A 144,179-nucleotide genomic window follows, 5' to 3' on the forward strand; every position below is an offset into this window, starting at 1 on the left:
CTTGGTGGAGTGTCCAGCATTTCTTAGCCCAGGCATGGCCGTATTTGTAATCTCCTGAACTAGGAAAGTAAAACGGGAAGAACGGGAGTTCAAGGTTCTCCTAAACTACCCAGCAAGTTGGAAACGTCTCCCTCTCTCATTCTCTGCCCCTCCCTCATTTTCTGCCCCTCCCTCCTCCCTCTCACAGACAATCCCCCCCCCCCAAAGTAAAAGTGTTATTCAGTAAGAGGGAGAGAAATACTAACACATGCTACAATGTGAATGGACCTTGAAAAAATACCATGGGGGAGAGGGGGCAACGAAAGAAACTAATTGCAAATGTCCACTTATTAATGATTACACTATGTGCCCCTTGTAGGCATTTGTGCCACCAAGCAGAGTTCCCCTGTGGCTTCTGCTTCCCCCGAAGTCAGGGCAGGAACTATATATAAACTGTAAGCTGAGATAAACTTTTTCCTCCCCAAGTTCCTTTTGGTCATGGTCTATCAATAGAAAGCAAGCTAGGATAGATATGATCTCCATATATATATATATATATATATATATATGGTTTTTCGAGACAGGGTTTCTCTGTGGCTTTGGAGCCTGTCCTGGAACTAGCTCTGTAGACCAGGCTGGTCTCGAACTCACAGAGATCGGCCTGCCTCTGCCTCCCGAGTGCTGGGATTAAAGGCATGCGCCACCACTGCCCGGCGAAACCGTGAAAATATTATAAAGCGGATAGAGAGGGTAGGACTGATTTCTCAATGTACAAAGTGAAAACGGAGGGTCATTTGTTCAAAATGTGTTCTGAGAACACGAGTTCCATCCCTGAGATCCACACAGTGGAAGGAGAGAACCAATTCCTGCAAGTTGTCCTCTGGCTTCTCGATAGACGCTATTGAACTTGGATGTGTATAGGTACACAGAACAAATAATGAAGGAAATAGAAGTTTAACGCTTAGGCAGAGCATTAAATCAAAATAGGGCCTTCTAAACATGGAGACTGTTACGCACAGGCCTGTTTGCAGGGAGCCAGGAAGGACGGTTTGGCTCTGGCCAGAGCAGACAAGCGCCCCCTTCCAGTAATGCCCCCTGGATAGGCTAACACATTCATTCTTTCCCGCAATGAAAGGGTCATGATGCCGATTGATGGCGAAGTCAAATGGTGACTATTTGTACCTTTGAGGACTAATCACAGGTCAGGAATTCCCGGAGTCTGATGTCTTCTGCTTTTATGGTGCCTGTTGGCTTTCTGCGTACTCTGGGTATTATCGACCCAGGCCAGAAAGATAATTTCTGATCAAATATCATATTGTATGTCTCCTAAGTGCCAAAGATGAAGAATGACGTCTTTAAGGCAAAGGTACAGTGGATGAGTACTTGTGGAATGCCTCGGTGTCCATCTCCAACATACAAGCGCACGTACATGCGCGTGCACACACACGCACACACCTTTAACTTCCTGCTCTCTGAACTCTTCTCTGATTTCCTCAGATCTTATTAATATGTCAGTACTCGATGAAATGCTTACAGCTAGACATCTGGGTGTGTGGGTGGTTCTAGAGGCGACTCAACAGTGATGGGCAGTTAAATATGCGTTTTATTTTATGAGCTGCGTTCTGGTGCAGTTATGCTTTCTCTGATAAAGGCGATTTCTAGTTTAGTTGGTGAGCACAGTCTCTTAATTGGATATTTTCGTCCGCCAAGGGAAGAGCGAGGTATCGAACTTTTCCGAAGATAATGAGAAATATATTTGAAAGCAAGTTCATCAACACAGAGCGAGCTCTAAAAGGACACCAAGTTCTCTCCTTGACATCAAATGCATTTCATCCGTTTGATTCTCAAAGAACACTAAAGTTACTTTTTTTTTTCTGAACTAGGGTCTGGCTACATAGTCCAGGGTGGCTTGCAACTTGCGACCGTTCCCCTGACTCAGCTTTCTGAGTGCTGGGATGACAGGAGGGCACCATCAGATCCGGTTTGAATTTACCTTTTCATTTTCAAATTATTAAAATCCCACAAAACTCCTTCAGATCAATCTCTGCTGCTTGGCCAAACTTGGGTGACGGACTGGGCATTTCCCAAGACGGCCTCTAGGGAGCCAAGTCGTTTACCCTTTCAGACTCCAACACGTGCTTTTTCTCCCTGCTCCGACTACTGAGTAGCTCAGCTTTCTCCGCCTACGCTTTGGCTCCTCCCCTGCACCCCCTTCCACTCTAGTCCCCGCCCCCTAGCCAGACCCCGCCCCATCCGCGCCCGGGGCCCCGCCCCGGCCCCGCCCTTCGCGCTCCCTCATTTCCTCCCGCTCCTGTTTTGCTCCGCCCACCAGCGTAGCGCGGCGGAAACGCGAGCCGTGAGCCGCTCTGGCCCGTCCGGAGGACTCGTCGTCGGTGCCCGCGGCTCTCGTGGGTTCCGGTCGGCGGTGGGCGGGTCCGCCGTGCAGTCCGCTGTCGCCGCCGCCGTCTGCTTTGGCGCTGCGTTTTTAGGCCATGGGGCAGCAGGATGTGTGGCGGCTCCTGTCGAGGTGAGTCAGTGAGCAAGCACCGGCTGAGGGGCGGCTCGCCTCGCCGGTGTCCACGGCAGGCCTCGCCGACCGGGCGCCCTTCCCGCCGGCCCGCGCCGTCCGCCGCCGCAGGTGCCCCCCGACTTTGCTCTTTCTAGCGCCTTCTTTGCAAAAACACCTTCATTTTCCGTCAGCCGTGACCTCGCACGACTCCGCCCCCCCCCCCCCTTGACTCCTACTTATTTTCTTTCTTGGAGCCGGGCGCAGTTTGGGGACTTGCCACCTAATTTACGGAGTCACACAGGTGTGACTGTTGAGTGCCTGGGATTCCGATAGATAGAGGAGCTTGATTAGCAGCTGTGCAGCCAGCTGCAGCGGCAGCGCGGGTGTTGGGAATCAGCAGAAGAGCGTCGTCGCCCTATAATGCGTTTGGCCGGAGCACGCGTCCAAACATTAACTTTTCGTTTTGTTTTGCCTTCCGAGAGAGGGTTTCTCTGTAGCTTGGAGGCCTGCCCTGGAACTCGCTCTGTAGACCAGGCTGGACTCGAACTCACAGAGATTGCCTGCCTCTGCTCCTCCAGCCCCCAGATTAAAGGTGCACCACCACTGCTCGGCCAAATATTAACTTTGTAAAGGTGCCTCTCACCGCAACCCCAGCTCTCATCCTAGGAGTTCTGCCGTGTGCAATGCTTTGCCCCCGGTACATACCCAAAAGCTTTAACTGTCCCCGTGAACTCCTTCGCAGAAGTCCTTTTGGGGGGCGGGTGGCCGAGATGTTTACTGTTAGCTGTCTGTGAGGTCTAGGAGCGCCTGGACAGTGGAACTCACCTTTGTTCCGCTGCAAGTCCCTCATGCCTCATGTTTTGTCACGTTCCTGCAGAGGGATGGGAATGTTTCTTTGGTCTAAATGAATAGTTACCGGTTCCACTAGAGAGACAACTCAGCGGTTTAAGAGCCTGCTCTGCCCTTGACGAACAGGCTCAGAGGATTGGGGTTCTGTCCCCTGTGTGGCTCCTAACTACCTGTAACGCCAGCGCCAAGGAATCTGACAGTCTCTTCTCATGGGACACCTGTTATCACATGGGCACACACAAATATACATGTAATTAAAAATAAATCTTAAGACTAGTGCTGTTTCAGGGAAAGCGCCTAAAATTGTATCCAGTGATGCGATTCTCAAGTTATCTGTTACACACCAAAGAGTTGCCTTGCTTCTCTTTTTTTTTCTGTCTTGTGTGATAAATACTAACACCTGAGCCTGTATTTGTTATTGGTGCTTTCTTGATGACAGCAAATTCTAAATTGCTTGGGAACCATGTTGCAAGGACACGTGTATTAACAAAGTTAGCTTCAAAGTTAGCTTGAAAGATTCAGTCATTACCTAGGTGAGCTTGCCTGCTACACACACACACACACGCACGCACGCACGCACGCGCTCGCTCAACTGACTGGGTGCGGGGCTCTGAGAGCCTGTCTGTCTGGAAGGAAAAAGGGCTTGTGTGGTTTGGTTGATGCGATTGGCTGATGCCTTTGGACTTCGGCCTCACTTTGCTCCTGCGGTCTATTGACTGTTCCTGCCACCGCTTTCCCACCGCGCGGGCCAATTTGGCTCTTGGGCGGTGTTCTTTGCCCCCACATCACTTCTTTGAAGACAAGTCTCCAACATATTGTATAACCCGATTCACTCTGAGCCCTAGGCTGCATGCCTCGATTGCACTGCGCATGTATGCAATTGTGTGTGTGCACTGGATTTCCGAAGGGTCTTTGTCGCTAGTTTTTTTGTTTGTTTGTGGGCATCAGCAGGCTAAGTGATGAGTACGACATTCATGGGACCGTCCGGAACACTGCTTTTGTTGCTCCTCTCCCTGCCCTCCTCCCCTGGCCGCCTGTCTCCCTACTTCACTCCCTCCAGCTCTCCTGCTTTCATGCCATTTTGTTCTTTCATTGCCACCTGTCTGTCCCCATGGCCCTGATTTTAGTTTTATAACCTACTATATATATATATATATATATATATATATATATATATATCCATATATGAGAGAAAACATTTAGTATTTGCTGAGTCTGGGACACTTTGCCTGACACAATGTGCTGGCTAGTTTTTATGTCAGTTGACACTAGCTGTCCTCACCCCAGAAGAGGGCAGAGCCTCAGTTGAGAAAATGCCTCCGTAAGATGGGGCAGTTGGTAATCCTGGAGGGCATTTTCTTAATTAGTGATGTATGGGGCGGGGTCCAGCCCATGTGGGTGGTGCCCTTCCTGGTCTGGTGGCCCTGGTCTGGTGGCCCTGGGTGTGACAAAAAAGCAGGCTGAATAAGCCATGAGGAACAAGCATAGATGGCACCAGCACTCCTCCATGCCCCTGCATCAGCTCTTGCTTTGCCATTAGATTCCTGTCCAGTTTGAGTTCCTACCCGGACATCCTTCAGTGATGAACAGGCATACGGAAGTGTAAGCCGAATAAACCTCCCGTTCCCCAAGTTGCTTTCGGTCATGGCGCTTCATCACAGCAGTAGAAACCCTAAGACACAGTGACTTCCAGGTCCTGCAAGTGTCACGGAGTGGGTTCTCTGTCCTGCTGTACAAGTCTCTTGTGTCCGCGTGCCACAGCGCCACATTTTCCTTTACTGAGCTGTTGCTGGCTCCCTAGTTCCATTTGTTGTTTGTTTTTGCTTTTGTGAAGGACGCAGCTGTAAGAAGGACTTTAACATCCAGGCATCTCTTTGGTAAGGCGGAGTTCGCTATTTTCCCACCAACCTTATTTCTTCTTGCAGACTCCAGTTTATACAACACCCTGGGTTTAGCACTTGTTCCTTTTGCAGAAACTTGGTGGGCTTATGACTTCCAGCTAGAGAAAGTTCTTTGTGTGACGGCTAGATGCAGACTATTGGATTTTACTCCAGAGCCTGCCTTTTGTCTGCTTCGAAGCTCTCAGGAGTACCTTCCTGAACGTGGGATTAAATAAAAGAAAACTTTACTAGCTTGGATCTCCAGGATTTGGATCTCAGTTTACTTTCTGACGAAAATAGTCTTTTGTGGCTGCTCGAAGTCATTGTTCTGGGCACTGGTTATCCGGTGGGCAGCGTGGACCAGGTATTCTTACCAGCCCTTAAGTAAATACTTAAGACAAAGTGTATTTATTTACTGACCTTGCTAAGTGTTTTCAAGAAAAAAGTGGGATAGCGTAAGGCCACCTTCAACTAGAGGAGAGTAACCGTCAGGAGACCGCTGCTGTCCTCTGCTTAACTGCTTCCTTTGGCTCCTGTTTGCTGGCCCCTCCTTTCTTCACTGCTAGATGGACCAAGGTGTGCAGTCTTTGAGGTCTATTATCCTTTTGTTCTCTGTGCCAGGAGACACAAACCCAGTCAGAGACCGAGCATAAGCACTCAGCAACGGTCACCTATGACAGCGGTAGGACCAGCAGGGCGCTATTGGGCGAGGGAGAAGGCTCTCGGGTTCACGGGCAGCTTCTCACCTCTGGCACTGATAGGGTTAATAGAGTGTAGGCCTGCTATTCCCATGAGCAGGCTGCCTTTTAAAATTTGTGTTTTATTTTTCTGGAAAAAGTGAAAGAACATTTTTAAAAAATGTTTGTGATTTTAAAATAGCTGTTGACTAACCAGGAACAGAATAACAAAACACACTTGCAGACTAACCTGTGCGCTGCAGTGTTTGTATTTATTTCTTGCAGACAGGTGGAGGTTCTAGAGCCTCTGTGGTTGCTCTGGGAACCTCCCCCCCCCCATGTGTCTTCAGTCCTGGCTTTTCTCATAGGCTTCAGAGTCGTTTCTTCATTTGTTGTTGAAAGTTTCTACTTTCCGTCACAGCAAACGCAACCTAAAAACCAAAATCGTATTTCATCCTGTAAAGCAGTTAGTGCCCTTTAAGTGTCTCAGGACCAGTATTTCCCTTCCTGTTCTTGCTTGCAGCCATCCCCTTTTCCAGACATCCGCTCAGTGCACCGTGTCCCTGTTTTCTGTCGCTTCACCCCTGAGTTAATCACCCCTGAGTTACTCGCTTGACTTTTCGGCTCTACTTAACTCTGGCAGCTGCCAGTGCAATCTGAGTCTCTGAGCCTTTTTTTTTTTCTAGTCACATTTTCTTGCTTGAGCAGTTCCTTGTAGAGTTGTGTGATTTCGTAAGCTTGTATTATTTGCTTGACTGGATGATTGCAACAATGTTTCTGAAGCTTGTATCATCCTAAGATGATGGTGTCCCATTGTTGTTTGCTTGTTTGTTCATGTATTTGTTTTGAGACAGTGTCTCACTGTGTATCCACCGCTGGTCTATAACTCGCTGTCACCAGGCTTGCCTGGAACTCACAGAGATCCAGCTGCTTTGCCTTCCCGGTGCTGGGCCTAAAGACGTGGGTTACGGCTACCATAGTTGTTTTTCCACCTTCTTGTAATCACCAGGGAGATTTCTGTGTCCTTCAGTTTCTTCTGTGGTCTTTGATGAAGCAAATACTTTACCCTTTGAGCCAGGTTTCCAGCATTTCACATCCTCTGCAAGGATTAAATAGTGTTGGTGGTAACTGAACCAGGGCTGCTTTGCTAGAGAGATGTGTGTACCCCTCCTATCCACTAGATGGCAGTCTTGGAGTCATTAAAAAAAGAAAGCTAAGATGCCAGGTGGTGGTGCACACCTTTCATTCCAGCACTCCTGAGACAGAGGCAGGCAAAATAGCTGTAAATTCGAGGCCAGCAAGGTCTACAAGAGCTAGGACTATTACACAGAGAACCCTGTGTTGAACACCCCCCCCCCCCAAAGAAAAAAAGGCTTGGGATAAATTTGGATACTGAATTCTCAAGTACCATGTTTTATATTTTTGTAGTACTAGAGATTGAACTAAATGCTGTATCACAGACTACATCTCCAGCCCCAGTATGGGATTTTAAGTCTTAGGTTAGTTGGCCCTAAATGGAAACAATGTGAATGTATAGAAATGGTGGAGAATTTAGTTACACTTAACTCTTCTTTACTCTCTTTGCCACTGGTACCGGGTCTTTGTGACTGCAGGTGTCTTGCGCAGTGCTTTGCATGTGGGTGTGGTCACTGTGGGTCAGCTTCTTGATTCTGGCAGAACTGTTTCATAGATTAAACGGGGACTTGAAGTTAAGCCTGCGTTTCTTTTCTCATGTCCTTTTCTGCTCAGGCAGTACTTAAACCATTACTTAGATCTGCCAGACTGGCGGCACCCTCTGCAGCCTTGAGCTGGGCGCTGGCCTTATTAAGGACTTCAGAGCCTCTGTGGTTTGACCGAAAGAACTCTTCTCTCCCCAATTCGATGTGCTGGGAAATAAGCCAACGGTTCTGAGTATGCGTGTTTGTCCCTTGTGAGCTTTTCAATACTGAAAAGACAAAATTGAGTCAAGTAGAATTTTTAAATTGTTTTTTAGAAATCGGCTGTTTGAGTGTTTAAATCGGGTGTTACAGATTTAAGAGACTGTGTGAGGGGTTGGGGGACAGATTAGCTGGGTGAAGTACTTGTGCAAGCATGCCACACTCAAATGTCAGTGCTGGGAGGCGGAGGCAGGAGCCCTGGGCTTGCTGGAAAGTCTGGTCTAGCAGGTTCAGTGAGAGAGAGTCCTAAAAAGATAAACTTGAACTTGAAATCAGGCCTTGAAGCAGTTGACACTCAGCCTTGACCTCTGGCCTCAGCATGGGCACAAAGCCTGCATGAAAACCCTTTCTGGAAAATCCTCCTGAATTACCTGTCACTGTCACTTCTGGCTATTTTTTATAGTGTTTTATTTGAAGGACAACTTGCTTGCACTTTGTAGTGGTCATTTTGTCGAACAAAGTACCCACGCCTGTGCCTCACCTCTAGTCAGTACTGAACTGGGCAGTTGCCGCCAGAGTTTTAGGATAGTGATCCACAGGGGTCTTCAGAAGACTCTGATGTACAGACACATGGCGGGACACTGGGCTGGGAGCAGAAGGCTTCGCTGTAGTGAAGCAAATTTAAAATATGCTAGGTCAGAAATGTAAATCGTGACTTATTCAAACAAATACGTGATTTATTTCTTTGGTTGTATTGTCAATTTGAGCATAATTTAAAAGAAAAATAATATAACTTCTAGAAAGTCACTTGGATTTCAGTTATTCATATACAGCGGTTTCACATATTTGTAAGTGGTAGCAGTGATGGTCCTAGATTTTCTTTATTTCCTTTTTTGTCTCAGTTATTCGTTTGGCGTGCTGTCACTGAAAAGCATTAACCCCTGGCAGCTCTTAGTTCCACCAGACAGCGTGCACATCTGCAGATGGCCTGGGCCTTGTTAAGGCTGTGCCTGCTGATTCCTGCTTTGGTTTTTCTCTGTATCTTAAGTTTGATGTCTTCGAGAAGAAGCACCCATCCCAGGGTATTCTAGCGATGCCCTTTTCTGATGTTCGGTCACCACCTTGTGAGTTTCCCAAGAGCAAGAGATGCTCAATGGTCTCCTGCCTCCTCTTCCTAGGAACCATATGCATGTGCCACCATCGTCGAACCCACAGTCAGCTGAGAAGAGGGAGCCTCAGCTGAGGAGACGCCTCTGTTAGATTGGCCTGTAGCCAAGCCTGTAGGGCGTTTTCTTGCTTGTGTATGAGCGCCAGTCTGTGTGAGCAGCGTCACCCCTGGCATGTAGTTCTGGGGTGTAGAAGAAAGCAAACTGAGCAAGCCAGGAGCAGCCAGCCGAGAATGAGTGTTCCCCTGTGCCCTCTGCTCCAGTCCCTGCTCTGGTGACCTCAGGATGTCGTGTGACCTGTGAGCTAGGTAACCCTTGTCTCCCTAAACTGCTGCAGGATACAGGTCTGTCCATTCTGATTGCTTGTTTAGGAGGCCAGAGCAACGTAGGCCTCTCCCAGGGCTCTCTCAGACTGCGTATTGTGTTTCATCCTTACCAAATTAAAATAGTGACAGATTCCACATTCTTTACACAATTAACAAAATGTAATTTAAAATTTTACAGATTTTTGTTTGTGGAATGTTTTGAGATTTTCCAAAAGTTAAACTGAAGTTTCATTCAAAATTTTTAATCTAAAGGCATGTGCAGTGTTTACAGATTAGTTTAATCTGATGGCGTGTGCAGTGTTTACAGATTAGTTTAATCTGATGACGTGTGCAGTGTTTACAGATTAGTTTAATCTGATGGCGTGTGCAGTGTTTACAGATTGGTTTAATCTGATGGCGTGTGCAGTGTTTACAGATTAGTTTAATCTGATGACGTGTGCAGTGTTTACAGATTAGTTTAATCTGATGACGTGCGCAGTGTTTACAGATTAATCTGATGACGTGCGCAGTGTTTACAGATTAGTTTAATCTGATGACGTGTGCAGTGTTTACAGATTAGTTTAATCTGATGGCGTGTGCAGTGTTTACAGATTAGTTTAATCTGATGACGTGTGCAGTGTTTACAGATTAGTTTAATCTGATGACGTGCGCAGTGTTTACAGATTAATCTGATGACGTGTGCAGTGTTTACAGATTAGTTTAATCTGATGGCGTGTGCAGTGTTTACAGATTGGTTTAATCTGATGACGTGTGCAGTGTTTACAGATTAGTTTAATCTGATGACGTGTGCAGTGTTTACAGATTAGTTTAATCTGATGACGTGCGCAGTGTTTACAGATTAATCTGATGACGTGTGCAGTGTTTACAGATTAGTTTAATCTGATGACGTGTGCAGTGTTTACAGATTAGTTTAATCTGATGGCGTGTGCAGTGTTTACAGATTAGTTTAATCTGATGACGTGTGCAGTGTTTACAGATTAGTTTAATCTGATGACGTGCGCAGTGTTTACAGATTAATCTGATGACGTGTGCAGTGTTTACAGATTAGTTTAATCTGATGACGTGTGCAGTGTTTACAGATTAGTTTAATCTGATGACGTGCGCAGTGTTTACAGATTAATCTGATGGCGTGTGCAGTGTTTACAGATTAGTTTAATCTGATGGTGTGTGCAGTGTTTACAGATTGGTTTAATCTGATGACGTGTGCAGTGTTTACAGATTAGTTTAATCTGATGGCGTGTGCAGTGTTTACAGATTGGTTTAATCTGATGACGTGTGCAGTGTTTACAGATTAGTTTAATCTGATGACGTGTGCAGTGTTTACAGATTAGTTTAATCTGATGACGTGTGCAGTGTTTACAGATTGGTTTAATCTGATGACGTGTGCAGTGTTTACAGATTGGTTTAATCTGATGGCGTGTACAGTGTTTACAGATTAGATTGAACGTGTCTCCGCTCTCCATTTCTCTTCCCCCCCCCCCAAATCTCTGACAGCTGTTTATTGTTCTGTGTGTTTCAGAACTGCCATTCCCAAAATGTCCTACACTTGAAAGCTCGCGGTATTTTCTCAGATTTACCTCTTAGGAGCACACATTATTTAAGTTCCATTCTTCTGTGTGTGGGATGCTTAGAGTTGGTAGCTCATTTCTTTTTATGGCTTCCATTCCTGTATGGATTTACTTAAGGATATCTTGGTTATGCCTGTATTTTGCATCTGTAGATGCAGCTAATATAAAATACACATTCAGGTTTGTAGGTTTTCTTGTAGATGTAAGCTTCTGGCTCATTTAGTCAAAAGAGTAGGATTGCTCTATCATACGGTGTTGTAGAGAGCCGTTCTCAAGCATAACAGCCATCTTCATCACAGCTGGGACTGCTTACAAAAGACACATGCGCGCACATACACACAGACGCCACACAGACACACCACACAGACACCACATATATACACACACACCACACACATGTGCACACCGCATATACACACAACACACACATACACCACATATACACACACAACACACATGCACACCGCATATACACACACCACACACATGTGCACACCGCATATACACACACAACACACATACACCACATATACACACAACACACATGTGCACACCGCATATACACACACAACACACATGCACACCACATATACACACAACACACATGCACACCGCATATACACACAACACACATACACCACATATACACACACAACACACATGCACACCGCATATACACACAACACACACATGTGTACACACACAACACACATACACAACATATACACACATACATACATGCACACTGCATATGCACACACACAACACACCACACACACACACACAAGCTGAGCTCAGGCTTGTTGACGCGGTTAGTTTTCCTTAGAGTTTGGGGAGACTTAGTAGACCCTCACTGGAATTCCAGATTTCCTTCTGTGTGTAACTGTCCTGTTTGCGCATGCCCTTGTGGTCTTGGAAGGCAGAGGGTACAGATCATGGACGGTTAATGGAAGCAGGGACTCCATCTATGTAGCTGTGAGCTAGCTAACATCCATGTTGGGACAGGACAGTCTAGTGGTGCGGCTGCTCTACATTCACCCGCACCCCTCCTCATACGTGTTCTGTAAGTGACCCCAGTAAAATCATGGGTTCCCCAGGTTACACGTTAGTGGAGCTACTTAGGTTTATCTTTGGTGTTCTGTAAGTAGGTGGCTATATATGATATATACATCATATATCTGTATATATGTATATACACACATATGAAGTTCACCAAACACCTGGGAAGAGGGTGCTGCCGAAGTCCTTTGAGATGGGCGTCATTTCATGGCTGTTCAGTCTGTTTTCAAGGTTCTGTCCCAACATAGTTAAGGCCTTCCGGTGTTTGTGCATCAAGACACAGTTGCCTGTGTTACTGGACTCATTGCAGTCTGCGTCTCTTTCAGGTTCAGCTCCCTCAGAAGAGCCAGGGTTGTTCTGCAACATCTGGTAAGTTTGGGCTTTGCTTTGCTGTTCATGATAGAACTTAAAAGTGTCTCTGTTAGGGAAGTAGACATGCCTGGGATGGCCAGTTTCCTTGGCTTCCGAACCTCTGCCCTCAAGTTCCCATGATGAAACATGCCACCTCCTGCATTTGTGTTGTAAGGCTGTTTTAATGGGTATGGTTAAATCTGACTGTCTTCAAGTTAATCTTAGACAAATGCTTAGTTGATTGTTGCTTACACACACACACACACACACACACACACACACACACACACACATATATATATATATATATATATATATAATGAGGATAGTCTTTACCATACAGTGATTCAAAAATGTTAAAAAAAAAGTATTACATTTTAAGACTTAGCATGCAGGCTGGAGAAATAGCTCAGCAATGCTTAAGATACTGACTATTCTTTTAGAGGACTGGGGCTCAGTTCCATGGTGGCTCCATGTAACTCCAGTTCCCTCTTCTGGCATCTATAGGCACTGTGAGCATTTGGGACATAGACATACATGCTGTCAAAGCACCCATAGACATAGAATAAAATTTAAAATTTAAAAATCTTAGAGACCACCAATACGGTATATAATGTATAAATAATAACTTCATACTTTAGCAGTTATTGCTAATAATAAATGTTAATGCCTTAGCAATTATGCTAATTGTACCTTGCAAAGGTAAACATTTGTTGTTTATCAGATTACAGAAAAATCTTTTTTATTCAGTTTTGTATCTCCTGTAGAATCTGATGAATGCCTTAGTAGGAATGAGCACCCCCTATAGCTCCATGTGCAGGAGCTGCGCTAAGTACGTCATACATGTACTAGCTCAACTAATCCTCACTGCAGCCTAAGATGGGAGCCTGGAGCCCTCAGGTGCAGTTCTAGAGCTTCTGCAGTAAGAGCTTTTGTTGTTAGCTTGTGGTAAAAACTCTTCTGGATGCAGTCTGATCTGAACGTGGATGCTAAGAACCTGTAGAAAAGTGTCTGGTTGTTTTCTTTGGCTCTGGACAGCATAGCCCTGGCTGTCCTAGAACTTGCTTTGCAGACCAGACTGGCATAGGACTCAGAGATCTACCTACCTCTGCAGTGCTGGGATTAAAGGTGTGCAACACCACCATCCAGCTTCATTCAATAAGCTTTCTTTTTTTTTTTTCCAAAAAGATTATATGTACAGTGTTGTTCTGTCTGCAGGCCAGAAGAGGGCACCATATCTCATCACAACCACCCTATGGTTGCTGGGATTTGAACTCAGGACCTCTGGAAGAACAGCCAGTGTTCTTAACCACTGAGCCATCTCTCCAGCCCCTCAATAGGTTGTCCTAAGGCACTTCTAAGTACATATCATTTCTTGGTTATTATGTGGTAATGAATTTTCATGAGAATTAAATATGTAACATAATTTTACACGAGTTTCTCCCAGCACCCCTGAGTCTGCCCTGTTACAGGGTGTGGTGGCATTCCCAGCCTCTACCCCAAACTCTCCAGGCCACGGCCTAAGCTGTCCTTCCCCCAGAGCATTTTGGTTTCCAGCCCCTTTTGAACCTTTGGTCTCTTGGTTCTTGTACCTGGTTCTCCCCTCCCTTCCCGTCCCTGTCTCCCCACATGGCCCAGTTCAGTCTGGTCACGTCCACTCTGGACTCTCCCAGGTATCCCTGTCTCCGACTAAGTTCACCCCTGCATCTTCAGTCGCCCTCCATCATACCTAGGAGGAATCACGGCCTTTCCTTCTTATTCCTTTCTCATTCTCTTCGCGTGACTCTATTTCCATGTTTCTTACCGTACCCCGCCACTTTTAGTGGCGCTGCCCTCTCTAAACGTGGTGCTGACTGCACCCAGAGAAGCAGCGTGCTAGCCTACTCTGATTCTGACTGACAGCCTTTGGACAGAAGACAGCCGTGTCGGGGCTGTAGTCACACAGGGAGTGACCTAGTAGTCCTGCAGGAGACCCTGCCGATGCTTGCACGGCGTCTTTCCAACGCAGGACACGCAGTTGCACTCAGGGCTAGCATCGTGGCATGTCCAGATGTTCGTTGTTTATGGCTGGTCCAGGCCATCGTTGTACCTGGAGTTCTCACCTCCATTTGCCTCGTGGACACCACAGCCCTGCCCAGATGCTGCCTTTTCCAAGTTGCTCACAGCTACTATAATGAGAGTCATGTACCGTCCACATTTTCTAAGCGCCTGGTGTAGAATTTGAAATGTGGTAACAAGCTACAAGGTTTTGGGGTACTTCCTAGTCCGAGGGGCTCTAGGAAGAGGCCGTGCTTTAGATGAGTTGATCCAGTCCACATAGACATGCAGAACTGAACATCTGGGAGGTGTGCATGGCTTGCTTTGGGACTGCTCCGTCTGTGTAGGCTGGGGACGCTAGGTGTCCCTGGTCGCCACTTCTTTGGTTATCATTTGAAAGGTGTGCACGTGGTGTGTGTTTTGCTGTGGGCATTGATAAAACTTCCTGACGGTGTTCTTTGTTCACTCAGAGGATGTCCGTGCACACAGAAGCCCCGGAAGTGCTGCTGGAGAGGAGGGGCTGTGCAGGAGTCATAACACTGAACAGACCCAAGGTCCTCAACGCCCTGTCTATGAACATGATCCAGCAGATCTACCCACAGCTGAAGGTCTGTAATAACGGAAAGCCCCGTGGAGATCCTTCTGAAGTATCCGGTAGGGGACACGCCTGGTATTTTGTCCTAGGACTCAGCAGCACACTGATGCTTTCCTGTGGAGCCTGCCCACCCCACTCGCTGTCTTAGGACACATGCTTTCTGCTTCCCGCAGGTCTTGTTTCTCATGGTCCACTCTTCACTTAAGCAGTGATGCTGACTGCTCAGGGCATTAGCTCCACGGTGTGGTGCAGGAGAAGGGTTACTGTAAATAAAAGAGAGACCATAGCCAGAGTCAGGGACATCTCGGAGAGCCCAGAGTGAACATGACCCTGAGTTGGGCCATGTGAGGGACACGGGGAGGGGAGAACCAGGAGAGTAGAGGGTAGACAGAAAAGACCCAGGCAACCAAAATGACTGGACTACGTGCAGAAGCTGGGGCGAGGGCAGCCTGGCTTCTGGTCTGCACAAGTTTAGAGAGTGGGATGCGCCAACCATACCCCTTAATAGGAAGAGACTGAGGGATGCTAGGTGAACCTGGTGCCAGGTCCACTTTGATACAGTAAATAGGCCTGGGTTTGAGACCTAACATCCCAGCCCTTTTGCTGATAATAGATTATGGTAAGGGACAGTGTGATCTTTTTCATGACTGCTTCCTGACACTGGAGCATCCTTTTTGGGAACTCAGGAAAGCTGGAATGTTGGCCAGGACTGAAAAGGCCAAAGAAATGAGAAGGTAGCTGAAGTCTTGGGGAGAGCTGGGGTGCTTGTTGCTGTTAAAGCAACAGCCAATATTATCAGAGATCTGGAAAGGGTAAGTTATAGCAGAGGTATAACCCCAATTGCTTATCTGTCAATGAAAGTGATAGAGACCCACTCCCCAGACAGTTGCCCCTAGGCTCCCGTGGTCTCAGTGGCTTCACTGGGGACAGTCAGTGGTTATATGTATTTGACTGTTGTATAGGACAGCATTTAATCGTCTGCTGCCACACAGAGCAGCCTTGGCCTTGGACTACCAGACTCAGGTCTGTGGTGGTCCTGTGGAGAAACTCCGGGGACTGGCCTTACCGTGACCAGGCCTTACAGGCAGAGTAGCGCAGTCAGCCCACAGGGCTACAGCTTGGGCAGAGCCTGGACAGCAGGCGAGGCACGGGGCAGTGTTGCCAACTGTTTAGGGCTACCATAATTCAGGTGGCGTCTCTGCCCATCTCTGTTCTTTGGAGACCTTAGGTTCCTGCTAGAAGAGGGGCGTTTCTGTCTTCTCTGGGAAACCTTTTCATTAAATGTTTTAAATGCCATATTCAACCTATCTCTGAAGAGTTTGAAGACTATGTATCCATCAAGCATACCTGAGTTTAGATTTTACTTTGGAAATGCATTAACCTGTATGTCTTAATTATCTTTAGCAGTTTAAATTGGTAGCTTTTATAAGACTAGGATTTTATATTTTTATCCTGTTAAGTTTGAACTTGAAAAATTGAAGATTTAACTGAAGTTACCATCCAAGAAAATATGCAGGCTCTGTGGAACTCTGATGCTTCTTGAACCTGGGGAGATGTCGGCAGAGCAGAGGACAAGGTTAAGTTTAGGGGGGAAAATTGTTTTTTCTTTAGGTCTTAGTATTTGAGGAAGGAGGGTGTCAAGACCAGAGGAAGCGGGGAGGCTTGAGCTGCTTAGGGCCTGGTAAATGAGGGAGGGGTGCATCTGATCTTGTCTGTTTGAGGTGAATCCTCCAAGTTGACTACCTGGAACTTGCAAGAATTCTTTGAGTTTGCGAAAACAGCGTTTTTTTAAAGACACACTAGCATTCCCATTGTTTATAATCTGTACTGACCTGACTTGTAGCCACCAAGAGCACTGTACACATGCACTGTCTCTTCACTTGTAGCAGTAAGAGCACTGTACACATGCACTGTGTGTTCACTTGTAGCCACCAAGAACACTGTACACATGCACTGTGTATTCACTTGTAGCAGTAAGAACACTGTACACATGCACTGTGTATTCACTTGTAGCCACCAAGAACACTGTACACATGCACTGTGTGTTCACTTGTAGCAGTAAGAACACTGTACACATGCACTGTGTATTCACTTGTAGCAGTAAGAACACTGTACACATGCACTGTGTATTCACTTGTAGCAGTAAGAACGCTGTACACATGCACTGTGTATTCACTTGTAGCAGTAAGAGCACTGTACACATGCACTGTGTGTTCACTTGTAGCAGTAAGAGCACTGTACACATGCACTGTGTATTCACTTGTAGCAGTAAGAGCACTGTACACATGCACTGTGTGTTCACTTGTAGCCACTAAGAACACTGTACACATGCACTGTGTATTCACTTGTAGCAGTAAGAACACTGTACACATGCACTGTGTATTCACTTGTAGCCACTAAGAACACTGTACACATGCACTGTGTATTCACTTGTAGCAGTAAGAACACTGTACACATGCACTGTGTATTCACTTGTAGCAGTAAGAACACTGTACACATGCACTGTGTATTCACTTGTAGCAGTAAGAACACTGTACACATGCACTGTGTATTCACTTGTAGCAGTAAGAGCACTGTACACATGCACTGTGTGTTCACTTGTAGCAGTAAGAGCACTGTACACATGCACTGTGTATTCACTTGTAGCAGTAAGAGCACTGTACACATGCACTGTGTGTTCACTTGTAGCACTAAGAACACTGTACACATGCACTATGTATTCACTTGTAGCAGTAAGAACACTGTACACATGCACTGTGTATTCACTTGTAGCAGTAAGAGCACTGTACACATGCACTGTGTGTTCACTTGTAGCACTAAGAACACTGTACACATGCACTGTGTATTCACTTGTAGCAGTAAGAACACTGTACACATGCACTGTGTATTCACTTGTAGCACTAAGAACACTGTACACATGCACTGTGTATTCACTTGTAGCACCAAGAACACTGTACACATGCACTATGTATTCACTTGTAGCAGTAAGAACACTGTACACATGCACTATGTATTCACTTGTAGCACTAAGAACACTGTACACATGCACTGTGTATTCACTTGTAGCACCAAGAACACTGTACACATGCACTGTGTATTCACTTGTAGCACCAAGAACACTGTACACATGCACTGTGTATTCACTTGTAGCCACCAAGAACACTGTACACATGCACTGTGTATTCACTTGTAGCAGTAAGAGCACTGTACACATGCACTGTGTATTCACTTGTAGCACTAAAACACTGTACACATGCACTGTGTATTCACTTGTAGCCACCAAGAACACTGTACACATGCACTGTGTGTTCACTTGTAGCACTAAGAACACTGTACACATGCACTGTGTGTTCACTTGTAGCCACCAAGAACACTGTACACATGCACTGTGTATTCACTTGTAGCACTAAGAGCACTGTACACATGCACTGTGTGTTCACTTGTAGCACCAAGAACACTGTACACATGCACTGTGTATTCACTTGTAGCCACCAAGAACACTGTACACATGCACTGTGTATTCACTTGTAGCACTAAGAACACTGTACACATGCACTATGTATTCACTTGTAGCAGTAAGAACACTGTACACATGCACTGTGTATTCACTTGTAGCCACCAAGAGCACTGTACACATGCACTGTGTATTCACTTGTAGCAGTAAGAACACTGTACACATGCACTGTGTATTCACTTGTAGCACCAAGAACACTGTACACATGCACTGTGTATTCACTTGTAGCCACCAAGAACACTGTACACATGCACTGTGTATTCACTTGTAGCAGTAAGAGCACTGTACACATGCACTATGTATTCACTTGTAGCAGTAAGAACACTGTACACATGCACTGTGTATTCACTTGTAGCAGTAAGAACACTGTACACATGCACTGTGTATTCACTTGTAGCAGTAAGAACACTGTACACATGCACTGTGTATTCACTTGTAGCAGTAAGAACACTGTACACATGCACTGTGTATTCACTTGTAGCAGTAAGAGCACTGTACACATGCACTATGTATTCACTTGTAGCAGTAAGAACACTGTACACATGCACTGTGTATTCACTTGTAGCAGTAAGAACACTGTACACATGCACTGTGTATTCACTTGTAGCAGTAAGAACACTGTACACATGCACTGTGTATTCACTTGTAGCACTAAGAACACTGTACACATGCACTGTGTATTCACTTGTAGCACTAAAACACTGTACACATGCACTGTGTATTCACTTGTAGCCACCAAGAGCACTGTACACATGCACTGTGTGTTCACTTGTAGCCACCAAGAACACTGTACACATGCACTGTGTGTTCACTTGTAGCCACCAAGAACACTGTACACATGCACTGTGTATTCACTTGTAGCACCAAGAACACTGTACACATGCACTGTGTGTTCACTTGTAGAGTAAGAGCACTGTACACATGCACTGTGTGTTCACTTGTAGAGTAAGAGCACTGTACACATGCACTATGTATTCACTTGTAGCAGTAAGAACACTGTACACATGCACTGTGTATTCACTTGTAGCAGTAAGAACACTGTACACATGCACTGTGTGTTCACTTGTAGAGTAAGAGCACTGTACACATGCACTGTGTGTTCACTTGTAGAGTAAGAGCACTGTACACATGCACTATGTATTCACTTGTAGCAGTAAGAACACTGTACACATGCACTGTGTATTCACTTGTAGCAGTAAGAACACTGTACACATGCACTGTGTATTCACTTGTAGCAGTAAGAACACTGTACACATGCACTGTGTATTCACTTGTAGAGTAAGAGCACTGTACACATGCACTATGTATTCACTTGTAGCCACCAAGAGCACTGTACACATGCACTGTGTATTCACTTGTAGAGTAAGAGCACTGTACACATGCACTGTGTATTCACTTGTAGAGTAAGAGCACTGTACACATGCACTATGTATTCACTTGTAGCCACCAAGAGCACTGTACACATGCACTGTGTATTCACTTGTAGAGTAAGAACACTGTACACATGCACTGTGTATTCACTTGTAGCAGTAAGAGCACTGTACACATGCACTGTGTATTCACTTGTAGCAGTAAGAACACTGTACACTGCACTGTGTATTCACTTGTAGCAGTAAGAACACTGTACACATGCACTGTGTATTCACTTGTAGAGTAAGAGCACTGTACACATGCACTGTTTATTCACTTGTAGCAGTAAGAACACTGTACACTGCACTGTGTATTCACTTGTAGCAGTAAGAACACTGTACACATGCACTGTGTATTCACTTGTAGAGTAAGAGCACTGTACACATGCACTGTGTATTCACTTGTAGCAGTAAGAACACTGTACACTGCACTGTGTATTCACTTGTAGCAGTAAGAACACTGTACACATGCACTGTGTATTCACTTGTAGAGTAAGAGCACTGTACAAATGCACTATGTATTCACTTGTAGCCACCAAGAGCACTGTACACATGCACTGTGTATTCACTTGTAGAGTAAGAGCACTGTACACATGCACTGTGTATTCACTTGTAGAGTAAGAGCACTGTACACATGCACTATGTATTCACTTGTAGCCACCAAGAGCACTGTACACATGCACTGTGTGTTCACTTGTAGAGTAAGAGCACTGTACACATGCACTATGTATTCACTTGTAGCACTAAGAACACTGTACACATGCACTGTGTATTCACTTGTAGCAGTAAGAGCACTGTACACATGCACTGTGTATTCACTTGTAGCAGTAAGAACACTGTACACATGCACTGTGTATTCACTTGTAGCAGTAAGAACACTGTACACATGCACTGTGTATTCACTTGTAGCAGTAAGAACACTGTACACATGCACTATGTATTCACTTGTAGAGTAAGAGCACTGTACACATGCACTGTCTCTTCACTTGTAGCAGTAAGAACACTGTACACATGCACTGTGTGTTCACTTGTAGCCACCAAGAGCACTGTACACATGCACTGTGTATTCACTTGTAGCAGTAAGAACACTGTACACATGCACTGTGTATTCACTTGTAGCACCAAGAACACTGTACACATGCACTGTGTATTCACTTGTAGCAGTAAGAACACTGTACACATGCACTGTGTGTTCACTTGTAGCAGTAAGAGCACTGTACACATGCACTGTGTATTCACTTGTAGTAGTAAGAGCACTGTACACATGCACTGTGTGTTCACTTGTAGCACTAAGAACACTGTACACATGCACTGTGTATTCACTTGTAGCAGTAAGAGCACTGTACACATGCACTGTGTATTCACTTGTAGCCACTAAGAACACTGTACACATGCACTGTGTATTCACTTGTAGCACTAAGAACACTGTACACATGCACTGTGTGTTCACTTGTAGCCACCAAGAGCACTGTACACATGCACTGTGTATTCACTTGTAGCCACTAAGAACACTGTACACATGCACTGTGTATTCACTTGTAGCACTAAGAACACTGTACACATGCACTGTGTGTTCACTTGTAGCCACCAAGAGCACTGTACACATGCACTGTGTGTTCACTTGTAGCCACCAAGAACACTGTACACATGCACTGTGTATTCACTTGTAGCCACCAAGAACACTGTACACATGCACTGTGTATTCACTTGTAGCAGTAAGAACACTGTACACATGCACTGTGTATTCACTTGTAGCACTAAGAACACTGTACACATGCACTGTGTATTCACTTGTAGCACTAAGAACACTGTACACATGCACTGTGTGTTCACTTGTAGAGTAAGAGCACTGTACACATGCACTATGTATTCACTTGTAGCACTAAGAACACTGTACACATGCACTGTGTATTCACTTGTAGCAGTAAGAGCACTGTACACATGCACTGTGTATTCACTTGTAGCAGTAAGAACACTGTACACATGCACTGTGTATTCACTTGTAGCAGTAAGAACACTGTACACATGCACTGTGTATTCACTTGTAGCAGTAAGAACACTGTACACATGCACTATGTATTCAGTTGTAGAGTAAGAGCACTGTACACATGCACTGTCTATTCACTTGTAGCAGTAAGAACACTGTACACATGCACTGTGTGTTCACTTGTAGCCACCAAGAGCACTGTACACATGCACTGTGTATTCACTTGTAGCAGTAAGAACACTGTACACGTGCACTGTGTATTCACTTGTAGCACCAAGAACACTGTACACATGCACTGTGTATTCACTTGTAGCAGTAAGAACACTGTACACATGCACTGTGTGTTCACTTGTAGCAGTAAGAGCACTGTACACATGCACTGTGTATTCACTTGTAGCAGTAAGAGCACTGTACACATGCACTGTGTGTTCACTTGTAGCACTAAGAACACTGTACACATGCACTGTGTATTCACTTGTAGCCACCAAGAACACTGTACACATGCACTGTGTATTCACTTGTAGCCACCAAGAACACTGTACACATGCACTGTGTATTCACTTGTAGCAGTAAGAACACTGTACACATGCACTGTGTATTCACTTGTAGCAGTAAGAACACTGTACACATGCACTGTGTATTCACTTGTAGCAGTAAGAGCACTGTACACATGCACTGTGTATTCACTTGTAGCCACTAAGAACACTGTACACATGCACTGTGTATTCACTTGTAGCACTAAGAACACTGTACACATGCACTGTGTATTCACTTGTAGCAGTAAGAGCACTGTACACATGCACTGTGTATTCACTTGTAGCCACTAAGAACACTGTACACATGCACTGTGTATTCACTTGTAGCACTAAGAACACTGTACACATGCACTGTGTGTTCACTTGTAGCCACCAAGAGCACTGTACACATGCACTGTGTATTCACTTGTAGCCACTAAGAACACTGTACACATGCACTGTGTATTCACTTGTAGCACTAAGAACACTGTACACATGCACTGTGTGTTCACTTGTAGCCACCAAGAGCACTGTACACATGCACTGTGTGTTCACTTGTAGCCACCAAGAACACTGTACACATGCACTGTGTATTCACTTGTAGCCACCAAGAACACTGTACACATGCACTGTGTATTCACTTGTAGCAGTAAGAACACTGTACACATGCACTGTGTATTCACTTGTAGCACTAAGAACACTGTACACATGCACTGTGTGTTCACTTGTAGCCACCAAGAGCACTGTACACATGCACTATGTATTCTCTTGTAGCAGTAAGAGCACTGTACACATGCACTGTGTATTCACTTGTAGCAGTAAGAACACTGTACACATGCACTGTGTATTCACTTGTAGCAGTAAGAGCACTGTACACATGCACTGTGTATTCACTTGTAGCAGTAAGAACACTGTACACATGCACTGTGTATTCACTTGTAGCAGTAAGAACACTGTACACATGCACTGTGTATTCACTTGTAGCAGTAAGAACACTGTACACATGCACTGTGTATTCACTTGTAGCCACCAAGAGCACTGTACACATGCACTGTGTTCCCTTTTAAAAAGACCCTGCTCACTTCCCATCTCTTTCTCTCTGTCTCTGCCTGCCTGTCTGTCTGTCTGTCTCATTCTCCTCTCTTCTGCCACTCCTTTTCCCAGAAGATGGTCTCCCTTCTCCCCTCCCACTCCCCCTTCTTCTCATCACTTTCCTGCAATTAAAAACCCTTTCCACCTGAGCTCTTGTGCGCTGCTTTGTCTAAATTACAGTAATCAAAATAAAACTTTAAACCATAAATCAGTCCATGGGGACACTGGGAACTTTTCTGCTTATTTACTGAAAAGTTTTTATGTTCCAATAGACCTCTCCGCCAAAGCAATAATCCAAATCAAACTGAATTAGAAAAAGCCCAGATTTAATGGATGCCAGCGCCCCTGAGTAGCCTTCCAGTCCTCAGAGAGGAGATGGGAAGGAAGACTGGAAAACCACATGTTCATTCCCCAGTGGGGCAGTTTAAATACCCTGTGGGAGTGGTCGTGAGCCTCTTCAGGGAGAGGTCATCTTTTGGCAGACTTTATGGAAGGTGGAGTCTGGACTGAGGCAACTCCCAGAGGAGGGGGCGTGGGATGGAAAGTTCCATTCAAACATTCCAGACTTTTTGGATGCATGGATGCCAGGAGCTGAGGTGAAGCCTTAGCTCAAGCATTCATTAAACTTATATTGTTGCTTATTTAAATTTTCTAGAAACCTTGTGTTGAACAGTTAGCAAAGACATAAGTAGTTAGATATATCTCTCTAAGTCAGCTTTTGTTAATCTGAGTAAACCTTTATAACCTTAACATTTTATCATCATACAAAAATCCGTACCAATCCAAATTATTTACGGAACCTGCTGTGTCTCCTTAGTCCAAAAAGGAGACATAATGATGACCAGAGAGCTCCTTAGGCACAAGAAGTTTCATAATCGCTGCTTTATGCCGTATGGCCATATTGAGATAGTGAAGTTACATGTCTTACCCTCTTTAACCTTATTAAAGATGGCTGCCAGTCACGTGGTAACTTTCAAATCTCGATGAGGTCATCAGCTAAGATGGAAGAGAGCCACATGGTTGCTATTTAAAAAACATCTATTCTTCTAAACAAGAGTTGTATCCCAAGAGTTGAATAATGTGTTGTATCAAATTAAGATTATCTATGTATAGATTTTTTTAACTACTTTTTGCTACAAGCTTTAAGCTGACTTTTGATACAGATTTTTCAGATTCTTTAACCAGACCCATTGAAGTTATAAGTCCTGAGATGAGGACTGTTTACACAATAGTCTTGAAAGGTTTCTGGAGAGCAGAGCACAGAGAAATTGTAGAAATAAAAGGTTTAAGAATGGAAAGTTTAAAAGCCTTAGAAGAGGTACTTTGGGACCATTGCCTGTGCTGGCAGAAGCTGCTAAAAATTGTGAGAATTTGGAACTCAAGTGTGCTGTATTTAGCCAGGGAGCTGTACTGAGGCCAAGCCCTTTGCAGTGAGACAGAAAGGTTTTATAGATTTTCTGAGTTTGAGAAGGAAAAGAGGAAGGGTTGCAAAAGGAATTCTGCCATAGGGAGGGTTACCTTCAGCTCTGAGAGGATTCCAGTAGAGGGAGAGGAGTAAGCATCTTAGTAAGTAGGGGGTTGTCCATGTGATGGGGCCCCTAGAGGTCATATCAGGAAAAGCCCATGTGGTGAGGCCCCAGAGGACATAGCAGGAAAATGTCCATGTGATAGGCATCCCGTAGGGTGTTGCATGCTCTAGGATCTAGAGAGAGTATACTTACCATAGGCAGGAGATGGCTCCACAGGTATATGGAGGGAAGACATGACTGAAAATTTAGACTCTAAGATTTGAAGCCTAATATGGTGGGTGGCAGAAGCCACCAGAAACAAATGATCTATTCACCTTTTAGGAGAGTCAAATCAGCTTGGTTTGGAGAGGTTGTGTCCCTTGGAAGGGAACTCACATATGCCAGTCCCGGGTTTTGGCACCAGATGAATGAAAAAAGGAAGTACCAAGGAAGGACATGACTGCTCCTCAGCATGATGGAGAAGGTTTGCGTAGATAGAAGAGAGGGCATAGACAGAGACAGGGACATCCAGGAGAGTCCAGAGTGAACATGGTCCTGCATCCGGATGGAGAAGGTTTGCTGTAGATAGAAGAGAGGGCATAGACAGAGACAGGGACATCCAGGAGAGTCCAGAGTGAACATGGTCCTGCATCCGGATGGAGAAGGTTTGCGTAGATAGAAGAGAGGGCATAGACAGAGACAGGGACATCCAGGAGAGTCCAGAGTGAACATGGTCCTGCATCTGGATGGAGAAGGTTTGCGTAGATAGAAGAGAGGGCATAGACAGAGACAGGGACATCCAGGAGAGTCCAGAGTGAACATGGTCCTGCATCCGGCCATGTGAGGAGAGAGAACAGGGGTACCTCTCTGGCTCCTGGAGCATGCCATGCCACATAGGCATATTCCTGGCGTGCTCTTTGGTCTGCCCACCATATGGTATCTCCCTGTTAGACCCTCTGGGGCCCTACTACATGGGCAAAGAGACTAAAAAATAGACAAAAAAGGGCCAGGTAACCAAAATGGTTGGATTTTAGATTAATTCTGTTATATGTATATTTCTGGTCTTGATTAAGGTATTGTGTTTATGTAGCTCATTTAAAAATGTAATGTATAATTAAGAAATATAGGTTAATAGAGAGTCATCTATAATAGTCAAGCTTGTAGTCATATTAACTTGTAGTTAAGTTTTCTGGATGTACAGAGATGTATTTCAGAAGGATAGGTATTCTTCAGATCTTTCAAAGACTACAGAATATGACATTTAAAATGTTTAAGAACTTAGGATTTTTCATGACATTGAGACACATCTGCTCCTGGCAGCACCAAGATACCATGAGGTCTGTGGCCTACTGTCAAGGTTCCAACTGGCAACTCACATCTTTCTCCTCTGGTGGCCCCACATTGGGTGCAAATTTGTTGAGAGAGGGTACTTGTTTGTTTCCCGACTGCCCAGACTCTCAAAGTAATCACACAGAAATCTGTATTAATTCCAGTACTGTTTGGCCCATAGCTTATGCGTATTTCTAGCTAGCTCTTACATCTTAAATCAACCCATCTCTATTAGTCTGTGCGTCACCACAAGGTTGTAGCCTACTGGCAAGGTTCTAGGATCTGTCTCTGGCGGCAGCTGCATGGTGTCTCCCCAACTCTGCCTGCTCTCTCAATATATATCTTTTACAGCCTGGCTATATTCTGTTAAACCATTGGCCGAAAGCAGCTTCTTTATTAACCAATGTCAGTAAGACATATTCACAGCATATATTACCTCCCACATCACGACATTAGAAAGTGTAGGGCTGAAAGTCAGGCTTGTATTTGAAACTTGGATTTCTGAGTATTAAACCCTGTAACTGACGAGGCACGTCAGTCTCTGCACCCCACCTGGATTTCTGAGTATTAAACCCTGTAACTGACTAGGCACGTCAGTCTCTGCACCCCACCTGGATTTCTGAGTATTAAACCCTGTAACTGACGAGGCACGTCAGTCTCTGCACCCCACTCTCCTCAGCTGTGAGGAAATGAGAACGGTGATCTGTCGTAGTGTGGTTATAAAGCGAACACTGCGTCACTGACCGGCTCCCCACAATCCCATCGTGATCAGTTTATTGCCTGACCTCACCAAACCCCCATCCACCACATATTTAAAAACTTGGTAAATAACTTAACTGTGTAATAGTTATTTTTCTGGTATAACAGTGCTATCTTGCTATGGGGAAAAGTTATTCCTGCACCTCATGCCCCCACTCTTTGGGTGGCTGTGTTCACTAGACAAATGTATATAAATGTATATAACACAGTGTCATTAGGCACCTGTTTATTCATCTTAGTATTAAAGCTTTGACAGCTCTTTCTGGAACACAGATTGCACTTAGAAAGAAAATTAAGTGGGTAGAATCCATTCCTCTGGATGTCTCTTAGGAAAGGCCACGTGCACACACATATGGATGTGAATGTGTCTTACATGAACTTAAGCCACCATCATCTTTTATGTTTGTGTAGAAGTGGGAACAAGACCCTGAGACGTTCCTGATCATCATAAAGGGAACTGGAGGGAAGGCCTTCTGTGCTGGAGGAGACATCCGAGGTAAAGTGCCCACTGTGCGCCCTTACCCTGCTGGAGCCAGTAAGCTCTTTAGATGCGTCAGGCGATTCTCATTGGATTTGCATTTTAGAATTATTTGCTGTATGTTAATAATTCTTTACAATTGTTAAATTGTTACCATTTGAATGGAGATTTTATTTCCTGCCCATGTGCAGGGCTGAAATGTAGGTACTTTGTTTTCCTCTTACGGCACGTGTCCCCCATGACATCCCCATCAGTGCATGTGGAGGACTTCCCATCCCCACCACTCACCGTCCAGAGCAAGTGCTCCTTGAGCCGATTGCTAATGCTTCTATGTATTTAAAGACACATAGATAAAAAGTTGCTTTTTATATTCAATTAGTCCATATGTATTTAACTATTCAAGATAATGTTTGTTCTTGTGATGAGAGTTATGAAATCATTGCTATCACTGATGGCTGTCCCTGCTGAGAAAGGTTTTTACAGTTTATATGTCATTTCTTATGGATTTGGTAGGGTTCAGGGATTTTTTTTCCCCTGTGTTCTGATTTTGCATGTTTGTTTTATTATTAAAAAACAACAAACTTTGGGTTGATTTGTTCACCAAATTTGCAAGTTTCTATAAGCCGTTGCATTATGAGTAGGCAGGAAAAAAAAAGTCTAGATTCAGGACCAAGTTCAGATGCCCACTCAGTTTTAAATAACTGAAATATTGTGTTAACTGAACTGTGGTTTTGCCCACAACATAAATTGAATATGCACATGTGCATGCCTATGTGTGTGCATGCATATGTGTGTGCCTTTGTGCTTATGACTATGTATGTGAGTGCCGGTATGCCTGTGTCTGCATGTCTATGATATCCCATGTGTATGACTATGTGTGTGAGTACGTGTACCTATATGTCTGTGTACCTGTGTCTGTGTGCTTGCTTGCCTGTGTGTGCCTGTGTCTGTGTGTTGTGTGACTGTGTGTGTGTGCACACCTAGGATCTCATGCATGCCTGTGCTCTAGCCCTTAAGAACCATAGCATGAATATTTTCAGACAGTGTTCACACCCCTGGGGAGGGCCTGTTCTTTAGAGTGGGGCCATGGTTCTGTCTGTTCCCACACAGGGAAGCCCAGTGCGTGGTGGCCACGGTTACCATCTCCACACAGGGAAGCCCAGTGTGTGGGGGCCACGGTTCTGTCTGTTCTCACACAGGGAAGCCCAGTGTGTGGGGGCCACAGTTACCATCTCCACACAGGGAAGCCCAGTGCGTGGTGGCCACGGTTACCATCTCCACACAGGGAAGCCCCGTGGGTGGATGAGGCTGCTGCTCATTGTGAGTTGTCCTCGTTTGAGTCTCTGTGGCTGTGACGCAGCATTGGCAGCTCACAGGGGAAGGGTTTATTTTGGCACATGGTTCCCGGGCAGTCCATGACGGGAGGAATGGCAGCCAGAGCAGTGCAGGCAGAAGCCCAGAAAATAAACTAGAAGTGGGGTGAGACCGTGACCCCTCAAAGCTTGCCCTAATGACAGTTTCTTCAGCAAGACTGTACCTCCCAGAGTCGCTCAAAACAGAACCACCAGCCTTAGACCAAGTGTTCAGGTATCTGAGGCTGTGGAGGGACCTTTCACATATAAATGCCGCATGGAACTAACTTTATATTCTGGTTTATAAATGTAGTTTTAAATTCCAGGATTATTCTAGTTTATATGCACAAAACAGTGTGAGTTCTAGAAAATTCTACAAGGAAGTATATACTCGGGAAAATATTAAAGGTGAATGTTATTTAATTTTAATATATATATGCCTTAGTTAATGTTTCTGTCGCTGTGAAGAGACACTATGCCCACAGCAACTCTATAAGGAAAACATTTAACTGGGACTGACTGATGGTGTGCAGGCAGATTGGGTGCTGGAGAAGGAGAGAAACCTGGCTCTGCAGGCAGCAGGAAGAGAGTGAAACAGCCTGGGCTTGAGCTTCTCCAACCACAAAGCCCGCCCCCAGTGAGACACTTCCTCCAACAAGGCCACGCCTCCTCCTGATAGTGCCACTCCCTGTGAGCCTACCTGGGCCCTTTTCATTCAAACCACCACAATAAATAATTAGTTGATTTGAATGAAATTAGCTTAAAATAAAATTAAAAGGAACTCTGAGAAGGCTTGGGGAAAAGTGACTTAGAGTTGCTAAGTGAGGCTCTAACTCAGCAAAGGACATTTATTTAGTGGGTTATGGAAGTGAAGGAGAGGAAGGGGAAGAGGAGAGAGAGAGAAAGAGAGGAGCTCAGGCTGCAGGCAGGGTGAAGGGGGCGAGGGGGTGGGTGAGGCTTGTCTCTTAAAGGGACAGGACAGACCATTACTGCTACATTCTCCTAGCTGCTTCTCCTCACTTCTTCCTGCTCTGAACTCTTTTTCCCAGGAGCCTTGAAGTGATAAATTACAACAGTTGTCTCTCATTGGTCAAAAGCACATTTCTGGGGCAAGCAATAGGGATTGAGCCATTGCCATAGGGATTGAGCCATTGCCATGGCAACACAAGGGTCCAAGGTCACAGATGTGAGACTGTGACCAGAGGGCAGGGGCAGTGTCCGCTGAGATAAGCTTTGAGACATAGGTCTTTTGTTAACAGACTTGGCAAGCAAAGAATTGGCATGCTTTTCTTTGGTAGCCTTAGTTGGACATCTGCAGCTCTGACCTTGTGCATAGCTGTAAGGTTTTAAACTTAAGGTCTGTTTACAAAAGTCCTTTAGTCTAGTTTGAACTTGTTTTGAGGTGAAAGTGAGCTAATTGGTATGCAGTTAGTCTGAGCCAAAGAATAAAACAGGCTTTTTAAGTGTCCACAGTCCTTGTGGGACAAATAGATCCAGTTATGAAGCATGGCCCAGAATATATTCTACATATCAAAACTATATAACTAAATGAAAAGTCATCTTCCTGACCACCCACAGGTATATGTACCCATAAGATTGAGATGCAATCATGAGATTACATATTCACATCACAGGAGATTGCACACTACAGTGCAGGTATTGGGAAGAACTACATATACACATCACAGGAGATTGCACACTACAGTGCAGGTATTGGGAAGACTACATATTCACATCACAGGAGATTGCACACTACAGTGCAGGTATTGGGAAGAACTACATATACACATCACAGGAGATTGCACACTACAGTGCAGGTATTGGGAAGACTACATATTCACATCACAGGAGATTGCACACTACAGTGCAGGTATCAGGAAGAACTACATATACACATCACAGGAGATTGCACACTACAGTGCAGGTATCGGGAAGAACTACATATACACATCACAGGAGATTGCACACTACAGTGCAGGTATCGGGAAGAACTACATATACCCGTCACAGGAGATTGCACACTACAGTGCAGGTATTGAGGAGACACCAAGCCGCCTTAGCAAATGTAACAGTTTCCAGAGTCGATGGTCCTGCAGGCCTTGCCTGGACAGGATCAACCTCCATCAGAGAGTCACTCATCTTGGGTGGACATCTGAACACTAGCTGTCACCTGCTGTAACTCTCATGACTCCTGACAGAAAAGAATATAGAGACTGTGACCTGCTTTAGGGATAAGTTCTTGTGTCTGTGACCTACCTTGAAGGACTTAAGGAGTCAGGAACTGTGGGTGAAAATCTGTGTTTGTGTATGTGTATATGTATATGCACGTGTGCATGCATGAACACTTGTGTACATATGCATATGTTAACAGCACAATAAGTAAAAGAAGAATTTTTTCTTTGAAACTTTAACATTGAACTGTGGGTCTCTGACAAAAGGTAATATGTCCCCAACATAGGTGGCTTCAAACATTAACGCCATCTGAAAGTTCCCCTCCCTCTAGCATTTACTGATGACAGGACTTTAGTATCTCTGGCTGTATTGACTGGAAGCCATATTTATGATTTGTAATTGTTCTTTCTTTGTTTTTTCTCTTTTCCTTCCTTGTTTAGTGCTCTCAGAAGCTAAAAGAGCAAAGCAGAATTTGACTCGGGTTTATTTCAGAGAAGAATACACCCTGAACAATGCCATTGGTATGTGTAGGATCCGCTCCGAGCTCTGAGAGTGAAATCCAGAGCTGGGATAGCACTGATTTGTTAGACTGCAGCCAGGAGGTGCTCTCGAAGAGACATTACTATGTTTTGGTCATACTGATACAATTATTCTGTGTTTGTCTAAAATCAATGTGAAAATATGGAATCTTGATCCTTTAGCTAGCTTTCTCTGGAGACAAGAAAACACGTATTCCTAGTTTCTAAAGAAAATGAAGTACCATTTTGTGTTTCTCCAGGAACTCTGGAGTGGGAATTCTCTTTAGAATCAGAATTCTAGGTTTCTGTGTAAGTGAAGTAGAGTTTACCTCAGACAAACATATTTTGAAAAGATAAATTAATACAGCATTTGTATCTATAGTCTAGACATAGTAGCAATATTCTGATTTTGCATGCTGTTGTAAGAACAATGCATCGTAAAGCTACAGTTCAGCCCTCTTGTGGTTTTCTTTAGTGTAATTCCTTTTTTCAACCAGAGCCTCACCGTCTTTATAGACCGCAGGGCTTGTTCTTCACTAACCTGGGGCCTCCTGACCTTTTTGATACGAGTCTTTCTCTCATGAATCTGTGGAGTTAGAGCTTATAGCGGAATACCATTAGTGTTCAGGGGATTTTAGAACATTAACAACACGTTGTGGTTAAACCAACTTACCGAACAGTGTGCAGACATCCCCTGACTTAGGATGGGAGTGTGTCCAAATAAGCTGCAACTAAGTTGAAGACACTGCAAGACATTCAGTATATCCAACCTGTAAAATCCAAAGCTCAGTGCTGGTCGCTGACCCTTTACTTCTCGACTGCCCAGCATTGTCAGTATACCTAATACTGTCTAGCCTACATTTTTACATACGAGGTCATTTGGTTTTTACTGATAGAGATGGTTTATTGCTACTCTAGTGACCGAATGCTAAGTTTATTTTTAAACAATATATGGAATGGATATGCTCTATAGCTTCACACTGTTTCTGAAATTTCCCAGAAATAGAAGACTTTTGTACACATCTTTTGTTTTGATTACTCTTGGATTTTTTAAAGTCTTCTCTTTTAACTTAATAATTGTTTTGTCTAGTTCTAAAAATTTTTTTTAGAAGTCTGGGAATATGTAACCCAAAGGCCTGAGGTTTATTCCCTAGCCTTGAGACAAACAGACAGACAGACACACACACACACAGAGGGAGGGAGGAGAGGGAAGAGAGAGAGAGAGAGAGAGAGAGAGAGAGAGAGAGAGAGAGAGAGAGAGAGAGAGAGAGAGAGAGAGAGAGAGAGAAAATATATGAGAATGAGAATGAGTGGCTATGAGAACAGAGTGAGTCCAGCCAGTCAGGACCTGTGGAGGCTTGGACTGGAAAGACGGTGACTTGTTCCACCCAGCCTGGGGAGAAATGAGCTCTTTGACAGGAGTCATCTTTGTGAATGTTTGGGGAGTTATGGTTCACAGCATAGTACCATCAACAGTCTATGGTTTTTAGGAAATCAACCAGGAGTGAAGCTGCATGTGTGCTGTCCATTTTGAGAACCACCGAACACGTGAGATGTGGCTGATGGAATCAAGAAACTCAGTTTTAAATGTTGTTTAATTACAATTTGAATATAAGTGATTCCATGTGGATAATGACCACTCATCTTTTTCATGGGATAAAAAGGAAATAGAAGGTGTTTAGGCAGTGTAAAGTATATTAATAGTATCAAAAAAAAACATAAGGTAAAATTTCTGCATGTAGTGATATTATAGTCAGTAAAAGATATGGCTTCATGTCCTACATTAATTGTTGTCTAATAGTTTATATTTGAAATACCTCACTTCTATAGTAGTTGGCAGGGAGTCAGTGTATTTACCTCCACCACAACCAATAACTTCTATGGTTTCTAAAGAGCTGCAGAGAGAGAGCTTGTGAGTGTGAAGTCTGAGTTGTGCTTTGTTTGTGAATACTTCAGGAATTCCCAGATGTATCAGAACGTGGGTTTATCCTGGCTTTCATCGGGGATAGTGCTGACAGTAAGCTGTGGCAGAAGCCCCGGAATTTATGTTACTCTGCTCTCTCTGCCAACTCTCTGAGAAGGGAAACAGAGATAGTAAAAGTGTGGGTGACTAGTGGGGTTTTCAAGCAGGGTGGAGTGTTTGAGGATGTGTGTTAAATCTTATTTTATAGACGAGGACACAATTTCCCAGATGATGTTCATGAGGCACCCTTATCAGATGTGTGTTAAATCTTATTTTATAGATGAGGACACATATTCACAGATGATGTACATGAAGCACCCTTATCTGACATGTGTATGTCATATGTAACACATGCGTTTATCTCATTATTTCATAATCAAGCCGAGACTGGAATCTGGGTTTTGTCACCCCACTCTGGGATTGTTCTCTTTTTTAAAAAAATATTTATTTATTTATTATGTATACAATATTCTTTCTGCGTGTATGCCCGCAGGCCAGAAGAGGGCACCAGACTGCATTACAGATGGTTGTGAGCCACCATGTGGTTGCTGGGAATTGAACTCAGGACCTTTGGAAGAGCAGACAATGCTCTTAACTGCTGAGCCATCTCTCCAGCCCCTCTGGGATTGTTCTTGCATGGTGTACTTCTCTGCATGTATCCGATGCTTTCACTGTATAGAAAGCAAGTATGTTCCTAAAGCACAGCTGGAAGCGTGGTTTATAATAGAGATGTTGATAATTTTTCTTAATTGTCACATAGTACAAAACATTCATTTGCTTCTGACTTAAGACAGTTATTAAGCAGCAATGATTATTTTATCATGAGTGTGAGTGAATTGACATTTAAATACACATTACAAATCACGTACAAGTCTTCCTTGATATTCCTTTAAGCATTGGCCAGGGAAACTAGAGTATACGTGATGTGACTGTTTGGAAAGTAGATGTGTAGTTTATATATTCTAACTTAAGCTCTCTCTCGTTTAGCTACTTGTCAGAAACCATATGTCGCCCTCATTGACGGGATCACAATAGGTGGGGTAAGTGGACTTTTCATCATTTTCTTTGTATGAGCTGTATTAAAATAAGGTAATGATTATTTCGTATAAGTGAGACACTGAATGCAATACAGTACAGCTCAGTGAAACATGATTATTTCAGTTTCAGATCCTGGAAGATTTGGTGTATAAAATGTATTGGAGCCAAAAGAATATTTCATGTTTTTAATTAACCTCTATAATTATCAGACTCTCTTAGGCCACAGAAGCTGATTGTATTTTTAAAAACTTACTTGTGTGCGTGTGTGTGTGTGTGTGTGCGTGCGTGCGCGTGCATGAATGTTTGTGGTGTAGGGGGATAAAATCGAGACTCTGCAGGCATGCATGTGCCGTGCTGCATGGGTGGCCGTCAGAAGATAGCTTGTCTATCAGCTTCACCTTCTGCCATCCTTGAGCCAGGCCTCTTGTTACTTTTCTGCTACGTATGCAAACTTGAGCGGTTCTCCTGATTTTATTCCCATCTCCTTTGAAGAGCCCTGGGTTGTAGACACCTGGCCGTATGTAGGTTTTGGGGATCCACACACAGATTCTCTGGCCTATGCACCAAGTGCTTTGCCCATGAACCCTTTGCCCAGCTCTGCCCGCACTGGTCTCTTTACTCGGGGCTCCGTGCACACTATGCAAATGTTCTACCCCTGAATTCATCCTTAGCCCTTGCCTTTTGAGGCAGGGCTTTAGTATATAGCCCAGGCCAGCTACGAACTTGTAGCGGGCAACCTTGAGCTGAAGACGTTCCTGCCTCTGCATCCCCAGTCTACATCGCTGTAGCCACTCTCCTGCTGACACATAACCAGAGTGCTTCCCTAGTGCTGGGAGAAAGCTCCATTAGACCTGCAGTAGCGGGAGGTGGCTCACTGAATTGTTCCCGCCCTATAACATTCCACAGTCGTCTCCTCTGAGACAGGGTCGTCCCCTGAGCTTAGGTAGTCTTGGTTTCTCAGTCCTTTGGCTTCTCCCAGGTGCGGGGGGCTGCAGGTGTATGCCACTAGACCCAAGCCGGTGTTCTTAAAAATGTGTTCCTTTCGGTTGACACATGCGTTACTTGGTGCCTGTGCCATCACAAAAAAGACTCAGATGTGCTTTGAAGTTGGAGGAGACATGAAGTGATTACAGACCAGATGGCAAATTGTCTTGTCTGGTGCCGACTGTCACAAATTCCTGAGAAAACCCATCTTTCTCTGTGGGGAGAGGATGAGTGCCGTGGTGCACCTGGGAGGTCAGAGGGCAGCGCACGGGAGTCACTTTCTCCTTCCTCCACGCGGCTTAGGCACTGAGGTCAGCTCCTCAGACTTTGGTGACCACTTTTACCCATGGAGGAATCTCTGAGCCTAGTAGAGTCCAGAGAGATTGGGGATGGGAAAATAGCAGGCCACTGTTAGAGAGGAGATGGATGCCCTGGAGCTGCAGAGAGCCCAGGGGATGAGTGTAGGCCAACTGTAGGGGAGGGAAATAGAGGGATGGCTCAGGTCAACGCTTTCCTGTAAAGGGAAGAGGAAAAACCCACCAGGAGAGAGGGAAAACCTCAGAAGATAATGTCCCAAGGCCACTCCCAGGGAGCAGAGGGAGTCCTCTGTCACAGGCAGGGAGTGTTCTCAGATGAGCAGAGGTCTGGCAGCTCCTTTGACAAGGTGCAGGGTTTAGATACAGGTGTTAAAGATTGACTAGTTAATGCAGTAAAGACGGAAGGCTTTAAGACCTTCCTTGTATAGCAGAGAAGCATCTCCAAAATTAATAGTTAAATAAAATACAACATTAAGCTTTAGAATTTTTTTGAAAACTATTTATTTATTTATTTATTTATTTTGAGTCAGGATCTTGGTATTCCATGGAGGCCTCAAGCTCTGTGGAGCTGAGGATGACTTTGAATTTCTGAACCTCTGCCTTTGCCTCCCTAGTGCTAAAATTACAAGTTTCTACTTGATTTTCTGCAGTGCTTGAGATTGTACCCAGGACTTTCTGCAGACCTCCCATTCAGCCCTCCTATCTACTCCTCCCTTCTCTCCTTCAAATTCATGGCCTTTTCTTACTACATAAGTACACGCGCGTGCACACACATACACACGCGTGCCTAAATACAACCTGCTCAGTCTGTATGTTATTTTTGTGCGTGTTTTCAAGGCTAACCACTGGGTGTTGGCTAACCAAATCTTTTAGTAGCCAACTTGGAGAAGTTTTATAACTGGTCTCACTAAATGCTGCATGTTAGAATAATGATATGGCTAATTTTATTTGATAAAATAGGTTAAGATATGTGTTAAATATTCTCTTCAAAATTATTGAAATTTTCTGTAAGTTGATCAAGCTTTTATGGTTATTAATACAAGTAATAAGCAGTACTGAGCTTCTGCAGAGGGCGGGTATCTGGTAGTGCTGGGAAGACCCAGCACACAACACAGACCGCTGCTGGAAACTGCCCACTTAGAGCAGGCCAGGCTCGCCTGGCATTGATGCCTGTGTAGCTTTGTGTGGAAAGTTCATGGTGAGGCTTGGGGTTTCCTTCAGCCCACATGCTGAAGCAGATTGCTGTGGAATGTAAGGTAACACCTGCTTGCTTAGTAATACTTGTGTGTTAATCTTTCCACTTTTACCACACGTTAAGGCATTTCTTCCCCCTTTTTTCCTAGGGAGTTGGTGTTTCCATTCATGGGCGATTCCGAGTGGCTACTGAAAGAACCCTCTTTGCAATGCCAGAAACGGGAATAGGTAAAACACCAAAAAAGCTTTTGTAATTCCTTTTGTATCACATTTCTTTACTACTTCTCAGATTATTTTATACATATACATATGTAGCCAGAAGACGCCATATGAGATACCACAATGAAAGAACTTACAAAAATGATACTCTATATTAGCTCAGTAATTATAGCACAGCTAAGCCCATAATACTAGTTCCCTGTTGTTAATCTCAGGTAAGGTTAAAAAAAAATAAAAAAAATACCCTCCCATTTCCATTCATTGGTCAACATTACTATTTTGTGTTAAAAGTGAGTCACCCTAGCAAGGTTTGTTGAAAGGCCCCGTGTCTTCACTCAATCACTGTGGTCCCCGCCAGATGTGTGTGCTCTCTGTGGAGGTGCCTGCTGCTCTCCGTTGCAGATAGCTTTTGGTTCGGGTTGTGTTCACTTGAGACCCCATATAGCGTGGTCCCGCGCCAGCCTTCTCCGTGCTGCTGTGGTCTCTCTGAGTTCGTGTGAGTGTCAATCCTGTGGTGACTGGAAGACAGTCTTTCCCTGTACTCACCCACCACCTCTGGCCCTTAACAGTCTTCCTGCCTGCTCTTCCTGACAGACCCCTGAGCCATGAGTGTTTGACAAAGACATCCCGTGTAGGGCCGGATCACCAGTCTCTCTCACGCTGCACACTGTCTTCCTCGTGTCTCCTCCTCCCTAGCCCTTTTTCAGGTACCTAACCTCTGGTGATTCAGATTGCAGTCCAGATAGCGAAAGCTTAGAAGCTGACATTTGCACACAGTATTGGTCTTTTTGCTCTGAGTTACCTCACTCAGAATGAGTTTTTGCCTAGCTGCATTGTGTAAATTGTACCACATTTTCACAATGTGTTCATGAGCTGATGTACATTTAGGTATTTCCAGTTTGGGGCTATTAAGAATAGAGCAGTAATGAGCGTGGTTAAGCAAGTGTCCTTGTGACAGGATCGAGAGTCCTCTGGGTATATGCCCGGGAGTGGGTAGCTGGATCTTGAGTTAGATCGATTTCCATGTTTTCTGTGCTAATCCTACTGATCCGTGAGCACTAGGAGATCTTTCCATCTCCTGATGTCTTCTTCAGTGTCTTAGAGTTTCTATTGTGCAAGTCTTCTGCTTGCTCAGTTAGAGCTATCCTGAGATATTTTTGTGTTGAGGCTCTTGTAAAGTTACTATTTCCTGCATTTCTTCTTTCCCAGTTTGTCATTTGGATATGGGAAGTCTACTCATTTGCGTGTGTTGATTTTATGTCCCTCTACTTTGCTAAAAGTGTTTAAACAGCTGCAGAAGTTGTCCTGGTGGGGTTTTAAAGCATCATTTGTGTATCCAATCATATCGTCTGCAAATTAAGATACTTTGACTTTTCCAAATTGCATCTCCTTGATCTCCTTCAGTTGTTTGGTTGCTCTAGCCGAGACCTCCAGTTCTATGTTGAGTAGGGATGGAGAGAGTGCACTACCTCATCTTACTCTTTATCCCCATCTAAGTTGGTGTTGACTGTAGGCTTGCTGTAAGTTACCTTTATTAATAGGTATGACCCACGTATCACTAGTCTCTCAATCCTGCATCTCTGGGATCAAGTTGATAGATGTTTGCTTGGATTTGGTTTGGGAGTAATTTACTGAGAATTTTTGCATTTATATTCATAAAGGGTATTTGTCTAAAAGCTTTTTTGTTAGGTTTTTGTGTCACTTAGATATTGGAGTATTAGTGGCTTCTTAAAAGCAACTAGAAAGTGAACCTTCAGTTTCTATTTTGTGGAATATTTTGAAGAATATTGGTCTTAATTCTTATTTGAGGGACTGGTATAATTCTGCGATGAATCCTTCTGGCTCCCTGAACTTTTTTGTTGTTGTTGGGAGATTTAATTGCTTTTATTTCATGAGGGGTTATGGGCCATTATACATTGCTTATCTTGACTTAATTCTGGTAGGTCATTTTTATCAAGGAATTCATCTGTTTCTTCTAGATTCTCCACTTTGGTGAAGTATAGATTTTTAAAACTATCCTTATGATTTTCTGAATTGCCGTTGTGTCTGTTGTGTCTTCCTTTTCTTCTCGAATTGTCTTCAGTTGGAGCTTCTGCCTATTAGTTGGTTTGGGGATGTGTTTGTCAGACTTGTTGACTAGTCTCAAAGAACCATCTCTGTTTCATTGATTCTTTGTATTGATTTTGTTATCATTTTTATGTCATTGACGGCAGCCCTGAGTTTATTTCCTCCCATCTACTGTTTGGGGTAGTATGTCTTCTTGTTGCTCTAGAGCTTTTAGGCGTGTGGTTAAGTTACTAATACGAGAATCCACTACATCTTTGTCAGCTTGAGGATTATTCCTTCCATATTGCTGAAGAACGGGCATTGGATTTTGTCAGAGTTTTGTTCCTATGCCTATCCCTTCCCGAGGCTCAGGTCCCTTCTTCACATACTGTACTGAGGAGCTCTAAGGGGAGCCCTGGATGGGGTGACCCTGAAGTGTGACTAGGGACAGCACCAGGCCATTTGGTTTGTGCTTCTGGGCAGAGGAGGCAGGTCAGGAAAGAGCACTGTAGTTGAAGGGATGCGAGCCCAGAGCTGTTTTACCTGTGGAGATGCTGGCTCACCATGTGACTGCAGAGAAGACAGCGCTGAGTTTGGTGTTTGAGGGAGAAGGCACAGCTAGGTTTGAGGCTGTTCATCAGCTTGAGCCTATTCGACAGGACCGCAAACTGCTTGGCTTAAAGCAGTGCATTGGTTCTCACATCTCTGGGGGCTGAGAGTCAAGGTCAAGCTGCCCTGTCTTCATGTGGCCTTTCCTCCATGTGTAGATCTCTTTTATAAAGATAGTTCTGTTGGTTTATGGCATCCCTTGCACTCCCACATACCCGAATGTCTTGGACCTTTTCATTGGGCAAAACCGGCTCCCCAGTAATAACACAGAAACTTATTCATTATAAACGCTTGCCCATAGCTTAGGCTTGTCCTAACTAGCTCTTACAACTTTAATTAACCTGTTTCTATTCATCTATGTGGCTTTTTGGCTTTACCTGCCCTCCAGCTTGTCTTGCTCGCTCTGCATCTCCTGGTGACCCGCCTTTCTCCTCCCACCAGAGTCCTCTGTGCCTGGGTGTTGGCCTGCACCTCCTGCCTAGTTAATGGTCATTTAGCTGTTTATTAAATTAAGGTCTTTACAGTGTACAAAAGGATTATTCCACAGCACCTGAAGCTACACCTCTAAATAATACAGTTACATTGTGGGCTGAGGCTTCAACATCCAGATTTGGGGAACAATTTTGTTAATAACAGAGTAATCAGCATATAGATTTTACTAAATCCACAGGAGTCAAGGCAGCTAACCCCAGGTGGGCATCCTAATAGCAGGTGTGGTCTCTGCAGCACTCAGAGGTCAAGCCACTAGAGACTGTGACGGGGAAAAGAAGCGCTCATTGTGTGTAGGACAAGTGCACATGTCAGGACCGTAGGGTCTCCTGTGTTCAGAATGTCCCTGAGATTCTGGTCAGGAGGTGAGTGCCGGGCAGATGAGAAGACTCTCAAGAGACTGGGCCAGTGTGTGATCTAAGAGATACAACTGAAAACATGGGTGGACACTTACAGCTGTGTTAGGGTGTTCTCAGAGAAAACACAGCCTCTGGAAAGTTTCAGAAATGTGAAGTAAGACTCATGTTTAAAATACCGTACTTTCTGGGCATCACTCATGCCTGTAATCCCAGTGCTGAGGGGGCGGCGGGCTGAGGGAAGAGACCACAAGTCCATGTCCACGCTGGGCTACTCCGAAAGGCCCTCTCCCGGGTCAATGGGAAAAGACGCTCCGTGCTTTCTGTTTGGAAAGGAGATATTTTGTTAGCTGCACTGACTCTCACTCTTTAGGTACCGCCCACCTTTTGTCTTTGAGACAGGGTCTCTTTCTCCGGGAGCTTGGTCAGGCTAGTCATGTGACCCGGTACCTCTCTGGCTCTGGCTTGTCCAGTTCTGGGCCTGAAATCAGACGCTGCCACCCCTGAAGTTTGAAGTGTGAGGTCTAGGAGTCAAAGGCAGGTCCCCACTGAGCCGTCTGTCCCCAGTACCGCATGCTCCTAATATACAAGGTACTGTCGAATATTTGACTTCGTATGTCACATACTTTAGTGACCTCTCTAGCAGTGAGATGCAGAGAATTTGGAAAATGTACAAAATATGTTAACAGTTTTATAACATGTTTGTGATTTGAGTTCAATGTATAGCATATAATATTTTTAGTACAGGTTCCGTCTGTATAGACAATCTAAGAGACTCACTCCACCCTCCATTCGAATTATTCTTTTTGCTGTCCTTACTTACAGGGCTCTTTCCTGATGTGGGCGGCGGTTATTTCTTGCCACGACTTCCAGGCAAACTGGGCTACTTCCTTGCCCTGACTGGGTTCAGACTGAAAGGAAGAGACGTGCACAGAGCAGGAATCGCCACCCATTTTGTAGATTCAGAGAAGGTAATTTTTGGGTTGAGATCGTGGGTCCTTGGGAATATGAGTATGAAGGTTGAATTTATTCGTTAGAGCTGTACGACCTCGGACAAAGTACTTGAGCCCAGCCCCACATCCCCTCCTCACCGTCCCTCTCCTCCTCCACACTATCCCACAGCACAAGGGCTGCTCCATTTCCTGTCTCGTCCTCCCTTTGGAGGCAGCATTTGCTGTGCATGTGCACGGAGCTGCAGTCCACGTTTCTGTCAGGGCTGATGTGAAGGGAGCATAGATCTTAAGATAAGGACCCCAAGGGGTTAAAAGCTTTCCGCCTCTGTCAAGTTGCACGTCTTGTTTTCTTTCCTTTTAGCTGCCCAAGTTAGAGGAAGATCTGCTGGCCTTGAAGTCACCCTCGGCAGAAGATATTGCGGGTGTCTTAGAAAGCTACCAGGCACAGGTAAGTGGTTCCCAATCACAGGGAACAGACGGTGCTCACACAGCGAGCGGTCAGTAAGCATTGGTTCTCTTCAATAGAAAGCATTGAGGAGCCGGGTGGTGGTGGCACAGGCCTTTAATCCCAGAATTCGGGAGGCAGAGGCAGGCGGATCTCTGAGTTCAAGGCCAGCCTGGTGTACAAAAGAGCTAGTTCCAGGACAGGCACCAAAGCTGCAGAGAAACCCTGTCTCAAAAGACCAAAAATAAAAAAAGAGGAAGGGGGGAGGAGAGGGAGAGAGGGAGGAAGGAAGAGTATTGAGGGTCATTTATTTCAAGGCTTGGTGAGAGGACCAGAGCTTCAGTGTTGGGGTAGCCACCTGATACCTGCCCTCTTCCTGTGAAACTGCATAGCTTGTCTTTCGAACATAAGTGCTTGGCTTTGGAAGGAGCTTCTGCAGAAGCTTTTGCTGTGCTCTGTGCCATTTCTGTGACAGAGGTTCAACGTTCAGACTATTTGTGGCGCTGCTAAAACGAACCGCTAATAATACAATGTGCTGCGATGTTTCATTCTTATGTCACCTGAGTTTTCTTATAAAGGCCAAAAATAGAAGCTGGGGCGGCAGCAACCCAGTCAGTAACGTGTTTGCTGCACAAGCATCTCAGGACTTGAATTTGATCCCCAGCACCCACTTACGGGAGCTTTTTATAAATCGAGATATGGTACATTTGTAACCCCAACTCTGGGAAGGTAGAGACAGGAAGTCCCCTGAGACCTGTTGAGCAGCCGGCCTAGCTTAGGTTAAAAGGTGAGCTCCAAGTGCCGATGAACTGACACTGAAAGAGGAGTAATAACACATAAGGTTGATGCCTGGTCTCCACAATTACATACCCACACTATACATTTGTACGTGCGTGTACATGCATGTGTGTGTGCGTGCACGTACACACACACACACACACACACACTAGAGCCAAGAATCCTTACAAATCACAATCAAATACATGATCGTCTAAAATTTCACTGAAATTGTAGTAGAGGAAGAAAAGGCAGAGATTGATGAAGTCAGATGAAATGAGAGAAAACAAAGGTGGGAATGATGTATCAATACAATGGCAGCTTTAGAGAAGAGGGCTCTAACTACAAGCGAGATTGTGACATCATCCTTGGGGGGCGGGGGGCGGGGTATCAGCCAGAGCAGCTGAGTCCTGTGGCGAGCCCTTTAAGGAGCCAGGAGCCTCTGAAGACCTGCGCGACCCACGCTGTGGGCAGGGGTGTAGCGCGGTGGTGGGGTGTTTGCTCGGCACGTGCATCCGTAAGGCTGTTTCTTCAGTGCCACAAAGAGGAAGGGAGAGAGTAGGGGAGGAAGAACGGAGAGACCTGGAGGCAGGGATACTGGTGTGTCTTGCAAGTTTTAGTGTGTGCAGCTAGATCTCCAAAAGTCTAGAAAGGCCGGCTAAGGGCCAGGGATGGGCGGGTGCTGTACAGGAGGGAGAGGCGCATGGCAAGTGGGAGGACCTGTAGCCGCTTTGAGCAGTGAGCGGGCTTGCAGATCCAGGGTCTGCCGTCCTCCTCCATGCGCTGGCACTTGGGGAGCTCCTCCTGACACGTGGAGGTCCTCGCCTGGTCCTGGGAATGCGCCATTCAGTTGGCAGCTGTGGTGGGCACGCCATATAACTTACTGAAGATAAACAGGACCCTCCAGAGGGCTGGATTCCTAAGTACTGGAATGGAGAAACACATGATACGCAGGCTTCAAAGCGATAGCTTGATTGGAGTTCAGTGTCTAAAAGCTGTGTAACAGGGCTGCCTTGTAGACCAAAACTCAGCCCATTGCTGCAATGCAGCCTCACCTTCCGATACAGTATGCGTTCCGTACCATAAGAGTGACCTTGGTAAGAATGATCTTGGTAAAGCGGCACGCGTTTATAAGAAGGTGCCTGCTGTGTCGTGTGAGGTACGGGTGGTAAAAGAGAGATTAACTGAAATATAAACAGGAGAGAGCTCAGGTCGAGAGCCCGTAAAGGATGAGCACTGAATACTGTGGTTGCCTGGCTCCACAAGGTCAAACTGCAGGGATGCCAGGCAGGCAGTGGGGGTACTTGACATGGTGTTCTAAGGTCTTGGGTCCTAGGCGCTTATCTTTAGATGCACAGAAACATTAAGATGACAAGAATAAAGAAATAAGGGTGCCTTTGGCACTTTGAAGCGCTTATGTGGAGCTCTGCGATTCTCTGATGTTTGAACATACGGTAGCAGCTATTTATGGAAGTGTTGAATGTCATTTGAATGAAAGCGATGATCTGTCACAAATGTGTCATTAAACGTGATGAACTTCTAAAGGATTTTTAAAAAGATTTGAGTCACTTCAGATTCCTTCTTTTCAAACAGTCCAAGATGGATCAAGACAAATCTGCCATATTTGAGGAACACATGGACAAAATAAACAGGTACTTAACTCAAGGTACTGATCACGCTGTCCTTTGGGAGGCTGAGTCAAGTCAGATCTGCTCCCGCTGGCATTGTTTGAGAAAGCTCCACATTTTGAGACGGATAGTATCCTGCTTTTCTTTTACCTTTGAAAGTAACCTCTCACCCACTCTTGCAAGAGGAGTTATTCGTTGCTGGCCTCTCCTGTGCTTGCTCATTTTAATACAAATATCTCTCTTTAAAGTTGGGGAGAAAGGCCAGAGAGTAATTGAATTATCTTACCTTTTGTCTTCACAACATCATCTTCCAAGAAGGTATTATTAAACCGGTCAGCCAGAGGCTCTGTGATCTGGGACTAGCCAGCTGGCCCAAGGGAAGAGCAGGAGGAAGGTGGCTGGGAGGTAGTGCTGTCCTCTCTGTTCTGAAGCTCGGGTTTTGTAGTTTAGGCAGTATTTAAGTGTAAGTCCCAGGAATGCACAGAAGCAATTGAGAAGGCAGGAGTGGCTTCACAGTCACTGGCAGTGGAAGACAACAATTGTTCTTACCAGGGAAGTGGTGAGCATTTCTTCCCTCGCAAAACACCTTGAAAGTCTTCCTATTGAAACGGGGCTTGGGGAAAGCCAGTGCTCAGGCGCATTGGTGTCTTGGATTTGGGAATTTCTTGTGTGCTGGTGAAATTGTGCTTCTCTTTTTACAGTTGTTTTTCAGCCAATTCTGTGGAACAGATTATTGAGAACTTACGGCAGGATGGTTCACCTTTTGCCATACAACAGTTGAAGGTAACGCATGAATCCTTTCTGTCCCAGCTGAGTCTGGACATCTTGGGACAGGGAAGCCTGCCTGGGGGGTGTCAATATTCCATGATATTGTTTACAAAGCCTCTGAAAGCTTTTCTCCTAAACCGTGACTGTGCCCAAATGTCATGTCTATCTTTTGGCTTTTGAGAAACCAAGTGAAGCTGGTTTTGTGTCCTTTGCATGTAACAGAGGACTTTGGTGGCCGTATGCATTTCCAAATGTCCCTTTGTCTTCTGGGAGAAGCCAATAAAAACATTTTTTTAGAAGGACTGCGTCACTGCAGAGTAGACACCTGGTGACATTACAGTGGCGATTTAGCCTATTAATAATGTTTAATATAAAAGATGGCCTTCTTTAACCGAGGGATTAAATAAAGAAGTGATACAGTGTAAGCTGGCAAGCCGCCATTTCCTGTCACCGCTGAGTATTAAGCAGTGTTCCTCAGAGTTAGACTTTCTACACATACCTGGTTAACAGCGGAGAAAAACCATTTGGGCTATGTGTTATATGCATGGGCTTGATACCCTTGGGCCTGTCATAGGACTGAAGCATCTCAGGATCCTAGACAGAGAAAGAGAAGGTCTGCTTCTCCACACTTGAAATGTGTCCTAGCCTGTCTTCATCTGCAGATGAACCCACATTGCGCTGCACAGCAGTGGCTTGGATGTTCATTTCCAGAATGGCAAGACACTCCATTGCACAATGTATCTGGGGTTCCTAGCAGATTTTTACTGTAAGAATTGTTGTGGCCCTGAACATTTTCACATATGCCTTATTATTGTACGATTCATATTTCTGTTAGGTATATAGCCACAGTAGTATTACAAAGCCCTGCCTTGTATGTACACATATTTATTATCCTAAATACTCTTCCTATAAGGTGGTTTCTGTGAGCCCTGGTTGGTTCCACACTCTTACCACTATGTGTTACCATTTCTTCTTCATTTTGGTCATTCAAGAGCACATAAAATAACATTGTGTTGTGGTCTCGATGTGCATTTCCATGATAACTAATGAGGTCAAATGCCATTATATATATTTATTGACCATATGAGTATCTTTTCACATGAAGTACCTTGTAAATATTCATCATATTTTGTAAAATTTATCCGTTCTGGATATGAATCCTTCAGTTGGCATCTGGATTGCATGCACTTTCTCCTTTAGCCCTTTCCTTCTCTTTCTCTTCCTGATTCATAGTAACCCAGCTTGTCTTTCCCCTTTTTTATTTGTTCTTTTAGACCTTTAATGTATTGGTCTACCTTCGAAAACTTTCATATAATAAAATACATCATATACAAAGGCATTAGGACCTTTGATACCTTCCAAAGAGAAAAGTCAATATTTGTTTTACGTTTAGAATCTCCAAGCCTTCCTGTGGGTTTGTTGATCCCCCGGCAGGACTCACAAGACTCTGCATGTAGTGACACACACTCAGAAAAGCCAAAGGGAAGGCACGTGGAGTGAGATTGGAGAGAACCAGACTTCCAGGTGGAGTCACCAGGCGTCTGCCTATTCCTCAGCACATGTCCATATTCGGTGTCAAGATGGCCACTGGGGACTGGTCACGGGCTCACTCTCCACCTAGTGCACTGGAATTCCGGTGTCCTTAGAGGAACGCCCACACCTCTTCTCTGCACACGTGCTGTGCTCTCTCATTTATTTAGGCCCACGTTCATTTCGGTGACGTTGCAATTTTTTTTATAGAGAATTGCATTTGTATGTTTTTTATTGGATTTATCAGTAGATAGTGATGGTTTTGATGCCTTTGAAAATGGTATCATTTAAAAGTTAATTTCTGTTTGTTAAGATATAGAAGTAAAACTGAACCCAAAATTTGTATATATACCTTCTACCTTGTATCCATGATGGCTAAACTCATTATGAAAGTATTTATAGTTTACAGATTACTTTGAATATTTGGGGATTTAACTTTATCTTCCCTTCTTTTTTTTCTTCTAACTTCTTCACCTGCATCCTTCCCACTTTCTGTTCACACCCCACTGCCCTTCTTCCTACGTTGGCTTATACCATCAGCACTATTTAGTGGGAATGGTGAGAGCTCCTCATGTTGTCTTCCTGTCCTGGAGAAATTGCTGTGAGATCTTTATCAATCAAGACCAGTTTGAAAACCTGAGGGCATCGGTGTCTGAGCCAAGCACTCAGGCAGAGGCCCAATCCAGTCATCATCCACGCTTTGTCTTGTTCATGCTTTCGATGTAGTGAATGCTTTTCCCCAAAGAGGGAAGTCATTGCCTGACTGAGTCCATGGATTTAGTGCATTCTCAACCAGTAACAGCATTGCAGGTCAAAGAGAAAGATAAGTCAGGGTAGGAAGCACTAAGAAGAACTTTAAAGGCCTCTTCCTTGCGCCTTCTTAAGGTACAATCCTCTGTGTTTCTCTTTACTGACAAAATTACATTTTAGACACATCTGTTTAATCCCTCTCCATCATCTTCCTTGGACTTCCCTTTACCCTCATGGCTGTTACTTTGTACAGAAGAAGGAGGTGGGCAACCCTAACCAAAGGCAGTGGACCACACACATAGAAAGACAGGAATGTAGCAAGGGGACTTGTTGCTTGTTGGAGAGAAGAGTGTCTTCAGTGGGTAAGAAGATACCCGGTAGATTATAAGGAAGTAATACACATATAAAACTAAAAATATAAAAGTTTAAAAATAAAAAGTATAGAATTCAAAGTGAGAGTTCTTTGAACCCAGTTTAAACCTTTGAGCTATCAATATCAATAATCCATCTGAAAACGGTTTGTGCAGATATAAAGGAGGATGCAGGTATGTGGTAGTCTCTTGTGTCAATCAGGTGGCCACAGTCAGCTGCGTGGCTTGGAACACTAGTAATAGGCTCTTTAGATTCAGAACAAGTCCCATGGATAAGCTGAAGGATCGGGTGTGACATTCTTACTTTTTAATTAATATTAAAGGAGAGTTAGTCATGAGCTGTTTTCTCTGCCCGGGTTACGTTGAGGTTGAGACACGTCCAGCTCACAGCTGCTACCTCCCTGCTCTTTCCTTTGCTTACTTTCTTTAAGCTCTTTGCTGAGAGCCCGGGACAGAGCAGTCAGCAACTCTTCCCTTCCCGGCCGCTCAGCTCTCCTTTCCTGCCTTGAGATGATGTGTAATCTGTACAAACACTCCAGTAAGGTTTATTTGACCAGGCTCTGCGTCGCTCCATTTGTGGAAGGGCCTGTGTTCCTGCTGTGGCAGGCTGGCACGTTTGCGTCTCCTGCTTTGGCCGAGGAGTGTTTTTATGAGTCTCTGGCCCGTGGAAGAAGTTCTAAAGCACAGGTGTTAGTCTGGCTTACATAGGAATTTAGCTGGCTTATTACATACGGCAAACGGGCAGTTGGCTAACAAGGAATATTTTTTTTCTCTAAAGGTGATTAACAAAATGTCTCCGACATCCTTAAAGATCACACTGAGGCAGCTCATGGAGGGCTCTTCCAAGACCTTGCCAGAGGTGCTGACCATGGAGTATCGGCTAAGTCAAGCCTGTATGGTAAGAATTTTATATTGAGTGTTGTTGTTTTCTAGTTAGGAAATTCATTGCAGAATATGTAAAATTCAGAGTAGAATTTTACACTTTTGCAAGTGGCAGACAGATTATCAAGGCTTGAAGGAAGGAATTGGGCCACAGTCCAGGAACATGATCAGTCTTTAAGAAAACCATGGTGAGCGTGCAGGGTGGTGAGGGGCGTGCAGGGTGGTGAGCGTGCAGGGTGGTGAGCGTGCAGGGTGGTGAGGGGCGTGCAGGGTGGTGAGCGTGCAGGGTGGTGAGCGTGCAGGGTCTGTGGGCTCATGGTGAGCATGTAAGGTGGTGAGCGTGCAGGGTGGTGAGCGTGCAGGGTGGTGAGCGTGCAGGGTGGTGGGCGTGCAGGGTCTGTGGGCAAGTTCTTGAGTTATAAAACTTTGAATAAAATCATGGAAGAAAAGTTTCCGAGTCTAGGCAGGTGGCATATAGGTGAATGAGGCAATCAGACCTCAATATGTCCCAAACAGATCCCCATGTCACATCCCACCAGAACACTAAGTGTACGGAGCCCAGAAAGGATAGTGGGTGCTGCAGGGGAGAAGGACCACGCCCCATGGAAACGTGGGCTGTCGGAATCACAGCTGAATCTGCAGTGTAGCCCTTAAAAGTCAGAGCGGCTCAGACCAGTGAGAATACAGATGCCAACCCAGACCATTTGCCCAGTAAAACCACATTTCCAAACTGAAGACAAAAGAAAAAGCCCCGTAAGGAAAGCAAGTGGAAGTAATTTGTGATCACCAAGCCACTTCGGTGGAAGGACTGCCCCAGACTGCAGAGAAAGAGCAGCATAATAACAGGCCACAGGAGAAAGATTCACCTTAGGTCAGAGGTTACACCAAAGGGAACTAAGAAAGCAAACAGCACAAGTCAGTATCTGACGCATCTGGCCGTCAGGACACCCTGCTAGAGTAACTGAATAGCGGTGATTCCAGCTCCCCAGTCAAAGGCACAGGTTAGCAGGTTGGGCTTAAAATAGGACCCAGCATTTCACTCTTCCAAGAAGAGTGTCCCCACCAAAGAGAGACAGGACCACGGTGAGAGAACGGCCAACAATGAGGAAGCGGGAATTGCTGTCTGAATAGCTGACAAAGGAGACTTCAAATCAAAGCTAATAAGAAGCTACAAAGAGCATCACATCATTCTGTGATAGGACAGTCTATTGACAGGACGTTATAGCCCCACAAATATGTGCAACAAACTCGGTACATCTAACTTCATAAAGCAACTGCTACTAGCGATAAAGCCAACGATTACCCCCAATACATTATAGTAAGTGACTCAGTCCCCCGCTTTCACCACAGGACACATCATCTAAAAATAGATGGAAAGGCTGTGGGGCTGAGCATCACAGGGGTCTGTTACCTGCGGAATATTGAGCCCACACGCTGAAGAGTACACCTTCCTTTCCATAACCTGGGGAATTTTCTCAAAACAGGCCACATATTATACAAAGCAAGTGTCAACAAGTACAGGAAAACTGCAGTAACTCCTTGTATTTTTTTCTGACTCCATTGGAATAAAGCTAAATATCAGCAGTGATGGAAAATATACAGGGGTCTTAGATATTAAACTGCACACGTGAATGATGAATGGGTCACTCAAAAAAAAATAAATTACTAAACTTGAATGAGAATGAAAACAGCACACCCCAATGTATGAGAAACAAGGCAATAGTAAGGAAGGTTTACAGTCAGTGAGTTTGGGCAAGCTGTTTCAGGGGTGCAGAGGCAGAGGTTAGAGCACCATACCCTGGAGATGAGCGGCAGACGGGCTGTGAGGAAGCGAGAATAATGTGGGTATGCCGCCTTAAAGCAGAGTCCAGGACTGCGTCTTATCTGTAAGACGGAAGATAATTGAGCTCGGTCATAAAGGGCTGGGAATTATCCAGAGGGAAACAAGGTTACAGCATACCACACTGTGCTAGGACCCGGATTAAAGTAGCCCCGTGATGAACTGATGTAGCTACCTCATGAAGGAAGCTGCATTCCCAGGCAGCACAGTTACTGTGTGGTAGCGACAGGCTTCTGACTTGCGTGTCCGCAGCCACTTAGTCCTGTGGCCTCTAGCGACGGTGCCAGGAGAGAGCTGTGGCACCCCTTCTCAAGGAAAACCTCTGGGAGGACAAAGGAGATGTGGGCTGGAACACAGGCATGACTTGCCCAGGACCCCCCCCCCACACACACACACACACACAACTTCTAGTCTTGAAATGGAGAGGAAAGCCTGGAGACTGCATCCACCACAGGGATTTGGGTGCAGAGAATGTGTGTGTGTGTGTGTGTGTGTGTGTGTGTGTGTGTGTGTGTGCATGCATGCATGTGCGTGCGTGTGTGCATATGTGTGTGCGTGTGCGCGTCTGTTGGGAGCTTCTCTTTTGTTAATGGGGACGGTGAGTCCTTAGTTGGGAATGTGAGAGGCAGAGCGAGAGAGAAGAGAGAAGGACAGACATTAAGGAAGCAGAGTTGAAGGCGTGGCCTCGAGACTGGGGAGAGATCATGGATCCTGGCAGCCTTCTGTGCCTGCTTGAGACTTACAGCGCACATCATGGACTTACAGGGAGTGGCATTGCTATGGTTTTCTTTAGGGAGGCAGCTAGTGTAAGGAATTTGCTGGAATAGTATAAAGGTTTGAGGGCTGAGGATGTCTTCCAAAGCCATATCAGTGACTTCGAGAGCCTGGTCTGGAGAAAGAACAAGGTGAAGGCAGCATGGTGGGGCAGGGTGGAGACACCAACCTGAGGAGGAGTAGAGACGTGCCTCAGTGGGCTTGCCCGAGCCAGTGAAGTTGGGCGGTGGTCTGAGGGGAGCTGTCTGGAGGGCGCCATGGCCACAGCTGTAGTCATAGGGCTGGGGTGGGTGGAAGAGGAGCAGCGTAGGAGCAAGGGTGCTGGAATTACTCCATTGGCTCTGCTCTTCACTCTTTCAGGAAGGTCATGACTTTGATGAAGGCGTTCGAGCTGGTAAGTGACAAAGGGGGTTTGTGAGCATTCTCAGTTAAGTTCAGTGGCTGTTTTAGTGGAAATTAAACTTTTAGAATGGTTGCTGTGCGTGTGTGTGCGCATGCACGTGTGTACAACATATGGAAAGGTGTCTCCAAAACTAATGTTTCACATTCACACCCTGTGCGTGTCAGACCCTGTCCCCTCTTGAGTGGTCAGCCGTCCCCCCCACGGAACCTGCCCTGTGAACTTGTAAACATGCTGCGCTGCATTTGAAAGGTGCATTAATCGTTGCCTAGAAGCCTTCAGCTGCCTCTTGTTCCTTCTCCGTTTGTGCTATTCTCCAGCACCCTCCTCCTCATGCTTAGGTAGTTGGCATCACTGGGAGAGCACAGCCGGCGTTATAGGTAACACTTTTGCCTTGCTCAAGGCAGCAAATTTACAAAAAGCTTATGTCGTTTTTCTCTAGCAAACTTGTAGCCATTCCTTTTCTTGTGTTTATGAAGAGCTGTTTTCCATATATAAAATGAGCTGTTTTCTTCTGCATAAATTTTGCATGTCTCTTCCTGCCTCTGCCTCCCAAACATGCCATAACTGGCCAGTTTTCTTGCTTTTTATTAGTCATTTTGATACAGTACAGGCACTGTTTGTGTGTGTGTGTGTGTGCATGTGTGCGTGGTGGGGTTGGGGGGGGGGACTACTGCTCTACCATTGGCCTATACTCTACAACCCCAGAAATATTTTTCTGAGTAAAAAGCTGTGTTTTCTGCACCCTGAGATTTGGTAAATTTCTGCTGTTGTAAAATTCTCTTCATTTGCAGTGTGACGTGAATAACTTAGTCACCATCAGACTCACACAGCAAGAGCTTGGCAGCTGTGGGACAGCGCAGAGGCAGAGACAGGCGGATCTCTGTGCGGCCCAGGCCAGCCAGAGCCACATAACAGAGAGATCACGTCTCAAAAACAAAAACAAAACCCACCACCAACGATAACCAAAAACCCAAAGTAACTGCTTGTCAAGCTACTTTTCTAAAATTGGGGCGGGGGAGGTTTTTTATTATGAGACAAGGTTTACTATGTGGGCCAGGCTGGTCCCATACCTGCTGTCTCGCTGCCTCAGCTTGCTGAGTGCTGGGATCAGGTGTGCGCCACCAGGCCTAGCTCACAGTGAGACAACACTGCTGCCTCCTGGCTCAGCACAGACTCTGCTCAGACAGGAGCATCTGCTGGGGGAAGACTGTCTAGTATTCTTGCTGTGATTTTACAACTATAACGCTGTGTCAGCACATTCAGTGTTGACATCTAGGATGAGCTCCTTTCTGGTTACAGAAGATGAAAGTGAACCCTGCCAGCAGAGCTGAGGGTCAGAAGCTCTCCCTCCTGCGGGCCGAGCTTCCTGCACGGGCAGCATTTTCTGTCTTGCACAGATGTGCTCAGGGCTCACTCCTGTGCCCTTCAGTAGAACCCCAAGGAGGTAGCTGGTGTCAGCCATAACTGAAGGGGAAAAGTCGTGTGGGAAGCAGACCTTAGGACCAGTCCTCTGTTGACACTGGCTAGGAAATAGAAGCTTTCAGTCCAGTATAAAGGTGACTGCATACCGACAGCCCCCAGGGACCTGAGACTTCATCTCAGAACAAAGTAAACACATGTACCTCTCCAGCATCTGCATTTGATTGTGCCGAAAGCTGTACCTATACAACAAGGCATCCTTCCTTGGTTCCCAGACTGCTGCTCCAACTGTACTTAATTTGGCGTTTTTTTTTTCTGAGTATCCAGAGCCTGTATATTAAGACTGGGAGTAGAGAATGACAGAATGCTCACCCAGGGTGCAAGAGGTCTAAGGTTCAATTCCTGTGCTGTCACAAGCAAGCAACAACAAAGCAGACATGGAAACACACACAGACACACACGTGTGCTCTCTCTCAAATACACACACACTTCCACTCTTTACTAAAGTTATGTATGTTAAGCATGTCTCAGATTTGCTACCGTTATCACGCGTTTTTTAAGCTGTTTGCAATTATAGGTTGAGCTTCCGAATCCCCTCCCTCCACACATCCATACATCCTGAGTCCACTAACCCCAGAAAACAGGATTCTCTTTATTTTCTTAAGTGTTTACACTTAGAATCCCATGGAGATATAATGTGGCTACCCAGAGTGGTATCTGTAATGAAATAGGAATAGAAGATTTTGTGATTACCTGATGGTGGTCTTATTTTTTTTTTTAATACTAGAGGATTTGGTAAAATGGTAACATCTACATTTAATTATGTATACAGTCTCCTTTCTTTACCTCAAGTAATTAATTTTCCTCTCAAAGCCTAGTTAGAAGCCTGGGCCCTCTGCCCTCCATTGCCTCCCCTCCCCCTTGCACCAATATGTGATTTAGCTGTCTGCAATACAGAGATTTCATTTATAGTTCTGTCTGAGGCTGGAAGAGGAATATTTAAACTGCCAGATTAGTTCACTGGGTTTTACTGAAAGCATAAACGTTGCAGAAAAATGTGCTGTAGAAGAGAATGCCTAGTAAGGCAGAGGTATCAGTTCGGTGGTCCATCTGATAGTAGCACAACAGGCTGTGCTAATGTCTCCACCTTCTTTTCACAGTTCTCATTGACAAAGACCAGAGTCCCAAATGGAACCCGGCCAGTCTAAAGGAAGTTACCAATGAAGACGTGAATGGCTATTTTAAATCTCTGGGGAGCAGTGATCTGAAATTCTGAGGTGGCCAGACCTCCTAAGGTTTATTTTTGGAGCAAGGGTCAGTTAACATATCACAGAGGCTAGCTCGGTCTCTCAGCTTGCCCGTTTCCAGCCTGCAAACTGGAAATGGCTTCCTCACTTTTAAATTGTCGGAAAAGAAATGAAAAGACTAATGTTCTATGATACGATGGTCATCTGAAGTCGAAGCACCAGTGTTTATAGTGATTCATGATACAACAGTTAGCTGATGTCAAAGGCCAATGTTTCTAGAACTTTACTGCAGCAAAACCATCCTTGTATCTAGGCTACTGGAAGTGGCCATGTGTGGTGGTTTGAAAGAAAATGGCACTATTAGGAGGTATGGCCTTGTTGGAGGAAGCATGTCACTGTGGGGGTGGGCTCTGAGGTCTCCTGTGCTCATTCGCATCTGCTGCCTGTGGATGAAGATGTAGAACTCTCGGCTCCTTCTCCAGCACCATAGCTGCCTTGTCCCCCATGATGATGATGGACTAAACTGTAAGCCAGCCCCAATTAAATATTTTCCCTTTAAGAGTTGCCATGCTCATGGTGTCTCTTCACAACAGTAGAAACCCTAAGACGCCATGACATATACTGTATGGCCCGCAACGTCTCAAGTGTCTCCTGCGATCTTCATCAGAAGTGACTTGCTGGGCCCTGGTTTAAAAGATGGGACACTCTCAAGTACTCCAGAGAGTCTTTAGTTACATTCTCTCATTAAAATGGTAACATTGGCTTCCAGTGGTAGTTTATATGTTAATTAATCAAATTATGTATAGATTATCAAAAATAAAGACCCTGAAATTTGGAGGGGGTATGTTAATTAATGCCTTACAAATGTTCATGTAAGAAAACGTGAATGAATTTGGAACAATACTTAACAGAAGAGTTACTCTGTAAACAGGAAGAGGAAGAGTCTCACTGGAAAAGAAGAGTTACTCTGTAAACAGGAAGAGGAAGAGTCTCACTGGAAAAGAGTTACTCTGTAAACAGGAAGAGGAAGAGTCTCACTGGAAAAGAAGCTCCATCTCCAGACTGCTGTCTCGGCCTCAGCTTTTCCGGGTCATCGGAACATACCTTCCCGGTAGAAATGCAAGTTATGCCTATTATTTGCAGTATTTGCTACCCTGAAAAAAATGGAACTCCAGTCTCTAAGACAGACACACCCTTGCTTTTTATAAGTTATATCAAACTTTTGTAGGAAAAGTCAAAAGCAATTTAAAATAGAAATGTCTTTAGTAACTGGAGGTTGACAGTTTTCAAATATTTTATGTGTGTGCATATTTTGCCTGCAGAGCCATAAGAGGGCCTTAGGTCCCTGGATGATTATGGGTAACCATGTGGGCACTGGAATTAAACCTGGGCCTTCTGGAAGAGCAGTCAGTGCTCTGAATTACTGAGCCATCTCCCCAGCCCCTGGCAGATTTATGTCAGGATAATTTTATATTAGAGTCAGCTAATCATTTGTTTTGTAACTTGGTATAATTTCTCCTTCATCCCAGGCTCCTGGAAAAACTAAGAGAATTGAGGTAAGAACAAAACCAACAGAAATGAAAGGAACATTGGGCTCATGCCTGCACCTCCCCACACAGGTGGAGGCTACTTTTCCTCAGCTCTCAATTTTTATCGTGACGGCCTTTTTCTCCAGAAAGTTCAGAAATAATACCACGATATTGACCACGTGTTATAGCTATATTCTTAAAGCTCCAAAATGAGACCTTAACCCAAGGGCTTGTCTGTGTCCATGTTAGCAAGACATCCTAGAAGTCTTTATGTGAGACATCGGTGGACCACACCACAAGTGTTTGCTTCAATCAAGTAAGTACTGATAGCTCATTTAATTGGACTTTTATTATACTTGCAAAAAAAAAAACATTTTCACAAAATTTTTTGGGAAAATATAGCACTTCGGAGTTAACTCCTACAGAAGGGACTTTGCTAACAAAATGAGTTTCGTAGATAAAGTGACAGAGAATTCTTTAGAGCTAGCACTTCCGGCTCCGCGGGGAAACCCATGGCTGGCTGCGTCATTTCACATAGATACTACATGTGTATAGACCGACACACACATTACTGTTTCTTGACATCATGTGTCCATGTATAGCTTCTGATTTCTAAAGTAATAAAGTGTAGACGTGTACTCTGTCCCCTCCCACAGGGCCAGTGGGGACGGAGCAGGACGTGCATAGCTTCCCGTTTCTGTGCATTTATTTTAATGCCTAGGGGACATTTGATACAAAGTCCTTTGCGTCCCCTTGAAAATTGTGCTTTAAGTGATAACAGGTCTAGGTAGTTTGCAAAGAACTGATAAGGCAGCTAAGATGGGAGAGTTCTAGATCGAAGGCCCGTGACCAAAAGGTTACGGTACCAGAGACTACAGCGAAGCGCATTGTGGCATTTAGAGTCTTAGCACATAAGGATTGGCACGTTGATTTCCTCCACTGATCTCCCTCCGCGGTCGCCTCTGTGCTGATAGCATCCCTCCGCCCCTACACGGATGCTATGAGCACCGGGCTATGAGTCCAGTACCGAAGGAGTCCGCCGTCTTTCTGCTTATGGGCCTCCCTTCTCTCTCCTCTCTCCTTAATGAAAGATTTCAAATGAGGATCAGATGTTTAATGCGAAGGCGTGAAAGGAGGCTGATTTCTTATCAATGGTGTCTCGCTAAGTGCAAACTCTGTCCTGACAACTATCCAGTGTGGTATAAAGTTTGCTCGACTCCTTCGTCACACATGGTTTATCCACCTACTAGGTAAGCCTTGTGGTTCCTTGTTCATGGGCGGATGTGCAATTCTCATATATTCCAAAGACAGGTCTCTTAGAAGATTCTATATCGTTAAAGCCTGACTAGGTGAGGGCACAGTGCTTACTTCACGCTAAAACCGTTCATACTTGCTGAAAGGGGGTGGCAGCTGGGAGCAGACCTCTAGCTAGATGCAGACCTGGCAGACACCTTTGCTCCACCCTGGGGGGTGGGGGTCAACAAGGAAGAAACGAGAAGTTGAAATATGTGTAACCCCAACCCACTTGCTGTTATCTCTGTGTACATGTCTTCTGTTATGACCAGCATACATACTCTATATACTTAATTGTATATTTTGAATAACAGGAAACCTTGCACCAGGTGACCTCATGTGAGAAACTAGATGAGTGAGAAACTGGTGACCCGAGTCATCAGCACAGCTGCTGGAAGCTGTGCTGCTCTGCAAACTAGAGACTGTACTTCGGGAAAGGGCTCCACTCTGGGAGGGACGTCTGTGCAGAGCCAGGAACAGGAGGGGTTGCTTTAGTTCTGTGAGCTACTGGATTGCAGGTGTAGCGGGGTACTATGCTTCCCATGGCTTAGTAAAATTAGCGGAGTGGCCAGGTATCTGAAAGCAAACTGAAAAACAGCTCACTTTAACAGCCTCTCTGCTCCTAAAACTTGGAGAATTCACTCTATTTGGCTTGGTTTCAGCACATTATGAAAACTAGAGGCAACGTTTCTTGTTATTGGCAAAGCAAAGTACCTATTTATCTCATTAGTGATACCAAAAGCCTTTCTCCAGTGGTTTTGGGTTTCAAGGACACTGATAAAACACATAGCTGAAGGGCTGGTGTGGGTGGGCCGTTTCTCTCTCTAGTTAGACCTGGTGTCTAGCACAGCTTGGTGACAATCCTGGACAGTCGGCTCCGTTCTTCCACTGGCTTTGCCCAATGTCTTCTGTTGCTATTGAGCTTTATATAGTTCTTTAAATAAATAAAACAGTACACACTAATGTATATACTATAAATGCTTAATTTATAACATTTCTATAATCTGTGGCTAAGAGCACCCTGTGACTGCTAAATCCCACATAGGTGCTCCCTTGGGGAGGAGTGTTCTGTTCTGCTGTCTAGTGGAGGAGAATTACAACCCCCTGTATGCTGGCTCTGCACCCGCCCCAGCACTGCAGGAGGCTTTACCCATGCTTAGCCATGACACTGGGCTTGGCTTGTCACCTTGCAGACTGGGCTTCTGTCATTAAGACATATTGGATAAAAGGTGTCAAAGGGCTTCTTAATTCAATCCCGTAAACTAATGTCATGGCTCCTATAAATTATCCTTTAAAGATGGCTGTAATGGGCAATGTTTAAATCATCCAGGCAAAGCAGTGGGCTGGCCCTGAGGCCCAGGGCGGCAGTTATCCTCACCTATAAATGAACTTCCTAGTAAGAGCATCCGAGGCAGCCCCGTTTCCTGCCGGCTCTCTGGTTTTAAGTTACGGTGTCAGGAAGTGGGCAGTCCCTGACCTGCAGACAGGCTGTGGGCCGCTATGGCTGGAGTTCAGTTCTTTGTCAAGACATTTTAAGGAAACCCCTTTTCCTGGTCTGGGCTTTTTTTTTTCTTTAATTTTTTTGGTATAAACAGAAATAGTCATTTTAAAGTCAATCCCTTAAAATAACCATTTGAAACTTGGGCACTTTTTATTCAGTGTTTTCTTTGGTGATATGCCATCACTGCCTCAGGGAGAACATGCTTGGGCAGACAGCTCAGCTGGTTGCTGGGTGCCGCAAGGCCTCTGCCCCTCCTTCCTGTGACCCAAATTCAAGATGGAGCAGATATACATCGATGTTAACATAGAACTGCCTAAAACTGTATGTCATCGTAAGCGTCGCTACCCTAATATCATAGACACGGCTGTACATCCAGGTGGGGTTTTGAAACTTCTCTCGTGTATTTAAACTAGCACCAACCGCATCCAGAGCCTAGCGGAACGCCGTCACCCGGTGGCGATGGCAGTGTCCGAGCCCTCGCTCTCGATGTAGGGGATGTTGTAGTACTTGATGTTCTCGCACGCCCACTGCTGCAACGCATCCTGCACGATCTCATTGGCCAGACGCTCTGCGAACTCGAGGATCACGGGACTGGGCTCCGGGAGTGTCTTCACTTCCTCGTGGCCTTGGGGTCTAACTGGAGAAGGGGTCCTGTCATCGGGCATGAAAGCTATTTCGCTCTCATGTAGCTTGTGGATGTCTAATGTGGTTGGAAAGGGGAACGTTTCCTTTGACTTCATGCAGCCCATGATGAAAAGCTTTGGCGGACTGAAGGCGAGCGGTGTTAATTAAGACAACGTCAACAGCATCTTCGGGAAACAGCGCAGGGTTGTTGACGGCAGCGGTGACCAGGCTTCCTCTCGGGCCGCTCTGACAACCACCGGCCCCTTTCAGCACTCCTCGGGTCTCGTGTTCACCTGCCGAGAGAAGGGAGTTGTCACCGCAAGGTTCTGCATGGTGTGGTGACCCGGAAGTCCTTAGTTCCTTGTGAGAAAAACGGGGTTCTCAGCAACCAACCCCAGGAGCCAAAGCTGGAGAAGTCACTCAGTGGGAACGACAGGACACTCGCCAGACATTTTGAAAATCATATCAAAGTAAATGAAGTAAAATTTTACACTGACAAGTGATCGTTCTTGGACTGAATTCTACCCACAAATTTTTGTTTTGCTTTTTTTATTCTTTCACAATTTCACACATATATAATGTACTTTGAGCATAGTCTCCCTACGACCTTCTACTCCTTAGTCATATCATCAAACCACCAAACCCCTCCCAAGTCATCCTCCTTTGTGTTTTCTGTTGTTTGTCTCTTCTTCCCACCCTCTCTCTGCTGCCCCCATGGGTGGGGGTGTCCCACAGGATGTAATTAGGCAGTTTTAAAATCAATCCTTCAAAATAACCATTTGAAATCTGGGTCCTTTTATTCAGCGTCTGATTTGACGGTGTCCCCTTTGGCAGCAGACGTCCCCCTGCAGGAATGAGCGAGCGTTCATGTCATGAACATTACTCTCTAGGGTCCCAGGGCTCCAGGCTCAGGGAAACAGCAAAGCCTTCCCCTGGTTGGAGTATGGATGTTGGCAGTGTGCACTGTAAGTATCCCGCCTCTTCCCAGCTTTTCTGTGTATGTCTGCCATTTCTTCATCTCCCGTGACCACACACCCACAGCTGCGCAAGCTGTGGCAACCACTGCTGCTTCCAGAACGTTCAAAACCAAAACAAAACATTGTCTACAAAGAAAGTTCACCAGGACGTGGCTCCTTTGTTTATGTATGGTGTATGGTTGGGTCTTGCTAACCATGGTGGCACTGGATAGTTAGGACAGATGGAACCCACAGGTCCTTGGCAGGAAGTGTTTGCTGATCTCTGATCCTTACTCTTAGGAAGAATAAAGCGAAGCGTGCTCCTGTCGCCATCCCTGTGAGCTCACCCATCTGAGGCTGCTGTTCAGGTCTGACTTTGTCCCCTGGCCAGATGAGGATAATGGTCTTAACATCTGTGTGTGCACTGGATAACACAGACATTGAGGAGCCACCTGGGTTTTTACTTTTTCTTTCTGAATGAAATACCATCCTATGGAGTTATTTTAAAACAAAGGTTTCTTATACCAGAGTACCCTCATGCTACCCCTGTCGGTGTTTAAACAGTGAGCAGGCTACACTCTGAGGCATGCCTTTGCTTCTTAAGTGGTGTTGTCACGGAACGAATTGACTTCTATAGGTGGCCACGTTAAGGACATGCAGCCACCAATTCCTGCCCACAGTACCTGAATAGATTTCAAACAGAACACCAAAATGTCATAAAATGAAAGTTGTTATTTTTGAGACCTCTAGTCCCTAGAAAGTAAAAGCTACTATATATGTCAACTCACTTTTAATAGTTTGTACTCAAAGCCTAGAAAAATTAACCCTTTGGAAATTACTGCTTTACATTTTTCTTTAAATATATGGTTTTTCTCTTAATATACTCAGTCCCCACCACTAAGTAAGGATAAAAAGGGGGGAATATATGTAGTTCAATAAAAATAATTTTTTAAAAAATAAGATATATAAAAAAAAGAAAAGGGGGACAAAGGAATTCCAGGCTTCTGCTTTTAAATTGGTTTTGTATGTCACACTTCATGTTCTGGTTTTTAGGGAGGTTTTTCAAAGGGGGTATAGAATGTGTTGAGTGTCTTGTTTGCTCTGTTCAGCTCATTGACACTGGGTCTACCTTGGCTACAGATCTCTAACACAGAGCATGCAATTACTTACCACAGAATCTATTTTGGACTGAGAAGTGATATCGTCACTGGACAGAATTAACATGGAAATGATTAGAGTACCCTGTCATAAACAAAGGGGCAGAAGTAAGTTTATCCGGTGGCCCCATCCTCTACCTGTCTTCCATTTCCAGCCACGGCAGAGCACCTTGCACTCTGACCTTGCCTGGTAAGCCTGCTCTCTCATCTCTATGCCTCCTGCACTCAACACCACTCTTCTGGGTCCATACTCAGTGCTGTGGCCCATCCTGAGGAATCCCATCTGCACTCTCCCAAGCTCCAGGTTTGGACCAGGATACACCTGCTCAGCCCTCTATCCTAGACCTTATCCTATCTCCCCATCCTAAAGCTACCTTCCAGGTCTAGCCTGGCCAGCGCACTTTGGGCTCTAGTCTAGCCTAGCGGCTCCACAAACTACCTGCATTCACCTCAATCTGTGGATAGAGCCCAGTCCCACATCCAGTGCTCCAGCTCAGACTGAGGGGCTCTTCCCAAACCCTTCCAACCTCCAGACCTGGGTCAGAACACACAGCCAGTGTGCTTCCCCATCTGCAGGGTCCGCATCGAACATACAACCAACAAGAAAAATATCCACATGCACAAACCTCATCGGAAAACAGAATAGAAAAGAACAAAACCGTCTCCTCTAAAAAGCAGTCACTTAGAAATGTTCTCTAGTAAGAATCACCTTACTGAGGCGCAGGGCACAGATCTTAAAAGAACAGTCACAGACTTCATCAAAGAATTCAAGGAGCTTAAGACAAAAACAGCTCAGCGAACTTAGAAAGAACATAAAGAGAAAAAATGTGTTGTGTGATGCTTCCCCCCCCAAACAAATCCCACAAAAATAAGGCTGAATGAAATGACAAAGGCAATCGAGAATTTGAAAAACAAATTTGATAAAGAGACAAATATTGAGGAGAGTCAAACTGAAATGAAGATAGAATTGGAAAATGTAGTATCCCAGTTAGAAAAAACGTGGAGGAAGGTCATACACATGGAATGGTTTAAGTGGAAGATAGAATATTGAAGATGAAGGAATTAGATCACATAAGCAAAGAATATGAAAAAATTAAACACAGGAAAAGAACATGCAGGAACTGTGGGATGCCAAGATAAGACTGCATCTTCTAATTAAAGGCATAGATGAGAAAGAAGAATCCCAAGTCAATGGCATAGACCAGAGCTTAAAAATATAAAAATAGACTTCCTCAAACTAAGGAAAGACAACCCTTATAGATACAAGAAGCATACAGAACACCAAAGAGACAAGACCAGAAAAGAAGCTACTTATGAGCTACCACACTTAAAACTCTAATTATGCATACAGAAGGAGTGTTTAAAGCTGCAAGAGAAAAAACGTTACATAGAAAGGCAAATTCACCAAAGTATTCTTTGTGGATTTCTTAGTGGAAACTTTGTAAGCCAAAGGAGCTTGAAGGAATGCTTTCTAAAGTTCTAAAAGACATGATGGCAGCCTTAACCACTGTATCTAGGAAAACTATTTAACAGAAACGGTAGGAGAAAAAAGTTCTCCTCATATAAACAGCCTAAAAACTGCGTGTCTACCAAAATGATCCTATAGAATATTGGAAGCAGTACTTTAGACTGAAGAGAGGAATACGCATGTCCAAGAGACTCTTAAAAAAATTAAGCTATAATTAATGAAATGCAAAGCACAACGAAAACAGCAAAAAAGTCAAGAAAATTACTTCAGTATACACACCCTTGAATAATAACTTTAAAAATGTATGGATTCTCCAATCAAAAGACATAGGCTAGGTGAGTAAACTAAAACAATATCATCTTCCTGTTATCGACAGAGACTTGGCTGTAGGCACCACTTTAAATTGAAAGGATGGAGAGAGTGCTCCAAGCAAATGGGACCAAAGGAAGCAGCAGTTGCCATTCACATATCTGACAAAATTCAACTTCAATCTAAAGCTACACAGGAGGAAAAGGAGGGCACTTCATTCCTGATCAAGGCAACAATTAACCAAGATAATATTACAATACTAAACACACATGGAGCAACTCTGGGGCACCCGATTTCACAAAAAAGCATAGGGCTGAAATTAAAGGTAGGTTAATACCAGCCCAGTACTAGTAGGTAATTTCGATAATGCACTTTATAGATAGATAAATAGATAACTCATCTGGAAAAAGAATAGGGGAAACCTTAGACATTTTACATCAAATGGACTTAATAGCTGAATATTCCATTCAAACACCAAAGAACATACATTCTATTCAGCAGCTAACGGAAGCATCTCTAAAATAGACCACATTCTAGGTTGCAAAAAACAATCTTAAATTCAGAAAAAAATAATTCCAACTGCCCTTTTCAGCCATGATGCAATAAAACTTAAAAATGATCGCAAACAAATTTCTATTAAGTGTTAAACTCATGGAGATTAAACCACTCATTAGTGGACAATGAACCGGCCAAAACAGAAGTCAAATTTTTAAAAGTTTATGGAACTAAATGAAAATGAAAACAATAATACCTTTGAGGCACTTTTTAAAAAGTTCTTCAAGTACCCCTTATAGCTCCATATTGAATATGCCTATATTCAAAACAAAACCAGAAGGAGCATAAATAAATGACATAATGATACAACTCAAGAATTTAGAAAGACAGAAGACAAGCCCAAATCCAGTAGACAGCAAGAAATAAAAACCAAAGTAGAAATTAATGAAATAAAAAATTAATATAAAGGATCAATGAGTCTAAAGAGCTGGTTCTCTGAAACAATAAACAAGATTGATATATTCTTGGGCCAACTAACGAAAAGAAAGAGGCTCCAAATTAATGGAAGTGAATGGTGAGACATTTACAGCAGACACTAAAAACATTCAGAATATTATAAGGGAATACTCAGAAAACCAGCACTTCATCAAGTTGGAAAATCTAAAAGAAACGTGAATTCTAGGTACATAGAAACACCAAAGTTATACCAAGAGAGGTCAAGGACCTGAACATAACAAATGAATTGACTGAAACAGTAATAATAAACATAATAATAATAAACCTCTGACCAAAAAAAAAGCCCAGCCCAAATGAATTAAAAGCATATATCTATTCAACTTTGACTTTCAAATATCTTCAGCCAATACTTAAATTTTAAGAAAAAAAAAAGAATAACATAAGGAACACTCCGAAACACCATCTGTGGAGCCAGTATTACTCAAATACAGGTAACGAAACAGGAACACACATGAAAAAAAAAAAACACTGTAGGCCAATGTGTCTGATGGGCACAAATTAAAAAAAAGTTCTCAAAGTAATTGTGAATAGAATACAGGCACATGTCAAAAGATTAACCCACCATGCAGGAGCAAGTTGACTTTATCCCAGAGATGCAATGGTTGAATGTACATAAGTCAATAAATAAATCATATAAGTGGGCTTAACATCATATAATCTCAATAGACACAGGAAAAACAAGTATTAGAGAAAAATCCAACATACATGATAAAAATCCTAGAACAGGACTGGAGGAAATAAACCTCAGCACAATAAAGGATACATATGAAAACCCACAGCCGACATTTTCCTAAGTAGAGGAATACTCAAGCCCAGTAAAATTAAGAAGACATGGTTGTCCATTCCTCCTCAATCTAGTGCTTAAAGTACTAACTGGGACAGTACAGCAAGGGATACAAATAGGAAAAGGAGTCAAATTATCTCTATTTGTAGATGATATATTATGCATAAGAGGCCAAACATATAGTCTTCTGGAGAACTTCTAGAAAGAACAATTTCAGCAAAGTGGTGGATACAACATCAACTTTACAAAACCCTACAGCATCTTTATTTACATCTCCAACAAATACTCTTGAGAAAGAGATCATGGCAACACTCCCACTTACAATAGCCTCAGATAATAAAATATCTTGGAATAAACCTAACCCAGGAGGTAAAAGGATCTCTACAATGAAAACTCCAAATCTCTGAAGACATTAAGAAATATAAAGACCTCTCATATTCGTGGGTTGTTAGAATTAATATTGTGAAAATGACCATCCTGCCCAAAGTGATATAGATTCAATGCAATCCCAATCAAAATACATATATCAGTCTTTACAGAAATAAACAGCACCCAAAAATTCATACACAGTGGAGACCTAAGACAGCCAAAGCAATTCTGACAAAACAGTAGTAGAGAGATTTATCATTCCACATTTCAAGATATATTATAGAGCTATAGTAATAAAAACAGTGTGGTACTAGCAACATACAAAAAGAGAAAGACCCAAAAATGGGTACATATACTGACAGCCACCTGAAATTTGATGAAGAGGCCAGAAACACAGTGGAGAGAAGGCAGCAGCATCAACAAATGCTGCTTAGCAAACTGGACGTCCACATAGAGGAGAATGACATCAGACCAGTATCTGTCACTTGCATAAAAAATAGCTTCACGTGAATCAAATACCATAGAGTTTGAACCCTGAAACACTAACACTGTCGGAGGACATAGGCACTTTCATGTAAGATAAGTGCAGGAAAGGATTTTACGAGTAGGGCTCTGTTGGCCCAGGAGTTGAGGCCAACAGTGGACAAGCAGACTTCATAAAGCTAAAGAACTTGTGCACAGCTGAGGAACAGTCGAGGGAAGAGGAAGGTCATTGGGTGGGGGAGAATCTGCCAGCTGCACATCGGATGGACCTAATAGGAGAGCATAGAAAAAAGTGTGTGTGTGTGTGTGTGTGTGTGTGTGTGTGTGTATATCAAGAAAAAATAATATATAGATAACTATGTGTGTGTGTGTATGTATATATATATATATATATATATATACATACATACATACATACAGTTCCCAAAAGAAGAAATAACAAGAACAAGGCTCTGGCAAAGGTCTTAAGGAACTAGGCAGTATGTGGCTTAGACGGCTCAGCCATCACTGTAGACAGTGCTTGTGACAGCTCCCCCAATGCCGTACTGACATTTCATCCCTCACATGGCAGTGTGAAACTGGGAACTCTGGGAAATAGGATCACAGTAATGCCGACCTTGTAAAGGAACCCCAAACTCCCGCCCTTCACTGCCATGAGAGGGTGCGGCACCTTTGATTCCAGGGCCGACTCTGGATCTGCTGGTGTCTGGGCAGAACTGGACTAATCTTGCACATGACAGTCAGAAGTGTGTCCCTGCTGTTTGTAAACAGTCTATGGTATTTGGTTGAAGCAGTCTGAACAGACAAACACGCACTCAGCATATGACGCAAGTACCCGCTAATATACTCATAGCACAGAAACAGTCACGGACGACACATGAATAAGTGAGAAAGTCATATTCCAGGAAGACTTCAGTTCTAAACAGAGGCAGCCAGGCATGCGCGTGGGCTGAACAGAAGTAGTCTCACTTTAAGCGTAAAATCGTCATTTAAACAAAGATGACACAATCCAGACTCTATTCAAAATGTTAGCAATACACAACATCCCCTAAAAAAGACTACAAGTCACGAAGAGAAATGAGAAAATGACCTACAGTCAAGAAAAGAGATGGCTACTTGTCCTGGTCAGGGTTTCTGTTGCTGTGATGAAACACCATGGTCAAAAGCAACCTGGGAAGGAAAGGGTTGATTTAGCTCACACTTCAACACTGCAGTCCACCATTGAAGTCAGGACAGGGGCTCACCCCAGGTAGGAACCTGGAGGTGGAAGCTGATGCAGAGGCCATGGAGGGTGCTGCTTACTGGTCTGCTCCTCGTGGCTTGCTCAGTCTGCTTTCTTACAGCACCCAGGACCATCAGCCCAGGGATGGTTCCACCCAAAATGACAGGGCCCTCCTCCCTGGATCCCCAATTAAGAAAATGCCCTATGGAATTACCTACAACCAAACCATATGGAGGCATTTTCTCAGCTGAGGTTCCTTTCTCGAAGATGTCTTTAGCTTGTGTCAAGTTGACGTAAAACTAGCCAGCATACTGCTAGACAGACCCCCATGTTGCCCAACATTCAATAGTTAACAGAATTTAATAGAACTTACTCAAACTTTCAAATAAATATATCCAAGGACATGAAGGAAAAATATGATCATGAAAATTAATCAGAATCTCATTGGCAAAATTGGCATTGTACAATTAAGAGAAAATACAAACGCAAGAAGAAAGAGGTATATTATCTGAAATAAGTGAGCCGTGGAAAATGAGAGGGAAATATTTAAAAATCAAAACAAAGCAGCCACAAAGAAGATAATTCAGTATCATTCAGTATCCAAGCTGTGAAGAATTGCATGCCTTAAACTCAGAAGACGGGAAAGGGGAAGCGCAGAAGAAAAAGATGGGGGAAAAAAAGGCGGATCTCTGTGAGTTTGAGGCCAGCCTGGTCTACAAGAGCTAGTTCCAGGACAGGCTGGAAAAGTTACAGGGAAACCTTGTCTCGACAGACCAAAAAAAAAAAAAAAAGAATGCTACAAATGAACGTGGCCAGGCCTGGTGATTCTTGTCCTCTCAGCTACTCAGGAGGCAGGGGCAAGATGGTGATGAGTTTTCATCCTGCTTAGGAAACTTACACCATGACTTTAAAAGGTCATATAAAAATAAAAGGCCTGGGGGTACCGCTCTGGGCTAGCCTTGACTAACGTATGAGCAGTTCAACCTCCAGAAGCACAAATTCAAAAGGACAGTCAAAACACAAAGAGAAGACAGATATCCCCCTTCCATGTAAAAACCACTCAGAAGAAAATAGACTAAAATCCCCAATTACAAACAAATTATTTAGTCAAAAAATAAAATCCAAGGAAACAAGGTCTTCTGAACACAGCGTGACTGAATGACGCACAGATGAACTCACAGAGACTATGGCAGCAGACACAGGACCTGCCCAGATCTGTGTCAGACAGGATCCCAGCGCTGAGAGAAGTGGACACAAGCCCCCGTCCCTAACCCCAAAGCTATCTCCAACTGATAACCACTCACAAATGAGAAATTAGTGCTCTCCAAATAAATAAAAATAGGTAGATAGATTAAAAAAATAGTAGCGAAATGAAATACAAATATCGCCAACTGATTTGGGGTCCAAGCTGAGAAGTGGAGGGCACAGTCTTCAGCAAGTGGTCTGAGAAGTGAGTGTACACTTGCAAAGAAAATAAGATGAACTCACAATAGTTTGTGGACTTAAAACCTAACATGTCCATAGCACAGCACAGCACAGCACACACACACACCAAACAAACCACCACCAACAAAAAAGCCTATATATGACTTCAGGTTTGTTGGTGACCTTTTTAGGTCCAACACCAAAGGCGTGCTAAGTAAAAGACTGCTTGTTCTCACGAGAATTAAAAGCTCCGCTCTTTATGAGACACTTAAATAAAATGAGATCAGGCACTGGCGTGGAGAAAACACTGTAATGGCTTAGATAAGAGCTATAACCCATGGGCTGGAGGGATGGCTTAGTGGTTAGGAGCACTGGCTGTTCTCCCAAAGGTCCTGAGTTCAATTCCTAGCACCCACATGATGGCTCACAACCATCTATAATAGGATCTGGTGCCCTCTGCTGGAATGCAGGTGTATATACAGGGAACTCATACCTAAAATATAAATAAATAAAAAGTAAAAAAAAAACCCTAAACTAAACTAAAATCCAAGTGTACAAAGAACTCCAAAAACTCAAAAATAAAACTGAAGTATTTGATCAAAACATGCAGACTTTCCCCTCACTGTGGAAGACTCAGAAGGCGACTAAGCAGTTAAGAAAATCATCATATGGCATTAGGGAATTACAGGTTAGACCAGCGCTCAGATACAGCATAACCTAATAGAGTAGTGGACAGTCCAAAGCCCCAGACGGAGTTGAGTGTGACGTTGGAGGTGAGAACACGGGTGATGTAGTCACGTTGGAGACAGATTAGCATCTTCTTACCCAGTGAACACACTCTTTCTCCACAATCCAACAACGTCACTGCTTGGCCACCACCCAAGTGAAAATGAAGGCCCACCCAGAAGTCCACACTCCGGTGTCTTTTTTGCAACTGCTAAGACTTAGGAACAACCAGTTTGCCCTCAGTTGCTGAGTGGATACACTGAGTGGATACACTGAGGTACATCTAGATAACAGGACAGTGTTCAGCACTAGACAGAAGTGAGGTATTCAGCCCGTCTGAAAGGACTGCGTGCTGTGTCGCTCCGACTCTGACATTTTGGAGAAGGCAAAGCTCTGGAGACAATGAAAGACGGGTACAGGATGATGGATGGAGGTTGGTAGGAGACAGGTGAACAGACGATTCTGGGGGCAGGGAAAGTATTTTATATTGCTATAATGCTGGGTATTAAACTTGTCAAAACCCATGAATTTTATAAAACCAAGAGGGAACCCTAATATAAAGTGTGGACCTTAGGTGGTCATGGCGTAGCAAAGCAGTTGCTTCTTGTGAAACACGGGTGTCATTCCATGGGATGCCAGCAGTCTGGGAAGCTGAGAGATTGCAGTCAGGATGTCTGAGGACTCTACACCTCCCACTCAATTACGCTGTGAACCCAGAACTCATCCCGAAATGTCTTTTGGAAATACGAACTACACTCTGTCTGTAAGAGGCGCAGTTTAAATATACATATGTATGTGACTGATAGTTTGGAAATACATGAAGAACCATAACTTGGCAGAACTAAAAGGAGAAATAAGCCACAACACAGCTGGGAGATTTATATTGCTTAGCAGGAATGGATTATGCGGAGACAAAATGAATCTACGTTTTAGCATGGTCCACTGAACAGAGACTCAGAAATGAGGGCATTCCTGTCACGTGCTTATGGGACATTCACCAGGGCAGACTGAGTATAGGAGAGTCGAACAGAGGTCGAGGCTTGAAATTCTACAGATATATATCCCAGTTGCCCTAGTATTACTTTTTTTAAACAATAAAGTTGTTAAATAAATAAAATAAAATTGTGGGAAAAGTCCCACGTATTTGGAAACGCATCATTGTTAAGTCACCCATGGGGTGGAGAGGAGATTGAAAAGGAATTAAATTTATTTCCAGCTCAATAAATGCTACAGTATATTAAAATCCTTAAATGAATCTTTCAATGTAAAATAAATTATATAGACTTGAATCCTTGTAGCAAAAACAAAGCTTAAATTGGTCACCCAATTTCACCTTAAACTAAAAAGGAAAAATTAATCCCAGGTAAGACGGACATAAATGATACAGAAAAGGGCATAAATCAATAAACCAAAGCAAGCAGTGCAGTTTAAAATGACCTAATAAAACTGAGCATAGTGACAGGTGCCTGAAATTATACAGCTCAGGAGACCCAGAGTTTGAAGCTGTCACAGACAACACACAAGGAAAAATTATCTAAAAAATAATAAGAAAATAACTCAGCCGGGGGTGGTGGCGCATGCCTTTAACCCCGGTACCTGGGTGGCAGAGGTAATCAAATCTCTAATCCGAGACCAGCCTGGTCTACAAAGCAAGTTCCAGAACAGTGAGGACAGTTGCACCAAGAAACCCTGCCTCAAAAACAAACAAACAAACAAACAAACAAACCAAGCAAAACCACAACTCAAATCTGTCAGATAGATGAACAGGCAGAGAACAGCTAAAAGCTCACTTTAAACTCTAGGTTGGGTTTATGGTTGGCTCATTTTACGTCACATTCTAAACCTCTCACAGGGTTCTGTGAAGCTATCTGCTTCACCTTGTGGCTTTTAAATGGGCTTTGCCTAGAATTAATGCAAGCCTACACACACACACACACACACACACACACACACACATGCATGCACGCACATACACACACATCTCAAACATGTATGTATATTTATGCGGTATCAGTTTCCATGTAAATATACTTAATCAAAATGCTAATTCATTAAAAAAAAAACCTCCTTGAAGGAACGATGGAGATGGCTCAGTAAAGCGCTTGCCATGCAACCACAAGAATCCCAGTTCAATCCACAGGACCATGTACTTAACAGAGAAGAGAGGAGACATGAAGATGCATCCAGCATCCTGGCACTGGGGTTGCAGAGACAAGGTGAGTCCTAGGACTTGCTGGCCAGTCTAGTTGAACTCATGAGCTCCAGACTCAGTGAGAACATGTCTCAAAAACCAAGATGGGAAGGGACTGGAGAAGAGAACCAGTGTCTTTCTCTGGCACATTTACACACGCGTGTGCCCAAACACACTACACTCCCCGCAGAGGCATGCAAAATACCCAAGTTATTTTTTTTAAAATATGTCACTGAGTTTATGACAGCATATTTGTCATTATTTGTCCTCTAATAATTCATCCAACAATTCCGTGATCTTTTTTTTTTTTCTAAGGATCCACGAAAACTGAGTCTTAAATGGGGGTCTTTGTTCTGGTAACATTGAGAATCACTCACTTGGAATATAATAAATTTACAGGATTCAACGACATGGTCAAACAAACAGACTCCACTTAATGTTCCTCTGCGTCAAAAAAGCAAAAGCTAGAACTTGCATAAATACAATCTGACGTATCTGAAGGTCACCAACAGAACATCTGGCTCAAGGGACGCGTACAGCGTGTGGCTGCCCACCAAGAGACAGCTCACTAAGACAGTTCTTATGCGTTCATGCCTGGGGCCGGGTTCTCAGTGCTAGGTCAAGAAAACAGCAGGGCTAAGTGCAAGGATGATGTGTGAGATTCTGCAAGGCAGGTCCTCGGTAACCAGGTGGTTTAGTTTTACGTGCTAAAAAACAAGGCTCCACCACGGACATGCTAAAAAAAAAAAAAAAAAAAAACAGGTGGGGATCCTCAACCGCCTGGAACCAGAGCTGCTCTGAGTCGCTCTCCTTCCCTTTTTCTCTGGAGTGTCTCCTTAACCTAGGATTATCAGATTATTTTAAGTGAGTTATGTCTTAAGACTGTAGTAATGAAAAGACGTATAAATTCAAGGTTGGCAGCCGTCATTTGGAAGCTGGAAGTTAGAACTGTGACGTGCGCCTTTCTTTGGCTGTGAAAGCCTCTCTCGCGTGTCATGTTGTCCAAGCCGATTGTCTCCCGTGGCCCTCGCAGGCTTTCCCTGGCCGCTCCCTGATGAGGGCAGATACTGAACTGAGTCTTAGTTCCTCCAGTACTAAAAATACGTCCTGGAGCAAAATGAGACGTAGCTTCTCGCCAATTAGTGGAGAAAGAATGATCTAGAACCTCAGACCCAATTCTCAAGGCACATGGTGTCGCGTGTTGCATGTTCACGTGATTAAGTTCACGTGATTAAGCCTTTTAGCAGCTGGACTCTCAAGCACTAGCCCCTGACATAGGACAGCGAAAGAGTTTCTTTCCTTCCCTCTACATTCAATTCAGGCATTATGCTACACAGTGAAACCAATTCAGCTCCATCAGAATGAGTAGGGAGTGCAAACAGCAGGAGGGAATTAAGTGCTGAGCACTAAATTAACCTCCAGGCAGCAGTGTGTCTAATTCGGAGCCTTGAGAAGCAGCACCGCTCTTGCGCGGAGACGCAAGAGAACTCGGAGTTCAAATGCACTTGACGCTAGGACAGAGACAAGAACTCGGAAAAGTTGGCTATTTCGAGCTTACGGATTCTTTCATGATGCCGTACTCTGTACGTCTTAGCTAAGGAGTTATCGCATCTGCTGCCTGTGGCGGATGGGACAGTGGTCCGGGGGAGGGCGGGCTCACAGAAACACATTTAAAAGCTCCGGACTTCGCACTCACACAACGGCACCTCCTCCTCCTCAGTGCTGGGCTGTTCTCAGCATCCATGTCCACCTCTGGCTTCTGGCCCTTCCTTAACTTGAAACACACACACACACACACACACACACACACACACACACACACACACACACACACACTCCTTATCTGCACCCTGCACCCTCTCCCCACTTCCCTGCTTATACCAAAGACTGTCTTCAAGGATGGGGAAGCCCTATCTCCTCTCTACAAACTCCAGAATTCCCCTGAGCCTCTAAAATTCTCATGTCCAGGTGTCTAGACTATTGAGCTTGTAAGTGCTCTCTCCTGGTGAGAACATTCCTCATGGAGAACATTTTTTTCCCCTTTCCCTTTCTTTTCTTTGACACAGAATGTTTCCCTGTTTCAAAGCACATGAGGAAGGATGTTTCTAAAGTATGTCCGCTCTCCAGAAACCTGTGTGTCTTCAGTGTGTTGCATGCTGGGCATAAGCAGTGGATTTGATGCTATTCGCTTTGTTCAGACTGTTCATATACAAAAGCTTCTGCAGAGTTGGAGAGGCGGACTCGGGTTAATGTTTACAACGTTCTGATGGCACACAGAAGACACACCTCTACTCCAAAGGACTCCCTGGCATCCCTGTGTCTCTGCCATCTAGATTCTTGGCTCTGTTTACCTTCCGCCCCTTGTGAAAAATGTGTGATTTCTCTACTCTTCATTTTAAGAAATGAGTTCTTAAAATATAGTGTTTTCCATACCACAAGCTATCTGGAGTTATTTACTATTGCCAAAACTCGGAACTTACCAATATGCTGATGCCTCCAATCTGGTGCATATTCTGCATTGTGCATTTGCTATGGAACATGGGCCCTAGTTAGCAGAACCCTAGAATCCCAAGGCAGATGGTGCTTTAATTAATTAGAGAAGGAAAGCGGCTGTCCTCTGCCTTCTGAGCATCAAGCTGGCAAGGATGGGGAGAAGTACAGGACAAGCGGAAGCGGTGAACGGCCCATGCCTTCCCGTTCCGATCACTCAGACGCTAACAACCGAGAGAACCCCGAGTCGTGAACACATGAACGTCTGGGAATCTCCCGAAAACCTGTGGGAAGTTCTCAAGAAACCACTCACACAACTTGGTCCCAATGTTAGCATCTAATACTAAATACAGGAGAAAATGAATTAGAATTCCCAAGCCCTATAGACTAATTTGACATAAATCTCCAGTAAAATTAAAGGCATGAGCAGGCAAGGCTGGGGTGGGGCAGAGGTCTGTATTTCTACCAGTCGGAAGCTGACTGGTTCCCTCGGAGTCAAACCCGGAGGCTATTTCCCCCGCAAGGCACTTGATTAAACTTTCCTTTCCTGAAATCCTTAGAGAAAACACGGACAGACTAGAACAGTTTAAGCGCCGAACTCCCTGACTCACTAATATCTGTAGGGACCAACTAGATTGGCAATCTCTCTTCTGCCTTCCTCAGTTCTTTGGAGTTCAGCCTGAAAGTGGATGGCATCAGCCTCATTTTACGATCTGTAGAAGAGTGCGTACCAGGCTTCAAAGTTCAAACCTCCAAAGCCATTTCTAGCGTGGCCCAGGCTCCTCACTGTGCAGCTTTTCCACCAAGCCTTGGGCTCCTAACTGCGCAACCTTCAGCACAAAAGGACCCGTGCTGGGCGTTCTCAAATGTGGAGAATTAACACAATGGCTGTCAGAATCAAAGTTGAAATGTTTCTGTTAAAGTGGAGATTAAAGGTTTAAAGAGAAAGCGGTCCACTTAGGAAGCACGAAGCTGCACAATTTAAACATTAATAAAATCTACCTGGCATCAAATAAATTACATCTGTGGTGTTTTGGTCAAGTTGACTTTTGGTAGAAAGTCGTGTTCTGACTGTTCACAATAAAACCGCTGTTTAATCAATTTTGGTTTATTCATTAAAGACAAGCCTGCCGTGGCTTCTGAGCACCTATATGTACCATGTGAGTTAACGTTTCCCTCCTCACAGCTGCCAGCCAAACAGACACAACTGTCGCTTCAAGCCTTTCCTGTCTCTTTTCTCCTTTCTTTCTGTATTTTCTTTTTTTGGGGGAGGGGGGTGAATAGGACGGACTGCAGATGGAAGTTTTAGATTTCCTTTGCAAAAAGAAGAATTCTTGCATGTAATTTCAGAAGCCGGGAGGTTCTTGGCTAGGGCAGGACTGAGGAGACACAGGTCCCCAGAAGCCCTTGTCAGCGTGGCCTTGCTGACACAAACGGGAAGTTACCTCCAAACACACAGGGAGTTTTCTGGCATGGAAGTGGCCAATCAAAACCTAGCTTCTACCAGAAGTGAGGTTGGGACAGTCTATTGAAATTGACAGGGCAGGCAGACCACTAGACGAAAGTACTAGAAAGTTATTAGAAAGAAGAAAAGGGTCAAATCTGAAGTTACACTTTGTCCAGAACCATTCTGCTTAAATAACGTTAGTCCCCATCTATACGGGCACGAGAGCTATCTCAGGAACCATAAACAACCTTCATTCGAAGGAAAACCAGATTATTTGCCTGCTGATGTTGCCACAGTAAAAATAGACGCTTTAATTCCCTGAAATTGTACCTCAAAATCTCCATCTGCTATTTAGATGTAGCAGTTTATGTGGCTAGTCACTAGTTTACAGTGTGGTATTACCGCCAATAAAGGACGGGGAGGGGTCAGACCGGAGACAGAAACTCCCTGCTTCTCAGAGCCTTCTCTGGCGGCTGAGGAACCTAAGGGTCTACTCTTCCACTTCTTTCTCATTTGCATGATTTCCCCTCAAGATTCAGCCTCCCCCGGCTTCCAAGAGTACAAGGCATCAATACTTCGCTCGTCATGTGCCACTCAGCACAGCCTGACAGGTTGGCGTGCGCCTGTAGCGGCCTTGACCTGAAACCCTTCATTCACTTTTCAGGTGGGAAGGGAATCTGCACCCCACAAAGAAATACTTGAATTTGAGGGCTGAGAACAAGATCGGGAGGGCGGAGCTAGCGGCTCAATTAAGGACCTGGGTTGTGAGGATGTATCCGGGACAGCTGTGAAATGTTCCATGCAATTAACTCCCTCAACTCCAGCTTTCCTGGCTTGGAATGGGAAAGGGTCACAGCAACGGAGCAGGACCCCCACCTCCCAGATGTTCACTTACCCTACACAGGGGCGGCGTAGCTGTGCAGCCATCGCGGGTCTGCACGGCCTCGGCGTGGGTGCTCGGCGAGCCTCATGCCCCTGGCCGCAGCCGGGGCTCCCGGGTCAGGAGCTGCTCCGGGGAAGGCGCTGGCGTCAGGGTGGGAGCTGCAGCCTGAAAGGGCGCAGCGTGGCGTCAGGGTGGGAGCTGCAGCCTGAAAGGGCGCAGCGTGGCGGGGCTGCAGGGACAGCGACTCCGCCGTCTCGTGAACGCCAGCTGGGTCAAGTTAGTGGCCACTCCCGGAGGGCGGGCGTCCTGCGGCCGTGCCCCCGGCTCCTCCTCCTGAAGCCCGCCCTCCCCGCTCTACTCGCGAGTTCGCGGCCCTCACCGGGTGGTATCCAGCAGGTGGAGCCAAGGGAAGCGGCGGCTACTGAGCACGCCCTCCGCGTTGGCACCGCCAGGGGCTACTCCACCCAGCGCCGAGTCCCAGGCACAGCCAGAGAGATCCAAAGGGCTGGGCCACCGCTCGCACGCCGGTCCCCGGCACGCGATATATCCACGCGGCGCCACCTCGCCAGAGGGATCTAGATCATCATAGCCGAGTACGAGAGCTAAGTGAGCAGGCCGCTTCACTCTCCCGCCCCACCTCCCCGGAGCCACCTGGGCTGCGACATCACCTGATCTCCGCCCGCGTGGGAGCAGGCGCGGCACGCCGGGTGCTGCAGCTTGGCGCCGGCTCCGCAGGTGACCTCCTGCACCCTGGCCCCGGCCCTGGCCTTCCCCGAGAAGGCTCCGCAGCCCTGGTGCCGGCTTAGCAGGCAAACTGTTTTGACCCCAAGACTCACACCTCGCAGCTCTACCCAGCAGACTCCGCCCGACCAAGGACTTGGCGCCGTGAGAGAGCGAAGCAAAAGTGTTCCGGAGTATTTACAGATTTGAAAATGCATCCGGTCTTGCACTTTTCTATCCTCCCATCCACAACGATCGACACGCTTGTTTCTCAAAACAAAGTATCCTGAAAGACCATTTTCTTACTCTCTAACGATGCAGGGACCTCCAAACATGGCCATTATTCAGTTAGACCTTGCTGTCGCTTGCTTCATGTGATGCCTGCATCTGTCTCCGAGATTTCCAGCGAGAGCAACAGCCCCAAGAGAATGACAAAAGAACCATTATTTTAGCCTGTTCCACAATGGATTGTCAATGCAAAATTCATGCCTCGAGGGACCTCACTGACAACTCTTTTGGCTCCTTCGCATTACAGATGAACATGCTGATGTTGAGACCTGCCTTAGGAATGTGGGGGACGCAGAACTAGGTGGATTCCTGGGAGCCCACAAGCCAGCCAATCCAAAGGGTAGTCTTCAGGTCCCACAAGGGACTCTGTCTCAAGGGAATAAGTTCAAGAGCAGTTGAAGACACCACCGGAGGGCCTCCTCTGGCCTCTGCATGAGCACACTCCTGCACCCCCTACAACTGCATGCACACACGCTTGCACCCTCACCTGCACGCACACTCCCTACACACCTGCATGCACACACTCCCGCACACTCCTGCACCCCCCACAACTGCATGCACACACGCTTGCACCCCCTCACCTGCACGCACACTCCCTACACACCTGCATGCACACACTCCTGCACACTCCTGCACACCCCCATCTGCATGCACATTCCCACACCCCCACACCTGCGTGCACACACTCTCCCACACACACCTGCATGCACACACTCCCACACCTCCACATACACCTGCATGCACACACTCCCACACCTCCACATACACCTGCATGCACACACTCCCACACCTCCACATACACCTGCATGCACACACTCCCACACCTCCACATACACCTGCATGCACACACTCCCACACCTCCACATACACCTGCATGCACATACTCCCACACCTCCACATACACCTGCATGCACACACTCCCACACCTCCACATACACCTGCATGCACACACTCCCACACCTCCACATACACCTGCATGCACACACTCCCACACCTCCACATACACCTGCATGCACACACTCCCACACCTCCATATACACCTGCATGCACACACTCCCACACCTCCATATACACCTGCATGCACACACTCCCACACCTCCACATACACCTGCATGCACACACTCCCACACCTCCATATACACCTGCATGCACACACTCCCACACCTCCATATACACCTGCATGCACACACTCCCACACCTCCACGTACACCTGCATGCACACACTCCCACACACTCCCCATCTGCATGCACATATTCCCCCCACACACACCTGCATGCACACACTCCCACACACTCCCCATCTGCATGCACATATTCCCCCTACACACACCTGTATGCACACACTCCCACACCCATGCAACCCCCATCTGCATGCACACACTCCCACTCCCACACACCTGCCATCACACACTTCTCACACACCAGTATGCATACACTCTTGCATCTCCTACCTGCATGCACAACCCACACCTGAATGCAACACTCCTCCATATCTGCATGCATACTCCTGCAGCCCCACACAATTGCATGCACACATGCCCGCACCCCATGCACCTGCATGCACACACTCCCGCACCCCATGCACCTGCATGCACCCCTACACACACACACACGGAAACCCTGAAGCCTATAGGCTTGCACCAGCAGGTTCTCTGAAGGTTCAGTTCAGTAAAGAATCGACCCTGAGAAGAGAGGGGTTGGGAAGCCGTCAGACCTAGGTCAGCCTGAAGAAAGTCGGGTGCCTTTAGTTTCTGTTCTGTGTAAATCAGTTAAGGTAACTTTTACCTGAAAAAATACTGTAGCTCAAACATGTAAATTTTGTCATTTAGTGTGACCAATGGCATCAGAGTGTGAACATCATTAAATTGATTTGTTTGATAAGCAATTATTTTAATATACAAAATTGATTGTGTCTAGATTGTGCATGTATTCCCATACATTTCCGCTGAATAATTAGGATCCAATGCAAGGCTCTACCTTGAGGCTCAATTCCTGTAATATTTGCTGGCCCTTGCCTTTCTCAGCTTTAAGGTTCAGTCAGTCTGTGTTGCTATGATTCTAAGAGATTGCTAGGCCACACTCTGAGTGATGGGTGTCGGTCCTTGAGAGAAGAGAAAGAAAACTGCGGTTGCGCATCCTAGCTACTAGGGCAGAAGAAGAAAGTGGGTGAGGATGTCTCGGCCTCCATCAGAAGGGCACCCCGGACGCGGGCATAAGGCTTTCTTTGTCTATGTGTGTGTACAAAGTTGGAGATTGTGTGTGTGTGCACCTGTGTGGGTGTGTGTGCCCATGGCTGTGTGTAACAATGTAACCAAGCTCAGAAGTCTACCTCTGCTCCTCTCCACCTTCTGTTTCCCTGAATCTGGGGCTGGTGGATTTGGTTAGACTGACTGGTCAGCAAGCCCCGGGCTCCTCCTCTCTTCAGCACCCCCCGCCCCCAGCACGGGAGGATACAAGCACATTGTCACACCTGGGTTTTTACATGGGTGCACAGGGTCCCAAATCGGAATGCATGTTCACACAGTAACGCTTCACCCATGAGTGTGTTACCAGTCCCACATACATGTTATTGATCTTCCGTCTTTACTAAGAGTTATCCACACTTAACCTCCGGCCTACGAGTGAGGCTGACCGTGGAGGAGCAAGGTCTGTCACCACACTGTGACTACGGGGTCCAGAAGAGACCCTCCCTCCCCTCTACTTCAAGCTGTCAAGAACCTTAGGTCTGGTAGGGATGGCCAAGAGTTTGTCTTTGAGCCTGTGCCAACGCCTGGAAGCCAGTTCTGAGGCTCCCCGGAGTTCAACACAGCCAGGCCTCTTGGCACAGCCCGCTTCTTTTTTTGCCTTCTTCACATCCAGGAGCCCAGTTCCAAGGAGGTCCTGACAGAGGGAGCCTAGTCCTATCTCTGGACTGGATTGGTTTTGGTCAATATGATGAATCCAGATAAAGGTGGCTGCAGAGAAGGTGGCGCCCTCTGCTGCTGAAGCTTGAGACTATTCCATTGTGAACTTTTCTTACTTGCCATGATTTTATTCAGATTTGGAGATCCCCAGATACCGCTGTGACTGGGTGACTGACACACTGTCGAGCACTAGGCTAGAGTTCCGTGATGCAAAGCTTTACAATTCAGGAGGAGAAATGGTGTGTTGATACTTCAAAAATATTTATTTTTTATGAATATGGATTTTTTTGCCTGCATGTGTGTCTGGGCATCCCAGCTATGCCTAGTGCTTAGAAGAGGATGTCAGATCTCCTGAGACGGGAGTTCCAGACAGTTCTGAGCTGCCATGGAGCCCGAATCTCTGGAACAGCAGCCTGTGCTCTCAGCAGCGTCCTCTCCAGGTTGACTCTTTGATGTTTTCTGCAGCCTAAGAAACTGTCTGAGTGTAAAAATGCCGTCCGTCCTTCCTTCCTGCAGACTTTAACTCTTTCCACCCCTCCCTGTCGACCCTGTGCCCAAAGAGGCTTCAAATCTCAAGGCCAGCCTGAGTCACACGGCTGAGAGAGTCTTGTCTAACACGTTCACAGAGTCAAAGGCCAAAACATCACTTTACCTGATACTTCACAAGGACCCAGATGTGTGTGTGTGTGCGCGCGCGCGCGCGCGTGCGCTATGGAATATGAGACATTGCTAACACCAAAGAGATATTAAAATAGTCATTGCTGCCAAATATATTATCTAGGTGTCATTGTTTTATGTGTCTTGTGTTTTTCTTGTGGCCTATGTGTTTCAATTTCCATTATCTCATTCCTTGCAGTATTAAAAAACGATTTGTCTGATGTTATCAACATAATTGAGTCTCTCCTTGGCATTCCGTTCCCTTGTCTGTGCCCTTGCCCAGGGAGAATCTAAGAAAACAGTTTTAAATTCTATTCAAGATTTCTCCTCCAAAATCAAATCAACTGCCAAATATTTAATAAATTGACCCTCGGGTTTCAGATCATTCAGCGTAAGAAATGGTTTGCCTGTCTCGAAACGTTCTATGGTTTAGGATGTACTGTGTAGCTGCTAACCCCTGATGGACCACGAGCCACTTTAACAGAGGTGATGATGACAGTTACTAGGCAAGACTACCAGGGATCCTTTTTGCAGTTCATTGCTGATGATAGTTCTTAGTCATTGATCACCTATGAACTGGGAACCACAATGGCCTTCTACATGCTATCTCTGTGAGTTGGGAGCATAACCCCAGCCCCTGGCATCCATCCCAGCCCCCTTATAATAGTCCTGTGATGTGTGTATCATTCCAGTTTCAAATAGGAGAGAATGGGAAATAGAAGGTCACTTCCGACGTGCAGTCGAACTTAAATATGAACCCAGGCCTGAGCCCAAAGCCGAAGAGCCAGCCTGCCTCCATCCCAGACTTGAAAGCCACCAGGAAAGACAAAGTAAGTTCACTCCACTTAGGATTAGACCTCTGCTTCTCAAGGATTAGGCTATGTCCCACTTGTAACCTTAACCGCAAATGGTTCTGTGTTGCATGTCCCAGGAATGGTAATTATGTCTTTGTTTCAAAAGGTGTTTATCACTACCTTGCAACCCTACCTTGGTTTCAGAAGGTTATATGACCACCTATAACGACCTTTTTATAACTACCTGTTCTTATGACTACTTTGCTATTGCCTACCTTGCGACTATGTCTTTGTTTCAGGAGGGGCTACTTTGTTCTGCTTATTTTCTGCTCCTGTAACGCTGTCTATTTTCCCATCAAATCTCCCATCTGGACTCCTACCCTTAAGCTATGAAAGCCTTGTCTTCCTCACATCCAATGAGGACCTGTCAAATACCTCCTTAGGGGGAGGCAGCCCATATACAAGAATCAAAAAAAAAAAAAGCTTGCGTTTATTAATTTGACCATGATGATTTGGGTTAGTGGTCTTTCTCCTCCCATCTTTGGGATTAACAAAGCCAATTGCTTTTAATCTTTGGTTGCTTTGTGCTGCTTTCCAAGGCCTCAGCCATCCTTTTTCGGTAGCCTGTTAAATCTAGCCTTGGTTCCAAGCAGCAATCTCTCCCATCCAGCTCCTACATCCTCTACTCACATGGGCAATCGCTCCTGGCCAGTTTACCAGGATCTGAGAAGAAGGTGAACTGCCCCCAACGCTATGGAATCTCTAGTGGCTGGACAGTCGGTTTGCACAATTCAATAGAGAATTCTAAGTCAGGTGCAATAATAGCACATACCTACAAACCCAGGACTTGGGAGGCTGAGGGAGGAGGATCAGGAGTGAGTCCCATTGATACTGAAGCCCTGTCTCAACCAAACAGGAGAGAACAGAACAGAAAGCTTCTGGGAGTTTTCTGTATCTCCAAGCAAGGCTTTAGTCTATGGGTCTTCTATTTGAAATGACAGCAGTGATGGGGAGCTAACCTCTGAACTATGACAGACACGTTTATGAGATACTAAAGAATAACTGTCCGAAATTAATGGTCAAATGTCTAACAGGAAAAACAACAATCACGCATGCCCAGTGAGAAGTGAGAAAATGCTGATCAAACCATGGAACAAATATCTCAGATGTTGAAGAAGGGAATAAGTGTTGCTATCCTGTGCTGAAGAGAAGGAGAGGGGCATGAGACGGAACGGGAGGAAGATGAATCTAAGTTACAAGGCATGGGGCCCATGCCCACCATAACAAATGATTTGTTAAGATAAATAGCAGACACTCTCAGAAAGACCCTAGATCAACAAACAGTGTAATAAAAGTTGTTCTTGAATCCACAGATTTACAATTCATGGTGCAATGCTTAGCATGAGTGTATAGTTAGTGGCCCAAACCAATCATGTTGTGGAAATCCCACCCGAAGGACAGTGGCCTGGGAGAAGCACGGGGAGGCTTCCCGTGCCTCACAAGCTGCGCCCCACATAACTCACTAGTCTGGAGTTGTTTTTACCTCAGTCTTCCAAGATCCTTAGGTTTAGGGCAACATTGTTTATTAAGTTTGAGTTCTTATACTTCAAGGAAGAAGAATAAAAGAGAAAATAAGAAACACAAACACACACACACACACACACACACACACACACACGCCCTAATTATCAATGTATATAATGGAGCTGAAGACAAAGGAGAAAGGACCTGTGTCTGTTGAGTGAAGTCAGGGAACGGAGGAAGAAGAAAGTGGAAACGCAGGAGGAAGTTGCACATTCTTGGAGCTGGAAACCTTTCTACACTGGGGCCAGAGACCTGGCTCAGTCAGGAGAGTACCCACTGACCTGATCTGAGTTTGGTTTGAGCTCACGTCTGTACCCCCAGAGCTGGGGACCTCACTAGCCAACTCGTCTTGCAAAATTGCGAGCTCCTCATCCAGTGAGAGATCCTGTCTCAAAACACTAAGGTGGAGAACGCTTAAAAAAATAAAAATGAGGTGCTGGAGAGATGGCTCAGCGGTTAAGAGCATTGCTTGTTTTTTCCAAAGGTCCTGAGTTCAAATCCCAGCAACCACATGGTGGCTCACAACCATCTGTAATGAGGTCTGGTACCCTCTTCTGGCCTGCAGACAGAATATTGTATACATAATAAATAAATAAATATTTAAAAAAATAATAAAAAATAAAAAAGATACCGGATATGACCTTTAGCCTCCATACCCACAAGGACACATTTGTACATCCATGTATTTTCACACATACAACAACACGCGTGCACACTAATCAAAATAAAAACCTGTTACAATGGCCATTAGTTCTACTTTCAATCAGAATAAAATAGAGATGTTTTTTCTTGGACTGCCCCTGAGACACCAGGGCCATGCTAAGAAAGGTTTGGAAGGGAGTTTTCCCTGCTGCTGCTTCTCATCCTCCTTTCCTCGTCTGGTTTTTCTACTCTTTCCTTTTAAATTTTATTTGAAACTTTACAGCGTTCTCACTGGACCAATTGCTGTACGAGGTGACTCGTGTGATCTGTGGGTTAAACGAGGGGACCCAGTACGTCACCTCTGTGGTCTGGCTCCCTGGAAGCTCCCTTAAGAACCTGAGGTCCTAAAAGCTCTGTAAAACATTTTCAGTTTTGAACTAAATCATCTTCTCAATTTAGGGACTAGCTTTGAATTAAGAACAGTTACAGATAAGCATGGATATGTAGATTAAAATTCTGTCCTTAGAAAATGGCTTGATTCCAAAGAGAGTTTGGTCACCATCGGCTCTATCTGATGTGGGTCCACCACGCTTTGTGAACAACAAATTCGGTTTGGTTTCTTTTTTTTTTTTAAGTATTTATTTATTTAATATTCTGTCTGTGTGTACGTCTGCAGGCCGGAAGAGGGCACCAGACCTCATTACAGATGGTTGTGAGCCACCATGTGGTTGCCGGGAATTGAACTCAAGACCTTTGGAAGAGCAGGCAATGCTCTTAACCACTGAGCCATCTCTCCAGCCTCGTCAGTTTGGTTTCTTATCGATGTATCAGGTTCTCACCCAGCCTGATCCCTGGATTGTGACTGTCTACCAGACATCTAATTTAAGTCCAGCCATCAGGAAGCGGTGACTCATTAGATAAGGTTCAATGGAACATCTCCATGGTGACCTCACCACCCCTACTACCATGCTGGGCTGAGGAACCAATTGTGCTTTTATAAAATACACTTGGATCTGTCCTACGGTCGATATTAATGACCTGTTCTAGGAGAAAAATGAGACCCACCAGTCTGCCCAAGTATGTACTCTGGATGGCAGCAGAGAGAACAGAAAAGACTGGAAACATTATTGGCATCATATACATACATGCATGCACACATGCGTGTACACACACACACACACCCTGGAGAACAGGGTCTAAGTATGTCTTTGTTAGTTCCAAAGTTCTTGGCAGGCGCATCATTGTGGAGGAAAAGTCATGAAAAGTGATCCCTAATCAATTACTCAGCTAGGATTTAGCTTCGTAGGACAGAGTGCCCTAAATGATTGTACCCACCCTACAAGCTCATACTTTGAAATAGCTCACAGCGTATGACACAATAACTTTGTGGAGTAAATTAGGTCATGAGAATGAACCCTCAGTGTTAGAATTAATAGTTTGAGGGTTGATGTTGTTAACTTGGCAAATCTCTCAGCATATCTGTGAGGGATTATCTAACTAAGGCTCATCGCTGAGGGTGTCTGCAAAGGATTGCCTTTATCATGTTGAGGAGGGAAGACTGCCCACCATGGGTGGGACCATTCCCTAGGCGCAGGATTCTGCACTGTACGAATGGAGAAACAAGCTGAGCATGCGGACATGCATTTGTTACTCTCCCGTGACTGCATATGTAATGTGAACGGCTGCTTCAAGCTCCTTCCACACGTGACTTCCATGTCATGGTGGAATGTCAATGTGACCTGCAACCATGAGATAAATACATCCTCTCTCTTATAAGTTGGTTCTGACAGGGTCTTTTATCCAAGAAACAGGAGAAGAAGCTGAGACAGAAAGGAACTGGTAGTGAGAGTGGATTGCTGGTGTTGATACACCTGACCGTGTGGCTTTTAGGTCTTCATGACTGTTTGGGGAAGGGATGTGGAGAAGTTTGGAACTCTGGGATAGAAAAACCACTGAATATCGTAAACAGGGTTCAATGGGATGTTCTTGCAGCATCTAGGAAGACGGCAGTGCCGAGAGAAATGTGGGCAGTGGAAGTCTGTCTCATGAAGCTTCAAAGGGGCAACCGAGGACTCTACCAGGACTTGGCTAGTGGCCTGTTTGTGTGACATTTTGCTCAGGAATCTGCCTTCATTCTGTTTGGGTCCCAAGAACATAAATGAAGTTAAATTTAAAGATGATGAACCAGTGTATTTGGTGGGAAAAAAAGGTGTGTGGGAAAGGTTAAAGTTATAGACAAGGAGAGTGTAAAAACCAAAGACTCTAGAAACATCTGTAACCTTAAAGAGTATTGAGAGGCTCCTGGTGCATGGCCCTGGGACAATAGGAAAGCATTTCCCCGAGGAGAACACAACAGCTAATACAGCTGCCACCTACGGGGCTGGGCTGATCTCAAGCTGGCAGCAAAAACTGTTACCATGTGGTGTTGGTTTTGAAGGCACGAAAGATCCAAAAATTTAGGCTGGGCACTGTGTGCCAGAGTTACAAACCCTGAGGAGAGGCCCCGAGATGCCACTGCGTGAAGATGAAGCCTAAGCAGCCATGGAAACCCCAAAATATTGGAGATGCAAGGTCCACTGCACATCTGCCAAGGAGAGCTGCAAGTTTGAAGCCGAGGGGACGGAAACCTAAGACAGAAGCTGCGTGTGCTGGGGGTGGCCAGGCTGCAAGAGGGAGGCTCCCAGTTCTTCTTGGAATCCAGCGGTGGTACCATCACAAGCTGGCAGATGTTGGGCAAAGAGCTGCTGCCTTGCATGTTGGTCTGTTGGAGTTTAGTTTTGCTTTGGAGTTTTTAAATTCTGTTTATGCTCTGAGCCTTCCATTTTGGAATAAGAATGCTCACTGTGTTGGAAGGTACACAACTTGTTCATTCACAGTTAAGAGACCTTGGACTTTTAAAGATTTTGGAACTATTGATGACTATGGGAATATTGAAAGTCGAGCTATGGAAATTTTTAAGTTGTCATGTGTATGTTTGTAAAGTATAAAGCAGTCATAAGCTTATGGGGCAAAGAGGTTTTGGCCTGAAAGTGATGTGTTTGGGTGGGTGGTGGTAGCACACGCCTTTAATCCCAGGATTTGGGAGGCAGAGGCAGCCTGGTCTACAGAACGAGTTCCAGGACAGCCAGCGCTGTTGCATGGAGAAAGCTGTCTCTAAAAACAAACAAAAAGTGACATTGGAGTTGATAGGGGTAGAGTTGTGGGGGTTAGATACCTAGGAGGCAGGCCGCTAGCCACACCTGTGAGGGATTATTTAGAGATTGCCTTTGACAATCTGTTAGGGATTGTCTTAATTGTGGAGGTGGGAAGGCCTGCTTGCTGTGGGTGAATCATTCCTAAGGAGATCTGTAGTAATATGAGCAGCGGGGCTGCATACCCAGCACCCCTGCCGCCTGGCTAGCTTATGCCCCGAAATAACAACACACAAACTGTATTCATTTAAACACTGCTTGGCCTATTAGCTCTAGCCCTTACTGGCTAATTCTGATATCCTGATCAACCCATCTCTAATAAACTGTGTAGCACCGGTCTTACCGGGAAAGATTCAGCATGTCTGACCTGGCAGCCGGCTTACTTCATCACGTGCGTCTGCCTAAGAGAGCAGAGCTATCGCGTCTGCCTGGGAGAGAGGAGCATGGCGTCTCTGAGCTCACTTCCTCTTCCTCCCAGCATTCTGTTCTGTTTACTCCACCCACCTATGTTCTAACCTATCAGGGCAAGCAGTTTCTTTATTTAATTAACCAATGACCTTCCTCCATCAGAGATCCTGGACTGTATAACAGAGGAAGCAGACTCTTTTCCATCTGTGGATGGACTGTGACCAGTTGCTTCCAGCCCCAGCTACCATGGCTTCCACCCCATGACAGACTGTCTTCTGGAACTGGGAACTAGACAATCCCTCTCTCTCTCAGGTTGAGTTTTGTCATGATATATTATCACAGTGCAGGAAGCAAGAGCTCAGACGGTGTCCTTATAACAACACTAGGAAGCTTGTTCAGCCTTTCTCCCCCACTACTTTTAGAGGACATGAGAAGATAACAACCCACAACTCAAAAAAGTGTCCCCGCCAGAGCCTGATCACGCTGCCACCCTAATATTAGACACCTCTAGAAGGAAGAGGAATTGCTTTGTGATTTAATCCATGATTCTATGGTGTCTTATTTTTGTTGTGACAGTCCCCTTAGCTAAGACAAAGACTTACTTTGGGGATTTCCTTATGGTTCCTGCCTTGTATTCTCATCTTCAAAGAAACGTTGTATCATGACAGCCTTGATTTAGCTCAAAGCGAACGACACAATGTTAAGGTTGTCACTGTTTCTTCCACAGAGCCTCATGTGGTAACAGCCTACCACAGAGGAGGAGAGAAACGCTCCCCTTTCAGGGGCACCCAGTTAGTATGTTGTGTCTTGGCTCAAACAAGCTCAGGTGTCACAAGCGTTGCCGGGGGTCGCCATGTTAATGGCAGCCCCAAGAGGCAATGGGTATTACCTCACAGAGGGAGTAGCAGACCACATTCCGTACACTTATGTGCTCTCATCAAGGGTAGGACAGCTAATGGAAGGTATCCAAGTTAGATGTTCTACTAATTCCTCATTGGAGGCTAACGTTCTGTGTCTCTGTGGTTCAAACTTCAGAATGTTCCCTGAGCTGTAAATCCCAGCAAGTGTTAGTCACTCTGTTCTCAGTGGAAGGGAGGTCAGACCCTGATCTGCACCCTTGCTAGAATGTTCTGTGTTTCTAGTAAGACTCACACTCAAACTGCCTCACCTACACGTCAAGGGCTTTAGACAGTGTACAACTTATTCATGACTTGGTATCTGCTGTCTCTTCTTGTTGGCTGTAACTGAACAGAAGTAGCAATAGGGACATTCTTCTTCTTCCTAATGTGAAAGGGATTGTTTTTGTATAATATTTTCCTTCCTTCTTTCTTTCTTGCTTTTTTTTTTTTGAGACAGTGTCCTATCTCCCAGGTTGGGCTCAGAATCTCTGTATGGCTGAGGCTGGCCTTAAGTTCTGATCGTCCTCCCATACCTTCAGAGGCTTGGATTATAGACAGGCACTACTCTGTGTGTGCACCGTGCAGTTCAGGGGCTAACCTGGAAAGGTTAAAAAGCCAGGGGCTCTGTGAGTGCCTGGCTAGTTTGGGTGTATAATGAGACCCCGTCTTAAAATAATGAATAATAAAGACTTTTACTTCAACCATTGTTAAAAATTCCTGCTAGAGTTCATGACTAAAACGTTATTTTACTTAACTACCAATATTTTAAGACAACAGAAATTGGACTTTTTAGTTCAAATGTATATACATTCCTACTGAGTTGAGACACTAAACGTCTCAAATGGATATATGTTTAATATCAATAATATAAGAGTGAATCCCCTACACATCAGCAAGTAACACATTCTACACTGTAACAGAAAACAACTTGAAGCATTGCCACCAGCCTCTCCTGGGAAGACAGAGCAGGCATAAGGTCCTGTGTGGACGTCAGTAGTGCCCATGCTTTCTTCTGAATGACCTCATGACTGCCCCACCTCTGGACACAATGCAGAGATCAACAGGCCATGGGGAGCCCAGCCTCAGAAGATACATCTCTAACACATCCCCTGCATGTAAGTTTCCAGAACACCATGGATGAGGAGATGGGAAGAGCCAGAGGACCAGAAAGTCCATTGTAAGACTGATGGGAAGATGGAAGAGCCGAAGGACCAGAAAGTCTGCCGTGAGATTGGGAAGATGGGAAGAGCCGAAGGACCAGAAAGTCCGCTGTGAGATTGGGAAGATGGGAAGAGCCGAAGGACCAGAAAGTCCGCCGTGAGATTGGGAAGATGGGAAGAGTTGGAGGACCAGAAAGTCTGCTGTGAGATTAGTGGGAAGATGGGAAGAGCCGGAGGACCAGAGAACATGCTGCGAGATCGTCTGCTAGAAATAGCTGCTAAGACAAGACCTAAACAATGCCAATGTCAAGAGTCATGCTAATGGGGATTGGAGAAAAAAATCTCAAGGGGTCCACACCTAGACAAAGAGCTACTGGCAACTAATGACTGCTGAAGGAGGGAGAATTAGCCTCTACCAGGGATAAGCCCCTTAAACGGTTGTCCAGCACAGGTGCTCAGTCCTGAGACGAGGGACACATGACCAAAAAAATGGACTCAGAAGGTCGCATGTACGTGAAAAAGAGGCCGTCAGCTTCCAAGGGTTTGAGTGGGGGCATAAGGGAGGCTGAAGATAAGAAAGGGAAGGGGGAAGTGATAGAACTGTATTTAATTAAAATATATTAAAATATTTGGCAAAAGATTTAGTAGCTGCGATGCTAATCCTAAAATGTACCGGCATGAAAGTTATATAATCACAAAATGTAAGGCTATGTTGAGTGTAATGTTATTACTGGATTTATGCAAATTGTTATTTTAATCTTGAAAATTCTTTCTGAAAAAAAAACATGCAGATATGAGTCACTCAGTTGTTGCCCAAAGATCTTATGCTCTAACTGGTTGATTTAGGAGATTTGTTCTCATTCCTCCTTTACATTTCATATATGTGCCCATAATACATATCGTAATGAATATTTTGCATTTATTTATGTTCCCTCACGCAAATGGAAGAATGACGCCGTTAGGTATTCTAAATTCCTAGATAACTGCACGGTACTCAGTAGAAACTCATGATACATGTTAGTAGAGAAAAGGTTCTGGGGAATATTTCTGTAGATGAGGCACGTGCCTTTCAACCATAGGGAGAGTTTTAGTTTTTACGTACATGACACCACCTAGGCTTCCACCATAAAACATGCTGTGTACAAGCTGAGGCGACCCAGTTTAGTGAAGGTTTTTAAAAATGACAAACAGAGAGGAAATCTTGGAGCCAGTCAAGAGGAACTAAAAAGAGTAGGTTCTGGAATCAGGGATATCACACCAGAGATGTCTGGCCTAGGAGCATTGACTGAGCTCATCAAAAGGTGGTGGCCAGAGTTGGGGGTGGAGGAGTGTGAATTAGGTGTCACGTATTCAAATACTGAAGAGCAAGGTCACATGAACTATAACTTAATTTACTAAGCAAGTAAGTGTGGTTCAAGATCTGCGTAAGTTGGAGCCAGTCAAAACTCCAGTGTGAATAGAGGAGGGGCTTGCCTGACTCCACCCCGCTCTACCCCTGGCTCCACCCCCAGCGCAGTAGCTCTCAGTGATTGATGACAGCTGGGGATGCATGCAGAGTTGGGTTCTTCAGGGACAAGCCTGGTAGGTTGTCTATTGGAGTTTACTTAAAGCGACTTCTTAAGAGAGGGTGAGGGAGGGGAGAGAGGGAGAACATAAAGTTGGGAAGGAGATACGGAGGGAGAGAGTCTGAGAGGAGTTGTCAGGGGACTGGAGCGCGACACAACAGACACACACTGACGACGTGTACGAAAGGCTCAAAGAATAAGCAATGTTTTGAAAGCACCAGAGAGGCCGGCTGCTGCCACGTATACAACCAGCTGAAGGCCACAGTATCGGCCACATTCCTCCAAAATTTCGAAGTCCTGTTCTCCCCAGAGTTTCCTACTCCTCACCCCACCCTCGACGTTTTAACTTCTGCATCTTCGCTGTCATCTTTGCTCTGTCCTGAAGCACGGGTAAAGCAGAAGGGAAAGTCACCCCCAGGAGTGGAAGTTGTGGTCACGCAGGAAGGCCAGGGGTCAGTTACTTGGGAGCACCGGAGAGGTTCCCGTGTCATGTTTAACATCACACTCTATGCTGGCGGAAGGATGTGGGAATGGGGGTAGGGTCCTGGACTGCTTAAGAAAGTGACAGATTTACCTCGTTTTTAAAAGAATACTATGACCTTACTCTCAGATATTACATTCCATTACATTTCAAAAATCTGAATATCTATGCAGAGATGGATAGAATGTAGTAATACAGGCTCAACGTGTCGGTCAATAGCAAAATATTTAGAATTAAGGGTTGCTGAGAACTGTACCTTAACACTGGAATTTCGGCTACCCAAACCAGATATCCTGTCGGTGCGCTCAGACAGGCTGTTGGCTCCTGGAAGGCAGCAGCATCTGGGTCCCAGCCCTTTCTGCCTGGAGACAGTTGCTAGGCAGGGCCAGATTTGCTCACAAATGCATTTTTCACCCAGTGGGCAGTATTATGATAACACACAGGCTGCCTCTCAATCTCTCTTTTTGCTCCCAGTTCAATAAAAGTCACCGGGAAAAAACTGCCCGGCGTGATTAAGAGCCCCACGGAAGCTGCCTTGCGCTAGGCTGTTTCCTGGACACAAAGATGACAATCTCCGTCATCTAGGTTCTGAAGCGCTTTATCAAAGGAGAGCTCCGTGCGTCATCCACTCTTCCCTGTTTTCAGACTGAGTGTAAACGTTGCCCAGGGACCAGACTGAAATAATGGAATGGAGATAAATTCTTCTTTAAGATCTCTGTTGATTCACAGAGAGAAAAACAAAAATCAACTTCATTTCATTTCCATGGACTCTGAGCAACACTAGTAGGCAGTCTGAAGCTTGTGCCATGCAAGGGGGCATTTCTTTTTGATGAAAGCATTTCTAGTTGTCCAGTCACTCCTTGGAACTGCCACAGTTTTGATATCCTCCTATTTCAAGTGCCATTTCTCTCGAGATACCTTTTCATTTCCTTTTTTAGTTTCTGAGCCCCTGGCTGTTCAGGAATCAGTCACTTCTGAAAATGTACTCGTTTATTGTTCCGTCTTTCCTTTTCTCCCTTCTCCCTCCCGTCCCCTCTGTCTTTTGTTCTGTTATCATCTCTCTTCTCCTCTGTCAGGGAGAGGGTAAGTATTTTTCAGGGTATTCCTTATGTAGGCAAGCGCCTTCCCCCTGAAATATACTCCGACTGCCCTCCAACTGCTTTCTATGTCCACAGTGTCCAGCTTCCATGCCCGCAGGCCAGTTCAAACTGCTTCCTAATCTCATAGTTCTGTCGTGGTGACAACTATTTGATATGATTTCAGCCTTCCTAAGTTTGTAGAGACGTTTTGTGCCCTAACACATGGTACAGCTGGAGGGAATGTTTCATACTTTCTTTTTAAACTTTTCAAATGAAGTTTGTGATGGATTGAGCGTTCTTAACAAGGCAGATGATGTATTCTCTCATACCAACAAAGATACCTTGATGAGCAAAGGACCGGGGAGAAATCCGTAGCGGACCCTGACAAAGGGTGGCCATGGATGCTGTCTGGGGCAAAGCAAAGGCCTTTCAGAATCGACTAGCAAAAAGACAATAGCAACGGTCACATCAAAGATGCTTTAGAATTAACCGGCTGTAATAGCAGTGTTTCTTCAGGTGGCTAGGACCCTAGAAGAGGTGACAGTTGACATAGGTACCTGGCTGTGTTCTGGATAAATGGGCGGGGGCACTCGCCAGCCCACCCATGGGCGGGGACACAAAGCCAATGGCAACTGTGTTATTGGCAGTTATTGAGATGACGTCATTTTAGGAATGACTACAGAGAACTCCCTGCCGCAAAATGAAAGTCACAAGGCAGAAGAAAACATACTTTGGGTCCTGGCAACAAGACCTCATTTTTAAAGTGCATTATTCAAGAGCAGTAAGAGAGGACACTAAATTGATATAAAGCAGAAAGAAATGATGAATTCTAAGTCTAAAAAAATAACTGGGAAAAAACCCTCAATTGTCAGGCGGAAGAGCTAAGAAACTGTAAAAGAACAAAAGTGAATACCGAGCTCGGGAATTCTGGGAAAACACAAAGCAAAGAGCAATGTCTGAAAATAGAAGCCGATAGTGTCAAACATTTTCCCGCAGAATAGTAGAGGTCCGTTTGATAGAAATGCCTGAAGACAGACAGACACATGAACGATGCTGGGGGTATCTGGCAACTTCAGCCATTTGAAAGACCATATCCGGGGGGAAATTTCGATCATTCTATCAAATATATTTTCTTTATTTCTAAAGTTTATGCTTTTATATTCTGAGATACCAAATTACAAACTCTTTTCCTCCGAGGTAAGGCTAAATCGCCACCTGAATAAGAACACAGTTTTATAAGAATAGGGCAAAGACGTTCACATCTTAAATAAGAGAGCAAAAGCAATGGCTTCTCTTTTTCCTGGTTTATAACTTTCCGATTAAAACAACCGGATATAAACCACTAAGAAAAAAAAACTGGACTTAAGAAAAAATATTGGATGAATGACTAATACCAAAAGCTTAAGGGCACATGGCTTTGCAAGATTGAGATACAAATTTATTCTATTTATATTAATAAAACACGTGACATTTTAAAATCTATACACTTAAATGGCTTAGGTATATGTATGATTAAGGCAAAATGAGCAGTGATAAGTTTAACATCCACGGGTAACTCTTGATACTGAGATTCTTAATGTTCCTACAAGCTCGGAAATAGTTTATCATTGAATAAACTCTCTTAGGCCTTTCAACCGTGGATCTACATAGACACGCCCACACCGTGGCTTTCCTTCTTACCAGCTAAGATCTAGAGTCCTTACCAGATGACGTCTGTCCCATCCACCCCCTTGTATTTCCCGGCATACCTTGAGCAAATGTTGGGTAGCGATGTGTGGGAGCCCTTTATGTACCAGGAAGTGGAGAGAGTCTGGGCTCTCAGACCTTAAGGGCCTGTACTGTCTGACCTAGGGACCGCCCACCAGGTTCCACCCCTTTAGGGTCCCGCTACCCCTAACAGTGCTGTCCTCAGATTAAGCTTTAAATACACGAATCTTCTGGAGCCACAATTAGACCATACCAAACCAGCAGAAAGAAACAGAACCACGGATGTTTGATGAATCTTTTGGGGGACGGATGGTACATAGAATTAGTGCATTTAAAGACACCAAACATTCCTGTGGTAATTACCTTTTCTGGGAAATCCTCTTCCCCACAGAAACGGAACTTTTGCTCAACCTTGCAACAACTTAGCCACGTGTTTGAATTCATGGAAAACAATGGGCACCATCTGTTTCCCTGCTGTGTGCTCAGCTTGTGTAAACTCAAGCTGGCTTCACGACAACTGGAACCAATCTCCGTACCAGGCTTCTGCTCTGGGGCAAAACCAGCCCCCAAATCATGACGTGGAGACATTAGTTTTGAATACTCCTCCAGGATTAGGCTTGTTTCTGGCTAGCTTCTTAGTTACCTTTTGCCTTGGGGCTGTTTGCTTTTCTTTCCGCCTGTAAATCTTACTTTGACTGCTTCCCATGTCTGTCTGTCTGGTGGCTGCCTGACTTCTGGCCCTCTTTCTCCTCATTCTGTTCTCTTCTTCTCCCATTTTTTTTTTTTTAGCCTAGAATTCTCCTATTTATTCTCTCTGCACGCCAGCCCCGCCTACCTATCCCTCTCCTTCCCAGCTTTCATCTAGCCATTCCTAGCCGGTCAGCTCTTCATTAGACCAATAAGCTGCCATAAGCAGGCAAGGTGAAACAGACGCAACACATCTTTACCTAATTAAACACACGTCCTCACGTCGTTAAACAAATGCAGAATACGTAAATGTAAGCCACCGTTGCATGGTTAAAGGAACATTCCACAGCATAAACAAACGCAGCACATGTTTGCCTAGTTAAAATAATAGTCCACAACAAGCCTGACCGACTGGGCTCTGGACTCCCCAGGTGATCAGCTTCTACAAGCTAAGCCCAATGCACAGGTTTAATCTTAAACTATGAGCATTGTGCCCGTGCCCCCGGGCCAGAATGCTGTGGTTGGGGGGAGGGGTGTGATAACCAAGTCTAGCTCATCTCACGGAAAGCACCCAGGGCACTGAGAGCAGCCTTGCAATCAATCAGCCACTGTAAATACCATGAAGCAATGTGTGGGTAGGGGTGGATAACATTTGTTTGTGGTTTTGGGTGCAATGCTGGGTCGGTAGGTTCAGTAAAGTAACTTCTTCCCTTGTGACTACCATCCAAGAGTCCTGTAGAAAAAGGTCCTCATTCCTTCTCCCTACCGTGTTTTGTGTTTTAATGCCCTTCAATCATGGGCGTGGCCTCTGTCACAGAAGCAGCCGGAGGCCACAGAGAGGGGTGGCGAGCTCTATGGAGTCTGGTTTGCTCTTGGCTTGCTCCAGGAGGTAGATTCTTCTCTTTGGTGTGATGTCACTAGGGTTTTACCTGTCTCTGTAAGTTAGGGCTGATAAGTCAGTTCTGAAGCCAGCTCCACGATCACAAGCTAAGATGCTAGAAACCCATTCGAATCTTTGATCCAACCAAGACGTATTTGAGAACGACTATGCTGAAGAAGAAAGCACAAAGACCTGGTGGTTCTCACCTCCGGTGTTCATGTCACAGGTGTCTAAACTCCAGTATTAGAACTCTCAAGCAAGAGCGTTTTTCCTGCTTTAAAGTCAAGCCTCTCAAGAGACACACAGTCTTCTAATCCCAGCCGGAATCAGCTCCCCAAGTCAGTCAGCAAACCCAGCTGTCTGTCACTCTGCTGCAGTGAGAGCTGCGGGCTGCATTCCTGCCCAGCTCCTGGCTGCCTGGCTAGCTTAACCCCCCAAAATAACAACACACAAATTGTATTCTTTTAAACACTGCCTGGTCCATTATATCTAGCCTCTTCTCGGCTAACTCTCATACCTTGATTAACCCATCTCTAATAATCTGTGTGGCTTACCGGGAAAGATACAGCCAGCCGCCAGGTCAGACATGCAGAGGAGAGGAGAGGCATGGCGTCTGGCTCACTTCCTCTTCCTCCCAGCATTCTTTTCTGTTTACTCCACCCACATATGTTCTAACCTATCAGGCCAAGCACTTTCTTTATTAATTAACCAATGAAAGCAACAGATTGATATGACACTCCCACATCACTCTGCTATGTTTATTAAGGACACCAAAGGCCAGAAAAAATGCATCTCCCAAGCTGGATGGGAAGCTGTCCTGCCTGTAGGCAGGGCAGTGAGGAAGAGGGAGAGGGAGAGACCCCAGGTCCCCAGCCCCAGGGTCCCAGTCCTATCTCCGGGGGTGAGCCTGGCCTACTAAGACAATTTGTGGAGGTGCTCTCTCAACCTTGGTAGCCTCCAGACTCTATAGAAAAAAGGGACTTGCACAACACATGTCTCCTGGCCTCCTCATTACTTCGGTTTCTTGCTGAATGGGCAGCCCTGTATTCTAACTGAGGTTGCATCCTACCAATTCCTAAAATTAGAATAAGTGCATATACAAATGACTTCCTCTCTCATCACCTCAGAACAGCCTTTTGCCTTTCATTCTGAGAACCAGTTTTGACCGGTTGCTTTAAAGAAGAAGGTCTAACCGTCTGAAACAGGCTCTTAGAGGCTACAACATAATCCCGGCAGATGGAGAGTCTTTACTGACTTCCAAAGAAACACATCGAGGCCTGGGTGTGAGTGTGTCTGTCAAACAGCTTATAAAGATAGTCAAAGAATAATTTTTATTTTGTCCACATATTTTAATTCCAAAAATCATTTATGGATGCAATTTCTAATGAGAATCAGCATAAAAGAGGGAAACTATAGGTTTTCACTGGGCCGCCACACACTCTACAGAAAGTTAGCTGTAACTGGGAAATTTGTACATAAGGGATAATTAAATTACAAGGTGTGTAAGACAGACACTCTGTAGCTCTCACAGAGCGAGGCAGATGCGCACTGACTTCTACAGAAGCAAAACTCATTTTGGTAACACAGGCCAGCCGCAGAACGTTATGTGACCCCTGACTGCAGCTGGGAAGAAGGACACCAATGTCCTTGTGTCCTGAGGTTCAAAGATGACCACCCACATCCAGAATCAGAACTGCATACTCGCCAGCTGTTTTCTGCACAGCTCCAGGAGGTGCCACACACAGGCCATGACATCTACGTGATGGCGTCCCCATGAGATGTGAGCGTAAATCTTGCAAAGACACAGACAGTCTTAGAGAGAGCTTGCTACACGTCAAGGGTTATGTTTTTAGGAAACTTTCTTTGCTGTGTGAGTTTCTACTGAGGTTTTGGGTTGTCTGGCTTCTTCTGCAGTGCTGGTATCCAAAGCTATGTGCATGGTATATTCACATGTGTGCATATATGTGTATATGTGTTATGAACATATGTGTATATATCCATAGCATATATGTAAACAAACTATATGACAAGCAATCGGTGTGGTGGGGACAGCAGAACACCTGAGGTATTCTGAAGACATATTACATATGTAATCTTAAGCATGTATTACTCATCCTAACTCCCACAGGTTGCTAGGTCACATAGCCAGTCCTGGCAGAGCCAGCACAGGGGAACTCAGGCCACTTAATGACACCCTCCACATCTTAGCTCCTCATTCCCCTCTTGAGAGTAGGTCAGCTGGGCAGAAGCTGGGCAGAGTCTATTTCTTGGGAATAAACTTATCATTAATTCATCTATAACTGACTAACCACATTTTGGCTATTACCGTGTTTCATTTCACTGTAAAAATATTTTCTGTAAATTCTAAGCACGTTATGCTTTGTAGACTAATTGGTTCTTTCTTGGCCTCTCAGCGGATGGCCCTGCCAAGGCCAATCAATCATGGTCTAAACCCTCCAGGGCTGTAAGCTAAGCAAATTCATTTCGTTATAAGTCGATTATCTCAGGCAATTTGTCAGAGTGACAAAGCTGTGGCTTTCTCCTCCAATGGGGCTGATGCCTCTTTCAGAAGAGAAGTCACATGCCAATTTGCATGGGAGTTTTAGAGAACTTTATTTGGGGTTCCTGGCATCTTTCTCCTTTGGCAGTTATGTGGTGTCTCCCTGACTCCACTTTCTTTCTCTCTATATCTCTTCCAGCCTGGCTATATTCTGACTTGCTATATGTCAAAGTAGCTTCTTTATTAACCAGTGGTAATAAAACATAGTCATAGCATACAGATTCTTCCATTTTCTGTCTAAATAAGAAGGAAGGTTTTAACTTTAACATAGTAAAATTGCAAATACAAAACAATTATCAAGCAAGAATTATAGTTACAATATTTAATCCATTTACATTTGGCAAATTAAGGAAAATACTCTATCATCTATCCTGTCTTTGTGAGCCTAAAGTTTTATATCTAATTTATCCTTTATCATAACTGAGGAAAACTGTAACTATAGCTATCTATTTTCAACTCCATCAAAGACTCCAGAAGCATATAACATTACCTAAGTAAACAGGAAGTACATTGTAAGCAACTTCCAGAACTAGAATTGACAGAGACATCTGGCTGCCCGGACAGTCACCCAAAGTTCTTCTGTAACATTGGGGCATCCATTTTCAGCCTACAGACCCACAGGATCTGGCAGACTTTTCCATGATGCAGGAAATTTGAAAGACTGTTTTTGCCTATATTGGCAGTTTGTCAACCACTTTCTTTTATGTCTTGCAGAATGTCCGGCAGTTTCTTCTGTGAAGCAGTAACCCTGAAGGACCATTCTGTCTTTTGGAGAGTTCTGCAGTCACTTTTCTGTGGGTCCTGCATGTCCAGTTTATATAGCATACCATCAAGCAGTCCAGGCAGGAGCAATTTCTTGCCCAAATGCCTAGCCTTGTCACACTGAAGTCAAATTCCATAACAAGTTACTCCAATGCCCATCAACCTCTTGAAGTAGACTGGTGTCGTCTGAAGCAGACATGTCTCATTGTTGAAAAAAGTCTAATTTCTTAAAACCTTTTAATTGCCATATTCTGTAGGTCTTTGAAGTATTGAAGATTATTTATCTAGCTGAAGTATATCTCTATATCTCTAGAAAACCTAACTAAACATAATTAAAAGTTTGGCTATGATAGATGACTATCAGTTAATCTTATAGTACATACCTCGTTTGTCTTCCTGGGTTTGAGAAGTAAGCTTGAGAGCCCCACAAACATCTATGGTGTCCCTTCTCTGTCATGGCTGGAAGCTATGATCATTACACCAGCAATGTCATGGTTTGAATACAGCGAAGAGCATCCCTGAGGGTTCCTGTGTTGGAAGTGATGGCCCGTAGGGGTACCCAGAGGGGCAATGGAAGCTGTAAGGGGCAGGACCACCTGGGAGGTTGTTAGATCACCGGGGTGGGGGTGGGGTGATGGCCTGGAAAGAAATAATTAGCTTTATGAGACTTTGATGAGTTCTCAAGAGACAACTGTTGCAAATATTAAGACTGGCTCCCTCCCAGTCTCTCTGGGTTCGTGTTTTAAAGTGTGATCTCTTCCTCTTGCATGTTCAGTGAAGTCTACCTTGTGGTGTAGTCAAAATGACCAGCACTCGGGCCGACTAGATGTTGGTACCAAGTTCTTGAACCTCCTAAACTGGGAACTAGATAAACCACCTTTCCTTATACTCAGCTCTGAATATTAATAACCTCCTACCTAGATGAATACGCAAGAAAAATGTAAAAGCCTACTACAGTTTTCGGAAGGCCTCGAGGAATATGCTATGTCTTAATAAGTTGAAGTGGGGAGGAAATATTATCATAAATAGAGCAAAAAGAAGAAAATTTTAAGCATGCCGATTAAGCAAAAGTTATTTTATGTAGAACATAAATAAATAATAAATAAACCCAAGAATTGTGGGCTGTTAGAATTTATGTTTGTTTACGCGCACACATGGGGGCGGTTTCTCTATTATCTATTTATCTGTCTGTTTCATTTTTAAATACAAACATTAAAGGCCTAGGGAGGTTTATTAATAACTTCTCAAGCGCCTTACATGGTAACCTAGGGGTCCTGCAAGGCTTCATGTGTAAATACTCAGCTAAGTTTACCTAGAGTTAAAAGAGAGGATGTTGGCACATTGGCTAAGTTAGCAGGGTAACACCGCTCCTTCAGATGCGTTTACGGCGTAATATCATACCTCCGCTTGAGTTTATGAATGCAGTATCACTTGGTGGCTAATGGACACCGGGAACTCTGAGGCTCAGTCCTGTGTTGGAGATGATGTACTATTCAGTAATTTGATGACGAGGATTGGGACTCAGCTACGAGGAGGAATCTGGTTTCGTTTCTGAAGTGGAAAACAGAAAGGCAAATAGATAAACTCAACCTCAAGTTTTGATTTGAAAACGGGCCTTTCCATGAGATCTCGGACTCACAGGGCAGGAACCATGTGTCTCTTTATAAACTCCTTGGCCTTACCAACTGTCATGTGCCTATGTATAACAAGAACTGCCTTTGTTCCCTGAGTAGCTCTTTGCTTTTCTAGAGGCTTCTGTGGTGTTCCTCGCACTGATGTCTACCAATGCCCCTTAGAAAGGCATAGAAGGGCTGAAGACATGGCTTGATGAGAGAGCATTTGCTGCAGAAATGTGAGGACCTAACACACACACACACACACACACACACACACGCACGCACACACACACCACCAGCATACAAACCAGCACACACATGTAAAGAAGTAAACAGACAAGCAAAAATTATACAATTCAAGACTTTAACCATGGAGAAATTGTATGAGCTTGCACCTGCCCGTGCATGTTGAAGGGCTGTGGGAGTAAACGGGACACACTGACAATTCTCTGCCTCCTGGGGTGGGGCTTACACTCTTTCTTGGTAGGCTTGCCCTTCAGGGCAGCAGAAAGGGCCAGCACCCACTGCCAGCAATTGGGTGAGGGGCAGGAGCGTCCATGCTCCAAATGTCATCTTCCTATGGACCATTGTTTACAACTTCATAATTTGGGGGAGCAGAGTTTTGGCGATCGTGATACAGTCTACATGTAATAATGGTTCTATCAAGGTAAGAAGGTGTTTGTTTTGATAATTTTCTTTCCTGATCTTTTACCTGCTATGGTCATTCAGCTTTTTCTCCGTTGTTCCTGCCTATTATCTTTGTGTAGCTCTCATTGCTTCGTCTTAGTAGACCCTGAACTAAACACAGAGCTAGTCAGCAGAGGAGGGCGGCAAAGGAAAAAGCTCGATTCCTCCCTGCTGTCCCAAGAGCTGCTGCGGTGAAAGCAGGTTGCAAAGGCCTCTCTTTCTAAGAGGGGTCTGGCAGACTATACTCTTTGTTCTCTGTGAAAAAAAATCTGAATTCAGTCGACGCTGTGGGGATTCTTGGCAAATTGAGCATCATTTCATACCGTGATACTTTATCCGAAACACTGCTAGATTTTTAAGACAAAAGCAATTTTCCACTTACTGCAGGGCAGCATTCCCTTCCTGGCCCGGTATGCCCTCACCCTGTGGCGCCTGTGGGGTCAGGTGCTGGACGTCTGTCAGGTTTTCTCTAGATCTTAATACTCCTCAGTGTGGTCCTTGGGCTAGCAGACCAGAATTGCCTGGTGTCCCTTAAAAACAGCACGCTTTTTTACTTTCCTAACCCAAACTACCATGCTAGTTTCTCTGAAACGGGGCCCAGCATGGTTCCTTTTAATACTTCAAGGGCTAAGGCCAGAAAGCCACTGCCCCAAGCCAGCCACACCCTCCCCAGCTGCCACCAGTGAACCTCCCCAGCTGGCAAAGTGAACCAGGGTTTTCTGGTACTGGATGGCTTCTCTTCATTATGCATGCCCTGTTTTCCTTGAGAAGTTGGGGCAAGTCCATATATTGAAACCACAGAGTTCTTTGGAAGTAAATGGATATTTCCTTTAAAAAAAAATGCCTATTCTACTCCATATACTGGCTTTGTGGGAACCTAGTCTGTTTGGATGCTCACCTTCCTAGACCTGGATGGAGGGGGGAGGACCTTGGACTTCCCACAGGGCAGGGAACCCTGACTGCTCTTTGTGCTGGAAAGGAAGGGGGAAAGGGGATGGGGGAGGAGGAGGGATATGGGAGGAGGGGAGGAGGTGAAATTTTGTAATAATAGTAGTAATAATAATAATAGCCTGAAGGAAGCAATTGGGTCTTAAGAAAATGTTGTGCCTTCAAGTCACTAGAGAATATTTTCTCCCATCTCTCTCTCTGGAGACTACTCAGATCTTGGGGAATCACAGAAAAAGCTGTACGTGGGGTAGATAAAATTGCCATGTAAATCTGGACACTCCCAAGAGGCTGGTTTGGTAGGGGGGCAACGTGTGACCAGAGAGGATCTTTTGAGGTCACTGTGAGTAGAGACACGGGGATCTGATGAAGAGGAGTCTAGCACACTTTACGATGATCTCAGAAACACCCTGAAGAAACAGTACCCACACCGCAGAAGGCTGGCGCAGAGGGCACTGCTAATATTGACATTACTGATAAACATTCCCATAATCTACATAGATCATCTGCACCTGCCAAGGGACCTTGTTCCCCAAGTGTGTTACCCACAGTTTACTGACCTATAATTCTCTTGACTGCCAGTTTCCTGTGCCTCACAGTATAAATGTCTTTACCCTATGATAACATATATAAAAATCTACAAAACTTAAATGGCAGAAAACATCATTTCCCAGTAAGGCTATTATACAAATACATTTTATTAATATAGTTTTTCTCTTCGTTATTTCCTACAAAATTACAAAGCAGCACCTATGAAGCAATCAGAAAGTAAAACTCTCAGAAATTCCATGTAAGACTCTTGAGAGCTTGCAGCTGAGTCTCTCCAGGAAGAAACTGAGAAATTACAAATTTTTTTTTCAACCATTAGACTTCATTGGCTTTTCCTCCGCAAGTTTTCACACGATGTTTAAAATTTTAGATGGAAACATTTCCCTCTCCTCTGTTTTTCTTATTTGCTAGGTTTTCGCGACAGCGTCTTAGCTAGCCTCGAACCTATGATCCTACTGCCTCATCCTCTCCGAGGCTAAGACTTCAGACGCCTCTCCGATTTCTTTGAAAATGTCATCACGTGGGGGCTGGAGAGCATATCTCCTGCCCTGTGTTTCAGCTTCTTGCTCTTTTTAGGACCCTTTTAGGCCACTCTTTTATGCCTTGAGGGTTTTATGTATGAGCTGCCAAGATTCAGAGCAGCATTCGCTAACACACATATTACAAGGAAGTTTTGCCATTAGAAGCCAAATTACAGAGAATAGCAAGTATTGCTAAAATTCTTTCCCAGGGTTCCCCAGAAGATGGAGGCTGTTTGGCTAGGAAGGTAGTCCTGCACACCCCCTGTGGTCTTCTCAATTTTTTTTTAATAAGAAAAGGTTAGCAATAAAGAATTCAACATTCTTTATGACCGACGGCTTTTGTGTGCCTAGGCCAAGTGCCCCCTCCCCCCGTCCCCTGCATTGCTACAGGAAGCAGAAATTCTGTCTTTAGACTTGTTCAGGGCAAGTGCGCTGGGCCCCAGTAGAAAGACCTGGCTGTGCTAACTTCTGCAAGTCCCTCCCTTCCTCAGAGCCCAGTTCCTTTATCCATGAAACAAAGGCCTTAGAAGTCTGATGTTGGGCCATATTCAATAAAGCTGGCACTGCGGTCATGCATATTCCAGGCAGAGTTGGGGCTCTATTAAATATCTGCTCTATTAAATAATAAATATCTCTATTAAATCATAAATATCTGCTCTTTGCCCACCTCACATGTAGAGCTATGTTTCTTCGCTCTAGAGAGGAACGTATATTCCTGGATGAGCATGTTCCCACCACCGTGTCATGGCAGTGATGTCCTGATGCAGGACCCTGACTTTGCCCGACTCCACTCTTCCAGCAGGACCCTTTGGGAACAAGCGGTACTCAGGTTGCTGACGGACAAGGCTGGATACCTTCCTGAAGTCAAATAGACGCATGGAACCGCCTACTTCTATTGGCAAACCAGCACCTTCTCAGCATTTTTAAACTAAAAGCTAAAATCGGTTTTTCTTCAGTTCCGATGAGAAATGCTGACACCTATGTGTGAAGAAACAGGAAGACAAAATCAAGGAGGAAAGAAACAAATCTCCCAGCGACAGCTTTCAGGAAACTGGCTCTCCGCGACACTGATTTTATATCAGATGTCCTGTTAGGTACTGCCGCTGTGTTAGTCTTCGCCTTAGCTCAGGGAGGCGTGCATTCTTCCTTCACAGATGAAGATGCAGAAGCAGGTTAACTGGGCAGCTATCAGAGTCAACCACAAGCCTGCCCACTCCAATGCGTCTCTCACTGCATCACCTGGCCCTCACGGTTTAGACGGAGCAGGAAACATGGATTGGTGAAGTGCAGAAGCCGTGTGGCCTGGACTGTTGAGGAAGAAGGACTCCATTGCCCAGAAACATGGCTCCTCTTTGGGTGTACCTAGATGGAGCCCACACGGTTGCCAAAGACGGTTTGGCAGTCTCTCGTTTCAACTCTTCTCTCCAGCTTGTGTTTCTTATTGGCAGCACTGTGGGATCTAGGAATAGAATCTCCTCCGTTGGGTGAATTTAAGCCGTTCCTCAGCGATGTCGCCACTTGACATTGCCACCGCGCTCCTTCCTTTGCTGGTAACCGTTCTCTCGACACTGAGGGAGAGAGTCTTTGGGAAGTTGTCAGGTTTTCGTAGCGCCTTTCAGATTCTTGGGCCGGAGACAAACGATACAACTGCTTAGCAAATTCAGTGGAATCTCTTTCTTTCTCTTCCTGGGTGATTATTGCTCCCGGGCAACACCTCCCATGGGTCGTGAGTGGATTTACACAGACAAGAATTAAAACCTGCATCAAAGAGATAGAGGTCCCAGGCTGCCAGATTCAGAGCCAGCTAGGAAACTAGCTAAGAGGAGAAAGAGCTAAAAGCGTCAGTGGCCAAGAGCTCGCTGAGGATTAAGAGGAAAGAAGTAAACAAAGGTGAAGTGGGTAAGGAAGACAGAGTTAGGGAAACCCGGCCAAAATGAACTTGCTATGGCCGAGAGCAAAGGTGGGGATGTGTAACCTGGCAACCTAAATTGGCAAAACTATCACCAAGGTCATGCTGGCCTTCGGCACGATCCTCATGCCCCTGCCTACCGAGTGGTGGGATCACAGGCATGTGCCACTGCGACTCCTCAGTACAGGTACCATAAAGACACCCGAGGCTACTTAGGTACGAATATATAGAAATATCAATAAGTTGGAAGGTAGCTCTTATAGAGCAGGCCGGCCTCGAACTCACAGAGATCCTCCTGCGTCTGCCTCCTGAGTGCCGGGATTAAAGGCACGCAGCACCACCACCTGGCTATATTTGTAAAAGTTTTTTTAAGTCAGGTGCTAAGGTTGCTACACAATATGGATTTGGGCAAAACGCTAGTGGGATTAAGAGCTAGAACCCACGAGGCAGAACCATTTATGCGCACAACTGTGGTGCAGTGCGGTCCATGCCCGGGCTGAGCCATGAGGAACTACGAGGTTAGGATCGGCACCAGAGCATCACGGGGCACCCGGAGGGCCTGTCTGAACCAGGGAGCAATGACTTGAAACTGTGTCAAGGTGTCTTGCTGGGACAAAGACATCACAGAATAGACTGAAAGAAGCTAAGAAACCATGAGGATTATTTCATGAATGGCTAAGCAGCAAGGAAATGTACCAACAGTATAATAAAGTATTTTTAAAGAAATAGTTCCTTCTAAACTAGCTAGATAGAAGATAAGGCCGAATGAGGGCTGGAGGAAATGGGTAAATTAGAAGGAAGAAAGAAGAATCAGAGAAAACCACGGTCTGCATGAGATCTGAAGAAAAGAACTGGAGGGAGATAGCAAATTCGGCGTTTTATTTCAGGAAATTTATCAGCCAGCGTTGAGAGCATTGGTACAATTTATTGCTCTAATTGTGTGCAAAAAGGTGGAAGTGCTGTGTAATAATTACCAGAGCCATCAGGAGTAAACTAGAACGACAAGGGAAATAGTTGCCCCAGCAGGATTGCCCGTGCTGTGCTTTCAGCCGGGCACTGAGAAGGAGGTGGGAATCAAGGCAGACCCGGTACCCTCCACTTCGGCACCGACGCACACTGACCAAGAAAGTAGACTTGTGCTGAGCGTTTGTGGGGTGGGGAGGGAGAAGTAGCCGTGGGAGTTTCTAACAGAGGAAACCGGTGTCCTCTCAGAGGTTGGCCTAGGGATGCATAGGAAGTGACTTCAGGTCGAGGCTGGACGGATGGCGAGGGTGGTACACAGAAGCGGCAAGGGGCAGGTGGACAGATTCGGACAGAACTTGGGTCTCTAAATGTTTCACTAGATTCCCCCCCCCCCCACTATCTCCACTCCATTGTTTTGTTTTGTTTTGTTTTTTAAATCTGTGATCGGCGTTCCTTCTCTCGTTTCTTTGAACAATCTGTACAGAATTTGTAAACATCTGTTTCGTGCGATTCTGTTCTTCCAAACCATGGGTCCCACTGCGTTCATCTGCCGGCTTCCACATGTGGTTGCTTTATGGTCTGATTTTCAATTCTGAGAGTCATCTCCTCAGTAAAAGAGCATTCTCTGTGAGGAAGGAACCCACACGGTACTTTTCTCTTGTCTCAACTTAAGAAGAAGAATCGGTCCTTTTCCAGACTGATTCCCCATCTTCAGGAGTCTCCCTCCACCCAGGCAACATGTCGTCAGATTTTCCTCCGTGCAGGTGTAGATGCGGGTTTTGATTTCCCGCAGGTCAGCTTACTCATTCAGGATCTGGTACAATAACCAACTTTCTTATTGTTTACCTGAGACTATGGGCAGAATTCCCTTAGTTTCAGTTTCAAAGTCATCACAATCGTTTTTGACTCCTAGATTTACCTAAATACATTCTGTCCAAGCTTTCCTTCCAGGACCCTGATTCCCCTTCCAGGACCCAGACTCTTCTTCCAGGGTCCAGACTCCTTTTTCTGGGTATGGACTCCCCTTCCAGGGCCTGGACTCCCCTTCTAGGGCCCAGGATCTCCTTGCAGGATCGAGACCTCTATCTGGAAGAAACAAGCCTACTGATTACATACCCATCCGCTTTCACTCACCTCAGTAGTTCTGATACTTCCGGGACGCTTCCCTGATCTCATGTTATTTATATGTTCTAGTTGTCATCGTGTTATTCTGTGTTTATGACGAAAGAATCTAGGCCTGTTTCTTATAATTTTACGATTTATTGTGATAAACATGAACATCTATTTAAAACCACTCATCAGCCGGGCGGTGGTGGCGCACGCCTTTAATCCCAGCACTCGGGAGGCAGAGGCAGGCGGATCTCTGTGAGTTCGAGACCAGCCTGGTCTACAAGAGCTAGTTCCAGGACAGGCTCCAAAACCACAGAGAAACCCTGTCTCGAAAAACCAAAAAAAAAAAAAAAAAAAAAAAAATAAAACCACTCATCAAAACACCATTTATAGTATTCTTATGATTTCTAGACACTGAGAGGACAGACAAGGGGTCAAGGGAAAGCGAAGCGAGATTGTGCCAAGGCTGGTGTATGAAGAGTTGTGCATGTCCTATTAGGAATCTAAGTTCATGTTCAGAGCAGAGGACTGAAATATTTTAAAGGCAAATCCCATTTTTAAAATGTAGGCTGGAGAGCACACTGGATCACAAAGAGGGTGGACATGGGAAGAAGGGGACAGCAGTATGGGGTTATGTTGGGGACTTGAAACAAAGTGATGCCGGTGGGAATGGGTAAAAATGAATGGATTTAAGAAATATTTAATGACCCCCTGCCTAGGAATTGACTTGGGAAAGGACTATCGCTGAGTCAGAGTTTGTACTCTGATATTTGGAAGGCTTGTCTGAGCAGTTGCTAAGGCCTTTAACAAGACAGAATGGGGGGTGGGGGAGGGAGAAAGTTTAATGACAAATGTCTTGCCTTTAGTTTGGAACATGTTGAGCTTAGGGCTTTGGGGAGACATCCAAGCGGAGACAAGAAGACAGCAGGAGGCTATTTGGATTAGAGCCTCAGACGGTAAAGGAGAAGAACAGAGTCTTCCAAAGAATGAAGTTAGAACAGAAAGAGAAGAACCTGGGGCTCACTTTGAGGAGTCCCATCAGCCAATGGCTGGGGAGAAGTAACATCCAGCCAAGAGAACTACAATAAAAGCAGCTGGAGGGGGTGCTGGAAGAAGGGTGACACCCTCTCCCTGAGGATCTGTTACCAATGGATGGACAGGATGCCAAACTGAAGCTATGGTAGAGATTCAAGGTTATTTATTGATGGCCAGTACTTCCAAGGGTTGCAGGTAGAGGAGCAAGAACTGGCCTTGGATAGGGAGATGGCAACTCTAACGAGACGATGAAGAAAGGAAGAACAGGTGCACGTGGGATTCTAGAGGAAGCTTGTCTTTCACGCCCAGGCTTCCCTTCTTCGGGCACCACGATCAGATAAGCAAATAACTCAGTCTTGCGCTGACTGCTTCCGTGGCTTACTAGACCACATTACAGAAGAGCAAACCCATGCAATGAATCCCTTCTACATACTAGCATATATATGGATATATGCATATTTAGTATACACAGATAATAAAATAAGATACCGGACAGTGCATGTATGCCCTATGCCTCTCTGATTTAAGCTTCTTAAAATTTTCTTTTCCCTGCTTCCCTTCACAACTGTCTGCTATCCCCAAGACATGGAGATAGCATGCATACACGCTGATCATGTCATGTGTGCGTGACCATGCTGTGGGGGTGCCCGTGGAAGCCAGAACAGGGGTTGGGTGCCCAGAAGGTGGAGTCAGAAGTGGTGGTGAGCTCTCAGACATTGTTACTGGGAACTGAACTCGGGTTTTTCCTAAGCGCGAACACTTACTGATGGGCCCTCTCCACCCCTCTCTGATTGACTTTTGATTGACTTCCTATCACATTTGCATCAATCTCTAACTCACTTGGCCTCTATAGGAAAGTATGTTAGATACGGTTAGCTCGTAAGCAACAGAAACGTGTTTCTGCGGGTGTGGGGATGAGAATTAAAACTCTGGCGTCGGTGTGGTTGGGTTCTGATGAGTGGTTTCTTCTGGACCACAGACTGCCTCTTCCTCGTGGGTTTCTCACATGCTAGAAAGGGACACACAGCTCTCTCAGGTCTGTTTAATAATAAGCTGGAGAGATAGCTCAGTAGTTAAGAACACTGGCTGTTCTCCCACAGGACCCAGGTTCAATTCCCAGCACCCCCGTGATAGCTAACAACTGTCTGTAACTCCAGTTCCAGGATCTGATACCTTCACACCAATACATATAAAATAAATAAATTGAAAAAAAAAAGAAGGCCATTCGAGCCAAAGGTCCCATCTCACATAAATTCTCAGTGAGGATTAGAATTAAGATTCGGCGTATGTGTTTGAAGACAGTGATATGAATATGTATCTCCTACACTCATATTATCGAATATTATTTCCGATTTTGGGGATCAGAAAAACTTAGAGTTTTTCATGGTTTATTGGCCAGTTCATTTATTTTCTCAGCTTACCTTTGGCTTCTATTTCTTAAACCACCAGGAACAAGACTCGTATTTCTTATGTAGTAACTATTTGCTCCCAACTAAAGTCTCCTATAAATGACCTTTCCCTACCGTCCCTCAGTATCCTCCCAAGGTCTTGAAGGAGCAGTTCATTGCTAGGAGAGGATGCTAACAAGGACTCAGCCACCCCTGGGTAAATATGAACAGCGACAGAAGGCAAGGCAATGTTTGCAAGTCAGCTCATAGACTGCGCTGGCAGGAAACACCCTGCAATAATAAATCTTCTGCTTGCCGAGAGACACGGTGCAAAATAAAAAGGGAAGTAATGTTTCATATGCAGACAGGAGCACAGGAAGGACTCTTCCAAACTTAGATTCCACTCTCCCTGACCCCTTTCAGCAGAACTCCAGCCCGATGGAAAGACTGAAGGATTTGGTAGCAGACCTAGGTTTGAATCACGGTCTTAGCCCCGTGGCTTTGGGCCAAGGACTTGACTGCTCTATGGCTCAGTTTTCTTGTCTTCCAAATGGCAGTAATCAACCTAACAGATTTGCTGAAGAGATGAGAAAAAGCATACAAAATTTTGATCCCCTGAGGCACCAATAAGATGTCTTTTACACATTTTTCCCCTTTGTTAGTTCTTTAAAAAATGCTCCCCCCCCCACCGTGACTCACTGTGACAATGACTTGTAGAATCCCTACAGACGCATACGTCCCCCCAACCCCCCCCCCACTAGACTTTTTTGGAGCACAAACTAAAGCAATGTAAAAGCTTACCTGCTCTGCTGCTGGGAAAACACAGAAGATCTCGGCAAGGGGAGAGGGCCTTTTCATAAAACTAAGCCACTGGCCCTAGACAGAAAGCCACCGGCCCAGCAATTGCTCCACGTGTATGGTTGCAGGACAGGGAGGCAAAGAAAGCTCGCTCCCTCAGCGCGTGGGCCAGAAGGAGTGTGTGGACAGCTTCCTCCTGACTGCCTCTAACTAGTTTTCACCTGGACTCTAGGTTCCCACCGTCAGGCTGCCAAGCCGGGGAAATTCTCAAAGAGCAAACCCAACGGCAGCTGGGTTTGACATCTGTTAACAGCACCAGACAACTGAACGCCACTTCTGGAATCTGTAAACATTAAATGATCTCACGGCCAGCCACGCCTGACCTTGACACTACCCACCAAAGACTGACTGGATGTGGGGTGCTCACCGAGATCCACAATGAAGGGAAGCAAGGATGAAGACAAGACGGCATGAACTATAATGTTTTTCTATGTGAGGCAGCGATCTAAACAGCTTAAAAAATTACGGGGTATGAATTTTATGTCAGCAACCTTTAATCATGTGTTCCTTGCTTCTGTTCTCAGGGATCTAAGTGTCCATTTTCTGGTTTGTGTCACAGGTACTATTTTAGTAATATCTAATTTTTTTAATAATAAACATTCACCTACTGCCCCATGCCTTTTATCTGTACCACGTATACTTTCTACTTAAGGAATTGAGTTTCTTTAGGAACGTAGTACGGTTTTTATTAATACATTATTGTATTCCTAAAAAAGAAAAGTTATGACAAAATACTTCTAGTACTTTCTTTTCTTCTGCTTTTAGTGAAGAGTCCAAGAATAAGAAAATAAAAGTGTAGGTTCCAGAAATAGGAAGTAGAAAGAAAGAAATATAAAGTTGTAAGCCTGGGAGAATGAGAACAGGCTGTCAGCAGCTTTCTCAGCAGCTTCAGGATTAACTATTAACAGTGGGTTATTTTGCTTTACAACCCATAGCTCTATTTACAAGGCCAAAGCATCTCTCTGCAAACTGAGAGCTGGCCTACGGGTATGAGCTGAGTCAACTTTTAGGAGATGGATATATGACCTCTGGGTTATACATTATCCCTGCTCTGTGAAACTGGCAGCGTCAAAGGGGAGAGCACAGGGCTTCAGTAAACATCACCTAAAAGTACCAGGGAAGACAATAGATTAAGTGCAAATACCAATTTAACTTAAAAAAAAAACCCTCTGTTAATGGAGATTGTAAAATAAGGCAATCTGTATCTAAGTTTTACCTCGAGATTGTACAAATTCCTTTGTTTAGACCTAATGCTTGGTGCCCTTATTATAAAAAGGTGGGTTCAGAAACCAGCCTTTTGCCACAAGTCCAACAAAATACACCTCTGGCTGTGGTCTCAGCTAGCTGATAAGCTTTTTATGCCCCGAGGAGATTTTTTTATTTTATTTTTTTATTTTGTCCTGGATTCTGGTTTCTGGAATAAAGTTTGCTTCTGGTTTATTGGACTTTGGTGGTCTGTCCTTGTCTTTGAGTGACCCCCCTGGACCCAACATTTAGTAATGGGCCTGACACAAGAATAACCATTTACAAAAGTTTGAATTGAAGAGAAGAACAATTATGTTGAAGACACCCAAAGACCATGGATGCAAGCGCAGATTATTGCACCCATTTAAACATTACCTAGCCACAAATCCAGCCCTACAGAAAGTACTAAAAGGGAAATGCCAACCCAAGAAAGTTACCTACACCCACAAAAACACAGGCAACAGATAACCTCCCGCCAACAAACCCCAAAGAAGGGAGACACACAAACACTACCACCAAAAAATAACAAGAATTAACAATCATTGGTCATTAATATCTCTTAATATCAATGGACTCAAATCACCTATAAAAGGCACAGGCTAACAGACTGGATAAAAATAGAGAATCCAACCTTCTGCTATATACAAGAAGCACACCTCAACTTCAAAGACAGGCATTACCTCAGAATAAAGGGTTGAGAAAAGATTTTCCAATCAAATGAACCTAAGAAACAAGAGGGTCTAACTATCCTAATATGTAACATTGAGCAGAATGTTGATTGACAGGTAGTGACGTTCACTACTTACATGAGGGACCCTTGTATGACTACTGTAGCAACCACGCTGTTAAAATAGCATAGCCTTGTCATACAAGTTACACTTTAGTACAGGGTCTTTCCTTTATTGTCGCTGCTACTACCTACTGTGTGTCAGGATTATGCTAGATGCAGGAGTATATCCTTAATAGGTCAGAGTCTACCTACTGTGTGTCAGGATTATGCTAGATGCAGGAGTATATCCTTAATAGGTCAGAGTCTACCTACTGTGTGCCGTGATTTTGTTGGATGCAGGAGTACATTTGTAATAGATTAGAGTCTACCTACTGAGTGCCAGGATTTTGCTGGATGCAGGAGTACATCTGTAATAGGTCAGAGTCTACCTACTGTGTGCCAGGATTTTGCTGGATGCAGTATATCTGTAATAGCTCAGAATCTACCTACTGTGTGCCAGGATTTTGCTGGATGCAGGAGTACATCTGTAATAGGTCAGAGTCTACCTACTGTGTGCCGTGATTTTGTTGGATGCAGGAGTACATTTGTAATAGATTAGAGTCTACCTACTGAGTGCCAGGATTTTGCTGGATGCAGGAGTACATCTGTAATAGGTCAGAGTCTACCTACTGTGTGCCAGGATTTTGCTGGATGCAGTATATCTGTAATAGCTCAGAATCTACCTACTGTGTGCCAGGATTTTGCTGGATGCAGGAGTACATCTGTAATAGGTCAGAGTCTACCTACTGTGTGCCAGGATTTTGCTGGATGCAGTATATCTGTAATAGCTCAGAATCTACCTACTGTGTGCCAGGATTTTGCTCGATGCAGGAGTACTTCTGTAATAGGTCAGAGTCTACCTACTGAGTGCCAGGATTTTACCGGATATGAGAGTACTTCTGTAATAGGTCAGAGTCTAGCCCTGTAAGAGCCTAGCAGTAGAATGGATTTATGAAGGAGAAAGTTCGGGTTCTTACAACATGGAAAGGACTCCAGCAAGGGAAGCCCCATTGGGAGCGGAGGACGGGGAGGGACACCACAGAACTCATGTGGAGCACCTCTTCAGCGCACACACCTCTATCCGGGAAGCCCTATTGGGAGGGGAGGGCAGGGAGGGACACCACAGAACTCATGTGGAGCACTTCTTCAGCGCACACACCTCTATCCGGGAAGCCCTATTGGGAGGGGAGGACAGGGAGGGACACCACAGAACTCATGTGGAGCACTTCTTCAGCGCACACACATAGCCGTGACTATGCTGTGACTCCAACCCCAGTCAAAAATGACTGGACGAGGAATCCATTCCGAACCCAGGTTAGAGCTCCGAGAAACTCGTCAGTTAGCTGTGCCGACTGAACAAGTGTCCTTATGTAAAGTCGGCACTGATAGGGTTGAGTCTCAATGAGAAAAGGAAGATGTGTAGAAGTCTGCCGAAGGACTGGGAGCTACTCTTTGTGGTACAGGAATTAATTTCCTGGGCTCTTGGTGCAACAGAACCAAAGTGAGGTTTTCAGTAACACACAGAGTTCTGGGAAACGATTTAGGGTAGAATGAACCCCTTTTAGAGTAGTCTTAAACTGAACCACCCTTTTAAAGACCCTAAGACCTAGGATATAAGCTTTTGCCTTAATACAAGACTTAGGGAGGGCTATGATACCCTGGGAGTGTTAGGCTTGCTGGATCCCCCCCCCTTTCAGCATCACAGACACAGAGAGTGCTAACTTTATGCAGTGTTTTAGTCTCTCTAAGATTTTTTAGAGCCCAAATAGAATGTTGACATTAGAACTGTTACAGAATCCACATCCTTCTATTGCAAATTCGACCTGGTCCATTTCTAGCTTTATATATGTAGCAGGTTTACTATGGGGGTATAAGTCATTAGCAAGACTGCAGAGTAATAGATTCCTCAGGGATAATATAATGTTTTCTGGGTCCCAAGAGAGGTGAATATATTTTTGGGCAAGTTAGGAAAAAAAAAAAACAAGTCAAGATAAAATTGAACTTTGTATCTTTAAAAAGTATTTCTTATATGTAAAAGAAATATTTTTATCCTAGTTATTCAAAATAATAATAATAAATAATGAGCATTGCTTGTCAAGTGGAATACATTCTCTCAAAGCCATCAGTGGAGGTAAAGATTCTCTGCTGTCAGGTTGAGAGAGCTAGTAAATAAACAAGGTCAGGGGACATCAGAGCAAGACAGCCAGGATGGGTTTTCCCAAGTTCCTTCAGAGAGCAATCTGGATTAATACGGGAACGGAGATTGTCTCTTTAGAGTCCATCAAGGTAAATAAAGAACAGAGCTGTCGTGGACACAGCCCGGACACAGAGAGGGCACAGATTTGGGAACCGCGGGACGATAGCGACCCCTGCTGGAGGCCATCTTAAGTCCAACACTAGAAGTTAAGTGAGGGCTCATTTATATGATTAAAGCTTCTTAACACCTGATGTTTAATTCTTTCAGAATACGATACCGCGTATTTTGATCCTAGTCAACGCCGCCAGATAAACCCTCGGAGAACATCTGAATTTGAAAGTTGAAATTAAGTTCAGAGCACATTTAGCATTGTACATTTCCTAGACAGGTTCTGTGGCTCGCTTTAGACCACACAGTTGCATTTGGAAGACTATAAATGACTGTTGTTCAATCCTTGGGGATGTTTATCCCAGAGGAATTTTCTGTCTCTCTAAAAAATATCTGTAACATAAAGACTGTGGTGGTCAAGCAAGATCTCTGGATTTTACAGAGGTTTAGAACACTCCTCTGGGTCACGCTGTCCTGGGGGCCATGCCAATCTGAGTGGCCTGGGTAGCATGCTTTCCTGTTGGACTATCTTTGGACCACCAGCCCACAAATAATAACCTGGGACTTACTGTTAATTATGAAAGCTTGGCCTTGGCTTAGGCTTGTCCCACTAGCTCTTGTAACTCGAATTAATCAGCTTTTCTTAATCTAAGTTGTGACGAGTGGCTTGGTTACCTCTGTTCTGTACTGTACCATATAGGGTCCCTGGTGTCTTCTGCCTGACTAAATTCCTTCTTCTCTTCCTTTCCCTCCCTGGAAACCCTGCCTATTCTCTCCTGTCTAGCTAGTGACCATTCAGCTTTTTACTAAACCACGCACAGCAACACATCTTCACATAGTATACAAATATCCCCCAACATTCCCCCCTTTTTAAAATAAATAAATATTTATTTATTTAGTATACAATATTCTGTCTGTGTGTATGTCTGCAGGCCAGAAGAGGGCACCAGACCTTATTACAGATGGTTGTGAGCCACCATGTGGTTGCTGGGAATTGAACTGAGGACCTTTGGAAGAGCAGGCAATGCTCTTAACCACTGAGCCATCTCTCCAGCCCCAACATTTCCCCTTTTTATCTAAATAAAAAGGAAACTTTTTAAAAAAAAAACTCTAACACGGTAAAACTATACGCAATAAGACCAATTATTAGGGATGAATTACATTCACAATGTCCAGTCCATTTGATTTTGGCATATTCAGAGAAAATACTCTATTATATATCCTATCTTGATGAATTTAAAGTTTTGTACCTAAGCCATTTTTGATTACAAATTGTATTACCATCCCTAAAAATATATTTTAGCCCTAAAAACATCTTCTCAGATATAAAACTTAAACTTTTATGTTTCTCAACCTTATAAACTTTGCATCTCTTATACAATTTTCTTCTTTGAATTTGGTAACAAGAAAACTGTGACTATACCTATCTTGTCTTCAACCCCAGTAAAGACCTGAGAAGGATCTAAACAGGAAGCTTATGGATAAACAGGAGGTGTAGAGCAAGCAACTTCTCAAACTGTAGAAATGACAGAGACGGCTGACTGTCTGGACAGCCGCCTAAGGTTTCACTGAAATATTGGGGCATCTATCTTTGGCCTACAGGCCAGCATGTCTGACAAACTTTTCTGTATAGTAGGAATTTTGAAGGACTGTCCTACCTTGTCTTGGCAAAGTTTCGCACTTGCCTTCTTTTGTGTCCTATTTGTACAATTTGGACAGCATACTGTCAGCAGTCAAGGCAACAGCAGTTTCTCTGTATAGTGGCTATCTTTGTCATAAATTAAAGCACACTCCATATGCATGTTCTTCAAGGCCCATCATCCATTTTTGAAGTACATTGGTGTTTCCAGCAGCAGATGTGTCTCACTGTCATGAAAGGTCTTCTGTTATTAAAACATCTTAAGTAACATATTCTGTCGGCCTCTAAGTGTTTGAAGACCATCTGCCTATCTAAAATATATGTGTTTAACGTTGAAAACATACCTCACATGGCTTAACAATTTTAATGGTTAGATGAATTTCAACATATTTCTTATTTATCCTGAATAGTTTGTAATGACTTTCAAGGACTATAAATTTACATTACATTTTTAAATGTGCTTCTTACATGCAATACCTTAAACAAGAAACATATATACAGTTTAACAAAAAAACTTAAATTTGTATTATATACAAAAATACCTTAAACAAGAGTAGAAACATATACAGTATAACAAAAATAACCTTAAATTTGTGTCAATATACAAAATATTAAATATTTAAATGTTAAATATTTAAGACTAGCAGTTCTTTTTTGAGCTTAAAAATAGATTCAATAATCTACTCTTTGATCCTACCATTGCTATATTCCCCCCCCCCCTTTTTTCAGATTGAGATCCCTGAATCTAACATTTTTTGCTTAGTTTCTTCCCTGACCACAGCTAATAATAACTTAGAACCAAGCCTCACACCAAATGATGATAAACATCCATAACTCATCAAACAACCAAAAACCACCCACCCCACCTCTTAGCAATGTGGACATCATGTTCTTAAAATTACTTCCGGTTACCTGGGAACAACAGTATCTTTAGAGGACCCTGAGAAAAGTGAGGTAATGGTCCATGGTCAATTTCGTGATCCTAGAGAAGCTAAATAAGAAGGTGAACCCAAAGAAAAACATATAGTTATCCTTTTTTTTGGAATTTTTTCAGCTTTCTCAGGCCCTATGTAGGGTTATGTGCTCCACCTTGGCCACCAAATATAGCAGTATTTTCTTGTTGAGACCCCAAATGACATGGAGATTGATTAGTAATTATGAAAGTTTAGCCTTAGCTTAGGCTTGTCCCATTAGCACCTGTAACTTAAATTAACTTGTGTCTATTAATGCATGTTCTGCCAGTGGCTTTTTTTAAAACAAAAACGTTCCTTCATTCTGTATGTCTACTCTCCCTGTGTCTCGCTGGTGTCTCCCGTGCCTTCCATGTCTTCCTGTATTCATCTGCAGTTTATCCCTCTCCCCAGTTCTGCCTGTTCATTAAACCAGTCAGGAGCTGCCTTGGCAAAGACACATCTTCACAGTGTACAAAGAATACCCCACCCCAGGATCTCCATGACACAGGAGAGCAATGAGATGACAAAGAGAGGCCTTGAGAGTCCGTTGTTGGTGGTGTGGCAGAAACCAGAGACCCTGCGCCAGACCAACGACTCCTGGCAATGAACACTTGCAAGTAAAGACGAACAGACTGAAGGGCAAACCACGTGACCCAACGGGCCACACCACGGCTTCCACGACGAGAGTCTTCTCCTTTTTTGTTAGTTAGTTTGTTTATTTTTTCTTGGTTTTGTTTCTTTGGGTTTTTTTTCTGGTTTTTCTTTTAGATTTGGTTTTGTTTTTTAGGGGGAGGCTACCAAGGCAGAGGTGAGGGAGTGGGACGATCAGGATGCATGATGTGAAATCCTCAAAGAATCAGTAAAAGTAGAAAAGAAATACACATCAGTTATATCCAACAGTTAGACAAAACTGAGTTACAGAAGCTCAAATTTTTAATAATGCCAAATAATAAAATCGTGAGATTAGATGTCCCTCAAGACTCCCTTTATCTGACTCGTCACCGTAGGCACGGTACTTTAATATTTCATGCAATGTCACTCATCCTCAGGTAGGTCCCCTGTTTTCTCTCCTTCCCTATATTCATGGTTTTGAAATGTTTCTTTGGGTGCAGGTATGCTTTTAAGTGTCTTCCTTTCCTCTACTCCTAAACCTCACTGTTGAGGCACTACAAAAAAGTTGAAAAGGAAATGACGAGACTAGCCCCTCTCCTGAAGTGTTCTGACCTGTGTGACTCTCATGCCTGCGCTGTGCTCGCTGCCCAGGGCTCACCCATCCCTCAGGCTTTCTCCAGCGTGCTTCCATCAATCAGCTTTTCTTCTTTTCTACTCTTACACCTGAGTTCCCCCTGTGCATTGTGGACATGGGTGTGAGTTTTGTCACTCTGTCGCAGCACCAGAAGGTGAGGGTTTCACAAAGCACACATGCCTTCTCCTTTGCACCTTCTACAACATGGGATAATACTGACATTTGTGCTTACTTTACAACACGGCACTGAGGACTTCCACACCATTTTCCCTCTCGAAGTATGCAATTATGTGCCTAGCTTCTTTTTCTTTTGACCTTCCTCTCTCACTTTTCTCCCTCTCCCCCTCTCTCTCTCTCTGTCTCTGTCACTGTCTCTGTCTCTCTCTCTCTGTTTGTGTGTGTGTGTGTGTGCGTATGTGTGTACAGGGAATACTGTTGGGCCAAAATTATCTCAGGGCCTGTACCTTGAGGCTTGTAGGACGGAGAAAAAAGCCTGCCTCGAGTCTGAAGGATAATCTCAAAGCTACTGAGTGAGGATGAGACAGCAAAATCTAGGTAGACACCCCTCCAGCCAGAGGGGATGGATTGGCTGCCCCTCATTGGCTGGAGGTACCCCCACATCACACGAAGTCATTTAACCTATATAAGCTGACGCTCACAGCAATAAACTGAGTTCCTGCTTTGACTTGACTCCCTATCATGTCTGATTGTCCTTCTTTGTGGGGCTGTGGAATGGGCAGATAGCACACTCAGCTTTCCCTGGGGAGTAAGGCTAAGGAGGCCTGGCAGAACACAGGTGTTCACAGGTTTTCAAATCTCTTATTTTATGGAGAAGATACTGCAGAGAGTGGAGGAAGGCTTACTAAAGAGGACATGATAGAAGTCGATCCGTTTGGCACGCTCAGACTGGAAAGGCGGGGTTACAGAGGTTTAGCCAAGGTCAATACTGTCAAGCGCACCTGAGGCTGCCACTTAGGAAGGTGACAAGCCACAGGGAGGGTGGCTTCAGCTGGCTTCTCTTTTTACCCAGTACCCAGATTATTGCAAGTAGAGTTCTGTATTAATTCGTGGGCGAGCACTTGATCTGCAAACCAGTGAGGAACTTGGAGGTCCTCTCAGAAAAGGAATAAAGGAGGTCTGAAGACATGTTTCAGGGTGGGCCTCGTGGGCAGAGTCAGGGGAGTCCTGTCTCGGGTGACTATCGCTGCTAGCTCAACTGTGAATGAGCCTTTCACGAATCACGTGGGCCGCTTGACATGGTCTCTCCTGTAGGTGCCCGCGCTTCTCCTTAACTACCCTGGGGTTGCACAGTTGATTTATGAATGGCTGGCCCCGGAGAATGCACACTTGTTACCTATGCCTTTAGAAGATAGACGGCCTGCCCTTCACCGAGGCTAGTCCGGTCGCTGCCACTGGGGAGCGTTCCCATCACTAACAACAGAGACCAACACCAAGTCCCTACTGTGGCATCACTCCCAGGCCTTGCCTGATACCCAGTGACTGATGGATTGCACTAGAACTGTATCACCACAGAGAGAAAAAAATAACCGAGACAGCTTGCCTTCTTGCCCTGGAACGTGCCTTCTGGTACTGCTATCTCTGCCGTGACAACCCCCTCTAACTGTGGACCGTCTTCGAAGGATGCCTCCTTTAAGAATAACCTGGAGGGACTGGACTGTCTTGTTACGACAGAGAGATACAAAGGTGGAATGAATTATCATTTATTTATGTTGTCGCATGAGACTGTGAAGCTGTCCCCAGTTTTAACAGATTCTGTGTATCATCCACTCATACATAGGTTTTTTATTTTCTCCATAGCTGAAGCACTTAGCTAAGAAACATGTCGGTGCTGCTGTGGTTCCTTTGTTCTCATCTTACTGTTCTATCCACAGGCTCTCATTTCCAATCCCACGATGCAGTGCGCATATATTCAAATGAAGAGGAGAAAATTCCAGGCTGTCCCTTCACCGCGTGCTCTCCGTGCAACAGAAATGACAGTCAGCAATGGACCCTGATTCTAAAGCGGAGAAGGCTTGGCCCTGGAGAGCAGGGGGGAAGAAGACCTTGTCTAGGAGTCAAGGAGTTCTATTGGCGCCTCTAGCATCGTGTACCCATTGTAAGGACTATTGGGGGCTGAGAGGCAGCCAATCAGAGTAAGAGTGACTAAGAAGATACATCCACAATGCCACTCAGCTGAAGCATCAGCCAGGAGCAACTGTCAGGAGAAATTCCGTCTGTGGTTAGGAGAACGTTGGGCAGCAGGAGATGGAAGCAGCAGATGGGCTTTATATCAGGGTGATTAGGAAAATGAGAGAGTTTTTTTTTTCTAAATCCTTTTCAAGGCATCGTCTGTTACCTTGTTGTGACCCCAACAAGAGGTCAAGCTACATTCGCTCGCTCCCTCTGTAGGAAAGTAGAACGTCTTTTCAGGAACACCTCTTATTTCTTTCATAGTAGTTCACTCAATGCCAAAGATGCTCAGCAAGAGGGTGTCAGAGCCAGAGTCCAATGCCCAGTGTTTCTTACGGCTTCGGTGTTTAGAAAGGGACCGTCATTTTCTTTTTTGATGGAGGGTCTTATGTGTAGCCGAGGCTGGCTTAGAACTCATTGTTTTAATAGGTTAGCCTTGAACTTGTGACCATCCTCCTGTCTCTGTCTCCTGAGAACTAGATAACAGGTGTACACTACCACATCTGACTAGGAGTCAAAACCACTTCCATTTCTCACACATATTAATTTTATTATTTTATATGCATGAGTGTTTCACGGCATGTATGTCTGTGTACTGCCTGTGCACCTGGTGCCCAGGGGTCAGAAGAGGGTGTAGGAGCCCCGGGAGCTGGGGTTACAGATGGTTAGAGATGGTTGTGAGTCACCATGTGGGTGCTAGGAACTGGACCCAATCCTCTGCAAGAAGACCAATGGCTCTTAACCCCCGCACTGCTCTCTAATCTGCTATAGCCCCCTGAAAAAGAGTTCACAAGTGACACTCCCGGAAATTTATCCTCATGAGCAGAAATCTTCCCTTCGGGTTTTAACTTTAGGGAAACAGTGGTCTTAATCCGGAAAGCCGGCTAAAGTCACCCGGAAGCTTTAAAGTCATGTGGGTTCCCCTGGACAATTGCATTAGGCTCTCGGAGGGTAAACCTCTTCTTCAAATTTCCCAATTTGTTCTACTGCACACTCGTGATCAGTGAGATATAAGGATAAACAAGAAGGGGCATCGGAGTATCAATCCTGGGCCTGACGTCGGGATGAACGACACATGGACTGTGTACGTGTGACCGACTGTGCGTGTTCTTACAACATCCACAGTTGTGTGAGCAATACACATGTTAACTACCATGATTTGGTCATTAGACAATGCATAATATTTGAAACCTCATGTTGTCTACCATATATACTTTAACCTATTAATTAATGCATAAATATCGAAAATATATTATTAAAAAATTATAAGGCAAGACAGTATATGTTAATATCTTTTGTTGTGCCTGGCATATGATACAGGAATAATAAATGTCAGCCTTGATACAGACTGCATTAGTCGGGGGAGAGAGTAGGCAGAGCAATCCTTGATGTCTGTCTTTCAATCTCAATACATTGCATCTTCAGTCTTTGGCAAATCGAATGTTCCGTGCTTCTGCTTCTTAGTACAATTGTTAGACTAATTCTCATCTTAGTGGCTTGTAAGCATTGAACAAAAACTGCACTGAACCTGGCTCATTTCTTTATTGACTGTGACCCAGCTTGGCCAGTAGAACCGCTACGAAAACAGCCATAGGGTAATCCTTGTACATACGAACATTCTATGGTAGGTATAGAATGTATAGGCTCTGTGACCATAATAATACAGCTCATCTTGATGTCTATACTCTTCTGTATTCTACTGTATGATAGCCTATGGTTAAGCGTTACGGTTTTGTGGGCAGGCAGGTTCACAGGAGAGTTGAAATGACTAAGTTAGTGAGCCTAAGACAGACACAACATCAAGCACCTTCTACTCTGTTGTGAGGGAGAGCTGCTGCCTGGACCTGACCCCACGCGTGGACCAAGGTAGCCCAGAGCACAGGGATGAGACTAGGCAGGCTAGGCTGTTGCCAATGCCTTTGTGAAATCGAGCCTGGAAGGGCCGTGGGCTACCTGCTTCTCGGGGCTGCCAGGCCTGGAGGGCGCGGGGGGGGGGGTTGCAACCAAGAGCTAATGCGTCAGCAGTGTTAAAGCAAACATCCCTGTTCCATCTGGAGGACTAACACTATAAATAGGCGATCTGAGCATGGCTCACACCAGCCCCTTGTATAATTATCTGTCTTCACAGGCTGTGCCTGGCACGTAGGATTGAAGAGCCTGGACCAGCGCCTGACATACACAAGATACTCAAAAAGTGTTCCTTGAGCTGAACGGACCGGTGTCCTCTTCCAGGAACACTTCCTTGACTGGAACTGGATGTTAACATGTATTAGGTCTCACCAAGTGCCTGGCCCCGTACTGGGCACCGTATATAGAGATCACCTCATCGGCTTGGCAAACTCCTGTCCATCCTTCAAGATCCAGCTCAAATGTCGCCTGTTCTGTTAAAGCGTCTTGACCGTCTCCAGCAAAGTCCCCTGTGCCTCTTCACTGACAGCTTTTTGCTCAACGGTCAGAAGAAGCCTCCCCACACTCAACTCGGAGGCATATCCACTTACCAGTCTCCCACACCGGAATGTGAGGTCATCTTGCCTTTAGTAATTTATTTTTTTGGTTAGTGAGACTTAACTTGGAACCAGTGAAGCTAGTCTTAAAACACCCTTGCCGGTTTGCTGACTAACGACCAAACAACATTTAATTCGCTTCTTCTGAGAACTTTATCCTTACAGGCATGAAGTCAGCTGACATCTTGCTATAAACAAGGAAGGGACGTTTTTATGTAACTGCGAAAGAATGAATTCTCTGTTGTTACAGGCCAACTTCGCCACCTAGCAGCTTATAGGAGGTGCCTGGCATGCATACACTAGTCTTTATTGTGCTACCAAGCTCATGGTCAGGATATTTATTTTATCTGACCAGTCCAAGAGACTGGAGCAAAGCAAACGTTGAGTAGATTCATACACACACACACACACACACACACACACACACACACACACACACACACACACACACTTTCCTCTGAAAGTGTGTCATCACCCCCAAATTCAACTAAATACAGACACTGCTCACCTTCTGTCCAGGTGACATCCTGATAAGCCCGCCATGAATTACAAGGAACGAATCAGCACACGTGATACACGCAGCCTACCGAAAGGCCTGCCTCAGCCTCAGAAACCTGTGGAGAGTTTCTGCTTACGTCTGTGTTGATGTGACTGGCCTGTGACTTGTTGCTGTTGTGAGACCACCACACTGCACACTGCTGGCCTGTAGTCGAGGCCGTCTTAAATGTGCCTCAAAAGTCCATATGCTGAGGGCTTGCTTACCAGGCTGTGGTGCAGTCAGGAGCGGGACTGTGGGAACGCGCTCCTGAAGGTGTTACAGGCGTCCTCTCTCCTTCCTCTTTCTCCCTCCCCTCCCCTTAGAATTCTATCATTTTATCCTAAAGTTTGCCTTTCTGCTGCCATGTTTAATTCGCTGGCTATTAACATAGCCTATTGACATAACCAATTATAAGCGCATATAGATTAGCCCAGAGACATCATCAACTATTAGCACATATAGATTAGCCTAGTGACATCATCAATTATTAGCACATATAGATTAGCCTAGAGACATCACCAGTTATTTTATTGATCCCAATTGTGGGATCATTTTCAACTTTAACCATCACAAGGTTTGTGTAGATCTTTGAGAGTTTTCGGTCTTTGATCTAAGGGTTAAATGCCCCCCTTCTTGAAAATAGAGCTCTCTGTGTTGAAGGTCTTGGAATGTTTAAAACCTAAAATACCAAGAGCTGGAAAGACGGCTCGGGGAGTGGAGCCCCTGGTTCTGCACGAGGACCTGTGTTCAGTCCCCAGCACCCTCGTAAAGCCAAGAGAGGTAACAAGCTGTCTGAACCTCTCCGCTAGAGGCTGGACACAGACAAGGCCCAAAGCTGCTCTGGCTGGTTGTCTAGCTGACACGGTAAACTCCCGTTTGGGTGGGAGATCCATAGTAACCAAACAAACAAACACACACCAAATGATGGGGAGTGATTAAGACAGCTGGCACCAAGGCTGACCTCTGACCTTCACATTTCCCCACACCTACGGGACACACATATACACAGAGATAAGATGGGAAATTTACGTTCCCGCTGCCCTGCTGATTTTTCTGTCAGGATAATGAAATATACAAGACAGCTAACTTAACAGGAAAAGCTATATTTAGCTCACATTTCTAGAAGTTTCGATCCAAGGTCAGGAGGCCCGTTGCTTTGAGCACATGACGAGACAACACACCATGTGGAAATGCGTGTTCCAACCACAGCACCCACCAGAGGGAGGATAACTCTGTTTTTCTACGCCCACCCTAAGGGGTCAGGGAGAAACTTGTTTTCCTGATAATTTTGTCTTGCTCTTATTTGGTTGTGAGGTTGAACATGTTTTTCATGGCTTTATTACAAATATATATTTCTTTTCATCTTTTTTATTGGGTTGACTATTAATTTCAAGACTGACTTACAGGGAAGAAGAAATCTGGTCTTCCCCCCCCCCCGTCGTCCTCCCTATCCCTTGTTGTGTTTGGATGCTCAAAGGCTACTGTTTGGGGTTGGGCTGGATTGGATGGTACTGTACGTGCCTTGCTGTTGTAAACCATTAGAGCAGAATATGCTATAAAATGATGGCCATTTTAAGAAATTAGCCACCAGGGCACATAACCGTTACACCTGAGAGGTGGAAAACCAACAAGAAGGTGTCATGGTGTCAAAGTTGTCCTAGAGGCACATTTTGGACCATGAGACAAAGAGGAAGGACACACATCTTGCTAAACCAAGGAAACAGATGCCAACACCCGTGGAGGCTCAGAGAACTACATACTGAGAAAGGGAGCCATGGTCAAAATGCCTGGGACTCTGCAGGGTGCCTGAAGTCTGAAGCCGGTCATACGTGAAGTGCAACGTGAACCCTTCACGGCTCAGACAAAGCAAGGACACTCAGCTCGTAGTCAGGGAAAACAGCTGACACGTATTTCACGGAGTGGCTTATGAGATAGCATTTCCAGAGATGATAAGATCATGCAGGCTTGGAGCTAATGAGTACATCCATCCTTTGATGGACTCATAACAGCTTGGCACTATTTCAAGGCAGTGAAAGGCAGGATGTGGGCTTAACTGGAGGAAGTGCGCCATTGGGGTTGTGACGTCAGGGGCTCTCTCTCTCTCTCTCTCTCTCTCTCTCTCTCTCTCTCTCGGCCTAGTTCCTCCGTGAATCCCATCTCTTTGCTACCTGCCCATTAAGAGGTGAACTACCTGTGCTCTCCCTAAAAACCAGAAGGCCAACTAAATAATTCTTCTCAGTGAGTTGTCTGATCAGATGCATTGGTGAAACCCATAGTCGTGAAAGCGCTGCTGTTACGGGTGTGCAAGCCTCTAGCTGTGGAGTGCCGAAGTGTAGGACGCAGAAACACAGAGAGTAGACTGCGTCAGAACTGGAGAGGAAAGCAGTTAAATTCATTACTATAACTGGGAACTTTAACGTCCCTCTTGTATGAACAGGTTGAATAGAGAGAAAGTAAGCAGTAGAATAGAGACCTTAAATTTGCTGACGTATGGCATTGTACCGTAAAGCCAGCCATGGAGTACAACAGATTTTCAAGAGCTCCTGAACCAGTCGCTAAGCTACACACATCATAGTCATTGGCATCGGGGCAAAGAAAATGTCAGCTTACGAACATACACACGCCCACATTGTCTGACACCCCAAAACTTACATCGTCACACACAAGAACTGTTCACAGTTTCTCCCATTGCGGTTTCATTTTCAAGATTAAAGCTTTTGGTTTTTTTTTTTTTTCTTTTTTTGAGACAGGGTTTTACGTAACCCAAGCTGGCGACAAACTCCGGATGCCTGCCGCTTTTGCCTTCGTGCGCAGGATTACACACGTGGGTCACTAAGCCCAGCTTGGATCTTGGGGAAATAGGAAATCACGTCAAGGTGATAGCTTAAAGGCCAAAACTCGAATGGGATATTCCTCTGTCCTTGTTCCGTTTATTGTTAATGAAGTAACTTTAAATGACACATCTGTCATTTGTGTATTGCATGCTGGGGTCTCTCTCTCTCTCTCTCGTTCTCTCTCTCTCTCCCCCCCCTCCTCTCTCTCTTTCTCTCTCTCTCTCTCTTTCTCTTTCTCTCTTCCCCCTCTCCCCTTTCTCTCTCTCTCTCGTTCTCTCTCTCTCTCCCCCTCTTTCTCTCTCTCTCTCGTTCTCTCTCTCTCTCTCCCCCTCTTTTTCTCTCTCTCGTTCTCTATCTCTCTCTCTCCCTCTTCCCTTTTCTGTCAGTACTATACTATTTTAAATTATACTATCATAAAAAATTATATCCATTAATACTAGCCTACTTTACTTACTAAAATTTACTTATTTTGAAATATCTATTACCTTTAAAAGATCTATTGTTAAAAAATTTTAAAGCTATTATGATTTTAGGTGAAGATTACTTTGCATTTATAGAATAAAGACAATGGCTTTCTACAATATTGAATCTTCCTGTCGAGAAAACTGTATGCCTTTCCATCCAGAGTTTGAATTTTCATATTTTCTTCAAATCCGGCACATGCCTTTATTTCTAGCGTGGAGTAGGAGGAGCCGTGAGGAAGGTCACGAATTAAAGGTCAGCCTGTGTCAAAACAAAATTAAACAAAACAAATCTCTCTTTGCATGGAGAAATAATTCTTTACCCCGTTGAGCCCACGATCCCATAGGGTTACAAATGAACAGGTGTACTGGCCATAGGCATGGATGCCCCTGGGCTGAGGGAAGCAAACAGTAACCGTGAGGTTATTGCGAACAAATCAGGCAGGTTCGGAACTTCTTAGATGAGCTGTTTGGATGGTCGATTAGGGTTTCGTTTAGTTTTGATTGTTTCTTCCTCCATTATATTTCCTAGCTAATCACACTTAGCAAAATTAAAGTCCATTATTTCAAAGTGCATTGATTTTGCCACAGCCCGCATTTTGCTTTGCTTCACACCCTTTCCCGGCCGATTCTTTCTGAGACATAATCGGCACAACCAGCAATTTTCCTTTTCTTTTCCTATATTCCTGCCTCTTATTTCACTATTTATGGCTCTTACGAATACTTCCATAGAAATAATCAGTAGCTTTTACCGAGGACATTCTTAGCCTGCCAATTTGCGCGCGATGCTTCCCCATGAAACACAATAGCGGTATACCCCGTTTACTTCTGTTCGCGAAAGGCTTTTGGGCAGTAACAGACAGCGCTAACGAGAGGACTCGTGTCTAAATTGTGCCAAAGGTATTACAGAAATTCACTAAGGATTCATTAATGTTTCTCCTTCCCTTTCAGTTCTTAATATAAGATATTAATAGATTTTGATTCTAAATCACACTTGTATAACTGGGATGACTAATCGACTTCATTATGTAACTCTTTAAAGGCTGCAGAGACATAGTTGTTAAAATCTAAAAATTGGAAGCGACATTCCTATTTGCTCTTAACACCAGATTTTAACATTGCTGCTGTAGTAGCTAGCTTTGGTATGAATTTTCTGTCTTCATGTTTGCTCTTTAATCTGATTTTCATTTGATTTATAATTCTCTAGGTCTTCAAGTGTCTAAGAGAGCAGAGTATTGATAAACTAAATAGGTGAACTGAGAATGTGTGAAATTTAAAATTCACGGGTTAAAGTCAGAGCGGATTAAGGGCTTGCGCGAGGCACAGTGTCTCGTGCAGCGTCTCCAAGGGCCTCCTTCTTTAGGAAGCTAAGACTTTTGTGCAGCGCTCTCATGGGAAATCACAGTTCTGAGTAATAGGATTTTTCCTACCTCTTTGATGCCCAACATCACAACAAGAATGTCTTAAATCTTGGCTTCTAGACTCTGTTAGACTTTTACTGCATCAAAGTTTCTTGCTCTTTGTATTTGAGTTGTTTGCAATTTTGCGCCAGGAAACAGGCCCTAGCAGCAGTGGAATCAGAGTCGGATGCCTGGTAGACACGGACTGAAGTTAGACTCCCTGTTAAACAGACGGATGGATCTGGACAGACGCCACAGCCGGTTAGCAAAGGTGCCGAACCTCCAAGATGGCTGGCTTCTTCCTCACCCTCCTGGCAACCTAAAACAAAGGCCTCCTGGGATCTTTCTCTGTAGTGCAGTAAGTTCAAGGCCAATCAGGACGCGTTTACTTTCACACAGCTGTGGGCCAATCAGCCAGCCTGTCTTTCTTCAAACTGGCTAACTCTAAATTAGGGGCAGAAGACCCTTCAGAGACCCAGCCCTGGAGGAGACGCTGAGCCTCGGCTTCCCAAACTCCCAAGTGTTGTTGAGGGCCTTTTCTGTGTGTCTCTGTGTGTGTCTGCTGTGTGTGTATGTGTGTGTGTGTGTCTGCTGCTTGTGTGTGTGTTTATCTTGTGTGTCTGCTGTGTGTATATGTGTGTCTGCCGTGTGTGTGTCTAATGTGTGTGTGTGTGCTGTGTGTGTCTCTGTGTGTATCATATGTGTCTGTCTGCCGTGTGTGTGTCTACTATGTGTGTGTGTTTTCTCTCCCCTAATAAAGGCCGGCTTGTTTGCTGGGTTCACAATTTCTCAGCTGTTAACTGCAGTCCTAGAGATTCTTTTTCTTTTAATTCTTTAACTGGCAGAGAGAACGAACCTGATCAAGGTACAGCAGCATTCACAGAAGCTTGAGGTAGCAAGGCGCCTGAAGGAATAAGCTAGTTCTGGAGCTAGGCATGAAGGGTTAGTGGTCTTCTCCTTTAGGAAAAAAAAAATAAGTTTCCAGACTCACGATGCCCAAAAGACCAGCAGCAAGAAATAACACCAGTAACCCAGAAGATGAAAGTATATCAGTGGAACGTTTTTTTTAACACAAGTAAGGATTGGCTTAATCTGAATTCTGCCACACAAGACCCATCCTGGGCAACTGAACCTCTTTTAATTTCTCTTTTTCTCTGAAATAGTGGCTTTTGGGTATTTTTCATTGTGCCCCCGGAAAGAAACACAGCTTCCAGCGGGCACTGATGTAAAAATCTCACATCGTATTTGTCTTTACACTGAATGTGTGCCTCCCTGACACACGCTGTTCACATCAAGACAGAGGTACACATAGCCCAGGTTCGCCTCCACTTTCCTACAGCGGAGGTTGGAGCTGAACTCGGGATCCTCCCACCTCCATCTTCTAAACGCTGGGAGGACAATGTGTGCCACCATGCCGCGCCCAAACACTGTTCTACATCGTCTGTCCTAGGGGGATTTGGGACAATCAGCATGAAAAGGCAGTCTGCAGGGGATATTCTACTTTTCCTTTAGTGTGCATTTGCTAGAAAAACTACATATATTAATTTCAGACAGATCTTCAAATTTATTTGCATACCTTTGCCTTCAATCTTTTATTTTTTTATCTTTTATTTTTATTTGCCTGTTTTTTATGTTTTCAGTGTCTGTGCATAGTTTCTCTTTCCTAGTTGAGAATCTTTTTCCTTCTTTTTCGGGAGAAAGCACATATGTCCTTTCGAAGTCCATCCCTTCTCCGTGTTGGACTTACTTGATCATCGCGTCTCTCTGCTGTGCTAAGTTCAGTTTATGATCTGTCCCACCGTTCATTTCCTAACAGTTTTAGCTAACTGCTAGCCGTCTTTCACACTGCCTCCTCTGGATAAGCATGGAAGACTCAGCTATTTGCCGAACACAATGGCATTTGTTCTGTGGGTTTCCGTGTGTAACAAACTATTCTTTCCCATCCTGTAGGAGCAGCTTTTTTTGCCCCCTTCCCCCCCCCCCCCCCGTAACAAAGGTCTTGTGTTTGGAAGTAGTACAAGTACCGGGTTCTGTTTTGGCCATTCACTCTTGCTCCACCCCTCTGTATTTGGAGGCTGTGGTCTCAATCCTCCTAATCTGTGGATCCACCAAAGGGCTTTTATAGGTCAATATTGAGCCAGCTTTGTTGGGCCTCCAATGATGGGATTTCTTTTTCATAACAAGGGTATGGAGCACAATGCTTACCCTGTCCATCGACCTCTCTGATGTCATTGACCAACCTCACTAACATCATTGGCCATCAGCCTCACTGGTGTCATTGGTCATCCACCTCTCTGATGTCGTTGACCGACCTCACTGACGTCATTGGTCAGCCTCACTGATGTCATTGACCAACCTCACTGACGTCATTGGCCAACCTCATGATGTCGTTGGTCAGCCTCACTGACACCATTGGTCAAATACGCTTCATCCTTGCTAGCGTCTGAAGAGAATTCCTCTGTGGTTAGCATTTTGTATGCTATAATTTTTTATTTGTAGTTTCTCAGTTTTTCATTGATTTATGTTGACATGGCTAACGTCCCTCTTATTACTGAGACAGTTCCTTCCTCCGTCTGGCCTTGTCCTGTTCGTTTCTAATTCAGTTCCGTCTGTGGCTAATGCCAGGATCCCAGGCTTTTTCCATTACAATTTACCTGACATGACTTTCCCACTTTTCTTTCTCCTTTTCTGGTCGTCTTCTTTAACATTATCCCCTTCCGTACATCATGCCAATCGCTCTACAAAAATTCTCCTTATAAGATCTTCAATATTGTAAAGAGTTATAATATGAATGAATATTAGCAATGGGGTGCTAATGGCTACTGGTACTATTATTTATTATTGCATATTGAAACTGTGATAGTTAATGTTTATGAGGTTCCTACTCTATACCAGACATGGCATTATCACCTTTTAGCCCTGGCAGCCTTGCCATGACTTCCATTTTGCAGATATGCAACTAAAGGTTGATCACTTTGTACTAAGATCTTTTGAGGCTGCCTGGACAAACGTCTTGATTTAGTCACGGGTTTCAAGTTGGGGAGTTTTATAATCTAGTTTTCAGTCTCTCTGTCTTCCCAAATCTTATCAACCACAGCTAAGAAACTCCACCCCACAAGTTCTGACTTGTCGAAATGTTCTTTTAGAGCAGGTATCTGGCCTATTCTGAGATTAGGGCAATATTTTATATAAATACATTCATGGATTACCCACACCAAACGGTGAGAGCTAATAAGTATTCGATGATATTAAATTCTACAAAGTCTTTGCCATGCCATACTTTATCAAATATTTGAATGTCGCCTGTTTCTCATACTGGTTTCTGAATTTAAATGAAAAATAGACTTATGCATACGTAAAACCTTTGAAGGATAAATTTTTATAGTACCATAAATTCAAGTTCATGTATCACGTACAAATGTCAAGATTTACTTTAAGTTTAGAGGTAGCTACTGTGGTGACTTAGAGTTTTTTTTAATAAATGTGCCTTTAGACAGAACACCTGCGCAGTTCTCAGGGTTCCCAGCAGAGGGCAGAGCGTCCATGTGAAACCAATTATATTATAGTAAAGATTTTTAACCTTAATTCGGGATTCTATTTATTTTAAAACAAGGTAGAAAAATCGAAAAGAACTCCTTCATGTTAAAATTGCTTGAAAGGACAGGCTCTCTAATTTTAAATGTAAAGAATGTAGTAAATATAATTTGGAAAATTGAAAAATGCGTTAACGGTGATGCTATAACGCGAGGCTGACCGGTTCCCCCACCCCCTCAATAGCTGAACAGATGGGCTTCCAAAGCACTTTGGGTCAGTACATACTATAGCCCTTTTCCTGGTTGCCACAGCCAGCCACTGGGTCTTCAATGGTCAAGTCAGAGCCGTGACCTGGGTCTAGGAACACATAGCGTCCTGTGAGTAACCTGGGAGACAAGCATCGACCTCACTAATTCTAGAATATTTAAAAATCTTAACCCAAAGAAGTACTTGACATGAGTTTGAGAGCGAGGGTGTAAGAGAGGGCACACAGGAGTGGAGGGAGGGAGGAAAATAACCTAATTATGTTTTAATTTCTAAAATAAAAAATATTTTGTTTCAACATTTTATTTTATTACACTTAAAAAACATTTCTTTGCAGAAACAACGTATTCTGTTGTTAGGCCAATAGGACCCAACCTTTCTAAGGACAACACTTGGAAGCATTATGAAGCGCTAACCCTTAAGAAGGGTCAGGGCCAAGATAGGGAAACTGAAGCTTGTCTTTGCCAATTTCACCTTTAACCTCCGTTCAGCAGCCAGGCGCTTGCTCTAAGGCAAAGCAGGGCATCACAGAGGAAACTGGGCTTCAACTATGATGAACACCAACTCAGCACACTGAGTTTTCATCCGGAGACTTTTGGAGCTTAGCTTCCTTCAGCTCCGGGTAGAAAATTTACAGCTCCTGGCAGAAATGTACGCTTTTCTTAATTCAGGGAAGGGAGGGGCAGGACAGTCATGCGGAGACTAAGGGCAACGGTGGACCCATGAAAGCGTGGGGGCAAACAAAGCCCGGTGGTGGGCCTATGAGGCAATCTCAATACTCTTCCGTGCTATCTCACCCCTGTACCATCAATAAAATCAAGTATTAAGTCCAGTAAAAAGAGCTAAATCAATGTGTCGTAGGCTTTAGTCATACTCAAGTCCCAGCCTTTGGGCAAAGGACTTTTGTGGTTTTTGACGGAATTAAAACATTCTTTAGAAGCTGGTTGTGATGTCACGTGTCTGTGATCCAAGCAATGGGGAAATGAAGGTAGAAGGTGGTCCAGTCTAGTCCAGGTTACCTAGTGAGTTCTAGTCCAATTTGACCTGAAAATGAGACCCTGTCTTTAAATGAGGACTATTCCTTGAACCATCCTTTTGCTTGAGGAAGGCAGATGTTCCTTTTAAGGTGGGATGTGGAGGGAACTATGAACACAGTGTAAAAGTCACCCTCTCTGGCATCAGATAACACCGGATGCCATCTTGAGAACCCTCAAAACCTCAAGTGTGAGCACTGACTTTATAGACACTGTGGAAACTAGACGCTGGAGTGTCAGAGGTTAGGTGCAGCTAACCCAGAATATACTTAAAGATCTGAATTTGAGGGCCGGGCGGTGGTGGCGCACGCCTTTAATCCCAGCACTCGGGAGACAGAGGCAGGCGGATCTCTGTGAGTTCGAGGCCAGCCTGGTCTATAAGAGCTAGTTCCAGGACAGGAACCAAAAGCTACAGAGAAAGATCTGAATTTGAGGAAATCACTTGTGCAATTGACTGGAGGTCAGGCGGGAAAAGGAGAGGGGAGCGGAGAATAAGTTTTGGAAAACAGGTTGGCAGCTGACTGCTCTCGGCTCACAAAGCCATCTCTCCTGGGTGAAGCCCTGAATCTGAATCAGAGGTTAGGGAGAAAGGGCTCACTGAAAAACTCGGTACTTTACGGTGAAAGAGGACGGCTTCCTCAGGAAATCACTTCATACTTTGACATAAACGTGTAGGTTAGGGGAGGCGCCATCTTTACGTAGCCACAGCTAGCGGGGCGATGGGAGCAGGGATGAATTAATGTAGCCAAGGGATGAACTCCAGTTAAAGAAAACTGTAAGCACGGCGGCCATGGCTTGGAAAGTCTGGGAGCCTCCGCTGTTGAAGGAGCCACTTGATTGTATTCCAGCTGTTCGCCTAATGAGGGCAAAGCCCCTCCCCTCAGTGAGCGCCAAGTCTACTTGGGAAGCAAGAACAAGCAAGGGAAGAAACACACGTGAGACCTGTAATAGAAGAGGCAGTTGGAGCCGGGCAGTCGTGGTCGTGCCTTTAATCCCAGCACGGGGGGGGGGGGGGGGGGTGTGGGTGGGAGTAGAGGCAGGCGGATCTCTGTGAGTTCGAGGCCAGCCTGGTCTACAAGTGCTAGTTCCAGGACAGACTCCAAAGCTACACAGAGACCCTGTCTTGGAACACCAAAAAGAGGCAGTTGGGACGATGCCAGTGATGAAAGGGATAAATTTGTTCTCCATCATGAAGCGCTGCACAGTATGGTTCTTTCCTTACCAGTGTATATTGGTTGTACAAACATACAATTTCACACACACACACACACATACACACTCACCCTCTCTGGCCTTCATTCAAATCCCTTATCCTCCTGAATAACTCTGAAGTCCCCCTTTCCATAGTATAAACACTCTCACAAGAAGCGTGACCCACACAGGAAATCCCTTTCTGCCAGAGTCCACTAAATTCATAGTTGGCAGTAAATACAATTACGTACTATTAAATAGATATGACGTCTAAAAAGAGCTATAGTTGATAATAAAAAGAAAGCCAACCCTATTGGGAGGAGGGGTAGTTGGCAGGAAGCATTCAATTGCAGTAGCATAAACTGACTAAAAAAAAATGCTAGGGTGGTTATGAAATAATTTCCAGAGAGCCTGTGAAGTGAAAGACCATATTCACAGCAATTCTGAAACCACTTCCTTTTTCTCTGATGTCATTTCTTCTGTGTACAACGGAGTTCTCCAGAGGATCTGCGTCTCAACATAATGCTGTTCATTTGGTGGGAAAGGAACTTCAGAAGCGTGGCAGAAGAGGAGGAAATAAGTCAGGAAAGAGTTATAAAGGGTTAAATATGATCAAAGTTCATGGATATAGGAAATTGTCATGAAATCCACCCAATACAACTGAGGTTGTCTAACCAATACACAACAGTAAGAACAAAACTCTGGGGGCTACCAGATGGAGCAGGGGTTATGGCTCTGGCAAAAGACCTAGGTTCAGTTCCCAGCACCCACCTCAGGCAGCTCACAACTCCAGTTCCAGGGGACCTGGCTCTATCTCAGTGTGTCCTTGCATGCCTGTGATACATACGCATAAACTTCCTCCTTCTCCTCCCTCTCCTTCTCTTCTCTCTCGTTCCTCCCCCCCTCTTCTCCATGTCTCCTCACACATATACATATGCACAAACACATATACATAAAAGTAATTATAAATGACTCTCAGAAAAAAATCTGTCATCAAATTCAGTGTATGTCTGCTTATTCCTCTACACTAAGATTTTCCAGTTTTGAATTGCATTAAATATTGACCAATAGGACCTGTACCTACAAAAGATCTGTGGGAACTTTAGTCATTTTCGGATTGTGAAGACACTGAGGATGAGAAGTTGAAGGATCACTAACTTAGGGACAGATCTCAGTTGAAATGGCGTGCACACCTACTCAGATTTTATATGAAGAAACTGGATCACAGGGTTCATGAAAAGTGATTGTACTTGGTCCAGTGTTTTATCTTTATAATCAAACATCAGCACGAAGCGCAGAGAGGGTTTTCAAATAGTTCCTAAAATGATAGATTCATGCATCCATAGATATAGCCACAAATGAAGGCTCTGATAACTGACTTCTTTGAGGCTATCTGAAGCACCAGTTGCAAACCCAGAGCCTTGTTAGGGTCTCCTGTCTTCTATTCCTGTACTTTGAAGGGCTGAGTTCGACAGTGCTTGGGGCTAACTTTTGTAACCTATGAGAAGCATGGACACCAGATATCCTTCATGCAGAGTCCCCCTTTGTCACAATGTGGCAAGTTAGAGAGCTTTGCAACGTTCTCTGAAGGAGATGGTGAGCCACCAGATAAACTGTAACTTCCTGTGCGTTTTCCCAAAATAGTCGACTATTTTGGTAACTATTCTCATCCGAATTCCTACCTGTCTCTTCCTTTATTTTTAGAAAGTTCTTGCAGGTCAGTAAGTAGTTCCCAGAATCTAGATAGAGTAAAATCATGAGCTTTTATATATTTTTTTTTGGTAACTATTTTATACTCTTCTCCAGTGTGTTGTGAAATAGTGTGTGGGTTTTGGAGTAGAGGTTAGAGGTCAGAGAACCATGCTTGCTCCCTTGCTGATGTGCTCAGAAAACAAGGGGCCCACAAGAGCCCACCAAGACAAAGACTAACAGAAGACCTGGGAAACACGCCTTGCCTCCTACCTTTCTGACCCGAGAGCGTGACCAACAGCTTCCAAAGGCGGTGACTAAGCCAGGGCCAGCAAGCTGGAAGACCAAGTTCTCCGGGGCAAGTTGAAGAAATTCCCCTCTCTTTACTAATCCCAATGTTACACTGCCCTGTCTCCTTTATGAGAGCAGCCTCCTCTCTGGGGCCACAGGAAGGAGACACCCCCCTCACCCTCACCCCGGCCCTCATGTCACGGGCCTTGGGAAGTTGCTGATCGTCATCACAAGACAAGGAGCCGACATTCTTGAAACTGACTGAATACTTCGTAACCCGTGCACTAGAGAGTGCGGGAAGAGGCATTCAGGAAGTCCGATCAATGGCCAACCCTGAATTCACGAATGCTTGCAGCCATTCCCAGAGAACACGCAGGGTGCGGTGAACCCCAGAGTCCTGACTATTCATGATCTAATTGCCTTGCGTGTGTGCACCTGTAGACGGGCATCACACTCAAAAGACTGTATCTATTCATCCATCACCAATGAAGTCCCGCTCAGAAGCGGCAAACTCGGGCCTGGGATTTCTCTAACTTGTCTGTTTTCTCAAAAGAAACGTGTTCTTTACACGAGACACATCACAGCATTAAAAAAAAAAGGTTGTAAATTATAGATGGAAAAGTCCTAAGTTGAGTGGAGTTCTGTGTACTCAGAATGCGGTTCAGCCTGGACAATTCCATCTATCGGAACGTTCTCCTCTTCCAAACTGCCCGGCTCTAACTCTTCAGCAGTGACCACTCCCGCCTGACCCCTGGCAACCTCCATCCTTCTCTCCCCCCAGCCTCCGGTGCTCAAGGATGCGGGCTCAGGGTTTCGGCACCCCGTTCAATGCTGTGTTCAACAAGCAGCAGACAGCAAGGACAGCTAAAAGCCCAAGAAAGTAGGCGACGTGGTTGTCAAGGGGCTTAACAAGCTGGATACTTGGTAGAGCGGAAGGAAGGACTCAGGGCCCGCCCCGCGCAGCCTCTGCTGGGAATCTGTACCGCTGGCGGAACCCTCTCTCGTTGCTCTTAGCATTTTTGCTGTTCAGTGGATGGCGGAGAATAATGTGGAACGCGCCAGGAGCCTCGAGTTTTAGAAATAAAGTCAGTGAGTAGGCAAATTGCAAAAAAAAAAAAAAAAAAAAAAAAAAATGGAACCCACAAATCATGAGAATCGACTATGTGGTAAATGACAACCTTTGTTTGCTTTATTCTAGCTAGTAAGAAAAAAAAAAAGCTGAATCGTGTACTTGGGCTTGCTTCCTGGGCCTAACGAGATAGCAGGTAAGACTGCAATCCCTGGCCTTGACGTGGGGCCGTTGAGGAGAGTTTGCAGCAACCGCCAGAGAACAAGGAGCAAGAGTTCCAGGTATTAGTTCCTGCAGGAAGGGCTTACACTTAGCAACGTATTGCTAGATTATATGCCTCGAATCCCTACGAGGAAACGAAGCGTACGAGAAATTAAGTACTGGCCACCCCACCTTTGTCACCGAGTTATAAACTGCAAAATTGAGATTCCAACTTGTGTGTCTGACTCCACAGCCCGAGCTCGCAAGCGCACTGCAGTTTGAAGCAGGTTTATAAGCGGGACTGATTTACTCGGGGTCTACAGCTGCTTTTGTTGTGATCATTACAACGCCACGAGGGATTCTACATTGGAAACGACTTCTCCAGGCGACCTCAACTTTATAGGCCTGCCCTAATATTGTCTTGCACAAAGAGGACCTGAACACCCCAGGGCGTCTGGTTTTCCTTAATCTTTAATGATGGGCAAATCCAGTGCATTATGGAAGGTCACTTTTTTTTTCTCTCAAGAGATGAGACGCCTCTTAAGCGCGTGAGGGAAACGCATTAACTTTTCAAGCTACGGGGTCGCATGTTAGTGCACCGAGGCAGTAAATGGGTGCGCAAGAATGGAGGTGACCTAAAAATAAATATTTGATACGAGCCACTGTATTCGCTCAGGGTGGGGGGAGTAATGGGTTAAAGCGCAAAAGACTGCTCCCGGCTTTCCCGCAAGGAGGAGGGAAGCTGTGGCCTGGAAATGTTCTCTGTTCCTGCTGTTTGGTTCGTTCAGCTCTTTCATAGCTCACCCCGTTAGATCTTGTGGCTCCTAAAGCCAAGGGTGAGAGTTTGATCCCTATAGAGGCCACTTAAATGCGGAGAACAAAAAGCACTATTCTCTGCCCCAGATCCCTGCCAGGTGTCTGCCCTCTGGTCAAAATGAGCCGCGGGCAAAAGGGGTGCTAACCTATGACTGTGGGGGGTGGGTGCAACAAAGGGCACCCTCTCCCTGCCACTTTCTCTTTGTGTGCGCGCAGGACCTGACATAATTCATAGAGAACAGGCTGCGGGCTGCTGCTTTCAGCCCTAGAGGTCTGAGTCAAAAAGTGTAATCACACTCTGGGCCACTGACAAAAATCCATTCTTTGCTTACGCGAAGCAGCGCAGCCTCTCAGCTAACATTATCCCCGCTGGTAATAAGCAACAAAGAAACACTTAGGATTTGGCCCGTGTCTTTTTGATAGACAAGAGCAATAGCTGAAATCAAGCACAGCTTTCATGGTAGCAAAAGACGTTAAGCTATCAAAATAAGTTCGTGTGCCCTATAGCGGAGTGAGGCTGATTTTAATACGTACTAACAGATAAGCCATGAAAACAAACTTCTCAAATTACCCATGCAACTTTTCTACCAGGTTCACAAACCTTAGCTTTTCTTCAATTCGGTCAACTCTTCCTAATTTTTCCTTCTCTAATTGCTCAGCCCTTGATACAATTTTCTCTCAAATATTTGCTTTACTAACAAACAGCATGCCAACTCTCCAAAAGACTGACATTTTGCATTTTAAACCTGAAGTGTAAACTCAGATTTACTAATTCAAGTGACAGCAAGAGTTTCACAAAGATGAATAAGCTTTCACTACCGTTTATATTCTTACACAAACTTTAATTCATCAAATGTCACATATATCTTTCACGATATGGGGATTTATTTCATTTATGAAGCAGTCAAATGAATCAGCTTCCCCTCGACTGTAACAAAATACTGCTCGGTGACTTGTGACAGACAGGGTTTTAACCTCTGACAGCGAGATTCATTGTGGAGCAGGAGCCAATCATAGATCCTGACGACACTTGTCTCATCTAAGCCGGAATATAAAAAGCCACTTGGAATACAGTATCCAGGACTCACTGGCGTGGCAGGTTGTCTCTCACACCGGACAGGCACTAAGATCTTGCTTGGCATTACTCAAAAGCAGAAGGAAGAAATCAGAGCAAGGGGAGGGAGGAAAAAAAAAAAAGACCGCGCTGCTTTTAAAATGGTGCAAAAACTGCAGATGTATGTATATATTTGCCTCTTCATGTTGATTGCTGCTGGCCCAGTGGATCTCAATGAGGGCAGCGAGCGGGAGGAGAGTGTGGAGCGAGAGGGGCTGTGCAATGCGTGCGTCTGGAGACAAAACACGAGGGACTCCAGAATAGAAGCCATCAAAATCCAGATCCTCAGTAAACTCCGCCTGGAAACGGCTCCTAACATCAGCAAAGATGCTATTAGGCAACTTCTGCCCCGCGCTCCTCCGCTCCGGGAGCTGATCGATCAGTACGACGTGCAGAGGGATGACAGCAGCGACGGGGCTTTGGAAGACGACGATTACCACGCTACCACGGAGACCATCATTATCATGCCTACTGCGTGTAAGTAGCTCTGTGTGAGAGAGAGAGTAGACCAACGGCTCCGCTGACGGCTGCCCTAGTGTTTATGAGAAGCAGATCTATTTTCAGGCTTTTAGCTTGTATGTAAGTAGGAGAGAAAAGAGATTTTTCTCCCCCACCCCTTTCAAGATTTCCTGAGAAACATATTGACAAGGAAATCTGCCTTGCTTGTTTCCTTCCGGTGCCAAATCTCTCAAAGTTAATGCGCCGGCCCCGCTTTAATAGTGTGTGATTTTATGTGGAAAATGTGGAGTGTGTTTATGTGCTCGGCGCCTAACACTCATGAGGCAAGGACTGCGAGCTACTGTAAGCAATGTTAAAACTCACATGGAATTTACAATTGCATCTGTTTGGCTAAAACATACCTTAGTTTTCTTCCCCCGATAACACCACAGAAAGAAATTTGCTGGGTGTTTCTTTGAATCCTGTTCCACACGTCTGGGACTTGAAACTACAACTTAGAATATTTAATGGTGAGAGCTTTTCCAACGAAGAGTTAAGGAAGGCAAGCATCCAAGCATTAGCGAGAGAAACGATGAAGCAGACGGGGCGAAATCATACTCAGGACCGACTATCAGAAACCGCTCAGGAAATGAGCGTTGTAATCGGGAGGTTATGCTATAAAAGCCTGCCTGTGCTGCGTCCCACACAGCCCTGGGCTGAGAGTGTCCGGGCTGTGTACTTCCACAGAGCAGTGGCTATAGCCTTCTAAAACGTTTTATTCTTTAGGAGCGGGAGGACTATTACCTATAAGAACGGCACTGCTTCTGGGAGCTAGCCCATTTCAGGCAGTCCCCCTTCTCCCTTCTCTCAAAATGAAGACAGGTGGCTTGAGGGAGCTGGAGGACACGCCAGAGTGCCGTGCCATGTGTCTGAGATCTGGCTTTAACACCGCGCTTTAAGCACTTCCAAGCAGACACGACCTGCTCTCAAACCAGCCTTTCACTAAGTACTCAGGTTATGCTATAACAAACAATCTTCATTTATGACTCCTGGGTCCAACCGTTCAGGAGAAGGCCTCCCTTGTTTGCATGCCCAGAAGAGAAGGGATTGCTAAGGCTGAACTTTCGCTTGCAGTGAAAGTCTGGCTCCAGGGCCACTGCCTTCTGGCTTTGCAGATCGTGTGAGCAGGACTTCTGAGTTTTCGTGCTAATTGCTGGCTTCGTGTCGTTCCTTTGAAAGGCTATTCCAGAGCCCGCGTGTCGCAGATGTATGATATTGTCTGTCATTTCTCAGGCTCAGTTAAATTGCTCCCTGTGTCTCGTTCCCCAGGTAATTGAGGCCTGGGGGAAGGGTTCCTTCCCCCAGAGTGACTGGTACAGCTGTTCAGTGAGCATAACCGCTCAGATTCCCAAAGAATTCTAAGTGGATGTTCCTCCACGCTGTCTCTTGTTCTCTGAATCATCATCTACTTACCGTTCATTCTTCCACAAAATATCCCTCAGCCCCTAGTTCTATAGAAGGGAATATATTCGTGATAATATAAGCTATCTAAGAAAAATCTGAAGAGCTTGAGCAATTATTTCTTAGGAGTCATGAATGAAGTTCCACCTCGTGCTTTATTTTGGAAGGCCACATCTGTACACGTTATCCCAACATCTATTGTTAAGGAGTGATTTTTTTTTTATTTATGTTTTCATGGGACCTAATGTCAACCATTCTTTTCTTGTTCATTTGTAGCTGATTTTCTAATGCAAGTGGATGGAAAACCCAAATGTTGCTTTTTTAAATTTAGCTCTAAAATCCAGTACAACAAAGTAGTGAAAGCCCAGCTGTGGATCCATCTGAGACCCGTGAAGACCCCCACGACAGTGTTTGTGCAGATCCTGAGACTCATCAAACCCATGAAAGACGGTACGAGGTACACTGGAATCCGATCTCTGAAACTCGACATGAGCCCAGGCGCCGGTATTTGGCAGAGTATTGATGTGAAGACAGTGTTGCAAAACTGGCTCAAACAGCCTGAATCCAACTTAGGCATTGAACTCAAAGCTTTGGATGAGAATGGGCAAGATCTGGCTGTAACCTTCCCAGGACCAGGGGAAGACGGGCTGGTGAGTGGTAACTGAAAGCAATGCTCTTAACGACACGCTGTACTTGTAGTCCTTATATGAACGATAATAGTGGAAAGATAACTGTGATTTTTCTCGGCTCATAAGGCAGCCAAAATAATCTTACACCAACTAGGTCTGTGCCCAAGAGAGTAGGTGCCAGTCACATGTCCTGTGAAGCTCTCCCATGAAGACTGAAAAACAGTTGCATCATGGTTCATAATTCCACGCATTCCTTATTGGGAATGGGATGTAATGCCCTTTTCATTGTGGGATACATACCATATGCATAAACTTATGACATCACAACATAACTCTGCAGAATCTAGAATTAGTCAACAAATTAAAACTTTTTCCCTTTTCCATTTTTTTTTTGCTTCTCAATCCATTGAAAAATGCTGGCTTTTTATATAAAGTAAAAAATATTAAAATTCTAATTACAATACCTTTATAAGTATAGACATACTTGATTAAATATATTCCGCTCATCATCCCCTAATAAATATGTTCAGTGCCTACGGAATGTTGAAGCCATGGTCTGTGTGTGGATCCTGTGTGGAAGGCTGCCAGTAACACTGGTTTCCAACCCGGGCAGCCTCTGCCTCCTAGTTTATTTCCAAACTACTTTAGCATCCTTGTACAGTAATTTACACAGGGACTGCCAATTAACTAAGTAGCAAGTTGGTGATATGAGAATATTTCATACATTATGAAAATGAATAAAAGCATTTCAATACCCACTTTTTTTTTTTTTTATTTTCGAGACAGGGTTTCTCCGTAGCTTTTTGGTTCCTGTCCTGGAACTAGCTTCTGTAAACCAGGCTGGCCTCGAACTCACAGAGATCCGCCTGCCTTTGCCTCCCAAGTGCTGGGATTAAAGGCGTGAGCCACCACCACCTGGCTCAATACCCACTTAAACCCAAGTCATTTTTAGGTCTTACTGGGGCTTTTATTTACTTCTGCGTTCAAAACCTCGATGTGAACGTATTTTGATTTTCATCCATTGTCAGAATTTACATCAGAATGCTATACTTCGAAGCAATAGACATCTTTTTAATCCTTTGATTGAGCTTGGGGATGTGTGGTCCAGAAACCAGGTCTGTTGGGAGCGAAGCACATTGTTTGAAGTACTGCAGTTTCCTAGAGGACCTATTTTTTTTGTATGTGCTTCTGAAACGCTCCATTCCCCAAATGACACCCTCTTTGACAGCACGCAGGCCTAGTTCCGCGATACAAGAGGAAATTGCTATCAGCTGTTTAAGAATGTTCTCTTTCAAAGATAGTATTTTAATTATCAAGGTTGCTAATGGGTTAGGCCTTAATTATTTAAAAGGTGGCTAACATGCTATTCCTTAGAGTTCTCCCTCTCAAGGGAAATGGTCTCAAATGCAGTAGAAAATCGAGGCTGTCACAGAGTAAGCA

At 44.7% G+C, this 144,179-nt stretch overlaps 3 protein-coding genes across 5 annotated transcripts in view; 2 read left to right on the forward strand and 1 right to left on the reverse strand.

Annotated features, from left to right (window-relative positions):
* Positions 1-2,302: 2,302 nt before the first annotated feature.
* Hibch (3-hydroxyisobutyryl-CoA hydrolase) lies at positions 2,303-55,343 on the forward strand. The gene is made up of 14 exons (XM_075956509.1): positions 2,303-2,506; positions 12,217-12,259; positions 14,749-14,886; positions 27,398-27,482; positions 31,429-31,509; positions 34,457-34,509; positions 37,152-37,230; positions 41,547-41,692; positions 42,036-42,122; positions 44,490-44,548; positions 45,226-45,307; positions 48,722-48,841; positions 51,800-51,833; positions 54,422-55,343. The coding sequence occupies exons 1-14, from the start codon at positions 2,472-2,474 to the stop codon at positions 54,535-54,537; spliced, it is 1,158 nt and encodes a 385-aa protein (XP_075812624.1). The 5' UTR covers positions 2,303-2,471; the 3' UTR covers positions 54,538-55,343.
* Positions 55,344-56,368: 1,025 nt separating this feature from the next.
* Positions 56,369-77,484, reverse strand: Akap19 (A-kinase anchoring protein 19). Of its 3 annotated transcripts, none has more exons than XR_012908871.1 (3): positions 77,403-77,484; positions 57,702-59,748; positions 56,369-57,664 (listed from the first exon to the last, which is right to left on the reverse strand). XR_012908871.1 is itself a non-coding variant. In XM_075956510.1 (2 exons), the coding sequence occupies exon 1, from the start codon at positions 59,578-59,580 to the stop codon at positions 59,278-59,280; it is 303 nt and encodes a 100-aa protein (XP_075812625.1). In that variant the 5' UTR covers positions 59,581-59,718; the 3' UTR covers positions 57,838-57,917; positions 59,252-59,277. The 3 variants fall into 3 exon arrangements, 1 of the variants encoding a protein (XP_075812625.1); XR_012908870.1 differs by lacking the exon at positions 77,403-77,484 and adding an exon at positions 76,389-76,655; XM_075956510.1 differs by lacking the exons at positions 56,369-57,664; positions 77,403-77,484 and having other exon boundaries at positions 57,838-57,917; positions 59,252-59,718.
* Positions 77,485-140,192: 62,708 nt separating this feature from the next.
* Mstn (myostatin) overlaps positions 140,193-144,179 on the forward strand; it is a 4,984-nt gene continuing 997 nt past the window's right edge. Inside the window, exons 1-2 of the mRNA XM_075956341.1 lie at positions 140,193-140,688; positions 142,387-142,760. Of these exons, the coding sequence (XP_075812456.1) occupies positions 140,313-140,688; positions 142,387-142,760 (750 nt within the window). The 5' untranslated portion in view covers positions 140,193-140,312. The remainder of the gene's footprint in view (positions 140,689-142,386; positions 142,761-144,179) is intronic.

This window comes from Microtus pennsylvanicus, chromosome 22, assembly GCF_037038515.1.
Source record: "Microtus pennsylvanicus isolate mMicPen1 chromosome 22, mMicPen1.hap1, whole genome shotgun sequence".
Taxonomy (NCBI): Eukaryota; Metazoa; Chordata; class Mammalia; order Rodentia; family Cricetidae; genus Microtus; species Microtus pennsylvanicus.

What these genes read in the sequence shown, in the direction of transcription:
- Hibch (XM_075956509.1), top strand. Translation starts at nt 2,472, where the DNA reads ATGGGGCAGCAGGATGTGTGGCGGCTCCTGTCGAG. An exon ending in CACATGGACAAAATAAACAG is followed by an intron (nt 44,549 to 45,225) that starts GTACTTAACTCA and finishes CTCTTTTTACAG; the next exon opens with TTGTTTTTCAGCCAATTCTG. An exon ending in TTGCCATACAACAGTTGAAG is followed by an intron (nt 45,308 to 48,721) that starts GTAACGCATGAA and finishes TTTTCTCTAAAG; the next exon opens with GTGATTAACAAAATGTCTCC.
- Akap19 (XM_075956510.1), bottom strand. Translation starts at nt 59,580, where the DNA reads ATGGGCTGCATGAAGTCAAAGGAAACGTTCCCCTTTCCAACCACATTA.